Source organism: Anthonomus grandis, chromosome 22, assembly GCF_022605725.1.
Source record: "Anthonomus grandis grandis chromosome 22, icAntGran1.3, whole genome shotgun sequence".
In the NCBI taxonomy this organism is placed as follows: Eukaryota; Metazoa; Arthropoda; class Insecta; order Coleoptera; family Curculionidae; genus Anthonomus; species Anthonomus grandis.
Window position 1 is genome coordinate 36230073 of NC_065567.1, and position 121896 is coordinate 36351968.

At 32.5% G+C, this 121896-nt stretch overlaps 1 protein-coding gene across 3 annotated transcripts; it reads left to right on the top strand.

Annotated features, from left to right (window-relative positions):
• Positions 1-16073: 16073 nt before the first annotated feature.
• On the top strand, positions 16074-115477 carry LOC126748299 (synaptic vesicle glycoprotein 2B). Of its 3 annotated transcripts, none has more exons than XM_050457430.1 (8): positions 16074-16238; positions 85083-85343; positions 97480-97708; positions 102844-103006; positions 104355-104900; positions 113182-113444; positions 113505-113664; positions 115034-115477. In XM_050457430.1, the coding sequence occupies exons 2-8, from the start codon at positions 85212-85214 to the stop codon at positions 115215-115217; spliced, it is 1677 nt and encodes a 558-aa protein (XP_050313387.1). In that variant the 5' UTR covers positions 16074-16238; positions 85083-85211; the 3' UTR covers positions 115218-115477. The 3 variants fall into 3 exon arrangements, with proteins under 3 accessions (XP_050313387.1, XP_050313388.1, XP_050313389.1); XM_050457431.1 differs by lacking the exon at positions 16074-16238 and adding an exon at positions 48246-48393; XM_050457432.1 differs by lacking the exons at positions 16074-16238; positions 85083-85343 and adding an exon at positions 90099-90241.
• The last annotated feature ends 6419 nt before the right edge of the window (positions 115478-121896 follow it).

The following is a 121896-nucleotide window of genomic DNA, read 5'->3' on the forward strand; positions in this document are numbered from 1 at the left end:
TTAGGGCTGGTTTTAGAGTTAATTTACTACTATATTTATTAAATATCTAAAGGTAGGTATATAAAAAATTCAATAAAGTTCTGTGTAATTTTACATTATATATTGGGTATATAAATATATCCTAATTTTTATTATTACGGATTCTAATAGAATCTAGAATGTCATCAGACTCTTCAAGTTCGGATTCAAATCATGGATTTGATTCTAATGTATCGAGATAATGATGAACTAGTAGATATCCTGTTCCAAGGCTACAGGAGGCCAAAAAACGAAGGCTACCTCAAAGTTACTGTACCACCGTACAATAACCAGGAATTTGTTGAGCATTTTCAAGTTAGCAGACAAGTGGCTCAAGATATTGGCCATAGAAGAAACTGAGTTTTTTTAGTCACAATCAGGTGGAATGGCAAGCCTATGAACAAACATATTTTTGCATTCAGGAAGCTTCTTCATTAAGAGATGTTGGAGAAAGATTTGACATCACAATGAGCTGCCTTTTTTACGTCCTTTAAAGGATGATACATTTCCTAAGTAGAATGTCACCAAATGGCCATCTGATCTTGAAAAATCTATTGAACAACGTTTCAGAGAAAATGGAGTCCCAGGGGCCATTTGGAGCTATTGATGGTACTCATATAAAGATTGATAAGCCTGAGAAAGATCCAGACACACATTTAAATAGAAAGAATTTTTACTCCATCCAGGTCAGTTAAATAAGAAATATCTATTTATAGTTTTTACTGAGTTTTACCACTTAAACCTCTAGCATTTTTTGATTAATATAATTTTGGAATATTAAGTATGAATATTCTATTTTTTGACCTAAACAACTATTTTGTTCACTCAACCTTTTAATATTATTTTCAAATGCAAGTGGTTTGTGATCATGATTTATTGATACGGGATATTTTTGTTGGATATCCTGGCTCGGTTCATGATAGTAGAGTTTTTAAAACTTCTCCTGTATGTGCGGAATTGGTAGAGGTGTCAAGATTTTTATTTACTGGGAGACAGTGGCTATCCCTGTGTAAAAAATATTTTAACTCCATATAAAGATAGAGGAAACTTTATAGCTATAGAGAAAAACTTTAATTTAAAGCTATGAACAAATCGATATGTCATTGAGCAGTGTTTAGGATTGCTGAAGCAAAAATGGCGACAACTGTACCATATCAAATAAAGCAAAATTGATAATATAGTGCACTTTATTCGGGCCTGCTGTGTACTACACAATTTATCTCTAATGGGAAAAAATTTAATTGCCGAAGCTGAAATAAACATAGAACTACCTTTACCCCTAATGATGCCGGACAAGATGACGATAATCAAGATATTAATGATTAATTAATGATAATAGGGATGCTGCTGACCACAGAAATTTTGTTGCTAGAGAAGTTTTAAGGCATGATTTAATGTTTGTGTCATCTTTATTACATAATGAAGATATTTTATTTACTAAAGGTCGCTAACTTCCTGGCTGTGGATTTATAAAAAAAACTGTTGGGACTGTTGTATAGGAATTGATGTTCGAATGTTTTCTTGGTTAGAAACTGTTGTTGATGGTGAAATAATACATTTTTGGACGCCTACAAATAAAAATATTGGCCATTTAGAGAAAGTTTCTACAGCATAGTAGTAAAATTATCATTAACATCAATGGTATGCATTATAAAAAAATAATATTTATTATATTTATAATAAAATAATTACTTTATTGAAAAATATTTAAATTTTCAAAATAAATATAACAAAACCTAACCAACAAATATATTACATAACGGTTTTGAGTTGCGAAATGTCAACGTCATGTCTTAAAAAGATATTCTAGCACATATAAGTCCGAAACCGTTTGCAACGCGGTTTCAGTTTGGTCATGCGCGACTGCGATATACATCAAACTAGTTTCCAACCACCCCAAATTTCCTGCTAGAACAAATCTATTATATTTCACCTAAAACACAATCTGAATTTAGGAGGGGACATAGCTGTGCCAACAATTTATTTAGATTAGATAAAAAAACAATAAGGATCTCTCTTTGCAACTCTTGTCAATTTCAAGACTATGATTTACCTTAATACTAGCTGCCAGAAATCCTCATAATTCATCCAAAACAGGACTAAACAATACATCAAGAAACTGATCAACATCACTAGCTACCCTCACTCTTTGCATGAAATTGAAATTGTCGAAACGGTGGGCTGCCAAGGCAGTTGTGCATATAGGTCTCCTGATGGACCCGTCATGCCCCACCGGGGGTTACCAGAGCCCAACAGCCTTAGAGAAACCGATAAGGCTCTCTGGTCTGAAGGACTTAAAGTCACTCGGTACACTGAAAGTGTTACCCAAGTATTTGAACCTGGCGCGCGTGAGTGCTGGGCACTCCCCGACTACATGGTCAACGGTTTCATCCTCCTTACAGCACCATCGGCATTCCGGGTTGTCCGCAATACCGATGGTATGAAGATGACTTCTTACTTGCCAGTGACCGGTTAAAAGACCTGTCACTAGCCGAATTTTGCGTCTTTTTAGGCGTAGTAGATGTTTGGTGAGACAGGCAGAGGGCCCACCTATGTGCGCTTTGGCCTGTCTCATACCACGGGACAGCAAACCCTTCATTGCGCGACTGCTACGCATTTGGCGATACCAATTATGGGTTTCGGCCGCATCGGCACGTTCGCAGATCCCAGTCTGGCAAGAGAGTCCGCTTCCTCATCACCTGCATGGCCTGCATGGCTAGGTATCCAGACGAGATGGACCCTGCAGCCAACCTGCACCAGTTTTTTCAGGACTTTTATGCACTCTAGTACAAGCTTGGAGCTTACCTATTGCGGCCGTGATAGCCTTAATGGCAGCTCTGCTGTCCGAGCATATTGATACGACTGTATTGCGGTGTCCGCAGCTTAGGATTTTCTGTCCGCATTTTAATACAGCGAATACTTCAGCCTGGAAGACAGTGGCGTGCTCCCCCAGCGAGTATGCCCTACTGGTATGTGGGATCCGACCACAAAGCCCTGATCCAACTCTGTTATTCATTCTGGAGCCATCTATGTACCAGATAGTCCCCCTATTTAGCAATGCAGGTCTGTTGGAATGCTGCCACTCCTAGAGAGGAGTGGCAGGAGTGGCAGGCAGCTCGCAGTCCACAGTCACTAGAGCCATACAGTCACTGCCCATCAGAAGAAGAGGACATTCCTGAATGGCCCGTGACCAAATTTTTGCGTGACCGGTCTCGCCAGCACGTAGTTGGCCGAGGACGTATAGCCTGTACGCAGTCCTCATTGCATATTAGAAGCTAAACTTAAAGCCTCACTTATATCTGACATAGCTAAGCTCCTAACTCCAAACTCAGACTTTTCTATGTAAGTTTTACTAGAATGATTTACCGGAAGGGCTTTCTTACCAGTGTATTGTAATTTCATGTATCTAGGACCTCCGCGGTCTCTATGTGAGGTATTAACGCTTGCAATATAGCTTGTATATTCGAAGTCGAGATCTTGTTTAGCCATTAGTAAATAGTTTTATAATACCGGCCCTAGGTCTACCAACATTTCGATAAGTTCTTCCTTCGTCCTGCTGATTGAACCTATGTCGTCAGCGAAGCGTAAATTGCTCAGATATCTACCGTCTTCTGAATACGTCCTTAAGTGTAAGGGTAAATAACTTTATTGTATCTTCTTTGCTACGCCTCTGTTAATTGGTGTCCGATTGGTTGCTACATCTTCTTGCACTTTAACTGTGATGGTCGCCTCTTTGTACATAGTTTTAAGTAGATTAGCGTATCTTGAGTCTATTTGAGCTTGGATGAATAATGCCTCGGATTATTGCCCAAAGCTCAACAGATTCAAAGGCCTTGTTAAAATCTAGCGAGATGGACATGGAGTGACTTATTATACTCGTTACACTTTTTTTATAAGAGTCCGTAGCGTTTAAATATGCTCTACAGTGCCTATGTCCCTAGTGAAAAGCAACCAAATGATATTTATAATATATGGTTTGCGCGTAAGTTTGCTTGTAAGAATATTAGTAAGGAGTTTTTAAGGATAGGGCAATAAGCTTATTGAACGAAAGTTGCTGAGACTTACAAGTTCACTACCAGCTTTTATTCGACAGTGTTGTCGTCAAATGTAGTTCGCTTGTGTTAATAAAAAATATCTTAGTGTTCTATTATAAAAGCAGACTAGCTAATCAAGTGGAAATAAAAATAAATGATTAAGTATAATTGGACCGGAATTACCCATCCAGATAGTCAAAGATCATATTTTTGTCAAATCAATACTACCCCTGAACGATCTGAAATCCATCCAAATCTGAAGCAGGCTATAACTTGATCACTTTCCAGTTATTATTAAAGTCTCATTAAAGACTTCATTGAGGATTGGAGTATTATTTTGGAAGCACTGGATGTGGATATAGAAGTCCAGAACTTAAATGACAATTTAAAGTTTATTGTAATAAGCTGAACGGATTTCTTGATTAATTAATTAGTTACATCAATTATTATAAATCAAAAATGAACAAAAATATTAATAGGTCAAACATTTTCTGGAAAAATGTTAAGCAAATCTTAAATAAAAACGGCAAACCTCATTACTAACATTGTTTTAGCAGATGAAATAATTGTTGATAAAAAAGAGATAGCAGAGATATTTGTTAAACACTTTGCAAATATTGGAAGACATGGCGAATAAAATACAACCGTATAATTACCAAAGAAACAAAGAACCAAAAAATCCAAATTCCCTATTCCTTGAGCCAACTTCCGAGGAAGAAGTTATTGAAATGATCAGCTGCTTGATGAGTGGAAAAAAGCAGGTCTGGATGACTTGAAAGCTAATACTAATTTTCAATTTTTTGCTAAACCCCTTACATATTTAATAAATGTAAGGACTTTCCATAGGTTCTTAAAAAAGCACTAATTAAACCGCTTCATGAGGGTGGGTCAGAATGTACAGTCATGAATTATAGGCCAATTTCTATATTAAGTACTATAAGTAAAATATTTGCAAAAATTTTAAAAATACGTTTGGATAATTCTTAAAAAAATCAAAATTTTACCCAGTAATAGTAGTAGTAGCAAGGGTGGGGGAGCTAGAGCTCGGCAAGAGCCGTCATGGTCTGGTATCATTTCCTTGGCCTGTCTACATCCTTCTGTCCTTCTCCAGTTCTTCCTTCTTTTTTCCCAGGCCCAATTATTTAGTGCCTGGGAGATTTGTTTTTTGCTAAGGCCAAAGGGGTTAAGTGAACCTTGTCTTGCCAGTTCGTCGGCCCGCTCATTGCCCTCGACACCTTGGTGTCCTGGGACCCACCTTAGTATCACTTCCCTGTGTACTGCAAGCCTTTCCAATGCGTCTCTGCATTCCTGAAATTACCTTGAGGGCAGCTTAACTATCGGAGTAGATGCAAATCCCCCCGTTACCTTCCAATGCCTCTCGTTTGTTTGCTACTTCGAGTATAACAAACACTTCCGCTTGGAAAACGGAAGGATTTCCATGTGTTCGTTTCCATCCTATACACTCCGGCTCCGGCTGAATTGGTGCTTTTTATCCATGATCCATCTATGTACCAGGCCTGGAAACCACTTGGCTCTTTAATTTGGTTCGCGGACCATTCTTCCCTTGTCGGGATTTCGACTTGAAACCCTTACCCCTACTTCCCCTACCTGAAACCCCTACTTCTTTAACCTTAGTTTGCCACTTTCCGTAGTGAACCTGGATGTTAAAATTGGTATGTTCTTACACATCCTGAGAGCAATCGTCATATGGCCTTGTCCTAAGTGAACATTGCACCACCCTCCGCTATCCTTCATTCTCTTATACGCGGCCATGGCCTCCCTCTCAATCCAGACTGGGAGGTCCGGTAGCCCAAGAAGAATATTTAGTGGTGCCGCAGGTGTTGTTCTCATAGCTCCCGTAATTCCCAATCAGACCAGTCTTTGCAGTCTGGTCAGCTTTTGGGCGTTGGTGACCTTCAATACGGCTGGCCACCATACCACGGATCCGTATGAGATCCTCGGTCGTACTACGGTATAAAGCCACTAGAGAACGCGGGGTTTTAGACCCCATCTTGGACCTATTGTTCGCCGTAATTGCCATATTAGGGCCGTTGCCTTATTTACTGCCTGCTCTACGTGAGTTTTAAACGCTGTCTAAAATAACTCCCAAGTATTTGACCAAATTTTACCTAAAAAACAATATGGATTTAGAGAAGGCGTATCTAAGGAAGATGCTTTGGCATGTTTGGCAGGAACCTTGTATTCCTCGGTAGAGAGGGGCGAAAAGATTCACTGTGTTTTCTTAGACTTGGCCAAGGCCTTTGATATGGTCGATTACACAATGTTACTAAACATTTTAGAAACAAATGGAATTGGAGGGTTTTCTTTAAAACTATTAGGAAGCTACTTATCAAATAGGTTTCAGTGTGCGAATATTGGTGGTGTTACAAGTTCGGAAGTACCTGTCAACGTCGGTATTTCACTTACCTTTACAACTTACCGTTATTCTTCCTGATAAATCAATTACCATTAACTTCACTAAAAAAATTAAATATTTAGGAGTTGTAGTTAATCCTCACCTAAAATAGAATACTCATGTTGAACATGTTAAGAATAAGATTAGATCATGTATAGATAAATTCAGAGAACTAAAAAAGTATTTTAACTTTTCATATTTAAAAATGCTTTACGTAGCACTCATACAACCACATTTAACATACGGCATTTTGGTATGGGGTGGCGCTTTAAAAACACATACTAGGCCACTAGAGATTGTGCAAAAATGGTTATTAAGGATAAATGGTTATTAGGTAAAAACGTACTTTTTTCTTCGAACGCTCTCTATAAAGAAACTGGTATCTTGAACCTAAAGCAGCTATTTTTCCAATCTGTAATTATAAGACAATTTAAGAAGAAACATACACTATCATTAATTACATACCCGTACACTACTCGCTGAAAACACCTAACTGGCTATAGTCCAGTTCAGAGATCTATTAGAATCTTTGATGTGCCGCGAATAGTCCGTGTTCCGGTGTTGCTTGTATTGTCACATGGCATGCATGTTTAAATCGCAAAATTTTATGTGGAAAGAGTCATAAAGTTATATTCTTAGCGATATTTAATCATTCCATTAAATAAATAAATGTTTAGGAATTTTTTTTTAAAATTTAAACATTTGATTCGTAAAATTTGACTACATCCGGCCACGTACAATTTTGTTAGACGTCTGACGTCAGTCACAGCCACTCAAGCGTGAAAACTTGCACAGATCCGGCCTTAAAATTTATTTGTATTTAAAATTTTATTATTCTGGACTTTTGTGTTTAGTTTTATAAAGCTAGAAATTCAGGATAGTTGATAGCAAGATTATATTTAAATTTTATTTACGTTTTAAAACTGCTTGACTTTCCCCTGTAGCTTCTACTTCCCTTGCTTCCTCAACACTAGACAATGAACTATCAGAACTATTTAAGTCTAAATCACTGTCCAGATCACTCTTATTGTTTTCATCACAAATGTTATTGTCTTTTTTGTGCGCCCACGGTCTCCATAAGCCCGCACAAACACTTTCCTCTTCATTTGCCAAATTTTCCTGCCTATTTTCCCAGAGTCGAAACATTTTAAGGTCTAAGGTATAATACCAAAACAAATCCACAAACACAAATAAAAAAAACACACTTCACACGACGAAAGTAATACAAAAACAGCCCAAAAATTTATTTGGGTACGGCCCCGTAATCCTCAAAATCAGTGGGATAGAGAGAGATATATAATCACTTGCACAGCCTAAAGTAGGAATCGCCAGAACGCAGGTTTTTTATCTTTGTTTAATAGACTGGCTAAAAAGAGGTGCGACGTCTGTGAGTGCTGGAAGTGCTTAAAATATTTTGTAAGATGCTTGGATTTTAGTCCGCGATCAATTTTTTAATATTATTTTCTTGTGTTATTATTTTCTTTCTAAAAATGGACATTTTTGAAAGAAAAATAAAAAATAGTGTAAAACATGGGGTTTTACGTATATTTAAAATAATTTCATAGATAAACTATATAAAAATTTGCCTTTTAAACATGTATATCATGCGACAATAAATACGACATAGGCGCACGGACTAGTTAGTGCGGCATCTGCGACACATCAAAGATTCTAATAGATCTCTGAACTGGACTTTACCTACCAAAAATAAACACCACATTAGGACAGCGTTTCGACTTATATTTGAGTACAAACATTCATTCAGTATTTCCTGCTGGTCTTTTTGGGATTAATTCTATATATTTTTTTAAAGTAAAATTAAGGGAGTGGATTTTGAGCCAATCTAGAGATTATATTGAATATATCATAGACTATAAAAGTAAGTAGATGTATACATGTTCTTACAAAATTGCAAGCGATAGTATAAATAAACCCTAATATATTACTATTGACTCATGATTTAGACGCAAAACCCTATTATGACAGATATCACTACCAACTTGGATGTTATACTTTCAAGACTTCATCGATTGTTTATTGTATAATGGTATCAACTTGAAAATTGTTATTTAAATGTATTTTAACACTACTTAGGAGTAAAAAATCGAATAGCATAAGTACTTTTTATCGTTATTAGTGTAATAAGTTTGATAGTACCAAAATATGATTTTTTAAAAACCTTTTTATTTAAAAAACTACTTTGTTTAAATTATTACTCTGTGTAAGTCCCTGACAAGGTTAACCTTTTGTAGGTCATTGTTTATTCAGACATTTTACTTTTTAAATTTTAATTTACTGTATTGTGTTAAATAAACTTATTATTATTATTATTAATTTTTTGAAGTGAAAAGTTAGGTGTCATTCTGGATAGTTCATTAGGTTTTGATAAGCATATTTCAGACTAACGATAGGTATGAACATTATTATACAAAAGATACTCAAAACTTTATGGAAATTATAGAATTTCAAAAATAAATAGGGATTTCTATTCAAAAGTCTAAAGAAAAATACGGCTCCAGATGAAATGACGTCCTCCTAGAAATCCGAATGGGAAAAACATACCAGGAAAGTCCCAAATTGGCGTGCGACCTTTTCAGTGGGCCACCCTATATGTTGGATAGTCTAAAGATAAAGCTGAGTTGTTTCTAGAGATAATTTATTTTTAACATTTGCACGCAAACCGTTTTATAACCACTAATCTCCACTTAAAAAAAAGTCAAAATGTTGCTGGTGGCACCATCTATGACATAATTTTAAAAAAGGTTAATTTTAAGATGTGTCATATAAACAAAAACTTATTGTTTAAATTTTGTTAAAAATGAGTAATAAATGCTAAATTTAGGGTCAAATTTCAAAAAAAAATACATTAAGTTTATCACCCTGTATCTTGGTTGTCTTTGGCTTACGGATTAGGAACATTTTGCTTAACCTTATTGATTTTTTAAAAAGAATCGGCTGTTAAATGATTTACTATTATTTAGGGGAAGCCCTGTATAATACTGTAACGAAATTTGGGAACGTACTTTTATTGTCAACGTCAAAAACACTAACCTAACTCGCCTTGACTCTGGTTTAATTGTTTCCAAGGTAAAAACTGACTAAACAATTAAAACTGAATGAAATGTCATGAAGCGCGTCCTTTTTAAAACCCGATGGAACAGTTTCGAAATATTTAGAATTATCTTCATTGTTTTTGCCGAAAGAGACTAATTAATAATTTTAGGAGAATACTGACAGCCAAAGCAAGCAAGTATACAAATTCTAGAAAATTAAAACTACAGGGATTTACAATAATATAACCTAAATAACCTAAATTAGGGCCAAAATGGGACTCTCAAACAAGATGAACTATTTAAAAACTAAACACTATAGATAAAAATAATAAACCAAACGTAAGTAGAACCCTAAATAAACCCTACGAATCAACTTTAACTACAGAATACTAATAAAATAGTACAAAAACTAGGAGAATAATTAACGTATTTACATTTTCATAATACTGCTCCCCTCTCAAGTTTGATCGTTCTGATCAATCAACACCTCCAGGGTCAAACCTGGGACCACCTGAGTCATGATAGGGCGCTAACCGGACGATGTTTACAATTTTCATCTTCGTTGTTGGATGTCGCTGGATACGGTACACCACGTCGTTGATTCTGGGGACCACATTGAATGGACCTTCCCAATGCTTCTGAAGCTTTGGTCACTTGCCCTTTATCCTTCGTGGATTCTATAACCAGACTTTATTTCCAGGATTAAAGCCAGTAGAATTTGCCTTTATGTCATAACGTGATTTCATTTTGTTACTTTCTAGGTGAAGTTTATCCCGTGCTTGTTCGTGAACAATTTGCAATCGCTCTTGTAAATGGTTGACGTACTCCTGAAGGGTTTCAGACTTCTAGGGTCTTCCAGTAATAATGTACAAAGGTAAACGAAGTTCATCACCGAAGACAACTTTTGCTGGGCTTTTTCCAGTTAACTTGTGGATAGAAGAACGATATCTCAATAGGAATGATTGTATACAGGAAAAGGTCTGTTTGAATAACGACTTCTATCAGCATTTTTCATGACTGCCACTACTTCAGAGCATACGCCAATGTTCTCTCCTTGTTTCAGGTGTTAATCATATCCTTTAAGTTTACCATTCGAACCAAAACAGTAGATTCCTTCTGCGTAGATAACGTCTTGGCTGGAAAAATTCCTTGACCATATAGTTTGCAGTTTGCCATGGGCTCAATCAAAAGAGTTTCTCCCTCTTTTCCTCCAGTTGTAGCATTAACCACCACCTCTGAATTTGCTGGTATGGTAATATCCTTGAATAACTTAACGACTCTGGTATTTACTTTATCTTCATATAGGTGGTGCATAAAAATCTCTTCATTTCTCGTCGTCAATATCCGGTTATATACATCCATTTTAAACTGCTAAGCATTCATACCATCTAATCCTAATATGACATCATCCATGATTTCTGCCACTAGTACTGGCTGTTGGAATGTGGTTAAGCCAATGGTGACTGTAGCTTCATGCAATCCAAGAATCGGGATCCTTTTTCCATCCGCAGACACAGAATTAAATTGGGTGGTGCTGAAAGCCTACAGTGTGCTACGATGTTCGGCTTCACGATAGTATGACTTGATCCTGTATCCACTACCATCTCACATTCACGGCCGCATATTTTTCCCGGTACTACCAAGCTCTCTCCAGGATGTGGCAGCCGGTTTAGTCTTATACTTGGTAGCACCCAGCCAGCTTGCGCCCCATAAAGCTGACTAGTTGAAGTTTTCCTGGTTCCTTGGGACTCTTAAAGGCTTGGGGCATTGACGCTTAAGGTGCCCCTCCTCATTGCAATTCCAGCATTGCAATGGTCTTTTAGGTTTCCTTGCTAATAATGACTCAATCTTCTTTAGGCGGTCTTCGAGATCACTTTCCGAACTTCTGATTTGTCTTATTCGTGTCTGCCTTCTAGTTGCTTGAAAAGCTGCCTCATACTCTAGTTCATGGGCCAAAGCTTCTGAAATAATTTTAGGATGAGCCATCCTTAGAGCGTGGTTAGTATATGGATCTCGAACTCCATCAATAAAAAATTTGTTCTCGGAACTCTGTTGGGGCTAAAGGGTAAGCCAGATTTACTAATAATAATAAGCCTTTATTTCCAACAGGCAACTTGCCCAATAACAGGAAACAGTTGCAAAACAATGAAAAATATAGTTAAAAAAAACACACACAAACAAACCTAAAAGAATGAAAAGAAAAGAAAAAGAGTAAAGTAAAGTCACATTCTCAAAAGTTATCCAAAAAATTAGAACAAATAACTATTAATATGATATAAAAACCCAGTTATAAAAGTTTAACAAGATAATCACATATTCAACTAAATTAAATTAAATTAACTGCAATATACCTACTAAGTATGACTTAAACACATGGGCCCTAATCCCAAGAGTAATGATCCACCAAGATATCGATAATCACATGAACCGGAGAGAAATTTATATCGCACATGTGACAGATCCGATTAAATATAGCGCATATTGTATATAGTGGCGATTTCAACAGGATTCTAGCATTAAGTCTAGGCACCATGAAACGTACACCAGAAAGAAGTACAGGACTATCAATGAATCCATTCAGTAACCCATGCAGGAATCTTACAGAGAAGATCATTCTTCTGAGATGTAATGGATGTAGATTGAAGCGTTCCAATATTTGCCGATGATCAAACCCTCTTACCGGATACATGCCATCCTGCCTGAAGGCCAAAAACTTAGCAAATCTACGCTGAACAGATTCAAGGAGACCAACATGATTCTGATAGAGCGGGTTCCATATAATGCAGCCAAACTCCAGTTTTGATCTCACAAAGCAACAGAAAAGCAGTTTTAATGTAGATTCCAAAGTAAAACTCTGAGAACTTCTAATTATGAACCCAAGCCTTCTCAGGGCTGACTTGACTATGTTATTGAAGTGTGGAACGAATGCAAATTCAGAGTCAAAGGTTATACCAAGATCAGTAATTTGCTCTAATCTACTCAAAATAGTATCATTAATAAAGTAATTAAAATTTAAGGGTGTTTTTGATCTAGAGTAACTGACCACACTACACTTAGCCGCATTCAAGCCTAACCTGTTAACAGCGCACCATACCTCCAATGTATTTAGACAGTTCTGAAGAAAAACACAATCCTCCAAACCATATACATTTAAATATAGCTTCAAATCATCGGCAAAAGCCAGCCTATGACAAGTGAGTGACTCAATCAAGTCATTTATAAAAAAAACTAAACAGGAGCGGACCCAGGTTCGAGCCCTGTGGCACACCCGACGTTACGTTAAAAAGTTTTGATTTAAAGCCCTCATATTCAACATATTGAGATCTACCAATCAAGTAGGAATGAAATAAATTAAATAATCTCCCTGAAAAACCATACTGAGTTAATTTATGCAGCAAAATATAGTGATCTATCCGATCAAAGGCTTTTTGGAAGTCGGTATAAATAACATCGACTTGAGTATTAACATCAAGTGATTCACAGATGTGGCTAGACAGACAGGATAAGTTAGTAACACAAGATCTCCCGCTAAAAAATCCATGCTGGTCTACAGAGATGAGTTCTTTTGCGTGACTAAATAGCTACCGATTCAGAATAATTTTGAACATTTTTGAGAAGTTACAGAGTAATGAGATTGGCCTGTAGTTTACAATTTGATCAGAGTCCCCAGCTTTTAAAATAGGTATTATTTTAGCAGTCTTCCAAATTTCAGGGATTTGTTCTGTTGACAGTATTAAGTTGAAAATGTAGGTCAGCGGATCAGCCAGGACACCAATGCAATTTTTAACCAAGAAGCTAGGCACACCGTCTACACCAGATGTTAACTTATTTTGAGTTTTTTACTGGCCAAAATAATCTGGGAAGCATCAACGTTGGAAATGTCAAAGTGGGGCACATTATCAGACGTCGACGAATGGTTAATGAAATTTGATTGTATAAATGCCTCACCAAAGAACAGTGCAAAAGCATCAACTATGTCTTGTGGGTCTTTAATTACCATGTCATCGGGTAGCCTCATCATACCAGGAATCCTGGTGCCAGCCTTCTTAGAACCAATAAAATTCCAAAAGCTAGATGGGTCCAAAGAAATATTCCTTTCGGTGTTTGATATATACAACTTATATTCATTGTGTATTTGTAGTTTTATAAGGCGTCTAAGAGAGTGGAATTTATTTTGAAAGAATGGAGAATTGTACATTTTAAAGTCCTTGAAAGCCTTTTCTTTCCTATAAATGTTCCTAATCAATTCTCGAGAATAATAATTTGGAAATCTTCTTTTACGTTGCTGCTTAAGAGGAATGTGTGCGGCAAATATGCCATTCAATATATCATATAGGGCTCCACATGCATCATTAACGTTAGAGGATAAATACACAGTAGACCAGTCAGCTTCAAGGATCGAGACATAAAGGAGATGGAAGTTGGCCTTTCTAAAATTAAAAGAATGAGATAAGTTTTTATTAAGCTGAAAATTATGGACACGTTGGCCTGAGACGGTAAAATCAATTTCTAGTGTAGGGTGATGCAAATTCTCCAAGACAAAAGGCACGTCACTACGCGAAACAGTACAGGTGAAGTTAGATAAAACAAGATCCAATAGTCTGTTATTATAGTTTAGGATGTGATTACACTGAACAAGATTAAAAGTGTTAGCAAAATTATTCACAGCAATAGACTTTTGACTAACATGATTACCTGTAGGTGAGTTAATAGAGAAATCAGACACGTTAAAATCGCCCACTATTATTACGTTATGGTTTAGCTTTGATATTAAAAGTGTAAACTGATCCAGAAATTGCTCGAAAATTACAGATGTGATAGATGGTGGGATGTACAAAACAATCATGTAAAATATTTGTAACCTAATAGTAAATTTACAGCCAATCGAGCAACATCGGCCTCAAACTGTTGGAGTTCTTCCTCGGGTTGTTGTCTTCTAGATTTCGATTCAACTTGTTGTAGATGGGCTTCACCGTATTTCATCTTTAAGGTACGTACCAGTGCGTCGAAATTAAGCTAATCCTCAGATGGCACCATTCTTAATATTTCTGTAGCTTCTCCTCTAAGGCTTAGCTTAAGATTGATTGCCTTTTCTTCGTTATCCCAGGGATTTCCCTTAGCAGCGGCCTCAAATTGATTCAAGTAGGTACTCCATGCTTCTTTGTCGTCGAATTTTGGTGGCTTTACTTTTACCATTGTTTGCATTCCAGGATCGAGATGAAGAGGAGTCCGTTTTACTTTCATCTCTAGTTCCTGGAACTTTTTTTGTACTTGCCCCAATTCTTATTCCACTGTTGCTTCAAAGTTAGTCATTAATTGTTTCTGATTTATCTCCAGATCTTCTCTAAGTTGTAAAACTCGTTCCTCTTGTTTTCTGTCTCGTTCGTCCTGCTCCTTTTTAAGATTATCTTTTAAATTCAGTAAGTCATCTTTCATGGTTCGAATCAGGTCTTCATTTTCCTTCTTCAGGTCAGATTTCATTGTCTTTAGTAAATCTTCTTGTTTGCGGTCTCGTTCTTCTTGTTCTACTTTTTGCTCGTTAAACTTCCTTAATAGCAGCTCCATCAATTTCTCGGTCTTCATCTTGTCATGACTTCTGTTAAAGGCATCCACTAAAATGAGCTTTCAAATATCCTTTACTTCTGACACCAATTGTAACGAAATTCGGGAACACACTTTTATTGTCAACGTCAAAAATACTAACTTAACTCGCCTTGACTATCGTTTAATTGTTTCCAAGGTAAAAACTGACTAAACAATTAAAACTGAATGAAATGTCACGAAGCGCGTCCTTTTTAAAACCCGATGGAACAGTTTCGAAATATTTAGAATTATCTTCATTGTTTTTGCCGAAAGAGACTAATTAATAATTTTAGGAGAATACTGACAGTCAAAGCAAGCAAGTATACAAATTCTTGAAAATTAAAACTACAGGGATTTACAATAATATAACCTAAATAACCCGAACTGGGGCCAAAATGGGGCTCTCAAACAAGATGAACTACTTAAAAACTAAACACTATAGATAAAAATAATAAACCAAACGTAAGTAGAACCCTAAATAAACCCTAGGAATCAACTTTAACTACAGAATACTAATAAAATAGTACAAAAACTAGGAGAATAATTAACTTATTTACATTTTCATAATAATACTTAATAAAATAGTAAAAAGAAAATCAAAATGATTAAAGCATTTCAAAGAAAATAGGTCTATCTACTAATTATGAAAAATGCCTATTTAAATAAGAAAATAAGGGTCCACCTTTTTAGAGAACCTTTATTCCGAAACTGAGAAATAAAAAACAACATATTTTTAATATTAAATAAATAATTATAGTACATTTTAATAATACTAAATAACAAATTACTCAACAATCGAAAATATTAACTCATTAATCTTTTCAATCACAATTATATTTCAACAGAAATCAACTGCCTAAACGCCCTGTATGCAATATTTTCACCTTAAGACATAAAACGTTTCCAACAAGAGCGTGGTCTCTGTCATCTCAATTCAGTTTAATTGTTGTTAAATGATAATTAATTTAAAGGCAGCATTTTTAGAACATACATGTGTGTTTACTTAGTGATCACAACACATTGTTTAATCTCGTACCATATATAAAGTTTTGCCATGATTTTGAAAGTTCAGTTTACTGCGGAGGCCTTGCCCTGCAGTCGCATTCCGCTAGTGTTTTCTACTGAAAACCACCGGTAAGTCATACTCATGATAGATGATATATAACATAACCGTTGCTTTATTATCGCGAGATCCATATTAAGATGTTCAATTAGATTTTTATGATTTTAATTGGGCCACAAATTATTTTAAATTAAAAATGCGCCATAAGAAGAAGGTTCGTGGCACATTTAGTCTTGCAGTTTTAGCATTATTAGTATTTTATTTTTTCTAAAATACATTGTGTAAAGGGTGTTTAAGGTTGGATGGGCTGTTGAAAGTATATGGTAAGTCAGATTATTATTTTATTTCTCAATCAATGTAACATTTAAAAAAATGTAGTTTTTGAGATACACTAATATAGTTGATTTCAGCTGTCATTTATAAATAAAAAATTATCAAAGTTAAAGTCAAATTTACCAATTTTTTAATTTTAGGTAAGTCCTATACTGCAAAAGTTTTCAAAAATTAAACATATACCTTATAAAGTGCAAATAACTTCAAAACCCCAATCCACTATTTACGTTTGATTTTCTAAACGGTAAAAGGTTATTGTTTAAACTAAACAAATTTTCTTAAAGAAATACGTGAAAAGGAACAGAAAAGCTTGAAAAGAATATCATTTTGATAAGTCTATGTCGATTTTCAAGACATTCTTCAGTTTTTTTTGTGATATTGATCTGATGTTATTAATTTAGTTAAAAAATAATAGCTCAAGATAATGAGTTTATTTTAATATTTAGGAAGCAAAGCCTTCTAACTTTAAGGAAACATTGATAATACTAAAAATCTATTAGTACTAAAATTCAATTAATATTATAATAATAAAGCCTCTCTTAGTTTTTAAGACTTATTTGAGTTTTAAAACCACTATGATGCAAAATGAATTAACTAGAAAAAATAAGCTGAAAATATGTACCACTTTGATGAATCTATTTCATTACTTAACGATGGATAGGGCTATGAATTCCATTCCATAGAATATTCTATGAGAAGGCACATTGAAAGTGGCATGATATCCAAGAACCTGATACGGAACATTAAATATTATACAACTTAAAAGAGAGGGACAATCAATATCACTATATACAAGTTTGCAGACTAACGTTATACAACAGACTTCCCTGTGACTAGCAAGCAGCATCAGATGATTCTCAATAAAACCATAGTCATGATTAACCATGGCAATACAAGGCACAAGACACAATGTCTCAAAAATGTATGTTGAACCCTTTCAAGACTGTTAATATGAATATTGGTGATAACGTGACCGTACCGCAAAATAGATCAGGGAAAAAGAAACGATCAAAACGAGAAACGAGGAACAAGTATCGATTCGATTCAATTGCGAGTGAAGCTGGTGTAACAATATTTATTGATATTGAGACCAAGCCTATTTATGTTGCACAAAGTGAAAAGGCTATCCAAGTTATTCGACAAAAGTTTTTGATCACTACTCCAAAATTGTAGGTCACCAGCAAATGACAAATATTTTCCGTTTTTGAAGCAATTCGAAATGACATTGTAAAAAACATTAAAAAGCAAAGGAGATGTCCACACAGGTCAGGAAGGCAGCTGCCTATCTTGACGTTCTGAACACGCTCCCCGAATGAACTTTTACAGCAATTGAGAATGAAAATCTACAGACAATAACTTCTTAGGGTATCTACTTCCTTACGTTCTTTTATTACGAGCAAGAAATCACATTGGTAAAATTGTAAATTTATTGCAGTGCATCTTCTATGGTAAAAACTATGCTAAGAATCAGATAAAAAACTTCTGCAGAGCCAGAAAAACTATTTTGCAACCAGTCAAATAACTTAGGAGTAGCTGATTGGAGTCCTCTGAAGTTTCAAATTTTATCCTTTTGGTCATTTTTAAATATAGGGGCAATAATACGTTTCTATTGTGATGAAAAACTGAAAGTCCATGGAGAAGTATTGCATTTTTTAAAGAAATAATTAGGGTTACCATCAGACAGGGCAACTGTATTAGGCGATTGAACTATATTTTCATAAACATCATTGACAGACAAATCAGTAACGTTAGAATTAACACCACCAGAAGCATTGGTAACAATGATGGAGGAAGGCCCATTATCATCATTGTCGCTGTAATAATAATAATAATAATAATAATAATAATAATAATAAAATTACTGAAGACATTTATTTCAGATACTTAAAGCCTTTTACATATAATTAACATCATTCAATACTAAGACATATTACTAGATTGAGACTATTAATAGTAACAATGCAAACAACTAATTAAAATATTATATATAGAAATATAATTTGCACTAAAATTAAAGAAATATAGACATTTCTCGAATAAATGCCCATGAATTTCTTTCTAGAATTTTTTTACGTTATTTATTAGCCTTACTGAACGTGGTAACAAATTAAAATCCTTGATGCACATGTATATTGTGGAAAAAAGTGAGTGGCTATGCTAAGATGGTCTATGTCCCTTGTGACAACTGATATGCTCTCAAAATAAAAATCATGACTTTCCTAAAAAGTTGTTGGGTATTTCTTTGAAAACATTACAAAAGGCATTACAAGGGGGGTATAATCAAAAAAGCTTGAAAAAGTGAGATCTACAGGATTTTCTAGGATGCCATCGAAGAATGTAGCGAATGATGCGCTTTTGTGCTTTAAATATTTTACTTAACAGTTTTGATTTAATCCAGAACAGGATGGTATAGTTAATAACTGATTGTACACTGGCATAGTAAAATTGTTCTAATGAATATATCAACATAATATCTCTCTTGTCTTCGAATTAAAGCACAATTACTTTGTAGTACAATTCTGGAGGTGTATATTCCAACTAAGTATACAATCAATGTAAACCCCCAGAAAATTCACATTATCCACCACTCGTATTAATTTTGCCATCAATTAAAATCATTGATTTGCCTTTGTTTACTAAAACTTACAAACTCCTTCTGCATTATTTTTATATTTGTTAAGCCACTTCTGAGTAGTTCTTTAAAAAATTAAACAAATCTAGTTCCGACAGTATTATATATGTATCATCTGCATATTGTGAAACCAAATCAATTATAAATCCTTTGCTGAGAGTATTTACATACATTAAAAAGAGGACAGGTTCAAGAATAGATCCCTAGGACAGTCCCTGCTTTATTTCTGTGACTTGTGAAATGTGTTCCTTACCATTGCAGGTTATGCAAATATATTAAACCGTTGTAGAGAGATAGTTCAATTAAGGATGCAAATTTGGCCCTTGTGCCATTATTTTGTAGCCTCTGAAAGAGTTGTTTATGGTCAATAGTATCACGAAAATGGTTGGGCAAACTATGGTTGGAATGTGTCATTAAGAAACTTCCAAAAGAATTTGAAATGAATTATTTTTTACTGTAAAGATGATGATGATTCCGGTAAATCCAGGAGGATATTCAACGCTGCACCTGGTGTGGTTTAGGGAATGTCTTAATTTTGGGAAAACTATTATTGATAATGCAAATTTGATTTTATCATTGAAATAGTTAGAAATAATAAGATGAAAATGAATATCATGTCGATCAGTTTATTACAATTTTTAAGACAGTTTTCTAATTTCGAGAAAATCATTGACGATAGCTAACATCTTGATTTACCAGTAAATTTCTTGATAAAAATTAACTAGGATAGAGTAACATGTTAATGAACCTTTCTTCATTTCTAAGTAATGCAAATTTGATTTTACTATTGATTTATTTAGAGAAAATAAGCTAAAAACGAGTACCATGTCGGTAATATAAATAATAATAAGGAACCGGCATGGAAACGACGGTCGACCAAAAACATCGACGAAATGAGAGCAAAGATCGACATTATTAAAGAATACCTAAAAGGACATCCGTCAAAGAAAATCTCCAGAAAGACCAAGGATATAGCAAGGAAGGGTAGACTAGAGTTGACGCTTAAAGACCTGATAAACTACAAAGATCAATACACACAAAAAATTAAAGCTGAGGGAGTAAGTGTGAGAAGATATATAACTCACAAAACGGAAGGGGCAAAACAGCTTCAACAGGCGGAGGTTTTTCCGCAGACTGGGAAGAAAAGACGAACATGAGGAGGCTGCTGCCATATATAGCTATAGAACAAGCTCGGAGAATACTGGAAGAGTATTTGGTCGAAAGGAGAAGAACTCAACATGGTTGGATACGATTTTGGGGAAGAAGTTGAATGTTGGAGAAATGGGAGTTACATAGTTCAGATCAGCAGTGGATGTAGCTGGGTGTATAAAGAAAATACCAAATTGAAAAACGCCAGGTCCAGACGGAATCCATTATGTTTGGATAAAAAACTTTCTATCCACCCACAAATATCTCGCTGACTGATAAGAGTTCAAACTCTAAGAACTATAGACCTATAACTTGTTTGTCGACGATCTACATATTGTTTAGAGCTCTAGTAAACCAGAAGATCTATAGCCATCAACAACATCTTTAAGAAAAAAGGATGTGAAAAAGGTTCTCTTGTTTGTAAACAACAGCTTACCATTGATGCAGTAGTTCTTAAGCAAGTCCAAAGGAGGAAACGAAATCTAAACTTTTGGTTCATACATAGATTATGCAAAGGCCTATGATTCAGTACCTCATGAATGGCTCATAAAAGTTTTTGTTCCTCCAAAAGTTCTGATAAAATATTGATCCAAAGATAAAACGAATCCTTAAGCATCTTATTCCGTCATGGAAAAATACTTTGTGGATGGATTGCCAGACTATTGGAAATATCAGCATAGAGAGGGGAATCTTCCAAGGGGACTTGCTGTCTCCTCAACCAGACGGATTGCGTCTTTGAGTTGAACACCAAGCTACAGAAGAGACTGTCTCATTTGCATTATATGGATGTCCTTAAACTATACGGAAAGACAAATGACAAGCTTTTTGAACTGATTACTAAGGACTATAGCCAGGACATCAAAATGAACTTCAAGTTCAACAATTGTGCAAGGACAACTATCAAGAAGGGAGTTGTGAAGGCGTCACCTTTAGATATTAATTAGAAGGTTGCCATATTAATTAACTGCTGGGTATGAATAGGATTTTTGGAAAAAGGCTGTTTGACATTTACGAATATGCAAATTGGTTATATTTCTGAGCTGGCAGATAAATGAAAGTTTCTCATAAAGATATGCCAGCAATTTTCAACATTCTGTATACGATGTTTAGAAAAAGACTGTTACAACCTGGTTCCATATTTAATCAATGCAGTTGAGACATGAAACTAGAAACTGGATATACCCAGGTTGAGGCAGAGGCTCTCACATTTTTCCCTCTATATGGATATGAAAGAAGTCATCGACATGGTACTCAGTTTCAACTAAATCAACCAAAAAAATCAGATTTTAATATCACGGATAGTTTTCTTAAAGCTAAAAATTATCTTATAATTTTCTTTAAATATTTGCATAGATCATCCTCATACTTTATTTATTTCTTATACGAGATCAACCCTATTACAAAAATTTATATAATATAGCAATAACACTATTACTTAATAAGTTAACTTACCATACATATTTCATAAATTTTAATTTTAGCATATATAAATGAGAACTCTACACATAAATTAGATATTTATCCTGTAACAGCTGTCAACGTATTAAAAAAAATCTTAAAACCTTACATTAACTAGACCTATTCTACGTTAGTTCTTTAATATTTTTAAAGTGACTCAAGGGAATTCCCAAAATGTCAATACCCCTATCATTGATCAGTCTTAAAATGATTTCTATAGGTGAGTGAACTGCATAATTAGTGCTATGATAAGGTAATGAGAACAGCCTATATAATGTACACTAATAACATTCAAACCATCATCATACATATATGTAGTTCTCCGAGATTCCTAAATAAGGTTTGTAAAGACAAACCATTTAAATACCTAATAAAGAGATTTTGTACTATTTTAAGAGCTAAAAACTTGTTTCTATAATAATGAGACCAGATCATAGTTCATAGAACCATATTCCAACACTGAGACCACCAATTAAACACATAGATACGTACTAAAGACGTATTTTATTGTAGGTATCGTAGGTACCCCACGACATAATATACATACGTACACAGTACGTACCCCAAAAACTTATTACGTACTATGGACATATATAGGACGTCCACTTTCCGCAAGATTCTACGTTATATGTACGTACTTTTAGGACATTTTACGTCGTATTGGACATAATATGACGGTATCTAGTCGTTTACACGACTCTTTTTTTGTGTGCTAAATATATTTGAGAGAAAAAATAACTCTACTAATAACTATAAGAACTAAAAATATATTGCTTTTAAAAAAAATATATAAAACAAAACATGTATATGTCTAAAAAACAAAACAAAAATAAACGTTTAAGAAAATCCAAAAAAAAAACAAAATTTGTTCTTGGCAACTATTGTGAAATACAGTCTTTAATTTTTTGTGCTTCTAATGCCTGCTTGTAGTGCTGCACCTTAAAATTATTTTTTTAAATAAGCAAATTATCAAATAAGTAATTCCATTACTACTAAAATTAATAAATATGCTCGTACCATAAATTGTGCTCAATTATGGTAGATCCTTTCTATCACTGAATGATTAGAAACTATATTCAAATGTAATAAGAAAATGTTATTATAAGCCGAATACTTTGATAAATCCTAAATACACAGAAGTGTCAACTTTTATTACAAAGGGAAAACCCACGCCATGACGATCGATTGTATGATTGATCGATTGTACGAAACGAGGGCGTTCGTTCTGGCATGTGTCTCTTGTCTTAAACACTGTCAACAGTGACAACTCCGTCAGGTTGCCAATTACTTATTTGACAGTCCGATCTTGATAATTTTGATATAAGGATATATAGTTTTATATAGTTTTTAACTATAGTTTTTAACTAAATTTATTGGGTATGTTAGTTCTTTGGAAAGAGGGAATCTCGATTTGATAGTTGTTGTCTAATTTATAACGAATTCGTTGACTTTTTCTATCAAAGCAAAAAAGCATCCAAATAGTTTTGTTTCTGTTTACTCTACTGAAAATTATTACAAATTTAAAAGTACCTATATTTAAAAAAAATTATTTCCTGGCCTATAGTTTTGTGTATTAACAAAAATTTTATACATATTTTTTTTATTCTTATATGATCCATAGGAGCTAAAGTATTTATATGTACATGTATGTACGTCCGCAAGACGTAACTAATATACGTACGAATTACGTATCCAAAAGTAGATACTAAATACGTAATTTTTATAACAATGGACGTATGGACATAAAGGTGACATAAAAATTACGTACCCAGAACGTATGATGCTGTTTTAATGACAGATATAACCTAATACATGTTGGAATGGAGAGTTCTCTACAATTACGCAACACAAACCCCAACCCTTTTGTTGCCTTAAGAACAATATTGCTGACATGCAAAATAAAACTTAGTTGCTCATCAAAATATATATCTAGATCTTTAACCATGTCAGTATACCCAAGTTTAACATCAATCATGATATATAAGGAGTCAAATTTCTTAATTCTCCTAAAGAAACGAATGTTATTACATTTTTGCATATTCAAGGATAAACCGTTTTCCGTGCACCAATCTATTAGCCTATTTAAGTTTTCTTGCATTAGACACATCTTGAACTGAACCAGCCGACCTATAGAATTTCAGACCATTAGCAAACAATAATATCATTAAAAAAAAATAAACAACCAGATAAGGCGTGATCTAGCACTACCCATCCATCCTGCTAAACCCTAGAAGATAGAAAACTTTTTTTAAAGAAACCATACTATGAGAAAAGCCAAATTGAAATAACTTATTCAATAGAATATTGATATCAACTCTGACAAAAGCTTTGGAGGATTCTGCATATATCACATCGACTTGTCCCCTCTCCAAGGCTCCAAGCAAAGTATCCTGAAATACCGGTAAATTGGTTATTGTATAGACTTACAATTCCGACATTTGTGCATTGAAGGAACAGTTACAGATATTTAAAATCTGTTGTTATTAATTTTCCAACACGCCTACCAACTAGGCCAAATACACCTGACGATAGTCGACCTCGGCTTCTCTTTGTTGGTGGAAATTGTAGCAGAGTGTTCCTAAAACATTTACGTTTAAAGTTTGAAGCTTACTACAAGGTCCAGTGTTTCTTGAAGCCGGGCATTTCAAGCAGTGAAGTGATTAGGACAGCATCAAATTTAGTTAAGGACTTTACGAAAGAAGATTTTTTAATAGTAATGTTAAATGGGATTTGTTCTTCATCTGATGTTTTTAAAAATTTAATTCAAAATCATGTTGATACAAACACTTTAGTGATGACAAGCCCTTATACTTATTTAAACCATAATGTTATCTATAATAGTAATAAGGCCCTTTATCGTACTTTTCATGCATTAATATTAATCTGTATGGGATTTTAGAGTCTAATCACGCCAGTAACTTTGGTTCAGACTTGGCATCATTATTACATGCACATATTTTCAAATATTTTAAAATTAATATTTCATCGAATAAATTGTCTTTGAATCATCAAATTAATGAGTCTGAACTGATTACTGATCGTGAATTGAATTCTTCTTTTTTATAGACATGTCCACGAAGGTTGAATCTCATTCATGTTCATATTCTACTAGTAAGATTGAAATTAGCTCTTCGAAAAGCTTAAGTATCTTTATTCTTAATATACAATCCCTAAGAAACAAGATGGATGAGCTTCATCTTTTGCTGGACACATGTAATTTTCCTGATATTGTACTTCTGACTGAGCACTGGTTGAGGCCTAGTGAATATTTTTTAATATCTGATTATGTTCCTATATCAAACTTTTGTCGTCAACAATCTATACATGGAGGAACCATGATCTTGGCTAGGCAAACAATCGAAACGATTTTTTGTAATATTGATAAGTATGATAATCTTCTGTTAGAGAATGTTTTTGAATTCTCTCTTTCTCTTTTTTGTAAGCGTTTTAATTTATATATTCTTTGTGTTTATAGGCCACCTACAGGAGATATTGCTATGTTTCTGGACAAACTTGATTCTCTTTTAACCCAGTTGTCCCTACACTCTAAGGTTATATTGGCTGGTGACTTTAATATCAACTACACTGATGAAACCTTGCCACGTACTTCTCTTTTAAGTATTTTAAATTCTTACGACTTGAAAATGCCCGTTCTTTCTCCTACACGAATAACTTCTTTATCTGCAACTACAATTGACTATTTCTGTACAAATTTTGATGACGTTTTATGCACAGTACTCCCATCTGGTATTTCCGACCATGAAGCTATTCTTGCTAAAATGCCATATAATACTGTATTATCTTCATCTCATTATATGGGAAGAATTTTCAGCAGGAGAAATTTCAATGCTTTTTCTGCTGCTACAGCTTCGGTAAATTGGAATGCACTTGAAACGGCTTCTAACCCACTTACTTTATTTTTTCAAGTTCTGTGTGATAAGATCAATCAGTGCTTTCCTAAAATGAGGCTTAAAACTAAGAAACGAAAACCACGGGTTACAAGAGGCCTTAGAATTTCAGCTAAAAACCTCCGTTTTTTGACTAAATTGTGCAAATATACCACAAATGAAAATATCCTTGTATATCATCAGAAATACCGTAGTCTGTACAGAAAGACAATTAAAGCAGCAAAATCTAATTATTATAGGGATCGCTTAAATATGTCATCAAATAGGCAAAGAGAGTGTTGGTCGATTATTAATGATTTTAGACATTGCCATAGAAAAGTATCTGAACCGGAGTTAAGACCTGACATTTTAAACGACCATTATTGTGATATACCTAATATCTTGCTCAAGGGCATTCGTAGAAACATTGATCCCTTACACTATCTTCAACAAGTGTCGGTTGAGCATTAATTTTTCTTTCATCCTGTCGATCTTACCGAAGTAAAAAATGAAGTCAAACGCCTAAAAAACCATAAATCATCTGGAGCTGATGGGATATCTTCGAGGTTGTTACTCTTTTTGCCTGATTCAGCCTTAAATGTTTTAGTTTCTGCCATAAAAAATTCTTTACATCTTGGCATTTTTCCTTCATGTTTAAAAGAGGCAGTGGTTATCCCTCTTCATAAGGGTGGAGATTTGGATCAGCCTTGTAATTTCCGTCCCATTTCTATTTTGTCTACTCTCTCTAAGATAGTTGAAAAACTTGCAAAAAGCAAAATTTTATCCTTTTTACATCATAATGGCATTTTGTCTGCAAATCAGTTTGGATTTCAAGCCGGTAAAGGGACTCATGATGCTGTTTTTAGCTTTTTAGAGAGCTTCTATGTGTCCTTGAATTCTGGAGAGTCATCGGCGGCAGTGTTTTGTGATCTATCCAAAGCATTTGACTGTGTGGATCATGGAATACTGTTATCTAAGCTCGATTGGTTTTAGGGGCGTAGCGTTGCGATGGCTCGAGTCCTATCTATCAAATCGTACTCAGAAGGTTACAGTGTCTGTGCGTTTGTCTGCTTCTAGATCCCTAAAATGCGGCGTTCCCCAGGGTTCAGTGTTGGGACCACTGTTATTTTTACTGTATGTGGATGACTTGAGTTCATTGAAACTGCAGGGTAAGGTGGTTCAGTTTGCTGATGATACCACCATACTATGGAGCCATAAAAATTCTGATTATATTAAGAACTGTATCCTTGAAGACCTTCAGATTTTATCAGGGTGGTGTGCTTCCAACAGGCTCGTGTTTAATGTAAGAAAGACGTCTATTATGGGGTTTAAGTGCGATGTTCAGGGTCTGATGTTTGACGAAAATTCTCTCTTGCAGAATAAAGAGTTGTTGCAAGTTCCTAGGAATTACCATTGATGGTCGCTTTCGGTTTGAAGATCATATTTTACATTTAGCTGGGAAATTATCTTCTGGATGTTTTGCAGTAAGAATGGCAAAACAAGAGCTGGGAGGGGTGGTTGCATGTTTGGTGTAGTTTTCACTTATTGAATGTCATATTCGGTATGGCTTGCCTTTTTGGGGTTTAACCAATAAGGGGCTACTTAACATTGTCTTTGGTATTCAAAAGAAAGCAGTTACATAACTGTGTAGATACCTGTGTTCTGTTAAGTTAAGAGATTCTTGCAAACCCCTCTTCATTTCTGAAAAAAATCTAACTTTTTTTTCACTCTTTATGTTAGAAACAGCTGCTCTTATTCACACAAATTCCCAAACTACCCCCTGACACTGGCCATTTGACTCGTCGCGTCGTGTAAATGATGTTCCCCTACCTATTTCTACGTCTTCCCTTACCAAAAACATATTAATTTACATAAGTAAAAAAAATTACAATCATGTTCCTCTATGTGTTAGGCATATATCGGATGTTAAGAAATTTAAAAGAGAATTAAAGAGGCTTTTATTGGCTAAGGCATATTATAACCTGGATGACTTTTTTAATGATAGGTTTTAACCTTGGACATGTTGGACAGTTTTTTTTCCTTTTTTTCTTCTCTAGTTTTGTCAAGAAGTTTACCTTTATTTAGTAATTGATTGTTTTATTTAGTTATCTTTAATTCAAGTATATTCGAAAAGTTTTGTCTTCTTGTGTTTAATTTTGTTCATTGTTTTGTCAATTTTTGAAATTGTATTTTTGTTTTGTTTTTTTAGCTTGTAGGATGCTTGTACACAAGATTATTTTTACGTAATATAGCACATTTTCTTTCTGTCTTTCTAATGACCATGTTGTTTACCAAGTAACCACTTCCTACTATAAAAATAAATATATTTGATCATAAATAAAACTATCCACAAGCTTAGGAATGGCTGTCTCCTGTAATAACTGATTAAATTATTTTCCTCAGATTTAAAGATTACCATAAAAAAAACTGTGCTTCGAATAAGTTGGGAATACTGCTGAAACTAATAATCTTTTAAAAAGGACAAACAGACGATAGGTAAGAGTGGATACACACTTCCTCAAAAAGTAATTTGGTACACCGTCCGGCCCTGAACAAAGCTAAGTTATAATGGAGATATTATTTTGTCAAATAATAATTCCACTGTAAAAAAAGAGATTGGGACATACTTTTATTAACCATGGCATTTTGACTAAAAACTGTAGAGAAAAATCGGGCGAAATCTTTCGAAATCTCGTCACAGCTAATAAATTCTTGACTAGGAATTTTATTGATTACTCTTTTGTTGTTTTCCTAAGCTAGAAGCCTATAGGGTCAGTATATCAGGTGATTTCAATTTAAAATATAGTTTTGAAAACAAATATTTGTTATGATCTTATATCTAGTTTTCAGTCCTGAGAAAACTACATAATCAATCATACTCTGACAAAGTTGATCATTTCTATGGGCAATTCTATTCTATGGCAAAAGTCTCTTAAAAGGAACAAATAGAGCTATGGCGCTAGGTATAATATGATGAAAGAAATCTGAAAGGGCTAGATTAATGTCGAATGACCTTAGCTTAGAACCAAATTCCAATTAATTCCACGCAAATAATTATTAATTCTAATAATCAGCATTTCTAAAAATATTAAAAAAATCTCTTTAATTTAAAGAGTTTTCCCCTATTTTATCCAATTTCATTTAAAAATTATAAGCCTTATGATTTTGTATCCCATCAAAACGGTAGAAATAGAATGTTTATTTTGTTGATATACGATTATTCCGGTCTATCCGATTAATTTTCTAGGGTTTTACAGAATATGCCTCAGATGTTCTGAATAAAATGAGTGCGTACCTCCAAAAACTTATTCAACTAATATCGAAGCTAAAATGCTTAAAAGGAAATTTCCTAGCATTAAAAATTAACATGTAATAAACATTCATTATGTGAAATTAACTTTATCGTCATATCTTATTCCGGGAATATTTTATCAAGTTAAATCCGTATAAACGATAACATTGATAATAAAAAAAACTTTAGTAACCTTAAAATATTCAGTGTGTTTCATCAATAAATCTCAAAAATATATAGAATTGCTTTTTTTATATTATAAAACAGGTGGTGGATATGTGTATTCGGATATATAATACTAAAGAGCACTAGCGATAGGAATATTCCTGGAAAAACTTGTGGAAACAAAATAAGATTCCTAGAAGGATCTGTCTAAACACGAAAATATTATATTTAGGAAGTTTTTGAGTAACAAGATAATAAACGTCTGAAATGCTTTTTATATTTAAATGCCCTAGGATGTTCGAATGATATTCCTATAATATTCTCACTAAAATATTACTATTATGTCCTTGTCATAAATTATTTCGTTAAAGTAACATATAAGAAATGAACTTGTTTGGATATTTTTTTCCACGGTGCTGCAAATATTTACATGGCATTGTCTTGATAGATAAATGTGACGACAACCTAAGCTGTGATTAAATTATGTTTAGTTACATTATCTAAAAAAAAAATACGTACTAACCTTATTTAAATAATATCATATTTTTAGAAATAAATACCGGATCTTGGTGATATTAAAGTAATTAATTCAATAATTATAAAAATGGGAGCAACTGAAACTAATATTCATAACAGGTAATGGCAAAAGCTTAAAACTTTTAACCCATAGAGGGCGTAAAGAATATAAAACGAAAATAGTACATTAAATTCTTGTAAATCTTGCTTGCACCTAGAGAATATCTTTCTTAATATGATATTTTTTGTTTCATAACACTAGCTTTTTTAAATGTTGAATTTTGAAATAAGTCACCTTGAGATAGAGATAACATCCTTAGCAACCATTTTATCAAAAGTCAATTTTTTTCTTAATTAATAAGCGCCATTCTTTAAAAATATGAATAATGTTATTAGAATCTTATATTTTGGACTTTAAAGGACTGGTTACTTGGAAGATCAGACATTACCGTTAGACCTGATTATTTAAAAACCTTGATATTTCTTATATTTTTGCTTAAACCTGCTTGAATCTAAAGCATTATGCGTAACGAATAATCTTTTGAACATAATGTTTTTTATTTCATAAGAATAGTGCCACTGGTTTCTTAGGTCCATAATTTTTAAGAAAGTTTTCTAATTTTAAGAAAATCATTGACGATACCTAAAATCTTGATTTTCTATTCAGTTTCTCAATAAGAATTAACTAGAAAAGAGTTATTATCACTGTTTGGATTAAATGTTCTTAGGCACAGATGTCTGGACGTGATTTTGAGAAAGCGTTTGACAAAGTTCAATACGAAACATTAATAGAAATATTGCAAAGCAAAAATATTGTAACTCGTTATAAAAGACTAATAGCAAACCTGTACGGGCGGCAAAAGAAGTGGAGATTTATCTGAAGATATAGAAATACAGCGTGGTATTCGACAAGGGTGTATTGTGTTTCCTTTCTTTTTCAACGCTTATAGTAAAACAATCCTTGAGGATACGGTGACGATAACAAACGCAACTGCTGAAAAATCCAGAAGTTTTTTTGCAGCAAAGACATAAACCTGAAACTAAGGCAAGAATACTTAACAGCTGAATAAAACCAACTGATAGCATTTGCAAGATGGCACCTTCGTCGCATGTTGCGGATTTCGTGGGTCGGCAAAGTTACAAACATACAACAACAAAGAAGAAGAAACTCGAATATTCTGCACACATTATTAGAGGTTTAAAATACCAATTGCTGTAAAATATTATGGAGGAAAAATTTAGGGAAGTCATTATCAAGAAGAAGAACTTCATGGCTGAGAAACCTTAAAGAATGGTTGTCAATAACGTTCAATGATTTGACTACTACGATTTGTTCCGTGCAGCTGCAGGTAAAGTGCGCATAGCTACGTTGATAGCCAACCTTCCTAGGAGATTCTACTCGTCTACATTTTTAGGAATATTGTTTGGGAAAAAATCAGCCGGAGAAAAGACTTTGAGGTAAGTTGTCACATTGAAGGTTAAATATTTTCCCGAGATATTACTACTTAAAACACTTGGTATTTCTTAAATTTTAAGTTAGACTTGTTTGACCTGAAACAAAAATTCGTAAAGAATATTGTTCTGAACAAGATGTTTTTTATGAATATAGCCATTAGTTCAAATTTTAAATTTCTTAAATTTTTGCTGAAACTCAAATAAACGATTATAAAGAACATTTATGTGAACATCATGTGTTTCTTAGATTTAGGACTATGAAGTGAGTGGTCACGTTAGCCTGAGACTCCACTACTTAAAAAGATCGATATTTCTTAAATTTTTGGTAAAACTCACTTGAATTCAAAAGAGGATTTATAATGAATATTCTTCTGGATATAATGATTTTCTATTTCATAAGAATAATTCCATTACTTTTTTAGATTTGAGCCTTTGAAGTGAGCCGTCAGATTGATGATCTTGTTAACGGCTGATAAATAATGCGTTGGACTTCTTCTGCCCTCAGTTTTTCCCTGTAATATGCGATATTTGTCGTTTCGCATTACGTGTCCAAAATACGCTGCTTTTCTAATTTTTATTGATGTTATTATCCAATTCGTTCTAGAACTGTTTTATTGGTTACACGATAATTCAAGATATTCGAAGCATGCGCCGATCACACCTTATTTCAAATACTTTAATCATTATTATCAGTCAGGGTCCAGGCCTCTGCATCATATAACAGGACAGAAAAGACATAACAATAAAGGATTCTCATTCGCAAACTTATATTATTCATTTTCATATTGCATAGGTTATAATTTTTATTTTCTTTTAAGAGTGATTCCAGTCCTTGTTTAACATTTTCCTCATTTCTCATTTTTGAGATAGATTTGCTTAAATCTAAAATATTTCTAAGTGGTTACCTGGAAGATCAGATGTTGTCCTTAGATTACTAGTACTTTAAAGGGATGATATTCTTCAATTGTTTACTTAAATTTAGTTAAAGTATAACCAAATGTATAAATAATATTTTTGTATAAATGATGTTTTTTATTTTATGAGAATTCTGTCACTTGATCAGTTATTGCCCATGGCCAACACTACTTAAAAACGCCGATTATTCTGAACCTCGACAAAGGATTATTCTGAGACTATGAAACCCAGTAAAGCTGGTGATACCCATAAAGCTTATCAAACTTTTTGATAACGATGTAATTGATATTTTTCTGACGGTCTTTAACCATATATATGATAAGGCAGAAATACCTAAATAATCGTTCATCGACTTTTGTACTTATATCCAAGAAACGCAAGAGATTGCTAAGATTATTAAACCATCATACTTGTGACCCACACCTTGAAATTGTTCTTAAAGATCATTCACAAAAGAACTTACAGAAGACTCGAGGAAGACATAAACAATTCATAATTTCAGAACACAAGAGGCGCTTTTTGAGATTAACGTTCTTTTCCAACGCTGTATCAATATAAACCAAGAGGTGAAGAATCCAAGTTACATCGATCAGCTGCTCCATCAGCTGCTCGTTAGTAAAAGCATTGACTCCGACGACGTCCGAGCAATGATTAATTTATATTAAGCTCAAAGAGATCAACCAATAGAAGAAGCGGAGTGGAGATGGTATAAGACAAGGTTGCATCCTATCACCGCTGCTATTTAACATCTATAGTAAAGCTATTTTTAGGGAAAACCTAGAGAGTGAGGTAGTGGAAATAATTAAAAATGGAGAAGTAATTAATAATATAAGGTATGCTGATGACACCGTCTTTTTAATAAGCAATCTTAAAGACACACAATACCTGCTAGAAAATTGATCAATATAATAAATGCGTACTAAAAATTAACTTAAAGAAATCAAGTTACTGGTAGTTACAAGATTCGTACAAACTCTGAACCATGTAAACCTAATGGTGGCAAACAGCACAAAAAAGAATATAGCCAGATCAACATTTATAAAAATGAAAAAGTTATTATTTAGGGTGAGAATGTTGCACTGTTATGTTTTTTCCATGCTTGTATGGACCCTCAAGAAAAACCATATCGACAAGCTACAAGCCTTTGATATTTGTTTCTGCCGTAGAATTAAAGACCGATATAATTAACAATACCGAAGTACTCAACAGGAAAAAGAAAGAAATTACTAACACTATAAAAAAAGAAAGCTTGAAAGTGAGGTTCATATAATGTGAGGACAGAAATACACACTTCTTTAACTGATATAGTATAGGGAAAGATTAGCGGAAAGTGGGGCATTGGAAGACAGTGTGTCCCAAAGAACTTAGGAGAATGATTTGATTGTAGCAATATTCAACTATTCAGAGCTGCAGACTAGTTTTTTTAAATTTCAGACTTTAAAATGGGTGATCAGATTAAAGAGCCTGTATTGTTCTTAGATACCACTACTTAAAAACATCGATATTTCTAAACCTTTTACTTGAAATGATTTGAGCTCTTTCCAAAATTTATAAAGAATATTTTTTTAAATAGCGTGCTTTTTATCTAATGACAATAATCCCATAAGTTTTTAGATTTCGGACTTTAAATTGACCTTTGTCTTTAAATGTCACTACTTAGAAAAGCTGATATTTTTAGAATTCCTGCACCTATACGTCAGAATTTTTAACAACATTAGAAGATACTCTTTTGAATATCATTCCTCTCATTTATCCAAACTTTGAAGTAGGTTCTGGTGTTTCGATTAAGCCTAATATGAGAAAAAATAAACCTATAGATAAACCATTCGATTAAAATAAATTCATTAAACCAGTTTCGTTTAATCAGCTGCTAACTAGCTCGGTCTCGTTGTTAAACATTTGTTAGTGCGTTAAAACGTTACGCGAATTATTGAACTGCATTTTTATTAGTCGAGTACGTCATTTTCATGCTTCAATTTTCTTGATGAGTAACATAAATTATTGATCCAATTTTTTAATACCATGTAAAAATATTTCTCATCGAAGAATAAATGAATTAATGAACTTATCGAAGTTATTAGGTTACTTGGACGTTTTCTTTTGGCACTCACTCTGTATTTATTCTATGTATTTTGTGATAATTTCTTGACTGGGAAATACAAGAAGTGACTGCTTTCCGGCATACAAAATCGTTCATAACTATTAGGCTGAATGAGTATGGACACTAAACAAATTTAACTAAATAAACCATTAAGATTTTGTGTACATGCGAAAATTGTATTAATTAATCAATGTATAATAGCTTACTCGTTAAAATCTATATCAAAATACAGAAAATGCGGTATCATAAGTTTTCTTGCATAAAATCATTTATAAATCTCTCTAGAATCTACAACAAAGCGACTGCGCATGACTATGGACTAAAAGAGAGTGCGCGTCAAACAAATTCAAATAAACAAGCCGTTAAGATTTTAGGTGCCATGCACAAATCGTATTAATTAATCAATGCTTTAATAGAAGCTTGCCCATTAAAAATTACATCATTAAATAAAAAATACCAAAAATTCGATGTTATAATTTTGCCTGCATAAAATTGCTTATGAAATTATTAAAAATTTATAGAAAAAAAGAAGAAAAGAAAGAGAGTGGATAGCATATAATTTTAAATAAATAACCCTTTGACAGAGTTTTTGGCACCAAATCGTTTATGAATTCCCGTAGAAATTACAAGAAAGCGACTACGCATGACTACGGAATGAAGAAGTAGTGCATCAAACAAATTCAAATAAATAAACCGTTAATATTTTGTACATATGCAAAAGGGAAAATGCTCTTTGAAATCAGGAAATGAACATAAATAATAAAAATAAAAATTTCTAGGTCCTAGTATTTCTATGAGTTTTAGATGTCTTTGTGAGCAGATGCGTGAGTTTCTTTATTGCTCAAATATTGCTTTTACCATGAAGTGGTAAGAAATGATTTGTGAATCTCTATTAATTAAAGTGAATATATACTTTAATGACACGTTTTTTCTGACGAATGTCTAATGATTTTATAGGATATTAATGAGATTAAATCTCTTAACACGTTCAGCGCCAGTGTATCTTTTTAGATACACTTTGTATCAAACATTGTGTATCTAAAAAGATACACCGACTAAGTTTCGTTTTTAACCTGGTGTATCGTTAGAGCATACACTTTTCATGCATTTTGTATGGCGGTTCGTGAACTTTGGCCTAGTAGAATTAACTGTTAGATTGGGGTGTATGTTGGGAGCAGACTTTTACTTTGGTCATGTAAACTTTGCAAATTCTTTACTTTTATCTGCATTCCCTTTCTTCCATGTTTCTTATAGCATTCTGCACACCTACTACGTACTTTCTTTTCATCCTTTTCATTTTTTATCCAGTAATGGTGAATGTGTGAGGTGTTTTGATGGTCCCGCGTCAGCTTGAATTTCGAAATTTTTTTTTCGTTGCTGCATTGCAAGAATTACCTCTTCTCGAAATTCTGTGATCTTTTTTTTTGTAATGGTGTTACTATATAAAAAATGCGCGTTTACTGGGCTTGGCTCCCAAATGACTTCAAACGTCAACTTATTATTGTGACGCCAACTGATTGATGACTTGCTCTTGTTATATGTTATATAGTTTTTCCTGCTTTTACTGACGGTTGTTTTTAGTCCCGAGGTTTTTGTTGAGAGTATCCTCACATCACGCTTATGATGCCATTTTGTGACAACAATGCCATCCTTTGATTGCATAACCGACATTTGACCTCTCTTCAAATGGACGTTTATGACATTCTTTGAAAGATATTTATGATTTACTCTAAGCGTGCCAACTAAATGGGTTTTTCTACTCCTCAAACGATAGGCAAGCGGTACACTCGTATAGTAATGGTTGGTGTTGATGGTTCTTCCATGGTCTAATAGATTTTCTGCAAGTGTCATTACCATTTTTTCAAGAACATCCATTATTGGGTGTCTCGATTCATCGCAGTACACTATCAGATTACAGAGTTTATAAATTTTAATTCTGTTCTTGGCAGCTTTATTTAGAATATACTGCCAGAAAATAAGCCTTCCACGCCAAAGTATCAAAGACTCGTCAACGCATATTTTTTCTCCAAAAGTGTAGGTCTTCTGAAAATCGTTAATTAATTTATTGATCAATGTTCTTACTTTATCTTACTTAATATATCATCTAAATCAGCGCTTCGGTTAACAGAAAAGCGTATATATTTCAGTATCAGTTCGAACCTAGTCCGAGGCATTAGTGAAGGAGTCAATGGAATGCTATAAAATTTGTACCTCCGCCAATAATCCTTTATAGCTAGCAACTTTACTAGACCCATCCACCATACAAGGGCTATAAATTTCTAGATTTGTATATGTATACTCCTGTAAGATGTAAAAAAGAGACCGACTTAATCGATTTTGATGTTTTTGCTTTATAAAAAAACAAACCATGTATTTCCAGTTAAGTTGTAAAAATCTAATGCGACTAGGTAGATTTTTACAACTATAATTTCTAGGAAATGTCATTACACCTGTATCATTAACAATAGTGATAATATTTTTACGCATTTCTATTTATAACGCTTTGGCTTTCGGACTTTTTAGATCTGACAAAAGAGAAAGATGATGACGTATATTTTATCTTTTTTATTTTTTTTAATACTACCCTTCAGACTGTTTACTGAATTACAATAACTCTCTCTAAAAATACCTTTTTTTATTATTAAATTTAAATAAAAACATTTAGCCATCTAATAATAATAAATGCATCAATTTCAAGTTTTTGGGAATTCCTTAATTCATTCAAGGTTACACGAGTAATTTTTAGATTTACGTTAAAGATCTTGGCATTTAGGCATTAATTTAAATGATGCGAAGATAAATTTACATACTGATACGAGACAAACTAATATTATTTGTCTTATTATTAAAACAACGTCCAATATGCGACAAAGACAGAAAAATTTTACATTTTAAGAAAATGTCTATTAATAAAATAATTATACAATACAATGTCTAATAAAAAATAATTATGCAAATGTAAGGGTAACTTCTTGAAAATAGTAGGAACATCGTATTGCGGAGTTTTAATCCTAGACCACGTGACTCTAGCTCATTTCGCATATTAATGAATGAATTTCTGTCAAAGCATGTGATTTTAGGCTTCTGGAGCTAATATAACATAAAAGCAATTGGAATTATTTAGAAGTAATAGGAATGTTGACAACCTGATCAAATTTACCGTTAACTTATGTATGCGTCGAATATTAACATCTGACAACGTTATTGGTTATCGAAGTTTCGGAATTTAATCTGTCTTAAAATTGATTAGTACTTCTTAAAAATAAAAGATATGTTAGTAACTTTGCCGTAAATTTTATCGTATTCCTTGACTTTGACGCACATGTCGAATATGAATAAACGATTATCCTGCAAAGTAGAACAGCGATAATATTTCCGATTTTGTCTATGTATCTGGACCTAATCTAACATAGAAGTTATTTGAACTTTTTAGAAATTGAAGGCATGTTGACAACATCGCATTGCGTTTTCAGTCAACTTTTGGACATACAAATATGGTATGTTATTGTATTGTATTGTATTGTATTGTATTGTATTGTATTGTATGTATGGTATGTTATACATGTAGGTAAAATTCTGTTGACATTTTCGGTTATCTATAAGCTTCTGAATATAATCTAACATTAAAGTTATCGCATCTTTTTAGAAACAGAAGGAAACTGGTCAACAATGCATTACATTTCTTATGCACATTTTATTATAGCTTTCTTGATTTACGCACTTGCCAAATATGAATAAAGGAATGTCTACCAAAATAGGACAGCGACGATATTTTCGACTTTGTTACTTATGTAACTATCTGGATCTAATCTAACAGAAAAGTTATTGCATTATTGCATTATAACTTTTAGAATTGGAGGGAATGTTGGCAACGTCGCATTACGCTTCTTGATTTTGTTATCTAAATTTTGTCATAGCTCGTTTGATTTACACACGTGACTGTTAATGAATGAATGAAGACTGATTATGATAATTTTTTTGACATTGTTTTCTAAGCATCTGTATCTATTCTAACATAAAAGTTATAGCAAGTATTTAGAAATAGATGGAATGTTGGCAACGTTATATTACGTTTTCAGTCAAATTTTGTCAAAGCTCCTTTGATTTACGTACAGATAATTTTGTTGACATTGTCGGTTATCTAGGCTTCTGAATATAATTTAACATAAAAGTTGATGCAAACTCTAAGAAATTAAGGGAACATGGACAACGTCGTATTACGTTTCTATGCAATTTCTATAGCAGCGCACTTGTAGGAAATTATATTGAGATTGACGATTTGCTGTCTTTGTCGGGTATTTCAGTATTTGTATCTAATTTATCTTTAGGTAATTAGAATTTTTTAGAAATTATCAGGAGGTTGGCAACACCGCATAACATTTTTACATAATTTCAATCCTTTTCCACTTGACGTGCATGCGTTGCATATAAATGAATGATACTACTGAACGAGAAATTCGTTTTTTCAATTCAAACAAATTTAGGATCTAAGAACAGAATCATATGGTAAGTTTATTTATATCATTAGTGTTAAAAAATTTGGAACCTTTATTTATTTTTTCATTAGTAAGTCGTTAGTATTTAAAAGTAGTCTGGTAGTTTCATTCGGCTAAAAAGTACCAATTATTCATATTCAATTTATTTTGGAATTTCTTTGAACAGTAAGGAATGTTGACAAAGTCATATCCTGCATGATTTACATTTGCGTCAATTATTAATAAACGTCAATATGACAGCATTTATATTGTCTAGGTTGCCAACATGATGAATGAGAAATTTATTCTTCGTTAGCGTCTTAGATGATCTTAAGATGTTTTAAAAAAATTATTAGATTGTAAGCATCTGTTTAATTAATCAAAGCAAAATATGCGCAAAAAAATTGAAAAATTGGAAACTTTTTATTTTTTCTATGTCATGTTTATTAAATTATTATAGTTGAGAACTTGTTTTAATTTTATATTTTGACGTTTATTTTTATATTTTGTAAGTGTGGAAACTCTACGCCACTGATCTTATTTAATCATTATCAGCCAAGGAATACCTACTATGCAACGTTGCCAAGGAGTAAATCAGTTTGCTCCATTACTCTCTCATTCTCATAGTATTTGAAAGGATAATAAACCATAATTTATCGCTTAAAGCTTTTTGCCAAATAAAGTTAATATCTCTTATCTTTCGACTTGGTATAATAAGCTCAGAGAACTAAGTCGAAATATTTAAAAAGGGCTTACGTTAAAAATAAATATATTATCTTAAAACTGATTAAACATTGAATATTAATGACCGATAGGGAATAGTTTTAATGACCTCTTAATCTTATATATATACCTACTATAATTATCCTTCTTTTATTAGGGCAGAGTAGTTAAATTACGTATCTATTATAGGCAATTAAATTCTAATAAAACTGAAGAAAACCAAGATATCAGAAAATGGTTTCTATTTTCTATGTGTCGACTTAATTATGGTTAGTAATTTCAAAAACGGGGCCTTGTGATACTCCTTTACCTCTCTCGCTCTTTCTCTCCAACGACAAACTAAAACTGTATGCTAGAATCGTGAAATTTGTATTTTTTTTTATTTTGGGAGGAATATTGCACAAGCAAAGTCCAAAAACAAGGAGTTTTTGCACTAGAGTAGTTGAAAGTAGATCTAGCAAACCGTATTATTTTGGGTCAAGATTAAAATCGGATTTATTGTATTTTTTTTTCTTTAAACTTACTTAAACAGACAAAGTTATATAGAAATATTCTTTCAATGTTATGCTTTTTGTTTTATGAAAATATTTCGACTAGTTTTTGATTTTGTATTTGAGATACTGGTGTGTACTTTGAGATACTAAGTGAGGGTCACCTTATAGTACAGTCTTGCTTTTTGGTCATCACTACCTTAAATAACCAATATTGTCAATTATTCTCTTTGACAGAATGAACAACGGCGACATTAGATGCTAGTTGCATAGTCTTTTACCTTTGATCTTATAATTACACTATTAAAAAAATTTTAAAAGTGGTATATTTAATAACTTGATTTATAATTTCGTTTTTAATATTTAAAAAAAATCTAAAATTAATTAGGTGTTGGATATAATGGATATTTCCTTAGTATTTTTTTCCTTACCCCGTTTATTATTAATAATATTCACATAGCTTTTGATAGTTGATTGGATCCATATATCATTTGCTGTCTTTTTTAGATTTACCATTTGATACATCTTTTAAATTCATGGAGTAGCTTTTGATAGCCTAGAGCAGCATGTTGCATCTTTAGCATAGGAGCAGTAACATGCATTTCTTTACATTGGAGCTCGTCTAACTGTAGTTCTCGAGTGCACTTCAGCCTGTAATAGCCTTAATATTCTCACTTCGTTATCTATTTAGCTTAACACAACTTCGCTGCAATATACTTGCACTAGAGCATGCAGAGTCGTACTTCTATATATTTAGTACTCTTTAGCACATTCAATGCATGCTCTGGTGTATCAAGGGACTAGCAAATCCTCTTGTAGCAAGTTATCCGCTTTCTCATTTCTTGTTATCCCGGTATACAAAAAAGTCTATTACGGTTTTGCAGCTTCTTTAGGTTCATATCACCTTCAATGTAATTCTGGAGTTAGTAAGTGCTGTTAGGGATGCCTGACTGTGAGATATTAGAATGTGCTTATTACTACTATAGGCTGTGCTGTGTTTTTTTCGATCACTTTCGAGTAATGCAAAGATTTCTAAGAGGGAATAATTCTTGTTTTGGTGTTCGTTTAAAAATTCCAGCTCTTGTGCCTTCATTGGGGCGCAACTTCGAAGGGTGAATCAAAATTATATTTAGGAATTATGTGATCCAACATCATTTCTATGTTTTTATCCTTACAGATTACCCAGATTGTTTGATATCTTGTCAAATCGAGTTAACTATTGTTATATCAATCTGGTTTCGCCTTGAACAATCAAATGAAGTGGCGGATGAGCATAAACATTTTAGTCCTTGCATTTTATTCAGCTTTTATCTTACTGTAATTTACAGTATCTTTGGCCACCCGTCCAGAGCTGCATTAGATTGCATTACTGATTTAGATGCAGTAGACCATCTTGGGTTGTAAGCCCTATATCTGTTCACGCATTCGTCTGTCATAAGAATAGTCTTCGAACGCTTAAATAGAGGAATTTCTTAACTTTACAGTGTTGGAGGACCTTAGCGCTCTAATTTACTAATAAATGGTGGATTATAGTTAGTCTCTTACTGCTGCAACATGCCTCCAAGCCCCGTGAGGCTCTCGTTATGTCTAGATTCAAATTATGTACTATCAAACGTGCCTTCATGCCAGAAAGGCAGAAATCATTATTTCTTCTTTGTTTTCTAGAGACGACCGTATTCCTAAGTTGTCAAAACTGTCAAAGTCTGACAGCACCAAATTCTTCGTCCTTGTCAACTACATGCGAAACCATCATTTGTTTTTTTAAATTCCACAACTTTTAGCCGATTTTCAGCGTTTAATTGGTAAGAACCGCGGTTACTCTTTTGGTTGACAACTTTGACAGGTAAGTGTGACGTATTGTTCCCCCACCACTTAAAAAATCTGATTGAAAGAAATATTCGCTGAAATGAAAAAAAATTACTTTAACGACAAAACATAAGTAAATAGATCAAACTTGGCTTTGTTACCAACAAAATCAGGGGCAGGAAATTTAAATTTATATGGTCAGTTAGCCGTGCCAAAAATCTATACGGTTGGCAACTAAATTACGTCATACGTGACGTGCATCACAGCTTATTTGTTATGAACTATAGATATAATTTATATATCATATATATTTAATAATAACTGGTTATTAGGAATTAAGTAACTAAAGAGTTTATGTTTTTGTTGTTTCTTTTCTGTTTGATTAAAAAATTAAGTCGAATTTTTTAATTTTCCAGAACCTTTGCCACTCTTTTCTCTCGAATAAAAATGCTTTTATTGGATCTAAAATAAATTATGTATAATGATCATGTAAATTTGTATGGGTGAACACCTTATTGTCGGAATTAATTTTAAATTTTCTTTCCTTTAATTTAACTTTTCTTACTATGTAGAGTATTACTACTTATTCTCCTTGATAATTTAAAACTAATTGATATTTTTTTTTAATTTATAAAGGGCGCACATCATATCGCAATTCTCAATCGATATTTTACAATTTAAGCATAGCCTTCTTCTGGACTGTATAACCGAAAGTTTAAGTCCAAAACCGGGTAATAATTGGTAAATACCAAACGCCAAACAGCTGATCCGTGACGTCACGTTTTCTCCTATTTTGGTTAAAACCAGAATCGCAGAAACGCATTGGTAAATACCAACTAAGAACCATTCTATGCTGAAAGTCGGTTTTTGTCTAAATTATATCTATAGTTCATAACAAATAAGCTGCGATGCACGTCACGTATGACGTAATTTAGTTGCCAACCGTATAGATTTTTGGCTGACTGACTATATAAATTTAAATTTCCCGCCCCTGATTTTTTTGGTAACAAAGCCAAGTTTGATCTATTTATTTATGTTTTGTCGTTAAAGTAATTTTTTTGATCAAGGTAAATATTTAAAATCTGACAACGCTGTAAGTGTTTTCTACGGTTCATTACCCAATATGATAATGATCGGTGTTGCCATTCTCTATATGTTATCCGTCGTGGGACACCCTGTCTAGAACTTTTATAACTTAATATCTCGGCTATAAAATAATTCATATTTAATCTTATGCAACCGGAAAACTGAAATTGCAAGAAAAATCAACTGGGATTCCTTTTTTATCAATACAATAGCATTTTTATCTTCAATCCCACCTTTTTCAATTTAATAAGATACCAGGAATCAGTTATATTCAAATTTACCGACGCTGAATGCTCAGTTATTTTATGACTTTCAAGCAATTCTCTTGTTTCCGGTAGAAAATTTAAATATTTGCGGCGCTTTTTACAAGTGAAAATATTTTTAAAAAATTGAAAATTTAATTTAATCATTTGGGTGTTTTATCGTGTTATTACAAGATATAGAGCTTTACTAAGAAATTTTGAATTCAAAAGCTTTTTTTTCCAGCCATCAACTGTAAGTAGGCCTTTATATTATTGACATAAACATTCTTTATATGTTTTTTCATTTTAGCTTACGTTTAATCTAAAAGATTCCATTATTTAATATCTCAGCATACCTCACACTTACTTAGATCTCCCTCAGCAGTTTTGACATCTTCCGCAGAGTTCCATAAGAGAGGAAGAAGCGTGTTTAATATCTTGTTAGAGGTAAGTCAGCTGCAGATGTCTGATCCTGATGAATTTAAGTGCTGAACATTCACACTTCCGTTTCTTAATTTTTTAACCATAATCTACACAGATTATGGTTAAAAAATATATCTTAATTTTTTAACCATAGGTTGGAATATCCACTAGGGCTTTCAAGTATTTCCTACTTAGTCGCCTTATGGTATCTGTAACCTTCTTTGCATTTTGTCTGAGAGCATCATACCCATACCTCACTTAAGACCTTAATCTCTTTCAATATCTACTCTTGAATACAAACCTTGATATTGGAATTACGTTGCAGAGCTTCAAATTTATTTATTCTCGGACCCTGAATGGTAAAATTGTCTCTAACTTAGAAAGTTTTTCTCGCACAAGAACTATTCTCATGCAAAACTATTGGGTACGAAATACCCTTTCGTCGACTAAAACTCAGAATCAAGTCTTCACCTAAAATATTCATATTTGGTGATCTCAGACTTTGCATGAATCGCTTTTGTGTAAAAAAATTGGAAATTGATGGCTGTTTCTTTGCTTATAACTTATTAGCAATATCTCAATTACTCCAGTACTACTCCCTCAACATTTAAGAATTGGTGGTTTGTTCCCTAAGCAGCCAGATCTTCTATCAGCCACTTAAAGTAAAAAAATGTAATATGCAAAAGATAATTCAATTATATGTTGATATGCAATTTCTAACTAATGGTGCTATAAGTGGAAAATTTATTATCGATTTGGTGCTAATGTTTTTAAGTGTCCACTCCTACAATTATTTGTTTTTAAATTTTGAATATCCTGCGAAAAAAAAAAGAAATTTTGCTAAAAACAGCACTATGTATTTTTACTCTTTATTAGTTATTAGTATATTTAGACTGAATAAATAACTAAATAATACTATGTCATGCTAGTAGATACCAAAAATGAAAGTATGCGTTATAAATATGTACATACAGTATCTATGATACATTATTGTCAATTATTGCTATCTCTGTGAAAGTGTCATAGATTGAAGCATGAAGCATTTATGAAGATTTTACTCACTAGATTTTCTTACAATGAATGACTGTTTCTTTTTAATTTTATAAATGGCCATACTCTCTACCTCTTGATTCGTCCAGACGAAAAGCTGCAAAACCACAGTTTATCACTCAGTTTCCTTGGCAATTTCAGTAGTTATTTTCGCACTTAATAACTTAAAAAAATATAATATTAAGAAAAGAACTTACTAGCACTATGCTTCATGAAAGACTAAAAAACTCTTAATAGTGAGACTACGGAAGTTTCTGTAGCAAAATGATGTACACAGGAAATTTCAACCTTATTGCCTGTGGCTATATACAAACTTCTAGAAGAGGTACTGAAAATCATAGAAGTCAAGTTGACTTGACGAAGACATAGATGAGCTTGACGAAGACATAGAGTCTAAAAAGACAGCTTTAGGAAAAAAAAGATAGAAGAACTGTTTTAGATAGAAGTGAGGTTACTTGGTACATCTTAAACAGTTTATAAATGAAAGCAAAATTAAGTTGCCAGTAAAGTAAGTAGGCACTAATCGTCACTAAAAGAAGAGTAAGAAAAGCAGGTGGCTTTTCATCAGAATGAAGAACCTTTTATTAACCTACGAATCGATAATCCAGAGTCTGAGTTACGAGATACCTACTTGTGTTAATATTATTGAAGCAATGGTAACCATATTTAGTGCTTTTATCGAAGTTTTTTTTCAAATTTCGCTCTAATAAAGAAAGGGGCTAGAATGGGGACATATATACTTCAATATAATGAGAACTGGTGTATGAGGTATAGCAGAACAATATTATTGTTATCAACTAATCTAGAATATATCATAAGAATTATGAGAACTGAAAATTTGCCGACGGAAAACAACCCACAGGAAACTAATTAGAGCTATATGATAAACCTCAGTAGAATTATTGAAGTGAGTTATCTCACTTCAATAATTCAGAATCATATTAAGACCGATACCACTTTTCCTGATCAGAACTATCTCTTAATTAATCCTTTAATTAAAATTCTTAATTTGTTTCTCCAGCAAGTTCAGTTTTATTATTCTAATATTCTAATTAGATCTATGGTCTTTAAGTGGACAGTATATACATTGACTATTCTAAGGCATTTGACCGGGCAAACCAAAAAGTGCTGCTTAGCGAATTCAGATTTAAGGATTTTGATGAACTTTTACTCTCATCGTTCCATAGTATTTTATATGTTGTAATTAATGGCTTTTTTGCAATCGAATGAAAACTATTAGGATTCTTGAAGTTACATTTCATTTACAGTTCATTCATTGATCAATACTTAACAAGTGATACCAGCAGCTTTACTTAGTATCACGTTACTTTTCATCTCATGTGGTCAAGCTCCTACTGAGGTTATATTGACTTAATTTTGTAAGAAATATCAAGTCAATATTTTGATCAAAGTGTTAACTTTGATAGACTAGTTTATTCCATTAATTAAATATTTCTTTTTTTCCCTTTTGGTTTACATCAGAGCTTCATAGTTTAATAATCATAAGAAAGAACGAAACGTATAGAAGGTTATTAGTCAATAGAGAGAATGTATTTTGCATCTCTTAAAAGGCAGTGTGACAATTTACGAGCATCCTGCTACCAACATCAACTGAATAAGACAATCTGAAATCTTTTAGGATATATCTTTTGATCCTACATAAGAAACAAAAAAGGTGATTTAAATGAACTAGAATGTTTTAAAAGAATATAGACAGGACATTGATTGGTTCTCAGATGACCAACCAAATTGTTAACTAACCTTATTTCAATTTTGACAGTTCAGTTTGGATAAGTAATATTAGTCTTTCAATTAGTAAGTATATAGGGCCTTCAAAGATAGATTTTCGGCACGACACTTAACCAGTTTTATGTATTTTAAATCAGTCACTAAAAACAGGTCATTTTTTTAGTATGTGGAAACAATCAGTAAAAAATTATTATGGAGCCTTAGGAGTATCTTTAATCCTGAACAGTTTCATTTCTTCCAAGATATAGTAGGCTAATTGGATCCTTGAACGATGCCTTTTTGGTTCAGGAGGATACAGTTCAGAGTAATGTGACTCGAATAGATGTTGATTTCTCCATCTTTCTTGAAACTTTATTCTTCACACATTGAAAGTGCTGGAACAAATTTCCGAGAGATTTAATCTCTTATATGCCTTTAGCAATGGTAACAAGAGAAAAAATTATGAATATCAGTGGGTAACGTATTTCTAAATATTGAAATGGAGACTTGTCACCAGATCGGTTAGTATTGGAAATTCTTTCTAGAAACAACTGAATATATTTAAATCTAGCAATTAACGGTTCTACAGGCTGATATACTAGAGGTGGCTGTAGAGATGTATGACGTCGGGTTATATATGAAGCGCATTAGATTTTGCAGTGCAGAATATTCTTTTCTTTCAATTTTGACCAAGCGGGTTTTTACTAGTGCTGATCTGAAAACCTCTCCTGTTCGACTCCACTTTTAATGTTCTTTTGTCCAGACTTTTAGTGTGTGTGGTGTCTAGTATGCATTCTGCCTTGGTATTTAATACTAAACCTCGTATGGTTGTCTTCGAAGTTACAGCAGTCTTGATGTTGAATTTTCTGGCAATTCTTTAAAGTTCCCTTGATGCTTTCCTAATAGTCGTCTTTATGGGTTTGCTTCTATACCCAGTCTTATAAGGCTTTGGTGATATGTCCTATTTCTCTGTTGGTCAACATTGTTGTTGCATATTCTTTCTGCCCTCAAATACAGGATTTTAATGATTCCCAGCTTTGTTGGACCAGGATGATTGGAGTTATAGTCTAAGTATTGCCCTGTGTGTATTACTTTGCAATGTTCTTAAGCGTTCATTGTTCTTCTTTACAAAGACATCTGAAAAGGGCAGTGTTGACTCAGTATCCAACTCCATTGTGAACTTAACTGCTTGGCCTAATCTTATTAATTTGCCCCAGAAAGTTTGCTAGCTCTGTATCGCTTTTGTCCCAAATAATAAATGTGTCATCGACATATCGAAGCACGTTGGGCTTAGATTCAGATGTCCTTATAGCGTGCTCCTCGAACCACTCCATGCTTATATTGTCTCCCACTGGAGATAAGAACGAGCCTATTGGAAATCGTTCATCCTGGGCGTAAAATCTATCTTTAAATTGAAAATAGGAGTTAATCTCCAAAATATCCATCACTCCCTCCAGTGCGTTTTGCATGTGGTGCGTTATGCTGAGTCTTTTCCTGATGATGCTAAGGGATTCTTCGATGGGCACAACATTAAATCTTACTAGATTAGCGTCGTGTTAACTATATATTTGGTCCTAAAATTTCCAAAGAAGCCCAGGCTTTGTTTTTATCTTCTGGGCTTATGGTCGCTCTTTAGTGCCACCACTGATATCTGCACAATTCTTCTAAAAAGAATTTTTTGTGTAAGAATTGATTTTATTTCATTTAATTTGATGATAAGAGGACGGCAACAATGCCTATCGAAAAAAAGTGCATGCAGCATTGTAATTTTGTAAACAATACTTTATCTCCCTAAGGGGATAAAATAATAACTGTTTCAAAATAGGGCGTCAATTATATATTTATAAACGATAACAGACATTTAATGGATTCTTTTATCATTTTCAAATATTTAACATCTCTTTGTTTTGGGATAGTTAGTATTTTAAACCATTTGTTTACTGTTTTAATATCTGTCGACTTCCTCTATTGAACAAAAACAACGCGCCACGCAAAATTAATGATCTTAAATCCCACTTTATTTTCAATTAAGAAAGATACCAACAATCAGTTTTATTCAGGTGTACCAACACTTGATGCTCAGTCCCAGTTACTCCGTGCATTCCAAGCGATTTTTTATTTACTTACGGTCGGAGAGAGATTCAAATATTTGGCGCGCTTTTTATATAGTGGATATAGTTTACTGTGCTAGGAAGTTGAAGTTTTTATTGATTGGGTGTTTTGTGGAAAAAAAATGATGCTAGAGTTTTGTTTTGCTTGCGAACCTTTAAGACAAAAAGTTTGCATTTAGCAATAAATCGTAAGTACTTTTGTCTTAATAGAATTAATTAAACAAATAAAATTAAAAAAAAATTGTTTTGGGAACCTTATTAAAATAATGGTTTAAATATAATTATTAATTTAAAAAATTGGATTTTTTTTGGCTTACTGGGTGGTAATGAGTAAAAAAGTCTTATGTTAAGCAGATATGCGTATTATAGGAGTAGATATGTAAATTTCAAAGATACCAAATCTCTCTAAAAATAACTTAAAATACGATAAAATATCTTAAAATGCGTTTTTCATGTGAGACAATAAATAAATTATTTTCAAAACTACTCCTGCTTTATTTATCCCCGGGAAAATGAAACAAAACTAGTTTTTTTTATCGTATTCAGAATGAAAAAATGCTATTTGAAGAAAAAAATAGAGGCGTTAATGCAAAGTAGGGGGTAGTTTCTTAGAGGTGAATAACACAGGGTTTTGAAAATAATTTTAATAAAATTATTTTCAAAACCGACTCTGACGAAAATTATACGTCAGAGTTACTTAAAAGATTATTGTAAACCTGTTTTCTGATAGTAAAAGAAAAAAAAAATTTACTAATGACTTCTAAATTTAAAAAATATACCCATCTCTATCACATATTATTTTTTCCTCACATATAATGGATTATGTGCTCACTATACATATAAAATATTTAACGTATGCATATAAACAAAATATTTAAATTTTAATTAAAATGCGACTTTGTCACAGCACAATAAATGTGTCAGCGATGAACCTATGGCAAAAGTCATATGTCAAAAAGAGATGCACAGATAATTCTGTTTTTTCATTGTCAACAATTTCAAAAATCCAAGAAAAATTATTTGATAATGTCTTTTGTAAGGCGAAAAGTCGGATAGATAAATTTTAAATATAAACCCATATACCTTACGTGTATTCTTTTTTGTCTCAAATATAGTTTCGTATACATAATGTATGATACATATTAATGCACTTACTATACATATAAAATTTATAATTTATACGTTAAAAAAAATTAATTAAAATACGACTTTAGACGAGAAAGGTAAATATATGACGAAAGTCATATATAAAACAAAGATTTATATATAGTTATTTTAATTGTGTTAACGAAATGTTGAATAAACAAGTTTTAAATATGTACCCATCTCCTTTACATGTAATTTTTGTCTCAAATATAGTTTAATCTTGCACTTACTACACATATAAAATGTATAATGTATACCTTAAAAAAATTAAGAATTTAATTAAAATATGACTTTGACAGTTTTTTTTAATTGCAGTCTGCTGTAATCGTTACTTTAATTCTGTTTTTTTTAACAGTAAAAAATTGCAAAAATCCAAATAAAAACTAAATTGATGATGTCTTTTATAAGACAAAACGTCGGATAGGTAAATTTTAAATATATACCCATCTCTCTCATATGTAGTTTTTGTCTCTCTGTTTAATTTTGAACTTACTATATATATATAAAATGTATAACGTATACCTTAAAAAAATTAAAATTTTAAATAAAATACGACATGGTAGGTTTCTTCAAGCACAATAAGTGTGAGAAAGGTTAACTTATGGCGAAAGGTATATGTAAAACAAAGATGCATAGCAATTATGTTTTTTTCACAGTAAACAATTTCAAAAATCCAAAAAAACTAATTGATGATGTCTTCTGTAAGTCGAAACGTGGCGACAAAAAGTCAGATACCTAGGTAAATGTTATCATCTCTCTCACATATTATTTTGTCTTATATAGATAAAATTAAATTATGACAACTATACATATAAAATATTTAATGTCTACATATTAAATTATCACCAGACTAGAATCAGGCACACGTCTAGACTATATAATTGTAAAGAATAATAATAAGATAAGTAATTTTCACATAAAATCGAATTTAATAACTTATGACATAACAGGCCATTTCCCAATAATGTAAAATTTTGCACATACTAAAAATATTAGTGTCTACAGATCTCCATCAGGTAAATTGGACGTGTTCTTTCAGAGTCTTGATACAGTTCTAAATTTCTTATTCCATAGACGCAAACGTACCTTTATTTATGGTGATTTTAATATAGATCTACTAGCGGATAACCTCACTTCAGCCGAGTTCACCCAACTTGTCAGCACATGTGACTTTAAATTCCTGAAAAATAGCGCAACTAGAATCTCAAAAACCACAAAAAGTAGTTGCCTTGATAACTGCCTAACAAATTGTGCAATTAATTGTACATGTACTCTATGGGACACTTATTTGTCAGATCATATGGCTATTACTAATACATATGAATCAATAAATGAAAGTACTGAAAACACCCACACAACGGTCTTAGAGTTCAGACCCTATTGTGGAGAGAGATTTTCTCGCTGTGTTACTTCATTACTAAACGTTGACTGGTTGTTGGTACTTGATAATTGTAACGTTGACAATTCCTTCAAAATATTTCTCAATGTTCTAATGTCTTTTATAGACTTTCATATTCTCAAAAAAACTAAAACAATTCTCACCACAAATAAAGAAAAAAAATGGTTTAATAATGAACTGAAGAGATTGAGAGATAACTTAAACTTCTTTTCTACCTTAAATAAACATAACAGTACTCTAGATCTCTCAAAATGGCTAAAAATTCGTATAAAGGAATATAAAACTAAAATAAAACAAGCGAGACACTCGTATTATACAAACAAAATAGAAAATAGTCATAACAAATCCAAAACCATCTGGAACATCATTAAAGAAACAAAAAATAATGATCCTAGTAATTCGAAATGTAATGTAACTCCCGATGAGTTTAACAAATTCTTTGTAAATATAGCTGACTCAATTACAAATACACTGCAAAAATCTAATGACCCTGTACAATTTACAGCAAAATATGTACATAACAATTCAACAGTATTTCTCTCACCTATTACCGAAATAGAAGTCATTGGTTCTTTAAAAAGTTTAAGTGATAGTTCTGCTCAAGACATCTTTGTTTTGAGCAATAAAATATTGAAACAACTTGCAAATGGTTTGGCCCTACAACTATCTCTAATAATAAACAAATGTTTTTCATCTGGTACATTTCCACAAAAGCTGAAAATAAGTAAAGTTGTTCCTATATTTAAAAAGGGTAATATGGATGATCCAGGAAATCATCGACCCATATCAATAATACCGATATTATTCAAGCCTTTCGAAAAGGAAGATCCACTGCTGATGCACTCAGGGTAATGGTAGACTACCTGGTTGATGCATTTGAGGGGGGCAAGACAGTGGGTGCAATTTTCTGCGACCTCTCAAAAGCGTTCGACTGTGTCTCGCATAATATTTTGTTGAGCAAGTTGGATTTTTATGGTATCCGGGGTATTTGCCTGAAACTTATCCAGTCCTACCTTTGTGAGCATCAGCAGATGATGACTTGTGGAGGAAGAACATCCTCCATACTTCCAATAACAACAGGGGTGCCTCAGGGATCAATCTTGGGTCCTCTTCTGTTTTTACTTTATGTAAATGAATTACCCGCCCACTTCTCAGAGGTGATATCTGTACAATATGCGGATGACACAATTCTTCTCAGTCGGCATTCAGATCTGATTTCCCTACAGAATGGAACTAGTGCAACTCTTCACAAGTTAAAAGTATGGTTTGCTGACAATAATCTATGCTTGAATCTAAATAAAACAGAGGTGGTTAATTTCTCTTTAAGGGAAAGACATCGGAGAATAGACGCGATCAAATTTCTGGGTGTTTATCTAGATAATAGATTATCATGGAAGAGCCATATAATAAATCTGGCAATAAAACTCTCGTCAGTTCTTTTTCTGTTGCGCAGAATTGTTCAATTGGCGCCTCCAGTAGTATGTAGAATGGCATATATGGGACTTTTCCAATCAAAGTTGTCATATGGACTGTTATTTTGGGGTAACTCGGCTGACTGGCAGAGAGCATTTAAGTTGCGAAAATCGGAATTCTAGAAAACAAAAAACCAATAGATAGTTGTAGACCTTTATCCAAAATTTTAAAAATCATGACAATGGTTGGCCTATACATTCACCAATGTCTGATGTTTGCTAAAACACACTCTTTTAGATTTAGCACAGTAAATAGTAGGCACTTTTATGACACCAGACATGGGGGAAATCTCTTACTTCCACAACACCGGCTTAGTCTGACCCATAAGGGCTATATGACTAATGCCATAAATTTTTTTAATGCAATACCCGAAACCACAAAACAACTACATTTAAATAGATTTAAGCAAGTAACGAAAAACCTGATTTTGGAGATCTGTCTATACTCATTGGACGAATTCTACAATAGTCTTTAACCTAGTCTATCAAAATTTATCGAATATTATACTTTCATACCTGTATAACAAATGTTTCATACATACTTGTGAGCATTTCTAATGCGAACCAAAATTGTATTTTGTTTTATATTCTGAACAAAATGCAAGTTTTTTTATTTGCTATGTTATGTAGGTAAAACTCTAATAGATTAATGTCTCCCTTTATGTACTGTATTATTGGCGTTTGACAGTCTATGCTTTTTGACGATGCTAAGCTGTTGGATGTATATGAGCAAATAAAGAAGTATTATTATTATTATTATTAAGAGAATAAAATGATATAAGAACTGAACTTAAAATTAAATTAAACGATATGAGGCTAAATTATTTATTTGAATATGAAAATGATGTTTTTAAAACAAACAATTCAAAGGAAGCGTTTAAACTTTTTATAAATAATTTTTTTAAACTTTACTCAATATGTCAAACAACATCAATTTCTTACAATGAAGTTAAATCTTGGATCACAAATAGCATTATTGTATCAATAACATATGAGATAGATTAAAAAAGATAGAGAATATAAAATATACCGTAATAATTTAAAGAAAATATATAAAATATTATATAAATGTAATTTTGAATATAAAATAAAGTCCCTAATAATACTCCCATAGAAGGCAAAAATAATTGCAGGTTAAAATACAAATTAATTTTTTGAACTCTACTTCTCTAAAATAAGCCTTGATAGGTATAATAAAATACCAAATTCGTCAATTTTATTTCAATTAAAAAATGCAAATAATTTTATGTTCTTAAGACCAAAAGATCATAATATATAAAGCATATAAACTCCCTAAAAAATAATACTGTCCCTGGACATTCAAATTCAAAGTTTTATTGTTCAACAGGAAACAAATTCTAATAATAAGACAATTATTACAGATAATACAATAAATTCGGTAATGAAACGAATAACCATATCAAACTGACTAACCGGTATAATATAAAACTAATAGTACGTAATACATTAAATACCTAAACAACTATTCGTTGGACCAGTTAGTTGCATGCTCTCTATATGGGCTCTTTCTTGTCCAAATTGGTGCCATAAGTGTCAAGATAAAATACACCGTGTCTTCTTGTAGGGATGTAACAGCAAAATTCAAAGCTGATAAGAGATTTGAAGCATCAATTTGATTGCTGCATATTTTAAATAAAAACACCAAACTTCCACCAACAGCAGATTATTAAAAAGACTTTAAAAAGACAATTAAAAAGTTTATCAAAAATCATAATGGTGGTATTTTAGCGAAACTAATAGAGAAACTTCACATTTACCTAATTAAACCTTTAACATACAGTGGTGGCCAAAAGTATGGAAACTTTAAACTTTTTCAAAAAATGCAGAAAATATCGCAATGTGAAAACTCTCCAAAATATAAATAAACAGCTTATCAGCAAATAAAGAAATTCCAATGGAGGTAAAGCAAAAGAATGTTGTTTATTAGTTTTGATGAAAGAAGGGTTATTTCTCTGTGGCCAAATGTATGGAAACCTTTAATAAAATCATAATAATTGTTTACTACAAGCTGTTTAACGGTATGATTTTGTTTGAGTGAAGACAGGCATCATGCCTAAGTGTAAATACTTATCTAGTGATTTAAAAAAGTAAAATAGTTGAACTATACCAAAAGGGTTATAAACAAATCGAAATAAGTAAAAATTTAAACATTTTAAAAGGCACTGTTTCAAAAATAATTAAAAAATTTGAAGAGAGAGGAAATGTTTCGGTAGCCCACAAGCAAGGAAGACCAAGAAAGTTGTCCAAAAGGGCTATGAAGGTAATGAAAAGAATATCGATGAACGACCCAAAGAAAACTTCTATAGATATTTCTGGAGAAATGAGTGAAATAGGGATTTCTGTGTCTGCTCGCACGGTGAGAAGAAGGCTAAATGAAGTAGGGCTTTTTGGAAGAGTTGCTGTAAAGAAACCACTAATATCAAAGAAAAATAGAAAGGATCGCTTGAAATTTGCACGAGATCATCTTACCTGGTCTCACCAAAATTAAAATACTGTATTGTTTAGTGACGAAACTAAGTTTCAATTATTTGGGAGTCACGGGAGATGTTATGTCCGGCGACCAAAAGGTACAAGGTACAGCCACAAATACCAAATGCCTACGGTAAAACATGGTGGTGGAAGCGTATTGGTGTGGTTGTTTCTCTCGATTAGGTATTGGATCCCTGGTTAAAATTGATGGAATAATGGACCGTTTTCTATACAAAGACATATTGGAGAACAACATGTTGCCTTATGCTGAGGAGGAAATGCCATTGAGATGGTTGTTTCAGCAAGACAACGACCCTAAACACAAGTCCCAATTTGTGAAAAACTGGTTAAATGAACAGAGCATTGCTTTAATGGATTGGCCTTCACAGTCCCCAGATCTGAATCCCATAGAGAATTTATGGGATCATTTGGACAGGAAGATTCGAAACCATTCGATTTCAAACAAGGCTGAACTGTGGGAAATACTGCAAACTGAGTGGGCTGCCATTTCCAGTGAAGACTGTGCAAGACTTGTCGATTATATGCCACGAAGATGTAGAGAAGTCATAAATTCGGAGGGATATGCCACAAAATATTAGCAGATTTTGATTTAGATGTAATTTATATAAATAACTTTCTTCAGTTTCCAAACTTTTGGCCAAGAAAATATTAATTTTATTTCATTTTCTTTTTATAATACGTTTAATTTCAAATTAATATGTTAAGTTAGGTAATATTTTATATATACTTTATCACAATATGAGTAACTTTATTATAGTTCCTGGTTTCTTAAAAAAAAATACAAATGAAAAGTTTCCATACTTTTGGCCACCACTGTATATAATAAACTTACTTTTTAAAATCGAAATTGTCCCTAAATTTTTTGAAACATTTATTATAACCCCAATTTTTAAATCTGGAGACAAAAGCTCAATTAATAATTACCGACCAATCAGTACAATTTCTAATTCCGCGAAGATCTTGAAGCCTCTAAAGGAGAGACTGGCTGATTTTTTGGAAACAATTAACTTTAGATACATCAGAACCCTCAAAGGTAAAAAAACTTCTAAAAAAGTGAAGCACCTTATTGTGAACAAAAAACGGAAATTGTGTTCTGTTATTTAGATCTGTCTCCCTACACAGCTGTTTGCATCTAGGGCAGGATGCATGCAATAGGGAAATATTTAACATATATAAAACAAAATTCGGATTCTACTATTATAATAACTATGATTTAATAGGTATATTTGATTTGATTTGTTTTGAATTGATTATAAGAATTAATTCAAAACAAATCAAACTGGAACAAAAGTAAATTAGTTTAACTGTATTTAATTAGAGAGCTTATTACTCTTAAAATATATACAGAGTTTTTCAACATCACCTTTCAGGGCTTATTAAATCAAATCTTTTATTATTATTATTATTAAAACCATTTAAAACTGAAATTTTAATTAAGGTACGGCCTTGCCTTGAATGTGGCAGAGGTATTGTGGTGAAAGTGCGTATATAGATGCGTTAGATCATTATTTTAATTACAGTTTTTCATAGTTCAACATAAAAGCAAAAAACCAAAAAAAGTGAGTTGATGATGGTTTTGGGAAGGCGAAAGGTCGGATTTTATTTCAAATTTAACGACATGATCTTGTGCAAAAAGTGGCTCTAATAATCATTCGTTTTGGCACATGATTTTAACCAACCTCAGAAGAAAAAAAGTATTTATGAAGTTTTGTTCTCGGTTCTTTTTTTGTTTTTAAAGTTATTTTTTTTTTTCATTAATATTTTTAAACGGCATTTTGATTAAATTACCCAATTCGCTATGTTTTTTTATATGTTTTTATGAAAAATCCTTATTTCCTGTATATTTTTAAATAAAAACAGAGCCTCAAAAGTAAAAAACACAACTAATAAAAAAAACTTAGTCAGAAGTTACTATTGTTTCGAAGTAATAGGATTTTTGAAAACTGAAAAACCGCCAAAATTTAGTAACTTGCACCAATTTTGACCCCTGTGTCTAATACATTTTAATAATTAAAATAGTTATTTATCTATATTATAAAAAAACTGTTGCCTATTTTCAAAATTTCAAACTTTTAAAAACTTCAACAAATCAAAGGTCAAAGGCAATTAATTTCAGCAAATTTTAAACGTAAAATAATAAAATTTGAGGGAATCACATTTATTTGGTAAAAAGAGTCCGAAATAACAGGGAGAACAAAGTTCAATATTACATTTTTAATTTAGAGATATATAGAGTGCGATCTAACGGCTAATATAAAGCAAAAAATCCGCACATAATTTTTAATTCTGTACACCAAAAAAATGTTTTTTTATTTATCACTTTTATTATACTCTCCTTTTAAGTTAATTTATGAAATGTAAGTAAATTGTTTAAATTAAACCTCTTTAGAATAAATTTTAATTGTAATAAAAAAAAAATTTTTTTCATAACTCGTTAGATATATTCAGCAATTTAAAGTAAAGAATTCAGTAATTAAGATCTCTTAAATTGAAGAATTAAAGTTATATTACAAACTAATTACTGTTCATTATACGGGGTATCTACAAAAGTCCTTACTATAAAAACAAAGACTATAAACATTCCCAGAATATACTCAAGTAGCATTAAAAAAAGAACTATACAATATTCTTGGTCTCAATACCTTAGATATTTTTTTAAATTATTTAGTACAGGATGTGTCAAATCTAAAAAAAGGAAAGTAAAAAAATTGTTTTTGTTTTATTCTGATGCTATTTAAAGCCATAGGGAAAAATAAATGTCACTTCCTGTTTTTTTCGAAAAAAAGTTCTGATGTCATAAAAGATCTTATTTTTCAGTTTCAGAGATCAATATTTCATAAAAAAAAAACATTCTTTTTATTATTATAACCAATATTTTGAATTACAGGCACACTGTATATATTTTTATAATTAATATAAAATGAATTGTTGAGGCCAAACTAGTAATATTAAAACAATTAAGAAATTTATTTCTTTATTTTACGTTTTATGGATGTTTTTAAGAAATTTACGTTGACGAGATAATATACTGTGTAGGATGTTTTTGGATTGTGTTCAAAATTAAATCCGAGGCCAGTTTTTTTTAGTATTGATGACGTTTAAATTTTTAATAAATAATACGCGGGACATTAGTAAATTTAACAAAAACAATATTTGTTTTCTCGGCCTGAATTTTACTATTTTTAATTAGATTAATTTGCCAGATGCTCGTTTCAGTCAGTTTTCCTTATTCTCTTAAAATCTCTGAGCATTTAAAAAAAAATGTTCAATGCCTGAACCTTTCTAATGACAAAAGGAACATATTGTTTACAAATTAATAAATAAAAACATAGTTTCTCTCAGAGATATTACAACCACTACCATGCACGTCCATGCATGAATAGTCGTTTGACGATATAAATGCGGGACAAATAACAATTTTTATTTTAACTGGAAAAGTTATAACTAATTATCGAGTACAACACATGAAAAAGTAAGAAAACATCAATATCCCTGTATGCTGCAATTTCATGTGACTGAATTAATGAGATTATATAATATCTAACCAGGATGTCCAATTACATCTTAATCGGATTTCGAATTGAAAGTATATAAAAGTTGGTTCATATCGTCCAAACAAATTTCTATCAAGCTCTGTATCTCAAAGGTCAGATTCTCCAACGAGTCGAGTCAAAATTGAAATTGTTTTCAATAAACTTAAATTCAGTAAAATATTTATTTGTTTGCACTTATTTCCTGTTAAGTTGTACTAAAGTTCAACTCAAAGAAAATCAGCATATTTATAGGTCAGTGGTTTAAAAGGATTGATCATAAATATGTTGTCATCTGCAGACAGTTCATACACTCTAAGATATTAGTAAATAGCAAGCAGCAAGGGAAAGCAGTGGCCTCCCTAAAGTATACTAGCTCAACTTACATTAATCTGTTTAGACATAATGTTACCCATATTAACGTTTACTACAAGATTTCTAATATCTAGGAAAAAATTGTTCCTCACTTTCTCTATGAATATCTATAAGTTAGTGGTATGTTTCAACATATGTTTATCCTCGGTTTCCGATTCCAGTGATTTACATGTTTTTTTAGTTCACCCCTTAGCCTCCACGTACCAAGATTTATGACGTATGAACATTCAGAGAATCTACAAATTATTTTTAGATTTGTCTTGCCATCTTGAGCTAAAAGTGTGCATTTACATTGCCAACTTTACTGGTAAATTTTGTTACTCTTGCAAACCAAACTTTGTTTCGGTTAGCTAGTCTTCAAAAGTGTTACGAGCTATTCTTGGATTAATTATTGAGGATTCTGAAGGTCTTCTCAAATTACCTTTATTTTTGTTTGAAATACTGTCCTAATGATGCAGTCTTGCAGTTACTTGTTGAGCATAGTAGATCTTTTATTAATGCTTAAGGCGTGGGTTCTTCTTAAATTGCATGTATTTTATTCTACAATATTTTGGTGTTTTGTTCTAATCATGCAGATGTTTTAAATGTAGGGTTTAGGGTTTAGAACATTGATAGGCTACAATTAGCATTGCCGTCGAACTATGGGCAGTTTATTTGCTTGCAACATCTCTGATGCAATGATGTCAAATGCTTATGTAGAAATGGCAAAAGAAACACACTTTATAATATTATAAAAATGTTTCACTTATTTTGACAGGCGCAAAACAATACTATTCCTCTTTAATAAAATATGAAGCATTTTTTTCCATAAAATATAATAAGATACTCTATAACGCAGTCAATAAGTTAAATGAATGTAGATAACGTATATTGGAGAAAAAGGCAACAACATCGCAACGCCGCTCGATCACATTCTTGATCCCACCGACACAAGTAATCTTTACCAGTGACGTCGTCAAAAAATATTTACATGATAAATATTTAATATTACTAGATTATGCTTTAAATTATAAACAATATTGCGGTTTACGAACTCTTTATGCGTTTATTTTAACGTACTTCACTAAAGTAAAGGTACTTGTCCAATAAAAAGCATTTTTATGGAAATTAAATATTTTATAATTATTATTGATTTCTTGATAAGTTTTTAATATTTTACGTTTATGACGACCGTGGTCGCCTTTTTCCCATGGTAAAGCACAAACGGCACAAGTTTTAACTATCGTAACAGTCCACAAAAACACTGAAATGACTCAATCCTTTTCCTATTTCAACCAAAAACTAAAGAATAAACACAGAACTTCACAAATGTCGAATGTAGACACAAAGCCGTTGTCAAGATGACTTTTTGCAAGATGACATCAGCTTTTGCCTGCGGTGTTGCCATTTCAAATTTTTTAAAAGCGGTTTTAGGAATAAGAATGCTAATAGTTTTTTTGTGCTTTGAAGATGTTATTTTTGCGCTTAGAATAACCTATACCTATGTCTACTTTTTATTTTTATTCTAAAAACAAACCTCATCAAGTTAAATTAACATTATTATATGATTTGATATATAGCTGAAAATTTCCTCTTTTAAAAATGCGAGTAAACTTGACAACAGAGAATCGATGAAAATGTTTGTAAACAAAATACCCCCCTTGCCCCTGTGCACATGTTGAACTCAAACAAAATTGTTATTTACTAATTCTAGCCTTTTCAATGTTCTAAGGGTTTAGGCCATATATCGTCATATATCCCTACTTTTGTTCCAATAACATCGTAAACCAACTTTTCGTAATGATATAAACTAATGCCAGTTCGAGTCTGTATACTCTAATGCTAGCCTTCTATTGATGTTAGTTGTTATTTTACTTATTTTTTTCTATGAGCCTTCTTTCTGGATAGTACAATGATTAAGTTTAATTTAGTTTCTTTAGCAATGAAGTACAGATACTCGAATATCTTATAACTAAGTCATCCTCTTATTATTTATATCAACGTTCTAATTTGCTTTCCGTAGAATTTTAATATAACTTAGGTTAGCGATGTTCAAGTATGTTCTGTATCTCTTAAATCTACTTTTGTAGCACAATAATATTGCTGTCCAATAATCATTTAGAGAACTTATGATGTGTTCTTAGATCTGTTTTGCTAAGAGTCACACAGTAAACTAAGATCTTGCAACTTAATTATTTTAAATTGATGACCATTGATGCTGACCAAAGATGCTTCTCATTGAGCAACAAGTGATTTGCTCAGTCCAATGATTTGGAGTAGTTCGACAAACCCTGAAGATAAAATCGATACACTACAGTATATTTTTAGATAATGTTTTACTACTAACCAATCATTTTACTACAAATTGATTCATTTGATTTTTCAAATTTACTTGAGAGCCCAAATTAACTTTGTTTATTTTAACTTCAAAACGTTGATCAAATAAAATCGCAAAAATTTCAATTTCACAAATTTTGAAGGCATCAATCTGCCTTCGTCAAATGCAATTTTATCTCAGGGGAACTCCAGCTCAACTCACATTAATCTCTTTGCATGAAATGTCCTATTACCTGGAAGAATACCTATCAAAATTGTACTAATGTTTCGCAGCCTCTCTATCAACAATAACTGATTTACCTTGTCAAATGGCTTAAAGAAGTCAGAGAAAATGGAATTGACTATCCTATATCGGAAATATACCTTCCCCAAATCATCTGTTAGTCAAATAATTATGAGCTGATCGTTCCTTAAACCTATGTGTCCATGATCCATGATAATTTCCTTGCAGCCTTATTGCCTGAAAAATACATATATCTGCTTCGCTGTCACGTTTTATGATACTCTTTTTTTAACCTAAAAATTATCTAATATTTATAGGCCTCACAGTATATTTTCGATGATTTATACTAGTATACTGAAGTCTTTTATAATAATGCGCAGCAAAACATGTTAAATTAATTCTCCGCAGTTGATATCCGAAGATTATGAGAGTGTTTTTCGACTGTCCCAGTTTATTAAAGTAGATTACTTTTAACACGCTAAATGCTTGTTTTTTAATTCACATTTTGATCAGCTCTTACCAGTTTTAACTTTTTGTGACGTCTTTATGTCAAGGATATAATCTAAAAACTCCTCTCGCATAATTTAAGATAATTTTTCACTTTGATTTATATATTCAAGCATTAGTCACCCGGACCACGATAAACTTACAGAGCCAATATGAAATACTTCCTTTTTTTAATGAGTTCATCAAATTAGGAAAAAGTAAGTCTATAATTTATTCCTTTTTCCAAGTGCCTATGTATAGGATCTCACTTTGGCTCGAAGGATCATAAAAGTTTACTCTATTTTAGAAGAAAATGCTTCTGGTTTTTAAGATAATAGGGGTAGATAGTTAACTGCTTAGCAACTTCTTTTATAACTTGCAACAGTCGATTAATTTGCTATTGCAAGTGACGCCAAAGCAATTACCAGGCACTTTGGCTTTTAGACAACTCCTCAAATCATCTAAAAGAAGGAAAAACTGTATGGAATGAAGTTTTAGAGTTGTCTTCATAACTTGTGAATAGACTAGCTCACCTTCTTTAACTTGTAAATTATTGACTTTATCAATTAATAATAATTAGGACTTACCAATGCATATACTATACCCCTTTTTTAAGGGATGAGATAGATAATCTATAAGGGCAAGAATAATTTATGATACTGAGTTACCAGCAGTAAAATTGAAATGCTCAATCAATGAGTTGATTTTGAAGAGAGCAAGCTCAAAGTCAAGACTCCAGGAGGTTCTATATATAAATAGCGAAACGAGGAAGAGTTTATAATAACTATATAACCTTTTTATGTATCGAATTAGTTCATGAGATTTATGTAATAATTGTATCATTTGCACATAATTCAAAACATGGTACTAATTGGTACTGTAACTCCCCATGGTATATTACTATTAATCATTAAAATTAATACATATTTAATAACACTTGCTAATTAAAATCAATTAATTCTATTTGTTACTCATATAATCTGTAATTTTAGGAATGGGTTAAGGTTTGAACAAAATATACAAATTAAAAAAGATATATATAAACATATATGTATAATTGTATATTGAAATGATTGCATTGTTGTCAATTCCATTATAAAAAATAAAACTTTTATTTATTTTATTTTAATTATATTTTATACGTATTAAAATGATTGAAATGTAATTTATGCTTTATGTTGGGCGCCAAGAAGTTTCCCACTTGTTAGAAAAATTAGAAGTTTCAAAATGTTTATTTTGTTGACTTGTACTTTTATTTTTTTAAGTTGTCGAGCTTTTTGGGCCGAATAAAAATATGGTAATTTTTTTAATATTCTGAAATTTATTCATTAAATGTTTTATATAATTATTAATTTAGACATTTGTTTCAGAAATTTTTATTCACTTCGTTAAAAAAAATAATATTATTTAAGATAACATAATAAACTAACATATCTAATTAATTGAGATAATTTGTATTATATTTATTTTTCTGAAAATTGTTATTCTTTAAATTAACACAAATGGAATTGAAACAACAAATTGTTAATTATTTTGGTTTTGGTTAATTTATTTCGTCATATTTCAGTGATCTGATAAGTTTTTCAGGGAATTTATGTCTTACATTCCAGTCCTTACATCAAAATTTTTATTTTTTTTAGAAAATTTATTGATTAAATACGTACGATTAAGGTCTATTTTTTCTTAATCATTCGTTTAATTTTTTATGAGTTAATTTTAGGGTTACTGGAGAACTGATTAAACTCTTGTTGTTAGGACATTTATTTTTGTTTCAAATACTTTAATTAATAATTTCACATGTAATGTGTTGGATACCCTGGTCAAAAATTCATCACAAATTTTCTTATTTTAGAGAATTTATTGCTTAAATATGTATTAAAAAATATGTTATAAAGCAATTTTCTAATAATATAAGATTTGTCTAGGGAAATTTATTCATTAAATTCGTATTACAAAAAAAAATGACTCAATGTTTTCATCATATTATATATGATTAATTAAAACAACATTAAAAAAAAAAGATTATATTCGTGTATAATTTAATGAATAAATTTCCTTAAAATAGGAACTAACTGAATTATTATTAAAATATTTTCTAAACATTTTGTCTATACAGTTTAATAAATAATTTTCAAAAAATTTAAAAAAATCTCATATACCTACATCTAAGATCAGCTGTAATTCTTTAGTTAATTCAAGGTTATGCTCCTGAGCTTAAGTTTTTCTAAAGGTTATAACCATCAAAATCAAAACAAAAATATTTCAAACATCATAAATTTACTAAAATCATCATAAAATTGAGTGATATTGCAACTATGCTCAGAAAAACTAGAATTCCCTAAAAAAAAACAGTACCTAAATTAACTTATGCATATTCATTAACAATATACGAAAAAAAGTAATGAAGCAACCTTGAAGTAATAACACAAATAATTTAAAACAAGTTTATTTTTGTATACAGTATTAAAAGAAAAAATATCTATGGTATATTTACGTGTTTTTTTTAATGTTTCTTAAATAAAAATATTGAGAAACTAGTTAAAAGTCATATTAATTAACGCGTAATATTAAACGATTTTCTCGCTTCTTGGCTTCAATGTCATGCGTATCGTATGGGAACCTTCTGATTAACGTAAAAGGAACTGATGAGAATATAGTTAATCTTATTTCCTCATTTTCTCCTTGAATTCTTCCTTGGATTTTTTTTTTGCAAATAACGGAATACTCCGAGCTATATATAGACATATTTTATATGTCCCAAATATGGGCATATTAAAAAAATTAAGGTAAACGTTTTAAAGTGCATTTCCTCATATTATTTGGTTAAAGACAAAAATAACGCGTAAAACCTTGTGAAGAGGATCTCACTAATTACAGAACGCAGAATAAGGCTTAATTTGAATGTCTTTTTTTTCTTGTTTTTCTATCAAAATTCTATTTGGTACTTATGTGATTAAGATAGATTTAACAAGAGAATTTTAATCAAGAAAATAGCCAAATAGAAAATAATAAAAAATTTAAAGATGAAATTGTTCTGCTCTGGTTTTGTTAAAGTATGGATGTAAATTAAACTAAACAAGCTTTGTATTTTTTATATTTAAATTTGATATGTCATGTAGCATTTTTTGCTAAATAAAGATTATTATTATTATTATTATTATTATTATTAAATAAATACACATGTCATTATGCAAAATATATAATTAAATTTTCTCTTTTAGACAATAAAAGATTATATCATAAGGATTTTTTACTGCATCGTTATGTTAAATAAACAAGAAAAAAGAAGTCAATATTTTTCAACTAATAATTTAAATTTTTTGAGCAAAAGTTTTTTAAAATATTCTGCCATTATTTAGAAAATAAAATCAAAAGTTGTTTTTCAAGCAATTAAAATATTCTTCAATCGAATTCATAGATTTTTCTTAGAAGCAATAAAATTTGATTTTAGAAATAAATTTTTAGTCTTTTCACATTTTTGCTGAAACATTCCGCTTCTTTAATTTTTTTTTAATATTTCGATTAATAGCTTTTTTGCCGATTTAGCTGATTTGGAAGAATTTAAAAAACATCTTATAGGGCATGTTTTAAAAATTATACTTTTCGATGCATAACATGTAGTACGGTACACTAGATACGCTATTTTCCTGCATTTTATCGTGCTTTTTTACTGTCCATGGGACTTTCAAGATTCTTTGATAGATCCACATTTCAAATGCTTCCAGCCTATTCACTATGCTGACCTTCAATGTCTAGCTTTCCATATCATACAACAGTACGGACCAAACGTAATATTTAGTGGATCTTGTAAATCTTATTCTGAGGTTGAGGTCAAAATCAAATTTCTAAAAGCTGTTTTTGAATCTTATGAATGAGTTCCTCGTTTTTTCCATCCAATCCAGGTAAAAATAAATGCATCAGATCCTATTTAGGTAATTAATATTTTTTCTAAATTTAAACGCGTCTTAGGGCCGTAGTGGCGTATTGACACATTTCCGGACATGGGTTCCTATACTCAAATGGATTCTACTGTTGCACTGAACAACCCCTAAAAGTTTGATCCCATAGTTCTGAAACACCCTGTATAACAATATTTATTCGACTAAATGTGAAGTTCCAAAATTTCTTTAACAATCATAACGGACCCCATAGACTTTCTATAAAAAATTGAAAAGCAGTCACATTGAAAAATATTAGGTTAGAGTTGAGAGTGATTTTCCTATTCTTACTAAAAAAACAAACTTCTTAGAAAATTTCCTTACCACGTAATCAGCGTGAGAATGAAAATTTTAATTGGCATCCAAAATTGTGCCTAAGTATTTTATTTCAGTTGCATAAGCAATCCTTTCTGCATTTACAGCAATCCTTATACCATTGATATCTGTAGAAATAAGTCAATATTTTTCTTCCAAATATATAAAATTTTGGCTTACTGTTATTTAAACTTGTGCAAGTTATATATCTTTGCCTACCATATAAATCATATCGTCATGCGCAAACAAGGCTGCACTACATTTTCGGGTTACCTCTACCATATCATTGATATACAATTAAAATAACAAGACTGTACCTTGAGGTACACCATATTCAACATTTACACATTCAGACACACAACTTTTAAACACAAAACGTTGGCCTCTATTGAATAAAGAAGACTTAAAGCAGTTAAGAGCCTATATCTAAGATCCAATTGCTCCAATTTCTAAATAAGAATATTCCTATCAATGGTTTCAAAGACTCTCTTAAAATCCAACAATACACCTAAAACCAGATTATCAAAACCAAAGGCGTTGCGAAAATTATCATAGTTGCTAACAATGAGGGACTCACATGAGTGATTCTCACTAAAACCTGACTGATTTTTAACAATTTTTCTATTTTTATTGCAGTGAGCCAAAAGCTGCTTTTTGAAACATGCATAGTGTTAATTGGTCGGAATTCATTATGACATTTCGTGTTCATTATGATATTTCCTTCATTTCCTCCACAGACATTTTATCAAATGCTGAAAATATACTGACCGATTCAGGTATACACCGAAATCCTGGTATAGAGTCTTAGCCTAATGCTTTGAATTGAATTGTCGAAACAGTGGGCTGCCAAGGCAGTTGTGCATATAGGTCTCCTGATAGACCCGTCATGCCCCACCGGGGGTTACCAGAGCCCAACGGCCTTAGAGAAACCGATAAGGGTCTCTGGTCTGAAGGACTTAAAGTCGCTCGGTGCACTGAAAGTGTTACCCAAGTATTTGAACCTGGCGCGCGTGAGTGCTGGGCACTCCCCGACTACATGGTCAATGGTTTCATCCTCCTCACAGCACCATCGGCATTCCGGGTTGTCTGCAATACCGATAGTATGGAGATGGCTTCTTAAGTGCCAGTGACCGGTTAAAAGACCTGTCACTAGCCGAATTTCGCGTCTTTTTAGGCGTAGTAGATTTTTGGTGAGATAGGCAGAGGGGCCACCTATGTGCGCTTTCGCCTGTCTCATACCAGGAGACTCAGTCCATCTTCGGTGGGTCCTTTTATGCACTCTAGTACAAGCTTGGAGCTTACCTTTACGGCCGTGATAGCCTTAATGGCAGCTCTGCTATCCAAGCATATTGATACGACTGTATTGCGGTGTCCACAGCTTAGGATTTTCTGTCCGCATTTTAATACAGCGAATACTTCGGCCTGGAAAACAGTGGCGTGCTCCCTCAGCGAGTATGCCCTACTGGTATGTGGGATCCCACCACAAAGCCCTGATCCAGCTCTATTATTCATTCTGGAGCCATCTGTGTACCAGATGGTCTCCTATTTAGCAATGCAGGTCTGTTGGAATGCTGCCACTCCTCTCTGCCTGCAATGTGCGTCACGAATCCCTCGCAGTCCACAGTCACTGGTGCCATGCAGTCACTGCCCATCAGAAGGAGAGGACATTCCTGTATGGCCCGTGACCAAATTTTTGCGTGACCGGTCTCGCCAGCACGTAGTTCGCCGAGGACGTATAGCCTGTACACAGTCCTCATTGCCTCGAATTGCACAACGAGGTCCAGAGGCGGAAGGCTCAGCAGAGTCTCAAGCGCTCTAGTTGGCGCCGTCCGCATGGAACCCGTTATGCTGAGACATGCAAGACGTTGTACTCTGTCCAGTTGAGCATGAATTTTCGCTTTCTCCGTACATGGCCACCAAACGATAGCCCCGTATGTGAGAAGAGGTCTCACAATGCGCGAGTAGATCCAGTGGAGGATCTTAGGAGACAGACCCCAGGTATTGCCGAAAGCTCGCCTGCAGGCCCATAGCGCGCAGGTGGCCTTCTTTATTCTGGTGTCTGCATGATCGTGCCAGGAGAGTTTGGGATCTAACTTGATTCCCAGAAATCGAACTGTCCTGGAGTAATGCCACGCCACCATACGCAGGGCTCTCATCATAGGGCCCCGCATTGAGACGGAGTCTTTCCCTGGGCAAAGGATTACCAGATCATCAGCGTAGGCCTGTGTGTATAGGCCAGCATTGTTTAAAAGATTTATCAGGCTGTCGTCCCCAAGGCACCACAAGGTAGGGGACAATACTCTTCCCTGCGGGCAGCCCCTAGCCGCCAACGTTTCGACCATCTCGTTGTTGAGCTGGGCAGATACATGACGTTTGGAGAGCATGGCCTCTATCCAGCTAACCAAGCAGGGTTCTGAGCCGCGGCTCTCGAGTGCTTGGCAGATTAATGCGAAAGGGGTGTTGTCGAACGCCCCTTCAATGTCTAGAAACGCACCTGAGCACCCTCCACCTGCCTAACAAAGTGGTGTAGGGCCAGGTCCGTGGATTTGGCCGCCTGATAGCCTAATGCTTTATTTTAGTATATTTTCTAAGATTTTGTCTATACAGTCAATTAAATAATCATTAAATCCATGTGCTATATCAGCCTTCCGTGTGATAGTTCTGTATCTCTTCGTCAGGATTTGTTCCTAAAGCCGATCACAACTATAATTTTTAAAGGACCTTTGGTGACTTACTATTTTGATGCATTGGCTCTACTACACTGTTCTACTGTTCTTAGTTAGTACATTTTTTTAACCTGTATCTATATCCAGCGAATATAAATTAATATCAGCCGTTACATGAGTCTCACCTAAGAGTATGATCTTGGGTTTGTAGTCCTTTCCTAATACTAATATGTTGTCTTTGTTATTCAAATAATCCTGACAATTAAAGTATATAATACCAGGGTTGCTACTATATACTTAGTCTTAATTCTTTGCAATTCCTCAATATCCTTATAAGACCCACATAATATGAATTACATTTAGACCATTTTTATGAGAATTACGACTATAATAATTGAGGTTGAAAATCAAAAATAAAATTTTTTATTGACCCAACTTTTCAAAATTTCCTAAATTTTTGCTAATAAATTCTTTTTTGCTTGCTTTTGACAAAACAATGCATAAAATACTTGTCATTTTATGATTGAGAGAATCAATTCTAGATTTTTTAGATTTTGAGGTTTTTGTTACTATTATAATAAAAATAAAATGCATATTTTTTCAAATTATGTATATATTTTTCAAACAACAATTAAGGCTATTCTGTTGATTTTGTAAGAATTATTTATCTTTAAAGGTAACACTCGAATTAGTTTTTAAGTAACTTTTACATTAGCCATTCAACATTCAGATTGAAAAATTTTCTTTAAAGACATAAAATGTATTAAAAAACCAGTTACGTAGAAAGAAAATCTTTAGGAAATATAATTCTTAATTTGTCTATTAGTTTATTATTAATTTGATTCAAATATATACATTATCATAATAACAAATTCTGGTAAATTAAGGTTATAATATATTTAAAAAATATTATTATTTAAAATTATAATAATATTATAAATTAAATTTTTTAAAAATATATTTATAGTCTTTAAACCAATGGAAATACGCGTATGATAAAAAGAAATACACGTATCTTTAGACAATTTCTTAAGATATGACTTTCTACACTATAGTTGCCAATCATTATCAGTTTAGTGTGAATTAAGTGTTAAACTATTATCATGTATGAATCACATTTCTGATACGTTTGTGACGCTAAAGGATTACTGGGAACATTAATTAGCATTCTATTTATTAGATATTGCTTTAATAACTTTCATAAGAATTTATGGAAATGGTCTTAGATTAGAGTTGAATAATGTTTTGTATCATTTTCGAACAGTCGTAAAAATTATCATTACAATATTATCATGAATATTGTTCTAGGTACCAAAGCAAGATTACTTGGAACAGTAAGAATTTATATTTATCAGATGTTAATTTATCACTTTTAAAACAATCCTGAAAATGAATAGAATTAGTCGTAGATTAAAATGAAATAACCATTAATGTGATATTTTTTTAAATATATTTTATGAATTTATTTATGCAAGAATTAATTTGATAAAAAACTTTTAATTATTATTTTTTTAATTATTTATTATAATTCTTCCGTATAAATAATATTTTTTTAAGTCATAAATAATTATTAAATTGATAAAAACTAATTTTAATAAAATATAATATACATTTTAACTAATATTATAGTTTATACAGTGGGTCCCAGGATGAGCGAATTTATACGTAAAACTGAGAAAAAATTTCGTAGTTGAAATTTGACCGTTTGGCATCCAGCCCTGCTTGATTAAAAATAAAATTTAGCAAATTTTTATTTTTTTTAATTCAAGCATGTCTTGATACGATCATTTTTTAAATTTGTGAGTAGGTAAAGTAGTATTTCTAGGCAAGATATAAAAAAAGTTTATAAGAAAAAGTTGTTTAGAATGCAAAATTATGCCCGAATACCGAATTTCATAACCATAGGCCTACTTTGATTTTTACGTTTTGCGTACCAATTAATTTTTTTTATTCATATTTAATTATAAGAGAAAAACTAACTAATTTATTTATCTATATATTTATATATAGTCCATTTCTTAATCCGTAGGAGCACACGAAAGGATCGATAGCCATAAAATGGTCGTAAACCATTGGCGTCCCACTTTTCAAATACATTAAGACCTGAATGTTTTCATTTGTTGGGTTTATTTAATAGTGCAAGAAATAGGCCAATTTTAGCCATAAATTCTTTGAATTACTTAAGTACCTAATGAACAAGTTCTTTTTAACCCTTATAAGTAGATATTGTCTAGGTAGATAAATATGGAGGTATAAGTATTATAGGACCTAAATTGTGCAATCTTAAATGCAAACAGGTAGTTATATTTTATAGTATATAATGTAGATATATCCTGTGTCTTAGATTTTAAAGCAAGGACTATAGTACTAAACGTACATGATGCACTTGTGCATCAAATGCCTCTAAGTACTGTTAGAAATCTAGTTTCTACATGTGCTAATATGACAGGCATAAGTAAAGCAACAATTTACAGACTTCTTAGTGACAGAAAAAGTGAAAACCGTAAGAACTTGCCTAAGAAGAGTGTAAAGAAAACTGCCGGTAGGAAGCCGATAGCAGTTGATGAGACATCATCATAGCATATCATCAGGAGGACAGTACATTCATTTTATTTTAAGAATGAAATCCCAACTATCGACAAAATGTTGACACTTATAAAAGAAGACGAAAATGTACCAGAAATGGGAAGAAAAAAAATTATGGAAAATTTTACACGAATTTTTCTTGGCAAAAGCAAAATAGAAAATCTATTTTAATAGATAAAGAAGAAATAGTCTGTTGGAGAAGAAAGTATTTAAGGCAAATTAAGGAGTAGCGAAAGGAAGGAAGAAACATTTATTATTTGGATGAAACCTGGCTTAACGAAGGACACACCGTGAGCAAGTGCTGGCGGGATAAAAATGTTGGAAGCTCCCGTCAGGCTTTTTTAGGTTTATCGACTGGCTTAAAGTCTCCTTCTGGTAAGGGCCACAGATTAATAATTACACATATTGGGAGCTATAAAGGATTTTTAAATGGCGGTCTGTTTGAGTTCGAATCGAAGTCAACTAACGATTACCACGAAGAAATGAACGCTGATGTTTTTGAAGATTATTTTTCCGAAATGATCAAGTCAATTCCCGAAAATTAATTTATCGTTATGGACAATGCCAGCTACCATTCAAGATTAGTAGAAAAATTACCATCATCCTGCTGGCGAAAAGGGGAAATAAAAAACTGACTTACCGAAAAAGAAATACCTTTTGGAGATGACGCGGTAAAAGCAGAGCTTCTGACAATAGTTACAGAAAATAAATCAAAATATAAAAGACAGGTTGTTGACGAAATGGCAAAACAACACAATATAACTGTACTTCGTTTGCCACCTTACCATTGTGAATTAAATCCTATAGAGTTAATTTGGGCTCAAGTAAAAGGATTTGTGGCTAGAAATAATAAAAACCTTTAAATTGAAAGATGTGAGAGAACTTCTGAAAGCAGCAGAGGGTTACATTTTTTATTGGTTGGTATTAAAAAAATGAAATTTTACAACAATTTTTTAAACATTTAGAAAACAATCAAATTGCGGTATTAATCAAATTTTTATATTTCATTTTATTTGCCATAGTTTTATAATGAGGCTTTTCCGCTTTTAAGAAATGTTTCCTGTTAATTTAATAAATATAGGTTATACCTACCAACCATACATTTTCTAAAAATCTTTATCTATTAATAGATAAAATCCAACATTATTTATAAATTTTTCATAACAGATAATTATTTAACTTAAAAATTAAAATCAATATCCATAGTCGGAAAAATGAACTCGAAACCATTGTTCCGAATTTTGCGACCTATTGTATTTGAGACCATACAGGACTTGTCCACTTAAAATTGGTAAAAACAGCCTGGTTTATCATTTTGTTACATGTAGAAAAATGGAAGACTCACCATAAATAATGAGGCACTGTGCTCTCACCAAAAAGGAAATAGAGTATAATAGTTAAATCACTAATCTAAGAGTCACAAACCATCCTCAAAAACATGTTTGTAATAAAATGTACATAGTACGTCTAATTTAACAAGAAAATTTATTTTATTTACTTATTTTAAATTTATTAAATGTAGCTACCTCCATTATCGAAACATTTTTGAATATCTTTCCTAAACATTTTAAAAGAATTTCTAATTTCTTCAATGGAAATTGAATTACAAACATCTCTAATTCTTTGTTTTAGTAATTCCCTGTCATTTGGTAATCGCTCGGAATTAAGAATTTGCTTGAGAATCTTTGACGTGCCGCGAATAGTCCGTGTGCCGGTGTTGCTTGTATTGTCACATGGCAGGCATGTTTACATCGTAAAAGTTTATGTGGAAAGAGTCATAAAGTAATATTCTAAGCTTAATGATTCGATTAAATAAATAAATGTTTTAAGCATTTTTTTAGGAATGTATACATTTGATTCGTAAAATTTGACTATATGCGCCTACGTACTATTTTGTTAGACGTCTGACCTCAGTCACAGCCACTCAAGCGTGAAAAGTTGCACAGGTCCGGCCTTAAAATTTATTTGTATTTAAAACTTTATTATTCGGGATTTTTGGGATTAGTTTTATTAAGTTAGAAATTCAAGATAGTTGAAAGCAAGATAATATTTAATTTAAATATAAGATTTAAGTACGTAAAATGAGTTTAACCAAAAATTTTAATTTAATAAGTTTAGTTTTTAGCGCCATCAGTGGGGTGTTTATAACAAGTGATGAGAGAATAGGTGGTACGAATTACTTAGGCCCATTTATTCTGTGGATTAAGGCATTAAATATTTACTTTTTGACACAAAAGGGTAAAATGTTTTGGTTTGTCTTCAAATTTTATATATTTCCCTTTTTGGGGTATTGAGATTTATTTTTACTTGGTGGTGATTATTAATGGGGATTTTGGCTGCCATATTCATTATTCTTTATTATTATTTTTTTTTAAATTAATACATATTATAATATATTATTATGATAATATACTCATGAAAACCCCCATCTCTATATTTAGTACCAACTTCTTTTGATAAAAAGTAATTATGTAGTCAGAAAAGTGAAAGTATATTTTTTTAAATAAACTTCTTGCTGTCTATATCTTATGCGTGTAAAAGACACAAGGTTTACTTATAAAAAAAACACACTTTACATCAAGAATGTAATATTTATTAATTTGTTTGCCTCATATTTAGTTATTGTGCATATTAGGAGAGATTAGTGGAAAATTAACAAAAATAAATGCTTATACTAAAAACTAAAAATCTTATACAAAACACTACATTTTAAGTATACTGGACCCTAAAACTACAGTGAGGAAACTAAATATTTTTATAAATTTAACCACTCTTTTGAATCTGGCCCAAAGAGTTAATACAATTTTCTAAATTCTGTTTTTTTGCCTTTAGCAGTTTCTTCCATTAAGGAAGGAAACAGTTTCTCTGTTGCCGCTAGAGATTTTAACTTCATTTTGCACATCAGCATATGAATACTAAAGCATTACATTATATATATTTTAGTGTGTAGCTCAAGGACAAATAGGGGCAGTAAGCTGAAAAAAACAAAACTTTAAACTTGTTTAATTAATAAAAATATGGTTTTCTTACTATGGCAAAAAAGGGACTTTTTCCCAGAGAATGGAAATCATACATTAATCATAAATGTATCATACCATGTTTCGGCTAAATAATATATGGATCTTTCTTACTCCCAAAATTTTTTAATTTTCGTCAAATATTCTATACACCACCTGACAATTCCATTACAGCAGCTCTTTTGTTAACCATCTTAAGCTTAAATCCAAGTTTTATCAGGTATCTCCGCAAGGTTGAGAGTGAGAAATGTTTGTTCCTTGCCGATAAGGTGTCCATAACTATATCTATGGTCAGAACCTCATTATTATTGTATTTAGAATACAAAACTTTCCTTAAAAATTTGGCAATATCCGTGTCAAGTCTCTTTAATTGTCCTGCATCTTTCCTTTTTATTCTGTCTTTAATCCCTTTTTTTACAGGCATATTGTACTATAGGGAACCCCTGTTAAAAACGCTGTTTTTTGCAAAGCACTACAATCATTTGTGAACTGAGGATCATTCCTTAGATTGCTCTAAACAATTACGTTTTAAAACTGCTTGACTTTCCCCTGTAGCTTCTACTTCCCTTGCTTCTTTTTGCTTCCTCAACACTAGAAAATGAACTATCAGAACTATGTAAGTCTAAATCACTGTCCAGATCACTCTTGTTGTTTTCATCATAAATGTTATTGTCTTTCTTGTCCATGGTCTCCATAAGCCCGCACAAATACTTTCCTCTTCATTTGCCAAATTTTCCTGCTTATTTTCCCAGGATCGAAACATTTTAAGGTCTTTAGGTATAATACCAAAACAAATCCACAAACACAAATAAAAAAACACACTTCTTCACAGTAAAAACTGCAAAAAATTTAAACGAATACAGGCCAAATTCTAAATTCACCACTTTCATAAACATGTAAAAGGCGAAACCGGCAAAACCCATCAAATAATAATAACCTCACATGACCCCCCTCCCAACTATTAAAGCTGATAGGCCCATCCAACAACTATTTTAAAGGCGATAGACCCATCCCTAAAGATCTCTTTAAAAACACGACGAAAGTAATACAAAAGCAGCCCAAAAATTTATTTGGGCACGGCCCCGTAATTCTCAAAATCAGTGGGAGTAGAGAGGGATAGTAGTAGACAAGGTGTAGAGAGAGATACAGAATCACTTGCACAGCCTAAAGTAGGAATCGCCAGAACGCAGCTGTTTTATCTTTGTTTAATCGACTGGCTAAAAAGAGGTGACAAGTCTGTAAGTGCTGGCAGTGTTTAAAATATTTTGTAAGATGCTTGGATTTTAGTCCGCAGTCAATTTTTTGATATTATTTTCTTGTGATATTATTTTCTTTCTAAAAAGGATATTTTCGAAAGAAAAATTACAAATAAAACATGGGGTTTTACGTTTATATAAAATGATTTCATAGATAAACAATATAAAATTTTGCCATTTAATCATGTATATCATGCGACAATAACTACGACATAGGCGCACAGACTAGTTAGTGCGGCATCTGCGACACATCAAAGATTCTAATAGATCTCTGAACTGGACTTTACACCATTTGTTGTGAAAGAAGATTCGTCCGAGTATATTACTTTTTATGAAAATCCCTGTTCTCTAAAATTTTATCGCCTAACCAAGCAGGAAATAATAAACGGCGCGCTTCATCTCCCCCTCTTATAAAGTATGCAAGTACCTTGGTTTAAATGCTTTAATATTGTTGGCATGATAAATTCTTTGCAATTCAGATTTTCATATGTTCGGTACCGCCGAATGACATCCGAGAGTTCTCAGCAATTGACTCTAAGGTAAGGATTGTAGCAGCATCGTTGTCATCGTATCTCTTTTTCCGCTTTTTTTCATCTCAAAACTACCCGTGGCATCACAAAGTTTAATTAGTCGTCTCGCAGAAGATATTGTTACTTCAACTTGCCGATATTTTTCGCGAAAAAGATTCAAAACGTACTTTAAGGACATAATATTTCCACTGCCATACGATTGCATAATGAAAATTTTCTGCTCCAAATTTAAAATGTTTCTCTAAATTCTGATAATATTATTAATAACTTAATGACATAAGTAGGTTTTTTGTGCATAACTTTGACAGTGACAATTTTTTATAGTAGCTGCCACATTTAATTGAGAATGTTTACGTTTTAAAAAGTTCTGCAAAAAATTCGTAAATGCAGCAATAAAATAACCCAATATAATAAAGCGGCATGCATTTCACAAAACAATTTTTTTTTCATTTTTACGTATAAATTCGCTCATCCTGGGACACACTGTATACTAGGAAGATTAAAAATGTACCTTTGGCTTCTAAACTAATTTGTATAAGAAATCCAATAAGAATCCAAGACAAAATACACCAAAAAACATAAAATATAATTACATATTAAGACATACTATAGATCTTTGTACAATAAAATAAAAAATATAATTATAGTACATAGTAGTAGTACAGTAGTAACGAAAAAGTCAAAAATTTAAATAAAAGAACATTTATAATGTTTAATAAAGTAAGGGAATTATTTTAAGAAAAAACTTAATAAAAAATAGAAAAAAAGAAACTTGATAAAAAAATATTTACTACACATGCTCTCTCCAGCCAGTGTTATTGTAAAGCATTGCAAAATGCAGAAAAAGATGACATTGATTTTTTTTTGAACGGCAGTTGCATGATTGTGTATTTTTTTATATCGGACATCATAGAGATAATGGTCCGTTACTATTGTCAATGACAAATTACTTGCTAGATTTTTTAAATTCTTATACAATTTATTGTATTTTTTAGGTTTCTCTTTATAATTAACTCATTAAGAAACTTACTATAGTCACATGAGTTAATGCTTTTAAAGAGTTGCAACTTATCATCCTTGGATATCGAGATGGTGATAAAGTGCTTACTAAATCTTTCAAATATTTCTACCAGTTTCCCCTAGATATAAAATAATAAATTTTTCAACTGAGAGTTTGTTAATGGTGAAGTTTTCTAACCCATAGCCTTGCCGATCTCTGCCAACATGTACATAGGTATGGCACCCGTAGCTGCAGTACTACTCCCAATTACAAATAAATTTCCAGATCCTTTGGTTTATTTCTTAATTAGTTCTTTAGATCTTCAATTATACTTCAAGTTTCTCTTTGTAATAAAAGTTCTAATCCCGTTTATTCATTATCCAGAAACTAAAGTTATATAAAATAATCCAATTACCAACCTTAATATCAATATTATTACAGACAACCTCTTATTAGAGTTTTTCAATCTAACTTTTCTTAAACGTTTTAAAAGACTTAATATTTACCATCTTTAGAAATCCAAATAATGTTTCACTAGATATGTCAGATATTGCTACAAAACGTTCTTTACATATGTACGTAAGTAAAAAATAATAATTATTCATCTACATGTTTATTGGGGATAAAATAATCTAACTTATTACATTACTACCTGTGCCCTATGCCAATATGTACATGGATATGGCACCTTCGGTTCCATACTACTCCCAAAGATAAATTACTTTTTAGGATCTTTGGTTTCTTGTCTAATTTTGCTCATCCTATTAAAACAAATGATCTCTATCTTGAAATGAATGTCAAGATCGTTAACAATAGTTAACCTCGATTTAAGATCATTAATAAACATTAAAAACTCGTAATACTGAAACTATTGAGATATTTATTGATAATCTGATTAAAAGTTGGAGTTTAACAGCACAAAAACAGTAATGGGAAATTTCATAGCATACGTCAATCACCCTTAATATAAAGGTATAGCCTGACTGGCATTTTAATAATTTTATTTAGGTCTGATTATGCTCTAATACGGCGAAACGCGTAACCTAAAATAGACGCTTGATTTATGAGACTTAGACTTTGAGTTTACCTTCTCCCTCCTTTGTTCATAAAGGTATAGGTCAATTTTAACGTTTAACCTTCAATTCCTAAGAATTTAAAATAATTAATTCCACTTCAAACTTCTCTAATAATCTAAGATGGACTCTGTCATATGCCTTGGGAAATCTACATGCACTGGATACTCGTTCTTCAAGGCATCCGACAACTTACTTATTTTTAAACTTCACTTTTGTAGGGCTAACCAACCTCAGGTTAACGAGTACGAAAGTAACTCACTATGATACTTATTAATTAAACTCGTAAGATGGTTTAAGGTATATTCTGTATAGGGTAAGCCCATCTGTCGCAAATAGTGTTTTGTTTCTAATGTAATTTATTGCAAAGCTCGTCTATGGGCGTACAAAGAAGACTATATAAGTTCTCATTGGAAGGTATATAAATGGATTACGGAAAAAACCGTACGTTCTACGCAGAAGAACGTACGCCTTTAGTAGACCAAGGCTTATGATGTTTGATTTTGACAGGCCTAAGAGGGAATGCTTCGAAAGCAAAGCTAGAATGATTTACTAAACCTAAAAACTCAGTATCACTTCCTCCATCAGTGAGGAAAAAAGTTCGAATCACTTGCTTGATATAAGTACTTAAAGTTTAGAATTTTTTTGCCTCCAAAAATACGGCATAATTTTCGCGTCTTATTTGTCTTAATAGGGGAAGGGTGTACAAAATGACATAGGGTTTTCAAAAATCAAAATTGTCTATGAACAAAAAATATTTTAATTCTACAAAAGTAACAAAAAAATACAGGCATTTCTACTCTATTTTCCAAAATAAAAATCACTAAAAAAACTCAAAAAGAAATTCTCATTTTAAAGTATTTAATTTAAAAAGGTAAAAGTTCGTTTCACCCTCCTAAGTGGGTAAAATGACATATCTATTAAATATTGCCAAAAATTTCTGTAGAAAATTAATTATCGCAAAACAGTTCACAAATAAACATCTTAGTTTTTTTGTCGACTCCAGCACACTCAGCGTGTGCCCATTTCGAGCAAGAACAACATTGCAGCCAAATTTCCTTTGCCTTTGACCTTTTAAATTCTTCCACATAGTAAATGCAAGTACAATCTTCGTCGTCTTCTATTAAGAATGGGTTGTTTTCCGATTCAGAGTCAGTGTCAACAAATACCTTTTTAGTTGCAGCTCTTTTTTTATTTTCGACTGTGGGTGTAGTTCTTGATTTTGCTTCCTCCAAATTTGGAGTAGAATTCAGCACGGTAGTTCCCTGACGCTTTTCGGCTTCCTCTTTCCCTGGCCTGAGATAAATGGTCCTACTGGAATGGGACTCAGATCGGAGACAGTAACGGCAAGTAAACTTTTATTTTGTTGATCTGATGTACTGGGGATTACTTTTTGAAGATTGGTTACGTCCTTTAAATTGCCCATCCTGCTTGAAGTTTGTAGAGATAGTGCTGCGGAAGGTTCTTCAGCTAGATTGTTTTTTATATTTATATTACCTTCAGATTCTGGAATATTTGTTGTCTCTGCTGCTTGAAACATGTATTCTGGAAATATATCAGGATTTAGTAGGCATATTCTAGTTTTAGAAAAGCCGTTGGTTGCATTTTGAATAGTGGCAGCTTTTCCATATGCTTCAGTAAGTAAGGCACCTATTTGAAATTGCGTTACAACTCTGCCTGGGTGTGCCTTAAGCCACTTGGTTATAGCTTGATCGAAATAGGTTTTTAAGGGACCGAAGAATAAAACATGTGGCTGCAGTCATTGGATGCAGTGAGGAGGCAAGCAGAGCAGAACAATACCATGTTCTTTGGAGAATATCAGATCATCAAGGTACTTATAGCTGGAATGGCCATCAACAATTAAAAGCACCTTTTTGTCTGATTAGGCCTTCGTAAACTTTTGAAAACTTTTTAATCATTCCAAAAATACTGGTCCAGTCATCCAACCAGACTCCTGAGCAATGCCAAGAGTCCCTGGCGGAGCATTATCAGTAAGTTCGTTCTTCATGTTTTTTTTCTGAGAAATATTAAGGCTGGTGGGATAAAATTACCATTGGAACTCATGCAGCAAACAACGGTTACATGGGATCCCCTTTCGGTACTGGTTATGGCTCCTACTTGCTTACGACCTGTTGTTGCAAATATTTTTTGAGGCTTTTGCACAGTAGAGAGTGCTAATTCATCGACGTTATATATGTTAAGTGGGTTGATATTTTCTTTTTTAATCACCTTTTCTAAAATCTCAAAAAAACGAGCAACTTGTGGTTTGTTGAAAGTCTGGGCTCTAGCAGCAGATGTCACCTCTGCTATATCCGGATTTCTTCTTCGGAATTCTCGCAGCCATTTTTTTCCTGCTGTTTTCTTCTCACGGTTAAAGTGTGTTGAAAGCCATTTTTAAAAGCTAACTGGTACGCCAAGCTTAACACATCCTTCCTTGTGAGTCCAAAAAATCTTGACTCTAGAAGTTTTAGATGTTCAACTAACTGCCGTTCTACTTCTGGTGGAAAAGTAGGCTTAAATCTACCGAGGCGTTTTTCCCCCGTCTTTATTGTTTTATTTGTTTTTAAAGCTTTCGTAGGGTTGCTTGTGGTACCTCGTAAGTCTTAGATGCCTTTAACCAGCCCATTTCACCATTATTGACCGCTTGTATGGCATTTAACATCGAATCTGTACTCCATGACTGCCTATTTGTCTTTCTTTCGTACAATCGGGGCATGACAATCTGCAATAACAAATAAAAAAATTATTTCTATAAGTCGGGCAAAATGACATACTATGTCATTTCAGCCGACAACGCACTATGTCATTTTACACGACTCGAGAAAATAAAAAAATTTTTTTGTTGTAATATTTGCCTTATTCTCTTGTAAGTCTCTTATTACTAAATGTTAAAAAAATAGTTTAAATAATCAGTTAAGATAAAACAACTTATCTAGCGAAATGTTGTCTAGTATTATAACCAAATTAAACAAAGCGCGAAAAATATTTTTGCACCACAAATTTAGAAATATCGATCGTACACCTCCGTTGAAGGGATTCTTGAGCAGCACACACACTAGAGAAATCAATATTGAGACCGCTCGATAAAATGTATTTACTTTTTAAAGGCAGGTTCTATCAAGCTTAGTAATCTTTGAATATCTGTAGATCAGCGTCAGGTATTCTGTAAATCCAAATAATATAGAGGTCGTAAGAATTATTATAGATAATGAAAAAATCATATCCTTTTTTAGATAGTAAATTATCAAACGTCGTTACCGCCAAAAAGTCGCTATTCGTAGAGAATATCATAGTACCTACATAATAAATTACTTCCATTGAATCCAATTTTAAACAAACATATGCTCATTTATATCTAACCAATGTTCAGTTATAGCAACAATTTCTGGAAAATTTTGCTCTTCTAATAAAAGAAATAATTCATTTGTTTACTTTCTTTTAAGGACTAAATATTTATGAGAAATACACTAAGCTTGCTATCCGATTTTTCAGATGCTTGATCCTCTGAGCGCGTCATATTTTCTAAAAATATTATTTTTTGTTGGAAAACCACTAAAAAAGTAGCTGCTTTGACTTTTCCTAATTTTCTGACCGTAGTAGTCTTTCTGATGAAAAGAATGACCTGAAGGCAAAAAGTTCTGCTTCAACCGAACTAATACCATAATAATTGTGGAAGCAATAATATAATATTCCTAAAGAGTCCAGGTCATTGAAGAGAGAAAGGAAAGGCCTAGGAGATTATAATATGGTAGGTATATAATCCTTATGGAAGTAGTAAATATTTTGCACATCAGATGTTCGTGACTTCACATCAGAGCTTCACTATTGGGGATCAAAATCGTCGGATCCAAAAATAGTTCAATATCGTCCTTTTTTTGTGCAAATTTTACATTTTTTCGCACTTGAGACTCACTGCAGATATAGCAGCTTTCAGAACCAATCTGAACAAATTTGGAATCACCAGAATTTGATACCGGTGCTGTAATCTGAGTTTTTGAACTGGCGATGTTGTTTAATGGGGCGTCAAAGCTCAAAGGGAATGGATTTTAGGGTTTACTTCTTTGTGCTTACAGGATTTACTATCATAGTATTTGGTGGTCACATAGCAGCTTTAAGTTGTTTTTATTTTGCACCCCTACTTTAAAATCGCAATCTGAACTGATTCATTCTTCAGCATGGGAGCCATTTTTTTCTATTACATGCGTGTGTACAAGCTGCTTTTGTGTATTTGGTGTATAAGGCAATAGAATTCTGGATACTAATATATAATGCCACTCTTCTTTTATGTTATGAAGGGTTTGCAGGGTAGGGGAATAATTTTGTGTGTTGAAGTAAATTCTCTTATATCTTCTTTATCTGAATGGTCAGTTTAAATTGAGATGGACTTTTTTACTGGTAGTAGGCTTAACCATGAGGACAAAGCTCCCTGCTATTAAATAAATCAATGCGTTCTGTGCTATTTTTATTAACTTTAATTTTTTAATTAAATGCGTTATGTAATTTAGTTTTTTTTCTTATAGGGTTATTTATTAACAGATCTAAAAAATAACCATATCAAATTATTGAGAAAAAACTGCATTTAAAAGTTGTTGTTCCAAATAATGTGCTAATTAAAAAAAATAAAGTAAATGTAAAAGATTTAATTAATAAAATAGAATGCAAACTATTTTGCACTTGATTTAAAATTAAATCTTTTAATGCCTTCATGGTATCATACTTTAAAATTAAAAAAAAATTATTAAACAAAAGCAAATACGGTATCATTGTTCTCAGAATAATATTTTTTATTGAAATACATAATAATATATCAAGTGTCCTATTTAAAATAAAAAAATTAATGTCACTTTCAGTTAAACCGGAAATCACCTTAAACAGCTAAAAGGTTAAAAGATGATCGGATAACCATTCTATCGATGTACCTACCAAATTTTATTTCTTTAGCTTGAGAAGAAAAAACGTTGTTGAGTGGTCTTAAGAAGGATTTATTCAGGAATGTTTTTAATTCAGCTTATAATATAACAGAATATAACACACATTTTAAGGGCCCTGGAGGTAACTGCCAAAATACGCAATCCGAATGACCAAGATCCTAAGAAAACCTTAAAAGTTCCATTGACAAATGTGGTATTAGCAATTTCATAGACAAAAACTGCATCCAGCCTCAGGTTGCCTAATAAAATCTAAATAATGTGATTCACCATGTCAAACGCTTTGCAAAAATCAGTATATATGGTGTGAACTTTCCCACAATATCCAAGACACCTGGCAAAAATTCAGTTTGAATTAATAAGTCATATTAGATTGAATTTTTAGACTAAGCAGTAGCGTGCCACTACTATGAGTAGAACAACTTTTTTTATCCCCTTAAAACAAAATAATTTTTTAAATTAATGGGAGATGTTGATAATTAGAGGGGTGTTTTTTACTTAAAAAATGGCCAAAAAATTAAGGGTTTTTAAATAATTCTTGAGATTTTACCATTTTTTTAAACTTGGAAATGTATGCTTAAATCTAAATTAACAAAAGATAACGATAAAAAGAAAACTGGATTTTTAAATGCGCTCTTCATTTTTAACCCCCAAAAATGACGACTTGGTGCCAAAATCCAAAAAGTTGTTATGCATATTACAACGTCAGGGTCAATAGTTTCCCTGAAATTTAATTTAAAGTTTTCAACCCTTGATTATGAGGGTAATAATAACTTACTTATTCCAGGCAGTTTGAACTATCTTCCAGGTGGAAAAACTAGTTTTTGAACTCCGCCCTCTCATTTTTCACCCACAAAATTGGGTCACAATTAAAAAAATAAAAATGTGCAAAAATTATTGTAATTGAATGCGAAGGTAATAACAGTTATATAATAGTCTTAATATTTAAAGATTTAAACGATGATTTATTTCTTCCATGTTGTTGTTATATATTTGTTTTTCCTTCGGTGAATATATTTTTTTTTGGCAATGGTAGTAATTTTAATTTTTGTGCCAAATAATTATTAACTGCTACAAAAAAATTACTTGAGCGTCTTGAAAAAGCCTAAGATGTCTACAAGAAAGAAAATAAGTCGATTTATCCTCTTTCTGTTCTTAAAATAGCAGAATATCTTTGAATTTTAAATTAAATATCTAATAAGAAAAAATCCAAATAAATTTTTCATTTTAATAATCATTTTCAAATAATCACTTTATAAGATGCCTAGAAAAATACATATCTAGGGAGATAATGAAAGCTTATATATTTCCAAAAAAACTCACTTGCTTGCACATGATTTACTAGTACTCATCTCATTTTCTATTTGTTCTTTAGCAATACGTTATCAACCTAGAAATATGCTTTTAAAAATAATTTAATTAAAATTTGTAAAATTTTTTGATAGACTTGATGGATGTATTTATTATTTTCTTTCTTAAAATGTTTCTCAAGAAATAAATGAAGACCTTAAGAGAAGCATTTAATTTAATTCAATGTACGAACATTGTTTTTTTTATTTACTCTAACCTATGTTTCAACCTTAATAGCATTATCAATCTTCTTTACTTATATTCATTTGCTATTTTTTTTATTCATTAGATAAAAACATTAAACAAGATCTGAATTGTTCAATTTTTGTTTTGTTTTTTAGTAGATTTGAAAAACCTTTTTCTTATCTTGCATATCTATGATCAGTCTTCTACTCATAGGATTTATATATTTTTCTGGGTGACACATTCCTGCTTCATCATTTTCCTTATTCAGTTGTTGCTATAATATATGATCATTCTTACATCAAATGCTATTTTTAATTGATCTTCATTATCAGCCTCAAACTAATTTTAGACCTTACTCCATTTCCTACACCTAATACATGCCTCTCAATGTGGCTTTAGATTCTACCGATTGAATTTTTGCTCATTAAACTATATTGTCAATAATCGAACAAACCACCTTTTTACTTTACAGGTAAATTATAGATAACCAACCAGCTCTAATGACAAATTGTCAAAAAACCGACAGTTACTGATTTTTCCTCACTGCCTATTCTAAAATGTTTATTTGTTTCAGAGTTATCAAGGAAAAAACTAACCGCCGCCCCCACTAAGTGCCGCTCCATCCCCAAATTTAAACAAACAAACAAAACCAGTCCCGCTTGCTTCCACACGAAAGTTCAATCACAGTTGACGTATACATAGAATGGTAGAAGGTGAACCCCCTTTAAAACACAAGGAAAATTGTGATGTAAATGATAAGCGCACCCTAAACGGCTGTGGATCCAAAGATCTCGACCTTACAACACAACCTGTTACCAAATCTGATTGGTCAAAGGTAAGTACGAACTTAAATTTACTAAACAGTTAACTCTTATCTCTGTAAGTGGTATTACGTGTTTTTTAAGATTATTGATGTCTAATTAGGCAAAACACTTTAGTGCCTGTATTTTTGAAAATAATGAGTTTTGAATCCATCAATATAACCAGGTACCTTATATTATTTAAGAGAATCTATTTTCTTTCAACAAAACTAATATATATTTCATAGTGTTTTTACTATATTCTAAGGGATAAAACTTCTCTCCTAACTCTTCATTTGATTTATTGAAATCACTCTTTAAGTCATCAAGGCTTTTTGAGACAAAACATGCACAACCATGAGTGAAAAAGAGAGTGTTATGAATTGTTTTCTTGTTATTTGTGGTGAACTACCTTATTCGTCGGATACCAAATTCACTGTCTCGAGCCAGACGATCCGTTAAGTTATTGACGTAACTGAAGAGCAAAAGCTAATAATAAGAAGAAATAATCAACCAAGCTTCCTACCCTCAAGAAAACTGAATAGCTACTTTAGCAGCCTCTAAGTAAAACCCAGTTTTCTTATGTTCTCAATTTTGATCAAATAAATGCCTTGAAGCTGTGATAACGAATGAAATTTGCGATTGTGAATTTAGTAGCTCCATACTCAAACCCATGCCCACCCTAGGCTGATACACTAAACCATCAGAGAAATAAAAGATTATATAGAAAAACTGCGGTAGTTTTTTGCATAATCTAGAAACAAGACTGCCATTCCAGATTTGCATACATGACTCATGCTGTTGAATTGACCCTACCTCATTTTGGGAGATACAGAGTTTACAGCAGCGGATGTAGCTGAGTGTATAAAGAGAACACAGAATTGGAAGACGGCAGATCCAGACAGAATCCATAATTTTTACACAAATATCTCGCTGACTTAGTTTAGAAAATCCTGCCCTATCTCTCCCAAGGAAACACATTCCTGCTTTTCAAAAAGGATGACGGAGCAGACCCTAAGCTAAGATCTATTTAGAGCTTATCGACGATCTATAACTTTAATAAATGAGAGAATCTACAGCCATTCTATTAACAACAACATCTTTGAGAAAGAGCAAAAAGGATGTGTAAGAGATTCTTTTGGTTGTAAACAATAACCTATCATCGATGCAGTGGTTCTTAAACAAGTCCAAAGGAGAAAACGAAATCTAAACGTACATATTTAGTACGTTGCTACATAGACTATGACCTCATGATTGGCTCATAAAAGCTTTGGATATATACGATATTGACCCAAAGATAAGAGGAATCCGTAAACATCTTATGGCCTCATGGAAAACCAGTTTATGGATGGATAGCCAGACTGTTGGAAACATCAGCATAAAAAGGGACATTTTTCAAGGGGACTCGCTGGCATTAGTTTGGTTTTGCCTAGCTTTGAATCCGCTGTCGATTCTGCTCAACCGGACAGATTGAGTCTTTGAGTTGAACATGAAGCGACAGAAGAGATTGTCTCATTTACTTTATATGGATGACCTGAAACTGTATGGCGAGACATAGAAAAAGCTGTTTGAAATGATAAACATCGTCAAAGATAACTATAGTCAGGACAGCGGAATGAACTACGGGTTCGACAAGTGTGCAAGGATAACTATCAAGAAGGGAGTTGTAGAGGCGTTTTTTTAGGAGCATCTTGATATAAGCCAACTACCACCAGAAGACACTTGACAGAAGACACTGCCTGGGGATGGTCGGATACCACAAAATTAACGGCTAGACCATGCTGAAGAGAAAATTCCACGACAAATATAACAAGCGCATGATTAAACTGATAAACACCCATATCTCAGGCAGAAACCTTATTGTTGTGATGAATGCATGGGCGATATTAGTACTTCTCTATTAGTTTGGAACCGTTGCATGGTCTGTCACGGATTTAAAAGAGCTGGATACACTAACTCGATACACACTTCGAGGATGACGCGGGAAAGGTTTCTGGCATCTGCCGATAATATAACTGTTTTGGAGCAAACAAACAGAATAAAATCGAAAGGAGAAAACAAAAGAAAAATTGTTAGATAAATTGGGACAGACTTCAAGAACTCCAGAAGCAACTGTGCGAAGACAAAAAAGCCGCTATACACGAAGTGAATCAGATTAAAAAAAAAAAGATTTAGAAAAATGATAGAATCTATTTTTCGTGAGTCAAGAAGGGCGGTAAGTCTAATGGTATTTGAAAATACTGGTAATGCAAAAGGAACAAATTTCATCGGTGCAAGATCGACATATGCTGTTATAGTAGAAGGAAAAGCCGAAGAATCTTTCGATACCACCCTATTAGATGTCAAAAAAGCACTGGGTCGAAAGAAAGAAGACTTCATGCGGATACAAAGCATTAAAAGGACCAAAGACGGAAAAGTTTTAATAACTACAGATAAGCACGAAAATATACTTGATAAGATTAGAGATAAGAAACAATCATGACAGAAAATAATATTGTCAAAAAACGTACGGATCGTCAAGGAATGGACACATTATTTGTCAGAGGATTGGATTTAATCACAGAAAAAGATGAACTGGAACTTGCAATAAAGGAGGTAATAAGGCCCGGAAGCGATTTTAAAATCAGTGATCTTAGAACAGTAAATGACAATACAAGGAATGTTATAGTGAAGAGATAGAATGCTATAGACTATAAAAAGAATCAGAGGAACTACTGTCAAAAAGGCATATTCATGTGGGGCTGGTTAGCTGCAGAATAAATAGATTAACTAGGGTTCCAAAGTGTAGAAAATGTTGGGCTTCTGACCATAATGTAAAAAACTGCCATGGTAAAGATAGAAGTAAAGCGTGCTACAAATGTGGTGAAAATAGGCATCTTGCTAAAGACTGCACAAATAACGAGAGCTGCTCGATATGTAATGAAGTTGGTTATAAAACAGGTTCCGGAAAATGTAAATGTTTTAAACAATCACTACTCAAAATTAAACAAAAAGGTATTCTTAAAGAAAATACCATGATAACTAATCGTCTGTGATATAACTCTTTTTTATTGAAGCTTATTTTATTTATAAATTATAATGAAAATTTTACAAATAAATGGAAACTGTAGTATCCAAGTACATGACGTAGCGGCATTAGTAGCGGCCAAGCAAAAATGTGATATTATATGCATCAGCGAGCCAAATACTAAGAAATGCCAAAATACAAATAGAAACTGCAATCATAATCATACCAAAGATGCTCTAATCATAAATGTTAACAAGTCTATGCCTATCTTAAATGTGTACAGTGGAAACTGTTATGTCTGTGTTCGATATGAAAATCTGCTTGTAGTGTCTGTATATGTCACACCAAACTGTACTTCAAAAACGAGGTTTGGGGTGGAAATGTGACAGTAAGATCTGTCTAGGCACTGAACACTGAACTGCTGGGTTGGTGTAATTCACTAAGCTTCAATATAATCAACGATGAACTGGTCCCTACTCTTGTCAGTCATACATAGACATTACTATAACCAGCGACCATGTCAAAAATCAAAATGTTCAGTGGACTATTCTTAAAGACCCCAATATTACTGAGTATAAGTTTATTGTAACAAAGCTGACAAATATAAAACCGAAATCAAATAAAAAAAGAACAAGATTTGGCGAAACCAATATAGTTACTAATTACTAATTAGAACGGTTAAAAAAATGTCAATGGACATACCAGCAAAAGAAGAAAACATCAGAAATTTAAAAGAAGGGGCTCTACATAGAATATGCTCGACATTCTTGTACAGTAAAGGAATATATATTAATAACTCACTAATTTGGCTAAAGGAAAACCACCTATACTCAGAAACAGAAAGATTCATGATGGGCGGATGTTCAGTTCTGTCGGACCGGAAGTAGTTGGCCAAAACACCACTGCTGAAAGAGGACTCCATACTAAAAATTTCATCCACAACCAGTACTGTAGTTGGAGGATTGCGCATTATATTGAGATAGGCCCATAATTACCGAGAATACGATTGACAGACCAGATATTCTACTTATAAAGATGAAAGAAAAATTGGGTATCATCATCGATATAGCCGTCCCAGTTTCTCATAATATTATTAAGACTGAGAGCGAATCTTGGATATGATTTAAAGAACACGTGGAAATTCAAAAAAAGTGCGAATCCACCTTTTGAGGATTTTCGAGGGAGGAATAATATCAGACCGCTTCACTAAGAATCTGCAATTATTAGGATTGTTAGGAATCTTCAATTATTAGGACAGCAACTATCGTCAATGAAGAATGAAATTTCGAGGAGAGGATAAAGAAGCTGAAAAGAATTTTCCTTTTCGCATTCAAGCCGAATCACTCTAATAACTAGAGGGTCAGTAAATATTCCGGCATAAATGTTAGAAGTAAGGTCTAGCTAGCATTTATACCAAAAAGTACACTTAACTCAATAATAATTATTATTATTTTTCCTTTTTTTAATATGTTTTCGTTAAATTTACATTTTTTACAAGACTTCTCATATTTCTGAAAGAAAAGTTCCATTCATCATCTCGTTGTCCAGAGTTTCCAAGTCATTATTCAGACATGCAATTTTGCTGTAAATGAACTATACATAACCTAACATAATATCAGGAACGGACTGCATTTAATCAATATGAATCAATATCTAACAATGTCTACTTAGCAACACACGTGACAACAATTTTATGTACTATACACCATATCTCTTAAATCTTAATAAAAAGACACATAAAGATAACAATGGTAGTAATTATCGACGCAAGGCAATCAAATTCGTACCGACCGCAGCTATTTTTTGGACGCCGCGCCTTTTATCTTCACAAGTCGCTCATCGACATTCATCGTTGCTGCAAGTACCAACTCTAGTGTTCGTTTATTTAATCAAATGAAACAGTCCCAAAAAAAAGAGTATCAAAAGGTAAGTATTACTCTTTAGGGTTATTACCTATTCCCTAGGGAAACACGTTGTCTCTTTATATTTTTATTTTATATACTTACTTGCTTTTATTTTAAATGAGGCTTTGAGTCTCATGTATACCTCATATAGCCATAAGTATTAAATTATTATATTATTATATCCACTGTTGACTGGTTGACCAAAGCACCGAAATAAGTGGGGATAATAAGTAGGCACAAAAAATATAGTCCATTAGTGTTAAATATTTCAAAATAAAACATGAATGCGTCAATGCAAAACATGGGATAATGACACTTATCAAAAAATCAAAGTGGATATCGCCTAAGTGTTTGTTTTCGATATATGTAGATAAATAGCTTTTCAATCAACAACACAAAATTTTTAATAATGATCTCTTAAACGTTTCGACATTGAAAATATTCGTTGCGTCTTCACTTTTTTTTAAGATATACTACCGACCACTTTCTTTTTGGTATCTTTTTATCGATCTTGATAATTCTTTTGATAAAAGATGCTTTTTATAGAAGCGATAGTCTTACTAAACTTTCTATTGATGACTTTCTTTGACTATGATCTCATGTATCTTTAATGGACAAAATACAATTAGTATGTCTTAAAAATAATATTTTCAGCACAAACAAGAGCTTTATAGTTATTTTTCTTGGCAAATTATTTAGTCAATTATAGTTCTAACCATTAATACCATGAAGCTTCAGATGCTCACCCCAGTTTTCTTTTTAGGTTTTCTTCCTAGATTTGAGGAAACTACAAAATTGCTCCATATCCCAATCTCAATAAAAATTTTGTGTTCTCAAGCTTCACTGATACTATGATACTAACAGTTTTTTTAGTAATTTTATCTTATTAAGTCTTTTATCTGATCAATTATAGTATCAACTATTTAAACTACAGTGTCTCTAGAGTTTTCCTCACAAAATAACTAAAAACTTCAAAATTGCTTACATCCTAATAGTGTTTCTACTATATTTTAGAAAACTCCTCTTCTCACTCTTCATTTGAATTATTGAAATCATTCTATAAGTCATCAAGGATTTTTGAGACAAAAGATTCACAACTGGATATTGACTAAGTGAAAGAAATAGTATCATGGTATTATTTTCTTGTTATTTGTGGCGGATTACCTCGTTCGTCAGCAATATTCGCTAATCTTTCTTTGCAAATTCACTCTTATATGTAAATTGTTTTCTTGTATTATTTTTGTTTTGAACAGATAAGAAAAAGCTAACAATAAGAAATTATCAACAAAGCCTCCTACCCTCAATAGAATAATTCAGCAGCCTCTCAAAAAACTCCAGGTTTCTCAGGTTCTTATTCATGATTTACGCTATCAAATTCCTTAGACAAGTCAGTATAATCTCAGTCAAATTGATATCTTCTCTCTATGTCAGTTCGCTGTTATAACGAAGCAAATTGGTGGCCGTGGACTTGCTAGCTCCATACTCAAGCTGCCTACCTTAGGTTGATACATTAAACTATCAGACAAATAGAAGATTATATAGAAACATTGCGGTAGTTACACTATCTGAAAACAAAACTGTCCTTCTAGGTTTCAGGAAATATACTAGCAAACAAACAATTTTTGTTTCCCATCAGATTCAATCAACTTGTTGGGAAGAGATTGCGAATTATTATCCTTATAATATCCTTAACTTGTTGGTGGTAAAAAAAGATTCCACCAAGGGTCCACATTTTTCGTGAAGTAACATGATAGTCAACAATCTGCTATCGAATTGACTTCAACCTCATTATGGGCATTTGAGATATTTTCTCTGGAATACCTCTTGATACATTTTATTTTTAGGGAAATAAATATTATGTTTGTTGCAAGTGAGTTTTTTATCTGATCAAGTGTAGTATGAGGCAATTAACTTATAGATCCTCTAGTCTTTTCCTTACACAATAAGAAAAAAATAAATACTTTTAAAGTTTTCTATTGTATATCTTTTTGTATTGTATCCTTTTGTACTGTATAGAAAACAGTACCTTGACCTTAATGAGAATGTTGTTTTTTTTTTTAGTGTCTTTCTTTTGACTTCAGTAATGCTAATATTTTTTTTTCGGTAATTCTGGCTTCTGCAAAGTGTTTTAAACAACATCTTGCTAAGCTTGGCTCTTGTCTTGATTTCCTGTTGTCCATTCCTTCCATAAAAACAAGAACTTTGCAGTTATTTGTTATGGGAAAATCAAGTATAGTTCCAACCACTTAAGTTCCAGATCCTCTAGTCTTTTCTTTACAAAATCGCTACAAATTTTGACAACAAATCCTAATTTTCTTCTTAGATTTGGGGAACTACAAAATTGCTTCATCTCAATCTTAATAAGAATTTTGTCTTCTTCTATAGTTTGTGGTCTTGATAATATCTTTACTATTTTGGCTTTAGTAATACTGTAGGTGTTTTCGCAGCAATTCTATCTTGTAAAGTCAGTCCATAAATACCATACTGTTCTTTTGTCTTGGATTTCTCTATTAACTTGACAACAATATGTGATTTCCTGGTCGATAGTTCCCATATACAAAAACAAGTGTTCTGCAGTTATTTTTATTTCACATTCAACTGATCAACTGTAGTTCCGACCATTTAAGTTCCAGATCCTTAACTCTTTTTCTCACAAGTAACTGCAAATATTGACAAATAACTGCTACTTTTATTTTTAGATGTTAAGAACCTACGAAATTGCTTCATTGTATTATCGTTTTCATCATTTCCTCCTTTAGTTTCTGCCTTTTATTACTATCTTCACATGCCATCTTTATTCCTTTAGGCATCAGTAATAAAGAGCTTTTTCAATGTTTTTCTGATTGAAATAGATATCATATATCCTGTCATTCATACTTTTTGCTGTAGAATTCCTTTTACAAGAACTGAAGAATTCTGCGGCTATTTTTAATATAAATGTATGTATAGCTATCAATTATAGTGCAAACCATTTAAGTTCCCGATTCTCTAGTCTTTGTTTCATAACATAACCATAATTGATAAAAAGCTTCTAATATTATTCTCACATTTTACTTAAGTTCAAAATTGCTTTATTGTATCATTACTTTTATACAGTAGTTTTAAGGAAAACCTTTTGACTTCATTTTCTATAGAAACTCGTTCATAGAAACAACTGTATATCATATGATGAACTAATTCGTGGTTTGAGATTTAAGATCACATCTAGAAGAAGAAAAATATTATAACAATAAAATATAATAATAAAATATACACACCAAAAAACAGTTTACAATTACTCGTAAATTCCATAAAATAGGATCTATTTTACAAGTATGAAGATAATAAGACAATAATATTATTAAGTACAGAAAATTTTTCAGTTCACTAAAATTAATAAAAAAAAACCCTTATCAAAAGCGTTTTTTAGATGACTAAAAATATAATCCACTTAATAATCGTCATTAAATATATATTGAGTAAAGTGTTTGAGTACTGTTATTACGCATATGATCCTTGATGTTATCTATTAAATAATGTTACTTCTGAAGGAATAAGTGTTATGTAGTTCTTTTAATTTAAAATCGTTAAAAATGCAAAAATTTACTAGAAATTTTTACTCAAATATCACATTCAAGACCACACCAACCACTCATCCAACCACGATTGAATTCTAGATAGAACTAGTCAGATATATTAATAGACCATTTAATTTCTTCCTAATAAACTTTTTAATGTTCATGTTAACGTCATTCTTTCTACAAAAAGCTGCTGCTCTTTTTTTATTAAAAATTCACGAGTCAATTAGTTAAACTACTTACAACTTATAGGCAGTGTTTGGAACCTTCGGCCTTTTTGCCTAATCTTCTCTACACATTTGTCAATATCTTCTTATTGTATGAATGGTAAGTGTTGTATATCATGTATTTTTCTAGAATAAGAATGCTATATCCCTCATTCTTATAAATTAATCGAGTCAGTTGCTATCAAGCTATGTATTGTGTGGTATTTTAGTATTTAGAATAGCCATAATCTGAACTCTTGCATCAGGTTTACTATCGCTTCTGAATCAAGAATCCAGTAGCTCTTTCGGAGACTTTTATCATCATATTCACATAAAATTCCTAACATACCGACTTATGAACTCTCAAAATTAACAACTATATCACATTTTAACAATCAGATATTAGAAATATTCAATAAGTCTCTTGATCAACCAAGGGCCCTAAATCTTATTGAATACCTACTATTAGAAAAAAAATTTTCTGATCCATATTTTCAAAACAGGGCTGACTATCCCCCTATTAGTGTACTCAGTGCCATTACCAAATTCTCCCATAAATGGAGAGTTTAATATGTGATTATGGATTATTCATTTTCAAATTATTTGGGAGTTTAGTATGTGATTTCCTATACCCTTTGCTTTAAAACTTTCTTTCGTTAATATTTTGTATTTAGCCTTGCAGTTTTACAAAAAGAACCCTTCTTGCTCATGCGATTTTTCTCTGGGATGCTTCGGAGGTCTTTAAATAGATACAATCTACACTGAGTCGTACAAGGCCTCTCACAATGATGCATTCGGACCAGCTTCAATTCAAATCTGGCAGTTTCAAACCTTCTTCATGTCGACTTTCTGGTGAATGCCTTATAGGGAAGTCCTCAAGCAAATACAGTGTATAATAATTTCTTCAAAACCTTTCATAGAGTTTCTTACGGGATGTTTCCCAAAAACTTTGAGGGTTTGATGTGTGATTTCCTATCCCTCTTGCTAACCTAAGTAACAATTTGCAGTCATCTAAGTTGAGATTACTCTTATTTTCACTAGTTGCAACGTTGTTTTCAGTGCAAAATTTAGTTTGTTTTGCAACGACGTTTATTTTCGACCAAACTTCGACGTACTGCACCTGTATCGAAACTGTTGTAAAACTGCTGTTTTTACAACGTATTTTTTTACACTTAAAACAACGACGTGCAGACGTGTACAATTTTTTGAATCAAAAGCCCAGTAAGAACGTAGAATGTAATGTAAACATTACATTCTAAGTTTATATTTTTCGAAGAGCTTATGAATTTTTTGTAAAAGTTAAAGTTTTTGTTTATTAAAGTTTGTAAAAAAACGTGCTGCATACGTGCAACAATTTTAGGTTAGGTCCATCCGTTCTTCCTCTTGCTTCAGGCTAACCAGGGACAACGACAGCGGGTTTCTTATGTAACCAATAAAAAAAATTACTTATTATTTTTGATTTCGAAATCCGCTATAAATTCAGGGTGCGTGTGTTATTTAGGGCTAAAATAACATCTTTTTACAGTAACTATTTTCCGTTTGTAAATTAAGTGCTTGTAAACCTTTAAAAAGGGGTATTCTACCCGTATAATGCACTATATTAAACTACATACAAAACAAATATTAATAAAGACTGTTTAAAAGATGGATTAAAAAAATAGTATTTTTGGAGTAGCTGCCTACTGGAGTTATCTATTAGTTCATTGTTAAAAAAGTAATGAATTCTTCTGTCGTTATGGCGTCCATCCATCCAAAAATCAGTATCTCTAAAAACGTTGCAAAAGCGTTAAGAAAGTTAATTGACTACCCGCACTGCGTAACGTTGACATAACCAAAAAAATCTCATTCAAATTGGTGTAAATCGGGGTTGTCTCTGCGGTTAAGGCAACGAAACAATGCAACGTTGCGTTGCAATTTGCAACGTCGTCGCGTCGAAAAATTGCTAATTGGAAAGCCTCATCTTCATTGGTCAACAGTTTGGAGTCAGCTTTACAGTTCTAAGGAAATAATCCTTTTTACTTTTCGAATTCAAGGCTTGGAGTTCTACAAAGGTAAAGCTTATCCATATGGACTTTTTGTTAGATACCTTAGAACAAACTCTTTAAGTAGATACCGTCTACATTGACTTCTCAAGAGCTTTGACAAAGTTCTAGAGGAACTTTGAGGTTTTTTAGAGTTTATTGTGTGATTTTTCATTGCCCTTGCTAGATTCCCTTTTATTTCGTCATTAGTTTGGATGCAGACCTTTTAGTTCGACAGAGCTTAACCTTATTCATATGGATTTTTTGTTGAATGCCATAGATTCAAGTAAATACAATTTACAATAATCCTTAGACAGAATCGATGCTTCCATAATTTTAAATTTTTTGATGCCGTCGTGAACTGACTGTCAGGATCAATAGCTGAATCTAATGCAGGTACTACATTTAAGTAGATAATTATTGTCATCATACTTTTATATTTATTCTTAGTTCATGGATATTAATTGCATTAATATTAATTATTATTGAGTTTCACATGATTGGTAATTAGGCTTAACTCCTTAAGAGATGATGATGAAAATAATGTTGAAAAATGCCAAGTGAAATCCACCATTATCGGTCCTCTAGGAAAGGACTACGAAAATATTGATCTGGACGTTTTCGGAAGTCGTTAGGATTGTGTAACTCAATAAGAGAAATAATGAACTGATTTTTGAATTTTTAATTTTATTTCTTTGCCAGCTTTTTATTCCAGATTAAGGGAATTCCACAGCTATACTAGTCATTAGGATTGTAGGTAATGCTGTAAGGTATTCGGGAATAAAATGTTTTTTGTGCAAAAAAAATAATTCTTATAAAGTGTAATAATGTATGGGACCAGTTTAATCAAATTACCAATAAAATGATAAAATATGCATAAATTATTAAAACAAAAACATATGGGAAGCCTTGGTAATTAAGTATCATTAAAACGGCACTGAGTCGGCATAAAATTTTTGTCAGTATCGTTCTCATCGGAAATGTTTGGGTCATCGAAACCATATTTAGTTAAAGATTATCAAACTCGATGGTTACATTTTCTTAAAAATATTTTGTTTGGGTTACGATAGCTACCAGCTGTTATTTGTATAAAATGATATGAATATATTCATCATTATCTAGATATTAGTGATGTTATTATAGCCATTTCTGGAAAATGAATAACTTGTTTTTGATGCCCACCTGGAAGAGCTCGAGTTCTAAGATTTGATGACAAGATTAATGACAGGATGGAGTAGGGTAGACATATTGACGCCATAAATTTAGTAGTCTTATTTGTCTTGTTCGGAAAACATTGAGGTACTTTCTAGGAGAAAAATCCTTATAACCTTGTATGCTTTTAATACGGGTGATTAGGCATTGCTAATTCCTGTTTGCAGATTACATCGTAGTTTTCCGTGAGATCTGGCACTAAGTTATCCTTTTACATTTTTAATACTGTATAATAATGTATGATAATATTGTATATCTTTTCAGGTTTTAACTGATGTAGAAAGAGGAAGCAGCGATAAAGCTGATTTTGAACGAGCAATAGAACTAACCCAATATGGCAAATTCCACTATCTACTACTAGCAATATGTGGGTTTGTGAGCACCTCGGAGGAGATGGACGTCATCTCGATGTCGTTCATTCTCCCTTCCGCCCAATGCGATCTGGACCTGAATACCCAGAGCAAAGGCTGGCTGAATTCCATCATCTTCATTGGTAAGAACTAATTTAATAAAGTTATTCCTCTCACTAAAATTACACGCAAAAAAAGTATAATAAAAGATATTAGTAAAGGCTATTCTAATTTAGAAAACGCTAAGAATAAATTTATAAAATATAGGCATAACTTAAATGGATCTGATTCTCACTTTACTTTTCTACGTCAATGGCGGGAAATATTTTAAATTTCCGACCTGATTCTGAAAAATAGAAATTTAAATACCAACGTTCTATATAAACAAATCACAATAGGGTCAATATAAATAAACCAATTTAACTGTTGAAACTGTAATTACACTTTTAATTTGATACGACTATATCTGTTTTACAATGGAACAAAGATCGCTATATATTGTAGAGTAATTAAGTTCCCCTAGTGAATATTATTTTCAGCGCGCATCAGCTGTTTTCTAGAAAATTTACTAAACAGCTTTTTAAAATACCTTTTTTTATACTTTACATTTAGGTATAAAAAAGTATATATTTATATTAATGTAAATTTTTGAAGAAGTTATTAATGTACAATAAGACATATACATAAAAGACAATGTACATAAAGAGAATGCATGCTCAGAGACGAATAACCTAATATTTTTATATATTCACATTTTTTATACTTAAATGAAGTTCCTTACATGATTTCTTAGTAATTCGTAGCCTCTGGCCATGCATAACAATTTAACATATACAATTTTAAATATTTAAAGAAAAAAAAAACAACAAATTTATGAGCATGGCCCGACTATGAATGACCACACAACTTTTTACAAATACATTTTTTAAAATTAAAAGAAATTTCTTACATAATTCTCTGCTTATCTTTTTATACAAAAAAATTAACCTGTAGATTATTACAGATACTTTAAGGCAATTGATTAAAATGCTGTTTTAATATTTATGTATAGATAACTTTGTGCCCTTAAAAAGGCATTTATCGAAGAAGTTTTCTATTTGGTTTTCAAATAAACTTAAATATTTAATTATGGAAAAGAAAATGATATACAAGCGATATGTCAACTCTACTTTATATGCAGATTATATTTCCTTTTGCAGCTTAAGAGCAGGGCGCAAGTTACTGAGGAGGCAGTATTATTAGGAGTATGTTGAGATCACTGATGTTTCTCTCAGGTCCAACTTAATGAATTTTTGCAGTCTTGTGAGATCTTATAGAAATAAGGTTTAGATTCCAAATGAACCTTTCTATAGAAACACTACCTCTGCCTCTGGTCCTGAGATAAATATTCACCGATTACTTACCTGAAATATATAGTCAGAGAGCTTATTGATTATTGTGTTCATTATTTTAATTTGTGATATATATAAACCAAGTTGTCACATTAGATCTAAGCAAAGAGCCGGGCCTAGATGGCCTTCCTCCCAGTTTCCTAAAGCACTTTCTTCTAACAGCACGGCCTCTGTTCTTTATATTTATGTCGAACATGTTCTTCGTTTTTCATAAAAATTATGACAATTCCTAAGTGAGTAATTACAGACTTATCAGCATACTAAGTACCATTCCTAAGATGTTTGCAAGTTTTATCTGCGAAGTTATAACCTCTTTAGTCACAATTTATCAATGAATAGTTTGGCTGAAGGCTCCGACAGAGTCAATCATCAAATGTTATTACATAAAATAAAGAGAATGGATGTTCATGCATTCTTGCTACAGTGAATTGAATCGTATTTGATTGGTAGATCTCAGGTTATTTGAATCCAAGGTTATAAATGTAGAGAGATTCCTGTGCTATATGGTGTGCCACAAGAATCACACTTAGGACCCTTAATATTCAAAATTTATATGAACGACATCTCTCAATGTTTTCACCATTGTTCTTTTTACTGATGACTTGAAGATGTACCTAAAAGTAAAATCGCCTGATGATTATACTCGGTCGCAAGACGACTTGAACAGGCTAGCTGCTTAGTACAATTTAATGTTAAAAATTGTCATTCAATATGCTATAGTCGATATATTATTTATAATTATTACTAGATCAATAGAAATATCCTTAAATCTGGTTCACACATAAGAGATCTGGGCATCACACTTGATAGCCGTTTAATTTCAGATATTATATATCTGCGTCCTTACTTGGAATATGGTTTATGTGTGTGATCTCCTTCTTAAAATATCCATATCCAGAATATCGAGCGAGTTTAACACAAATTAGTTAGAGATGTGGTGTTCAGGATAAATCTTTCTGGGACCAATTTCTATCAACTTAACTATCGAGTTAGTCGAGGAACTCTTTTAGATCTAATAACTCTTGAAATCAAAAGGAATCTGAGACACATGTTAGTTTCTTATGATATTCTCCTTTGCTGTAAATCATACCCGTAACTGTTGCCGAATATTGTTACTCATATATTTTAGCACAAATAAAGTTTTGTCCTCTCTCAGCACGTGAGCCGTGGGATTCTATCTTTATTGATGTGCCTGATCCTGTATGTTCTTCTCATAAAAAGATAGTGTACCTTTTTGATACTTTTTTCCCAGTTGTTAGCATTAAGCCTAAACCTTGATTCGCAAAGATATTAAAAACATCATCAAAAAATCTGAGGTCTTTTCATACTACAAGAAAATCCCCCTATGTCGATGTCTGATCAGAATCTCTAAGCAGGCCTACTACTCCAACCGCTTCAATAGGTCATCAAACAAAAACAAAGAGAGTTGGAAAATCATTAATTATATCCGTCGCAACTGTAGCAATCAGTTATCCGCATGTCCTGAACTCTTTTCCAATGATTTTAACAACTTATTTTTTTCAACATTGCTCTTTAACTCCGGATAAGTTTAAGTCCTTCAACGGATCCTCTTAACTTTTTGCAGAATCTTGATGTTCCAAATTTATTTTTATTTTTATGTACAAACCTAAAAGAACTGAAGGATGTTCTTTCTACCTTAAAAAATTAAAATTCAGCCGGAGACGATAATCTTTCAACTGAAATTTTTTGAAGCCTACCTGATACAGCGCTAAAGGTGCTAGCTGCTACAATTAACCTTTTTTGGACAAGAGGCATATTTCCATCATATTTTAAATCAGTAAAGGTCATCCCGATTCACAAGGCTGGAGCGTTGAGTGATCCTTCTAATTTTCGTTACATCTCCCTTTTGTACTCTTTCGAAATTTGTTAAAAAACAGGTCAAAACGCGCTTTGTGTCCTTTTTAAAATCCAACAATATCCTAACCAAAACTCAATTTGGAACATGCCAATACAAATGATCTCATGTTTAATTTCTTTATTAATCTATATTCCCAGATAAATGATATTAAGCGCTCGGCGGCGGTTCTTTGTGATCTGTAAAAAGCATTTGACTGTGTCTGCCACAATATTCTGCTGGGGAAGCTTCATCACTATGGCTATCGGAGAGTTACATCCTCCTAGCTTTCTTCCTATCTACAAGATCGACAACAGCGAGTATTTATGAGGACTGAGTGCTCTGATTTCTGTCCTATCTATCTGGGAGTTTTGCAGGGATCTGCTCTGGGGCGTATACTTTTTGTTCTGTACATAAATGATCTTACCAATCTTAATGTTCAAGGAAAATTTACTCTATTTGCAGATGATACTACACTTCTTTGGCATAATCCCGGCACGGATCCTCCGCAGATTACAATAGGAGCCGCTATTCAAGCCGTAAATTTTTGGTTTGACTTTAACTTGCTGTTACTAAATCCTCAAAAATAAAGTTGATGCACTTTATTTTTAAGTTACAAATTGTACAATTATACAATTGAGGTACAATATTATTGAAAGTGTATTCTTGACCATATGCCTTTTTCTAAATTACTAGTACAGTAGTCTGATAGCACAGAGTTTTTGGACATAGTTATTGATAAGGAGCTCAAATTTGGAGATTTCGTACTGGGCATTTGCAAAATTATTGTCTTCAGGCTGTTATGCTATCGGAGTGGCTACTCAGGAGCTGGGAGTTGAGTTTGGCAGGTCTAAATTCTTTTTAATGATTGAATCTTACCATGGTGTTAAGCCAGGGAACTCTTGTCGTCCACTGTTTGTCATCAAATTGAGTATTCATAATATCATCTCCTCCTACATTCAGGAAACGGCCTGCTTAATTTCACAAATCGTTTTAACTTGTAAATCAAAAAAAATTAACTAAATCCTAGACATATTACGCGCCAAAGCAGTAATCTAAATCTTTTAATTCCTTTTAACCGCCTAATTTAAAAATCAATCTTTTAGAAAAAAATTAAATATTTAATCATTTGCAGAAAGACCTAAAGGATCTATTAAGTTTAAGAAATTCTTGACTGGCAAAACTTATTATTCATTGGTTGAGTACTATGCTGACTCTTTTTAATAACGAAGTTTGCATTTTCAAGTTTTAGTCCTGATTGCATTATAAATGGTATCCTATATATACTTTTAGGAAAATGTTTTTTATATTTTATTTGTTTCTTTAATTTTTTATATTTTATTTGTTAGTATATTAATCTAGTATCGTAAGTGTATATTTAGTAATTAGTTAGGGTGCTCTATTTGTTTATGACAAATGCTTATTAAAAAATAAAAATAATAACATATTTTGATTAGATTTGAACAAGGACAGCAAAACTAGTGAACCAGCACATTTTTAATTCTTTTAAACTTCTTTGTTACATCTGCCAAATTCAGAAAAATTATTACTTTGCATTTGTATCCTGAATTATTTTCTTTTCCTTTCTCTTGTGTTTTAAATAATATTTAACTTCTATTCAGTATTTAACATACTATTCTAGTTGTGTTTATGATGAATTTTTAATAGAAAATGTATTACTCATAATAAATCCTGTCATAAGACCCCTCTGTAATTGGTACGATGAAGTTTTGCCTAGCGATGTGCGATGTTATCATGCTAAAATGATTACTTTAAAATTTCTAATATTAGCTTAGCATTTAGTTGTCGAGTTGCATTATATAACTTGTGCTATATTGGCATACTATTGTGATTTGAATTAAATTGATTCTTCGTAATATTGAGCTTCTTTGAACGAAATAAATTAATAAGTAACTTTTTTGAAAGGGAAATGAATTCCTTAGTGATACATAGCCTCTTATATATTAAAATCATATTACTATGAATTATAATCCCTAGGGCCTAAATTCATTTTATCTTTTGTATATTAAAGGGATGATGGCAGGAGCCTACACCTGGGGTTCAGTGGCAGACTCGATTGGACGTAAGAAGGTTCTTATTGCAAGCAGTTTCATGAATGCTCTATGCATAGTGGCTTCAAGTTTTAGCCAATCCTATGAGTGGTTCATGTTATTTAGATTTTTGAATGGAGCGGCGTAAGTATAGTTTTAAGTCATTCCGAAATTATAAACGATCTCATCGTTCATTATAGTTCAATTATTTAGTCTTAAGTTTATCAACTGACTCAAAGTTAAGTTATCCTAGGCATGCTTGCTAAGGATCCTGGAATATCCTGGACATTTTGAATTTTAACACCTATATGACACATTTACATGGAAGACAAAGGGTTAAAAATGATTTTGTGTACATTTATTATGTAACTACCCGACCGTAGGCACACTATAAAAGCAGACCGTGAAAAAGAATTTTCCAATAAAATCACATAAGTGGCAACATCAATCAGTCATTGTGAAATTCTAAGTGAGTGTCTCACGATGAACTGTGACTATTTTTTTTTGTAAAGAGTGGAAGAAGCTTTTGGAATTTTTTTCAATTTCACAACAGGTCGTGAAAGTAAAATTTGTAACAAACGTTATACGTTCCAAAAAAATTATTTGGATATATCCTGGGTGGATAGCAAATCAGAAATAAATGAAGAGTGGCCATGTGAAATTGTCAAGATTGCCAAACTGTAAGAATTTAGAGAGTACTTCGATACAAATTATCTTAAAACAATATTTAAAATAATTTTTATTTTTCTACGTAGAACTGGCAACATGAAGAGTGAAAACAGCCAATGTTGCCAAGCAGTAAAGATCTATATTATTTTAATCATTTTCAACTTTATTGATATCTCTTCCGGAAGGGCTGTATTATTATGGCAAGTACACAAGCTATTGACAAAAATTCTTATGAACAGACTGACCAATAAATTAGATCAGTACCAGCTATATAAACAAGCCGGTCTTAGAAAACAGTATAGCACGTGTGAACATCTTTTGATAATGAGGATCTTAGTGGGAAAAGCGATTGAATATAATTCGGATATTTGTTTTACGTTCGTAGATTTTCAAAAGGCCTTTGATACGGTTGACATTGAGCGATATTGCAATCGCTTTCAAATACAAGACTAATCCAGCCTCATGTACGATATACACATATACAAAATACAAAGAGGCATACGATAAGAGGATACGCTATCTACAAAATTATTGATTTTGGTCCTTTAAGATGCTTTCAAGCAACTAAACTGGCAGGACTGGGGTATCTCAATAGATAAGAAGATATTAAACCATCTGAGGTCAAATTTATAATATTCCGTTATTTGCCAGCTGTTCGGTCAACCTTAAAAGGCCTCGAATATGAAAATGAATGGATCCAACTTTTTATAATTATGATTTCAATAAACTTTCCAGTTTTCTTATGTCTTGTAAATTAACTTCATTTAAATAACTCTAAAATTAAAATTATACAGACAAATAACCATCATTTTTTTTATTTTAGATTGGGGGGCAGCGGTCCAGTAATCTGGCCATACTTCGCAGAATTTCAACCAAAATCAAAACGAGGGTCCATGTTAAGTTTTATGGCGGCTTTCTGGACACTTGGCAACTTATTCGTGGCTGGTCTAGCCTGGTTAATAATTCCAGCCAAAATCGGAGTAACCACTCCGTACTTTGTATACAATTCCTGGAGAATATTTCTCATCGTGATGGCGCTGCCATCATTTGTTGTCGCAATACTTTTGTGCTTCTTACCAGAGAGCCCCAAGTTTTTATTAACCAGGGGTAAAAGTGAAGAAGCGATTGAGATCTTCAAACATATTTATCATGTAAATACCGGTAACAACGCAGAAGATTATCCCGTAAAACATTTGATCCTGGAAGAGGAATATCAGAGAGCTTTGGATGAAAAGTCTTTACAAGTTAAGAAGAGCAAGTTTAGCGGTATGATATCTAACATCATGGATAATAGCAAGCAGCTGTTTGTCACTCCCATTTTGAAATTTACCATGATTTCAATTACTATTAACTTCACTTTTCATATCGGGTAAGTCTCATTTAAAACATGAATTTAAATATTAAATAAGTAAATAATTGTACTAAAGAAAAATTCTACTACGGTCCTGTCGTTCCGCGTTCTACACCGATGTGCGCTAAATGATCGGCGCGCGTCTTTAATATGATGTTATAGGACCGTACTTAAGAACAAAAACGCCTTTTTCAGACATTTTGATTTAAATGATAACAAATTAAATGTGTTCTATTGCATAAAATTAACCTAACTAATTTTCTTGAAATTTGCAATTGGAGGTTGATCAGCAAGGTTGATAAGCTCATTTTACAAAAAATCGGTGTTTTATTAAAATTTTTAATATTTCTTATCCAATCCTGATGAAATTTGCCAATGTTATTTACACTGATAACAGGTTAATTTATACACAACTAGATACAATTTATTTTACATCCAATGGTGGAAACTCGGACTAATAATAAAACATGTATTAAAATATATTTTAATGAATGTTTAATTTATTAAAACTATTTTTTATTTATCATTTTAGTGCATTTAAGTAGTTAATAAAAACTATATTCTAATAAAGATTTTTTTATACAGAGCTTAAGCTTGAAATTTCCAATAATTTAATTAATGTCTTTCGGGTGTATCTAATTTAAAATTTAGACGTACGGAAACGTCGCAGAAATTTTTTTACAGGAGTGCGTGACCCATATACGTGTCACACCTCGAAATTCTATTTTAAAACTGTGTACCGATTCTGAGTCATACAACTATTTAATTTTACGGAGAGTAAAATGCATAAGTAGATAGTGTAAATTAAAAATGTAGTAATACGAATGTTTTATTTTTAAATAAATAAAATACAGTAAAAAAACTAAAGTTTCTAAAAACAAATTAAACGCCGACCCAAACACTTTTATAAATTTCTTCGGTTGTAAAAAACGAAACGCAAACACGTTTTTGTGTTCTAACCTCAAAAATTCCCATTGCTGTTTATAATTCTTTATGTTCTAATTGCCACGCCTTGTTAACCCAAATTAGCTCAGTAGGCCGCGTGTACCATATACGTGCCAGGAAAAATATAAATTGAAACATAATTGTTTCTTTTTTTAAACTCTTCGTTAATTATGTGTAAAAGCAAGTAATAAGTGATGGCCGAACATGACCTAAAAGCATATCTACAGAGGCAGTTACCGTGTTAATATTTGTATATTTTGTTGCCACTTTAGTGGATAATATATCAGTACAATTCAAAAACTTTTTCTAATTTCTAAAACTACTTTTACTTGTTTTATTTAACAATTAAATAACAATAAAACAATATTTTTTAACTAAACATCCTAAACTTAAACATAATCTTTTACGCAAAACTCAGTTAAATTCATTATCAATAAACAATCACTAAAAAAACATCTTTTACAAAATTAAAAAATTAAACAGAAAATGAAATTTTCCATTTTACGTTATAAATTAGTTATTAAGTCATTAATGTATTAGTTAATAACTGTTGCAGTAATTTGAAATATATTACTGTGGTAATTATGTGAATTTTTAAATGTAACTAGTGCCATTTTTAAATTTTTTTAATTACTTAGAGGACATTCGTATTATTATTTTGTTCACATTTTAATTTAAAAAAATATAACTTTTTTAATTTAAGCCGGCAAATAAGTGAAGTTATTAAAAGAAGGTAAAGATAATTCTTTAGCATAGGTATAAAAGAAAAAAAAATTAAGTAAATGTGAGGGATTGGATTACTTTTTAATTTTGGCAATCAACTGCATTATGCTAAAACATTTAGCTGGTTGCAGGCCAAAAAACCTTTCCCCACTTGCAGAATATAAAAAAATACTGAAATAAGAATTATTTTTACAATTATTCTACTGAAAAAGTCTCCGTTTTTTCAGTCAAAATATAGATGGCCGCTATATACATATCTCTCTTTTCTTCTATATTAGTTCTAAAAAAGTTAAAAAATATTGAGAAAATATATGTTCTGCTATGATATGACATATATGTTATGACAGTTATGATGAATTAATATTATACTTAATAAAAATTTTAAAAATCAAATAAACAGGTGTATTATTCTTCATAATTTCTTATTTCTTATTGGTTTTTCTAATGGAAGTGAAGACTTTTGCCATAGCCAATATTAAACTTTCAATATAATAATAATAATTATAATAATAAAACACTTCGATCTAATCTTCATAAAATATTAACGTCATGCCTTACCCAAAACATACAGATCGTGTTATCGTGAGCTACGTATTACAGTGCCCTAGAACTTAATTCGACACGGTCCACTAGAAGTGTTGGAGAGGAACTGGGAATGAGCAATAAAACTGTTGCTCGTATCTGGAAAAAATATGGGTATAAATGTTTCAAGTATACAAAAACTCAGGAAATATTTCCTGAAGACCAGTGGCGAAGAATGGAATTTTGTGAAACCATGATGGAAAAGGCATATGAAAACGAATATTTTTTAAAAAATATTTTGTTTTCTGATGAATCTTCTTTTCCATTACATGGCAAACACAATCCTTCCATTGTTCGTTATTGGTCTCAGGAAAACGAGCACAGAAGTTTTCAGTTTCGTACCCAGTATCCTCAGAAATTGAATGTTTGGGCAGGTATTTTGGGCGACAATGTTATAGGGCCATTTATTGATGGCACTTTAAACGCCGAAAAGTACCTTGAATTGCTGCAAAACCAAGTTCTTTCTGCCATTCAAATCCTATCTGATGTAGACCTGGGATCGGTTTATTTTTAGTAAGATGCCTGTCCTGCTCATAACGCGGCTAAGGTAAAAGAATTTTTAACAAATACTTTTCCTAACCGCCTTATTAGTGGGACTGGCGATATTAAATGGCCTCCCAGATCTCCAGATTTATCTCCAAATGACTTTTATCTGTGGGGTTACCTTAAGCAGACCATTTACAAGCATGAATTTAGTAGGCCAACAGATTTAGAGGAGTTGCGAATTAAAATTGTCGAAGGTGCCAATTCCATTTTAGGCCGTCGTCCCACCAAAGATACGCGACGGTGACGCGAAGGCGATACGATTTCGCCTGGACACATTCAAACGACATGCAGTTGCTCCACCAAAGACACGCGTTTCGTGTTTCCTACGTTAAGTTGTTCAGTTTAGTTCAAAATGTCATCGAGTGAAGACGAGGATGTGGTTGCAATGTATTGGTATTTGCGGAATGCAAAAAAAAAAATAAAAAGGCAAAAAAAAGAAAATAGTGGGTGCATACTTTTATTGAGAAAAATTTAAAAAAAATGTTTGTTGCTGCTAAGAAGCTGCACAGACATTCATTAAAATCCAGTTCAGCATTTCGTTGTGCCATTATAAACAAAAAAAAAACTTCGATAAATGAAAAAAAAAACGCCAACACACAGCTTGAATGTTGCTTCGCAACTGACACGTCCAGTCTCCCGGCAACACGAAGGCGACACGCATTTGGATGTGTCTTCGGCGCAGCGTTGGTGGGAACAAAATGATACATGGGTTCGACACGAAAGATACACGCTGGCGACATCGTGGAGATGTGGCGTCGCTGTCGTGTATCTTTGGTGGGACGACGGCCTTACCTGAAACTCTTTTGGAGGTGCGAAATAGCTTTTACGATAGGTTAAGTTTTTGTTTAGTGAAAGAAGACGGTTTATTTGAGCCTTTTATTTAAAAAATGATATGTTGTTAAGTTTGTTTATTAGAGTTTTATTTCTGATTTTTCATTATATTTGTATCAGAGTTGATATTTTATTTTTTATTAGAATAACGCTTTAATTTTCATTATGCAAAACACAGCATATTAAACATTTTAAGATTACAATTCTACGCGGGTTTTACACATTGTCATGTTTGTAAAACCCGCATTAGAATAAATATTTTAAAAATGCCTAGATTTTCGCGTAATATTTTGGGACATTTTGTCGCCAAACGACGCAGCTCCCACGAAAGTCAGATGTTTGCTAATCCCGTCCTCGGGCCGACCGGGGCGGTGCTCTGTCGCAGGCACTCGTACACGCGCGACGTTGCAAAATTTCGCCTCTATGCGGTTTCCTATAAGTAACGAACGAAAACACGATCTGTATATCGACTTGTTGACCATAACATTTTAACGGAATGACAGAAATAACTTATAACAAAACAACTAAAAATATTAAAAACAACCTACTATCGATTCTGTTAAACAGGCTCAAACAGAATAACGAAAGATATTTACTGCACTTGTACATTACGAAAAGACGTTTGATAGTATTCCCCACTCGTGGCTTCTTTATGTCTTGTAGTTATACATAAACATTAAACGCTCATCTCGTTCCTGTCAATGACTCTGACTCAGCGCCGTACTTCACTTCATTGTTATATTCAAAACAGTTCGTATGATGAGGAATATTTCCAGAAGACCCCCCTCAGCCCGCTTTGATTCTGTTTTGCTTGGAACCCTCTTTCCACCATGGTAAATGGCACAGGTTAACAATAAAGCTAATAGAAATATCAGTTATAAGACTTTCCATCTCTTACATCTGGACGATATAAAGTTATATGCAGGAATCAAGAAACAGATTAAGGACCTTCTTAAAATCCCCAACACTCTTTCGACCAATATCCATATGGCCTTTGGTCTTTGGTCTCTCCTTAACATCGAAAAAGGAATGTAATTAATAGCGGTACAGAGCTTTCCAATGAAGATATCATTCTAGCAATAGAGATAGGTGCAACTTACAAGTATTTGAGCTTTAAACAGGCTAGACTTTTCAACCCTAAACAGTCGAAGTCAAAAGTTACTGCCATCAATACATATGCTTTCCCTGTTCTGACATATTCTTTCGGCATCCTCAAATCGAGTAATACAAAACTATAGGAGATCCAAAGGACAATACACGCACTATGTTTACTCAGTCATACAATCATCATTCAACGAGAAATCGGATGGACGCGGATTAATCGATATCAACAATCTGCTCGCAAACCAGGTGACTAACCCGAAAGAATCGCAATTCTGCAATTCTGAACTTCACTCCCTTATTCTAATGTCTGATAGAATTTACTCGCCTTTGAACGTGGTAAGTAATTCCGTGAATTTATCATTTCTCTCTGATGCGCAGAAGTAAGAACAATGGTCCCAAAAAGAACTTTATGAAAGACATTAGAAGAAACTCAAACACTCATATGTATATAAAGAGGCATCTAATGGATGGTTGATAAATGGAAACCTCTTTCCTGAAACTGAGGATGAAACCCTTAGGCTGGCTATTCAGGACCAAGTCATTACTACAAATAATTATATAAAATTTATAATATAGGATACAAATGCCACAATAGACAATTATAGAAAATGCCTTCAGATCATCAATCAGAAACTTGCAATTATAAATACGGTCTGCTCAATGCCTATACGCCATATTATAAATATAAAGCCAGCCAGTTTTAGAAAGTGATTGTTTTAGGATGTACGAGGGTAGTCCCAGAAGTACCCGGCCTGACCTAGAGATGTCGGTAGTAGTTTGAAAAATATCAGTGTATTAGAAAGTATACAATCTATAAAGCATATGTTTCAAGTTTGAAGACGCCACGTTGTTTAGTATTTGTTTGGCAGCCATCAATAGTGAACGGTTTCAATGAATTTGTGAAAATGGAGAAAATTGGTTATCGTTATGTTATACAATACTTTTATTTGAAAGGCCTCAGCCCAACCAATATAAAAGCTGAACTGGATTCTACTCTGGGTGGGTCTGCTCCTTCGTTAACAATAGTAAAATATTGGGTAGCAGAATTTAAACGAGGCTGTACGAGCTGCCAAGACGAGCATCGCAGTGGTCGACCAAATGAGCTGACGACTCCAGAAATTTTAAAGAAAATTCACAAAGTGTACTGGATGATCGTCGACTGAAAGTGCGCGAGCTAGCGGACATAGTAGGCATTTCAAAAAGTGCAGTACATCGCATATTAACTGAAAATTTTGACATGAGAAAGCTGTGTGTAAGATGGATGCCGCGTTTTCTCACACTCGAGCAAAAACAGTGTCGTGAAGATGTTTCAATTGAGTGTTTAGCAAAATTTAATAGCAACAAAGCAGAATTTTTGCGTCGTTTCGTAACCATGGATGAAACATGGGTCCATCACTTCACACCTGAGACAAAAGAACAATCAAAACAATGGACTCAAAAGGGAAAACCGGCTCCAAAAAAGGCGAAAACCGTTTCATCTGCAGGCAAGGTCATGGCGTCAGTTTTTTGGGATGCGCGAGGGATAATTTTCATTGACTATCTTGAAAAAGGTAAAACTATCAACGGCGAGTATTATGCGAACTTATTGCAACGTTTGAGCGAAGAAATCAAGCAAAAACGGCCGCATTTGGTTAAGAAGAAAGTGTTGTTTCATCAAGACAATGCACCAGCTCACAAATCCGTTATTGCAATGGCCAAAATTAACGAATTAAAGTTTGAATGGCTACCTCATGCACCCTATTCGCCAGATTTAGCCCCCTCAGATTATTTTCTGTTTCCAAATTTAAAAAACTGGCTCAGTGGTTAAAGATTTTCCAACGATGAAGAAGTGATGTCTGCAGTTAATGGCTATTTCGAGTCGCAAGACAGTTCTTATTATAAAAAGGGTATCGAACTTATAAAACATCGCTGGGAAAAGTGTATAGAGCTGAAAGGAGATTATGTTGAAAAATAAATACATTTTTTTCCAAAATTTTCGTGTTTTGGTCGGGTTTTTCTTTCTTGGGTCGGGTACTTCTGGGACCACCCTCGTATTACGATCGACCTATTATTATCACGGCGAAGAAATCAATTTGGTTAACTTGGAAAGAATTTTTTTTTTAATTTCCAATACACATATGCTCTTATAGGAATTCTTATTTGATATCTTTTCTTGGCTCTCCTAATAGAAATGAAGACTTTTGACCTCAGGCGTTTCTTTATATCTCTTCACCTTTTATAAATAGCAAATAAGAGCAATTTGGTAAACATTCAAAGTTTTTATAATTTTCTTAAATTTCCAATACATACTTGTTCCTTTAGAAATCATTCCTTCATATGTTTTCTTGGATCTTTTAAGGACAATGGAGACTTTTGTCATAAGATGTTTCTAGTTATATTTATACTCCTACACTCAATAGTAAGAAACAATAAAGTTTTCTTGAATTTCTAATACGCACGATTTTATTCTTATTAAAATTATAATTTCTTAGTTTCTTTTGCTTTTCGTATTAGAAATATAAACTTTTGAAAACGTCTAAACTATTTTTTTAGATGAACCATTCTTGACCAGATATTTATTGCGAAAAAAAGTAAATTAAGAACGTGCTTTTCTTATTCAAAATATTGGTTCTGTCATTCAAACGTGTCTTTTTATGAATGGAACAAAGATCTTAAAATAGTATGCATTAAGTATATACCTTATACAGGGTGTTCGAAAAATAGACGGAGATATTTCAATGGGTAATTCCTTGTAAAAAAATATGAGAAAAAGTTTCTATAAACATGGGTCCGAAAATGCAGTTTTCAAGATACAGGGTGATAAATTTTTTTAAAATTATTATTTTTTTATAAATATTTAAAAAAAATATTTACTCGATTCTTTTGAAATTTGGCAGTATTACTTGTTGTATTAAGAGGCTAATTAAGCCCTAATTAGATTAAAATTATAAGGTCCAATGGCGTCCCGGGGGACATCTTAGCAAATGTTATTGGCAAAAAAATTTACGCCACTGCCTTTGTTCAATTTTAATATTTGTTGTTTAAAATAGGATTTGAAAATACAACTTTTTTGCCTCTTGTATTTTTTTCGTATCTTACTTTTCAACATTTTGACAAAAAAAATAAATACCGTTTTATTGCATGCCACTGGACAAAATTGGTTTATTAATTTTTGGTGAAAAAATCACAGGTGCCTTGGAAAACAAAAAATCATTTCTGCATGGAGGTTTGACATTGACGAGTGTCAGTTCTCCTAGAAAAATAATTAATATAGATAAAAAATTAATATTTAAAAAAAAATGTATCACCCTGTATCTTGAAAACTCTGCATTTCCGGACCCATGTTTATAGAAACTTTTTTTCATATTTTTTTATATCACCTATTGAAATAGCTCCGTCTATTCTTCGAACACCCTGTATACGAGTAGAACATTTAAAATAAGCCAAAAAGTTTTTGCAGCTACAAATCAGGCGGACTGTTTACTACCTGTCGTTGGCATTGTTGCCATATTATGCAAGAAGTAGAGCACTCTTGAAATAATAAAACCCTTTTCTAACAAACTAGTTTAAAATATATCTTTCATTTTAGTTACTATGGCTTAATGATGTGGTTCCCTGAGCTATTTAACCGATTTGATGAGTTCAGCCATCTGAGACCAAACGAAACAGCATCCGTTTGTCAAGTTACTAATTTTGTGGTGAACATGGGAAGCCAGCAAGATGGAGCTGTTTGTAATGATAAAATAAGTCAATCCGTATTCATGGAGTCTTTAATTACTGTAGCAGCTGCTTTGCCTAGTAACATTATAGCTGTCCTAGGGATGGACAGACTTGGAAGGAAGTTTTTCTTAGGTATGTTATTAATTTATTAAAAAATCTAATAACAAGCTAACCTAAAAATGTATATTTCAGTATTCAGTACTTTATCATCTGGTACATGCGCAGCTTCCATGTATTTCGTTTACAACAAAACTCAGAACCTTATAGTATCAGCTACTTTTAGCAGTGTCATATCATGTGGTAACGCCGCTTTGGACTGTTTAATCACAGAAATATTTCCAACAAACCTCAGGTAAGTTAAGGCATTATTAATCATTAAAGCATGAATTTTTCATTAGTTTAATCCAGTTGTTATTCTGATTGTAATAAGTTAATATTGCATACACATTACACAGCATATGCAACCGCAGATATATATCTTAGAAATGGATGACTCTGCTTAAGACCAATCAGACTCAACTAGGCCAATATATCTCCAATTGATAGATTTTCGTCTCTTTTTATTTTTATGAGGGCAATTGGACAGTATAATCTTCGAAACACATTTGACTTTCTATTCTATAAAAGTTCTAAACGTTATTTGCGAAAATTGAAATAAATGTTCCAGATTACATACTAAAGGCACTTACCCAAAAGTTCACATCATTGAGAATATTGTATATCCAATCCTTTAGCTATTGTAAATAGTTGAATGCTTCTCAAATGAACTCAATGTTGCAAAAATGAGTGCATTATATAAAAAAAGAAGCTCAGACTGACATAAAAAAACTACTATCTAAAATCCAATCTCCATTCGTCATAGAGTTATATAAAAAAAATTGCGTGTTTCTCAGATCTCTCAAAGACCTTTGACACAGTCGTTTCTGGAATCCGTGACAAATGCATAAAACTTATCCAGTTTTAACTAAATAATCGCAAGTAAACTCAGAATTAAATTGGGAGTTACTTAAAAACTCTTCTCTTTCTACTATATGTCAACTTCCTGCCTGGACTTATTAACGGCAAATTTTGTGGTATTGCATGATGGTGATATATTTATGACAATATCGTTGAGAAAGCTTCAGAAATATAACTAACTTCTTTATTCAACGCTTTCCTGCAATAACTGAGAGGCAATACTTGGTGCCATATCCTGATGAACATCTCACAAAAATCGTAACATCGCTGAATAAAAAATATATTAATAAGTGGCGATTATCTTTTGCTATGGTTTTAAGACAACTTAGTGGAAAGATAGAGCATAAACGATATCTATTTGCTCCTTGGCAACATTGCATACTTTTCAACGGTTATGACAGATTCGTTTATCAATGGCTTAGTGGTTATAGTAGATCATATATTGTAAAAATAAAATTAAATATTAAGAAGGGTGGTCGAGGTTGAACGTTATTAACTATTCTGAAAGTCAAACTCAGTGCCGTAAAAGTTATTAAGGTTCCAAATTTAAATGTCCCATAAATTTGAGATATTACCAACTGGATTTAAACAGAAAAAACACAGTCTTGAATATGGGCCAGTCATTATTCAAGAGAGGAAAATCAGGGTCTTGTTAAATTTTGCATAAATCTCGATGCGTTGTTGCAACATAATTTACAATTTCCTTGACTATTAGCTAAAAATGTTTGCTAATTTTAATTAAATTACTGATTTTTTTCTTTTAGGGCTACTGGTATAGCTATATCAATGGTTGCTGCAAGATTAGGTGGAATTATTGGTAATATTGTAATTGCAACCCTTCTTGATATGTACTGCCCTGCACCCACATTTATCGTAGCTGCCCTACTAATAAGTGGAGGGTTGTTGTGCCTACTGTTACCAAATACTACGAAGGAACCTCTTCATTAACAATATTTTATATACATTCGATAAGGTTTAGTTTTACTAACTTTTTTCTCGATAATTGAACTTTTATTGTACCATAAACCAAAATCACAGTTTTAAAAATGTATTATTAAAAACATAGGATGTTTTAAGCAATATTTAATATACTAAACTATAGTATAATTGTATTAGAATTTTATTTTACTCAAATTTCTATTTTATCTTATCTGGGTAGTTAACTACTTTAGATGATATATAATGTAATATATATTTTTGCGAATTCATCTATGTGTTTTATTTTTATATTTAATTAAGTTAAATTAATATATTTTAGTATAAATAGGCTGTTCGGAGATTTCATTACAAAAGTTTGATGAATTTCGAACCACTTTGTCCTTCCAAGTGATCACATATTCAAAATTAGACGGGGTGCCTAAACTAAAATTTGGACCGCTAATAACTTCCTTATCCTTAAAAATATAAGGACGCTTAAATTAGCAAGCTTCAGGTATTTTTTTCTTGCTGATTAACGTAATGCAAAAAAAAATAATTAAACATCGTATTTTAGGGTATATTTATTTTTTAGGTGGGATGCCTTTTATATTATTATACCAATCGATAGCAAACATCTTTCTAAACAAGAAAGATTATATGCATTATTCTAATCAAGCTGAAAATAGCGCATCTATGAGGATTCTTTTTCGTAAATCAAGATTTTTGATTAAAAAAAATAAAATGGCCACGAAATTCTTGCTATTATCATAATTTTTATATTTTAATAGATATATAATAGGAAACCTTGGTGAAGCATCCTCTGACCACGCATAAGGCGTATTTAGTACAATTTTAATAATTACCTAATAAAGGGTAAATGACATTGATTGAATTTTAGGTTGTTTAAAAATATGCACTGTGCGTGCATCACTACAAAAATTATTAAATTAAATTATTTGGGATTAAATCGAGAAATTTTGGAAATTTTCAACCACTAGGCACCAAAAGGTTGTGGATAATATCCTCCCTGCGGGCAGCCTCTAGGTGCCAACATTTTGACAACCTCGCTGTTGCCTCTATCCAACTCGCTAAACAGGGTTCTTAGCCATCGCATATCAAACGCCCCTTTAATATTTAGGAATGCATCTAGGCAGGCCTTATAGCTAGAGCTAGCCTAGAGCCCCTACCACCTTTTCCACAAGGGGGTGTAAGGTCAGGTCCATCGATCTGCCCACCTGGCGTATTGTTGCACATGCAGTAGCCTTTTGATCGAGATGCATTTCGGTCAATCAGCCTCTCCATTGTCTTTAGCAGAAAACTGGTCAGGCTAATTGGTCGGTACGATTTGGAGCTGTATAGTCGCTTTTTCCTGATTTCGGGATAAAGACTCGCTACAACTTTGGGACGTAGCCCTGATCAAGGACAGTTCTGAATAGTCTTCCGATAAGTGGAAATAGTACATCTAACCCATTTCGTAGAAGGCATTAATATAACCCATAGATGCTGTCATGTAATGATTTTTTTGCTTATTTCACCCTCTTGTAGGTAATTATCCTTCGAGCAGTCTCGTATTCAATACGAAGTGGGGCCCGAGAAGCAAAGCAATCGAAAGACGAGTTGGAAAATGAGTGCGTAGCATGATCCCTCATCTGGAAGTGACAGCGACCTTATTTCAATACCAGAACATCGTTGAATTTTGAGCGTTGAACGCATCCTAGTCAGTGGCAAACTTGGAGCACTCTTCCCTGCGAAGGAGTAAGCGCGTAGTGTCACGGTGTTTCTCCGTGCTATTGTTCCACCAAGCATTCTTAGCGTTTGCAAGTCTCCGTTTGAGTAAATAGTTGACCTCGAATGCCGCGACTATCGCATGAGTCAGGTTGACAGTTCCAATCTCAGTGTCCGCCGGAAGGGTGTACCTTGCTGGCTTGCTCACAAAACCACCTACTAGTTCCTCTCGAAAATGGTCCCAATCATCGCCAAGCATATTACTTTAGCTCAAATAGGATGTGCCTATGGTCCGACATTATAACCTCAATGGACACCCTCCATGAGACAAAAAAGTTCACAGTGCTGTGTGAATATATCATAAGATCGATAAATGATTGGTCCCTATTGCACCTCCCCGTGTGAGTAGATGTAGGCCTTTAGAGCACTAGAAGTTAACCAGAAACCGTCCCCTTGGATTTTCATCTCCACATTTCCAAAGGCCGTGATCCGAAGTGGAATCACAGCTCATGAGAAGTGGAAGACTCAAGTCTTTACAACATTTGACAACTGCTCAAATTGAAAAGTAGAACAATTTCTATGGGAAAGTAGGCAGAGCAGCCTACCAGGTCTGTTCCCAAATGATTAGATTTGGCAAAATAGTAGCAGAAAAAGCTCTTGTAGAGAGGGGGAAAAATCTGTGACGGGAACGCATCGCACATTCTTAGATAGAATGCAGGTACGAGGATTCTCACAGGGTACGTGTGGAATATGTCGCCAGTTGAACATAAACCTATAACCGAACCCTGGTATATCCATGGCATATTTAATATAATTTAAAAAATTACTTTCGTCTAGGAAAGGGTAAAGGATATTGAAAATATTTTGAACCATTTAAAAATATGCACTGAAAACGCGTAGTGCGTGTTCAGAAGCTTCGTCCCTCCACTTAATTTTCCCCATCACCAGACCTTTGAATTAAGAAAGTTAAGAAAATTTAATAGTAATTCTATGCATAAATCGTCCGGTCAGTAAATGGTAAAAGATGTTGATACATATTTGAATTATTTAAAAATATGTTCAGTTAATTTAAGAAACTATAAACATTTCTTAATGATGCTTAGCCTTTGGCCAAAAAATCGTTTCCTGCACAATAATAAAAATTAACTTTCAGCTATTCAATAGCAAAAGTGTTTATAGAAGTCTGGATCATTTGAAAATATGTATAAAAAATGTATGGCCAGAGGTCTTGCATCACTTCTAGTCTCTGAATACGCACAAATCGTTTTTCCTGCAGTTTTCTTCTTCTTCTTCCTCAATTACAATGGACTCGCGTCGTATTTTGACGGCCGCCCAATTTTGTTGTTTATTATGGACCTACAGTTTAATGTGGGTTCCGAACCATAAGTGCTTTGTTTTTATAAGACAAACATAAACAACCATGCCCATGCCAGGATTCGAACCTGAGACCACACGATCGCATCGTGAACACTTTGCTCACGGTGCTATTGGAGTCGGCTCCTGTTTTATAAATTCACTTTTGACTGTAAAAAGTAAATTATAATTTAAACACAAAAACCATTTGCTCTTGACCAAATGCGTCGCATTAACAAGCAATTTTTGCCAAAAGCAGCTTTTTGCACTTAAATTAAGAAACCTCAGAAATGTATTGATGCCTTATGACGTCTTAGTAAGTCCAAAGTCACAGTTATTATCAATTGCTAATAATAAAGCACACTTCACATTTATCAGAACCTTTTGCCCCGTGCTATGTTATCGCTTAGATCCTTCATAGAAATATAGAAATTGAAAATCCCAATAACATAATACTAGACCACTGAATATTACTGAACATTAAAAAAGGGTAGGTTGTTAAGTTTGTGCTTATTGGCTGCATAAGAGCACGACAACTAGAAAACCAAATAAAATTTATTAAAGACTTATGAGATGGCATGACAATCATGAGCAAGAGAGAACAAGTAAATTGTATATTTCTGCTTTTCTACTTGTTAACCTATCTCATTTAGCTATCCTTGCTTACTTTACTTTTTAACATTCGTAATATTTAGTAGAAACTAGAATTTTTAATAAGGATACTATACAGGTATTAGATTACTATAAGAGGCTTTCCTGGACACTTACTATTAGAATGCTTATAGGCTTTGCTAAAGACGAACATTAAATCTCTGAACATTTAAACTTTAGTCATAGTATGGGTTGGGCTGGGTTGGAGTGGATGCTATATTCAAAGTTAAGCAATTCCTTCAACGAAATTTTCTTTCGGGAATACATTTCTACCAATGATTCTTGATGGTTTCATTTCACATGAGACTCATGAGAGGCATTTTCAGTGGGAAGAGCAGTTCTCGCTATATATGGAGCCGTATAGCTGAGGGTATAAATAAATAGAAAAGACGGGATGGATCATAAAATAAATCATATGGTTATTACATAATATTGATAGGCATAGTTTTAGTAATGATGACATGCTCTACTTGATCTGTGCAACCCAGTTTATTATCTATTTTGGCAACACTGTCTGAGCAATATCATGTAAATCAGAAAAACACTATTTACCTCACCTAAGATCGGGTACAACATCTAAAAATATATACTTAAAATTATTACAAGGGTAAGATCTCTAACACACATTGGTATCTCAGAAGTTCCTATGCTTACAGTATAAGTCGTAGACTCACTAGTAGTGAGGCGCATAAAGAGCGATTCAATCAGCTTCCAACTGGAACCACCTATGTTTCGTGAAGCACTCATTAAGATCAAGAAGACCTAAAGCCTTTTTACCCGAAATATTGATTCGCAAATAAGAATGTTCATTATTTTGGCCATGATCAAGTACAAAATCGAGTATGGCTTCAAGCCGATTATGAGCGCTACCTAAGTACTTATTCAGGCTTAGGAACGCCTTACTTCGTGTCCCGACTGACAATTCGGACAAGTCCTGACAGTAAAGATATTTTTCTTACAACGGAAGCAGATGACCAGGCTTCTTACACCGGAAACACACAACTTCTTTACCGGTACTCAGTACAACCTCGGCCTGCTTCACATTCAGAGTGGCAACAACAGCTGTGAGCTTGGGAACCGCATGAAGATTCTTACGCATAGATGAGTGCGACGATGAAAACTTTCTCCTGTCCTCTAAGAGGCATCGCAGGGAACGTAATTGGATTATAGAAGTCACATTAAATAATACCAGCTGCTTCTGATGCAAAGGTGCAAGGTTTTAAAGCAAAATTTTAAGTTTAGCCTCCTCGGACAAGTAAGTATCCTGCAGTACCCAGCCATAACTGCTGAATAAATACCAATAATCTTATCCTGCCCTTGAGTTCTCTTACAAATTTCATCAAAAGTTTCTCGTTATAATTACAAGGTTGGAATTCCTTACGAAGCAAATCAAGAAATTCATCCCGAGTGGTCACGGCCAAATAAAACTAATAGGCTTTACCAATAAAAAGATCTATATCGGATCCCAGGAGTATCTCTTTAGGGAGTTCTTCTAGCTTTTTTAAGAAAGTACTCGGGGATAAATCCTTTTTATCGCCAGAAAACTGCAAGTTTCATTTACTTGGAAGGACTACTCTGCTGAAACCACAAGCTGACTGCTGCAATACTGAAGACTTAACTGCACCTGCAAAGTTATAATTGAATACCAGCTTCTCCTCATCTGAGTTTTCTACCGAAACTTAACTCATACTACTGCCATCAGATTATTACTGAAGTAGGCTCAAGCTAGGCGCAAAGTAGTATCACACGAAGCATTGACTAGGGTCAGTATCACAGATATCCACTGTGAGTTCAACTTATGATTTTCCCAACTCCCATATTACCTAAATGACTTCAAATTACCTTACGTTAACTTACTTTTGAATAAAACTGACTTAAGTTACTCTGCTTAAGGAACTTTTTCATTGTGTTAAGTTTTCTGCATGTAAATATAAAATACTTGAAAAACTGAAAAATCAGAAAACTGAAATATTCCTGATGTGTTCAGACTATTCCGTGAATATTTCTTAAGCAATATTTCAGGAACATTCGGTTAAGGTTCATTCATGACGAAGTTTGGTGAACTGCTTGTACTAACTAAGTGGTTTCGCCATTTTCAGCTGTTAAATAATAAATGCAATACATCGTATTACTTGTTCCCTATCTAAGGCAAATACCACAAAAACCATAATTTATTACTCTTTCTATAAGACTATTAAATAAAAATTACTTGTTTCCGTATATACGTGATATTTAGGAACATCCCGTATATGTAACTCACAAATGACTACCATGTCATACTTTGTTAACTTTCACCCCAATATCCAAGTATTATATATTGATCTATAAACATGCATTAAGAATTCAAGGATTAATTAAAACCAGCAAGATCCAGATCTGTTAATAGTGCAGGCTACTTAAACATATTTAGATCAATAAGCATAATGTGGACTAACCGGGATTAATAAATAGGGCCATTATTATATCCTATAGTGACTTATTGTGAAATTTAAATATATGACAATGTACAAGGTATTTGAATATAGTGTTTTGAGTGCTCTATGAGTTAAATCACCCAGGTTACTGAGATGATTTCGGTTGACAATATAACAAATCAGCTCTGTCATATTCTCAGCAAAATGTAGAACGTTGTATTAAGCAATATCTCAAACAGGGAAGATATGTCATTTATAAGTATTCAAAATATTATGAGATGCAAAATATTGTGGTTTACTCTATCAAAGGTCTTTTGAAAATCAGAATAGCTTATCAACTTCGAAAACTTGAAAAAATTCGACTAATTTTCAAATAATTTAGGCATTTACCGAAGAAGCCTGTTTTGCCAGAGATAATGAATAAGTTGCAAGTAACTCACAACTGGCATGAAGAAAATATTAATCCAATAGTGCAAAAATAATTCATGGGCTGTGAAAGATGATAAATATTCTCGTTGGGACATTTTTTTAAAAAGCTTTTGCACGTATTTAAAAAAAAATATAAT

Bases quoted from the DNA above. Each gene is read 5' to 3' on its own strand.
- LOC126748299 (XM_050457430.1), top strand. From the start codon at position 85,212: ATGGTAGAAGGTGAACCCCCTTTAAAACACAAGGAAAATTGTGATGTA. The intron at 113,445-113,504 runs GTATGTTATTAA...TGTATATTTCAG, and splicing joins TGGAAGGAAGTTTTTCTTAG to TATTCAGTACTTTATCATCT. The intron at 113,665-115,033 runs GTAAGTTAAGGC...TTTTTCTTTTAG, and splicing joins ATATTTCCAACAAACCTCAG to GGCTACTGGTATAGCTATAT.